This window comes from Telmatherina bonti, assembly GCF_933228915.1.
Source record: "Telmatherina bonti genome assembly, chromosome: 8".
Lineage (NCBI taxonomy): Eukaryota > Metazoa > Chordata > Actinopteri > Atheriniformes > Telmatherinidae > Telmatherina > Telmatherina bonti.
This window is the reverse complement of record NC_136626.1, coordinates 7,906,743-8,049,840: the sequence shown is the minus strand read 5'-3', so window position 1 is coordinate 8,049,840 and position 143,098 is coordinate 7,906,743. Positions and strand designations below refer to the sequence as shown.

The following is a 143,098-nucleotide window of genomic DNA, read 5'->3' as shown; positions in this document are numbered from 1 at the left end:
GGGGGCCACAGCATGTAGTTACACATCTCCACCAGCAGGTGGAGCTCCTTTACAACAAGTCAGTCTAAAATGAAGCCATCCGTCTCCTGACAAGAGTGTCAGACAGCTGCAGGGTGCAGACTGGTCAGGAGGAGGAGACAGAATCTGATCATCTCCTGTCTCCTTCATGTTTCATCAGTCAGCTGCGGTGCACATCAAAAACCTGCCACAAAGGTGTGCACGTTCATACGATTAGACATGTGCTTGTACAGTGAATTGTTTAACAGCTATTTTTATGGGTTGTGGCTCAAATCAAACAATTATTCTGGATTTTATTCGAACTTGCAGCTTGACATCATGGAATCAAAAGACTCTCCATAAAAGGGTTTTTCTGCAGTGTGTGATTGAAGTGGAGGAGGCTTAAACTGATGGAAAAACAAGGGGCAGCATCATGGCTCCTTTGTCTGAAGTGTCGCCCAGGTTCCCTCAGAGTCTTATTGTGATGACTCACCTGATTTAACACCAGACAGCCCCTCCAATGACAAGGAGATTAGAGATCAGAGCACCAGTGGGTTGTGGGACTGATTAATAAATCTATGGCCTCATCCACTTCCACACGAGCAAAGACCTGCTGTAAGTCTCAACATCTGCAGATTGAATGATGCATGGTGGGTGAGACACATTATTCATCTTTAGACCTTCATCTCAAGCAAAAACATGCTTTCACATAATCAATTGCAAAAACCGCAGCTGGACTGCATTGTGAAGTGAACATACAGTCACCGGTACACCTAACACAAGTAGCCAATCACGTGGCAGCAACACAGAGCATTTAGCCATGTGGAGATGAAGACGACTCGATCAAGTTCAAACTGAGCGTCAGAACGAGAAAGAAAGGAGATTTAAGTGGCTTTCAACGTGGCAGGTTGTTGGTCTGAGTGTTTACTGGGATTTTCCCACACAACCATCTCCAGAGTTTCCAGAGAAGGTCTGAAGAAGAGAAAATATCCAGCGAGCAGCAGTTGTCTGGACCAGAATGTCTGGTTGATGTCAGAGGAGACTGGACAGACTGGTTGTAGATGATAGGAAGACAACAGGAAGACCAGTAAGCACTGGTTCCAACTAAGATCTGCAGAACATCATCTCTGAACACACAACCCGTCCAACCTGGAAGCAGATGGTCTCCAGCAGCAGAAGACCACAGCGGGTTCCCTCCTGTCAGTAAGAACAGGAAACTGAGGCTACAATTCACACAGACTCACCAGAACTGGACAATAGAAGATGGAGAAACGTTGCTGGTCTGATGAGTCTCCAGTTCAGCTCCACATTCACATGGTAGGATCAGAATCTGCTGGAAACATCATGACAACATGGATCCATCCTGGCTTGCTTGGCCCAGTTTGGTCCCCTTAGTTCCAACATGACCTGGTTTAACCTCCACAGCCTACCTGAGTCCTGCTGCTGACCATGTCCATCCCTTTCTGAGCACAGTGTAGCATCTTCTGATGGAAACTTCCAGCAGGATGATGCACCATGTCACAAAGCTCACATCATCTCCACCATGACGATGAGTTCACTGTCCTCCAACGGCCTCCACAGTCACCAGATCTCCATCCAACAGAGCAGCTTTGGGACGTGGTGGAACGGGAGATTCTCATCATGGATGGATGTACAGCAACTATGTGATGCTTCATGTCAACAGAGAGCAAAACCTCTGAGGAACGTTTCCAACACCTTGTTGGATCTATCACATGAGAATTACAGTAAGATAGTCTCAGTTCAGCTTTCCTTGCAGCTATAAATAGCATATTTTCTAAAACATGGATTTCAGAAAGCACGCGGCGTGCTCAGAGTTAGAACATCTTTCTACATCTAAACCCATAAATACGCGTCTACTCCTGCAGCAGAATAATCTTTATTACGATTAATTCAGCCTACACATTACAGGAGAAAAGGATAGCAGTCCATGTCAGGGTAACGGTTTCAAGCTCAGGATTTATTTCTCTGTAATATAACAGCTGTAACTGGAGATGCCGCTCTCTAAATGTTTATCTGACAACAAAGTTGCAGTTTATTGAGCCATATGGATGTAAATAGAAATGCTAAACGCACATATAAATCAATAAAAATATCCCCAAGACAGACATTTCACAATTATGTTTCCAGCCCAAATAAATACACAATGTGTGTTTAAGCTGTAAAGCAGAAGGATCGTCTTCATTTGTCTCATAAAGACAAATATTACATTATAAACACCGTTTTGAGTTATTAATGTCTGAAAACAAGTTTAGTGGAGCTACACTCTCTGCAGTCTGAAACAATGCAAGTCTGCTTGTTTACCTGCATCCCCAAAAGAAAATATTTATTTAAAGATAATACATTCAAGATATTTTTATGTCTTGGTTTCTGGCTTTCACAATCCCAGTGCCTTCATATCTCATCTAACTCAGCCGTCGGCCCTGTTAATGTGAAACCTAAAACGAGAGGAGCTGGATGTGGAACGACGCTGGAATTCTGCTCCTTCCTCCACAGAAGATGCAAACATTTGGCAGGTTACAGCTCAGTGTGCTGCACAGACTCAAACCGACGTCCTGCAGCAGTTTGTTGGAGCATTTTCAGGCTTTCAGCAAGCTGCACGTTTGTGTGAATGCGCACACACGCAAGAGCCAGAGCAGCACCTACTTAGACCACAGGTGTTCCTGTCACACCTGAGGTGGCAGCGTGTCCTCCGTTAGACAGACTACGGTCTCACCAGCTGTCAGATCACCTGCCGCCGATGAGAAGCTGCATCTATTTCATGCTGCCAGCAGGTGAAGGACCCAGAACTGGGTTCCTCCGTCTGCAGCGCTGCATCCGGTTAGGACTGCACCAGCACAGTGATCCCAACCCCCCCACCACCCTTTCCTTCTGGAGTTTCTCACGTCTGTGTGACGCGATGGAGATGCATTAACTGAATCAATCCCACCTTGACCTGCCTGAGCTGTGATCCACATCTCCATGGTGCTGCGTTTGCCTGACAGCTCTAATGAGGCTCCACAACTCCGGCGCGGAGCCTTGTTAACTACCTCCCCGACCATCAGATGGGTGTAAAAATAACTCAAACAACTGAGCGTGGCTGTCACAGACGGTGCGTTGATGCACTTCTGGAGTTTTGCATGTGATTTGCTTTTAGTTCATCACTGTCTGAGTTTCTGTCCCGTTTCTGGCTTGTTTCAACTTTTTTTATGTTTTTATTGAAAAACGATCAAGCTTTAGCTTTTGATGCTCTTTACAAGAAGTCTTATTGATTCTTCTTGTTTTTAGAAATTTTAGTTATTAAAAGTTGCAATGGCGTGATTTTAATGGAAGAGTTAGTAAATTAGAGACTAATTAAACTGGTTATTGATTAGGCTGCAGAGGTCATGTGTCTGGGTCTCCACAGCTTTGCATTAACTGCACAAATGAAAATGTCCTGATCAATAGCGGCTCTGCTGCTGATGGTCCTGCTGATGCTGACAGACTCACATCAGGTCAAACTCATCGTTAAACAGGTTTTTAATTAAAACACAGTCTTTAAATGGGCATTAATTTACTTAATGCTAAAGATTTTAATTGACAAGCTGAGCTTGTACAACATAATAAAATCTTCCACAGAGATTTACACTGAAATTTTCCAGATTTTTGTCCACTGAGCTTCATAAAACTCTCTGATGGGACATAATTTGACTAAATGAAATATTTCTTCTCTTTAGTTTTGTTAAGTTTCAAAGCTCACATTCAGACTTATGAATAATAATGTGAAGTTTGAAAAAAACAAACAAACAATGAAATTCTGGTTATTTGAGAAGCAGCAAACATTTAACATTTTTCTGGATTAAAGGAAAGCCTGATTTATGATTGTTTCTCCAAGAAGATCAAATGTTTTAATCTCTTTTTTTTGTCATAAGAAAAAACCCCACAAAGACTGAAAGAGAGATAGAAAACCAAAACAAGCTCATGATGAGACTTTTGTCTTCCAGGGTATTATCTTTTTATGTTAATTTATCCTAATGTTTAAAGCTACAAATTTAATCTAAAATTAATTTTTTGCGTGAATAATAATGATAATAATAATAATAATAATAATAATAATAATAATAATAATAATAATAATAATAATGTTTTTTATTTTGAGTTTTTATCTTATTGTTAATGCTTGTCTACAATTTTATATTTTCTATGCATTTTTTTACAGTTTAACTTCATTTATCCGCTGCTGTCTTAAGACTCTGTAATGTTTTCATTTTTGTTTTATATGATCAAATATTGTAGATATCATTTTTATGATTTGATTTATAATGTAAAATATTAATATCATAGTATTACTTTATTTAAATTTTTATTAAATATGTCTTAAAAAGCCTGAACTAAAATAAATTAAATGACTTAAATAGTTTTTTAATTTTGAAGTTAAAACTGCTATATGATGCTTTATAAGTAAGGCGTGGTCGTTAACTATCCGTCCAAATGTCCTCTAAGTCCTGGCTGAAGGGTCAGATGGTCTTTACTCTGCATCAAAAGAAAAAAATCCTTTTCAAACGTATGAACTGAAGTTCATGCCAAAGTCTTTAACAGTGGACTTCTGTCTAGTGTTTGCATGCCAGACTCCAATCAGGCTTAGTCATGAAATCTATTTTTATAACGTGCAGAATGTGCAGTTTTACAAGTAAAATGAAAAAAACTTGTTGGAGAAGTCATCTTGATGCTTCTGTCATTTTTAACTCAGTTCCTCCATGTCCTCTCTGACTCCATGGAGATGTCAGGGCTTTGTGGGGGAGGTGTACCGTCTAATAGAAGAAACCTTCTTCCTCCTGTCATTCCAACATCCAGTAGCTCTGACTTTGTGCTCATAATGCAGCTGATGAAACTGCCAAAGACACTTGGTGTGTGCATGTCTGGGGACCTGATCTTAAATCTGAGCCACACATGCAACACTGATTGCATATTATGTCACGCTGGAGGACTAAAAACTTGTATTCTTCGCTGTCATCTGTTTCTGATCGCCCAACACACCAGCATCTGATCCCACTGGGGGATCTGTCTCCCTCAGTCAGAGCGTATTAATCATGCCTTTCATGGTACCGCTGCTAATTTTGGTCCTGAACTGAGACTGGGATCCTGACAGAGATTAAGTGTGAAAGATGAGCAGATTGCTCTGAGAGAGAGAGACATGGAGGCGTGGACCTTCTGTTTGGAGTCTGAAAAGAACTTTAATCTTCATCACTCTCAATCTTTTACCTCTTTCCCAGTCCTTCATTTGTCCACCAGCTACACCACTAATTAAGATGTTTGCAGGCTGTTGAGAAAGTGCTTTGTTAAATTTAAGGGCAACACACACACACACACACATATGACTTTCTGGGTGTGCTACATGAAGGCCCCTCAGCGGTTATAATGGAAGAGGCTTAACGTGTCGTGTGTTGGAGATAATTGGCTGCACAGCAGGAACACCGCTCTGAGTCAAGGCTGCAGCAAACAGAGGTCAGCTTTCAGGTTTCCAGAGGATAAACCAAGAAGAAGCTGCAGGATTATCCGTCGGCAGTCAGATACTGTTCATTTAAACACTGCTGCAACTTTTACAGTAGAGAAGACCATTTCATGTAATTTATAAAAAAATATTAAATTAGTTTCAGTTTAGTTGTCGCTTTGATAAAACGACTGATCTGACCTCTGCAGAAAACAACTGGAGCCATGGTACCTGCTGCTGAACAGAAAAGCATCAACAAACTGATTAACTCAGCAGAAAAGCAGGAGTATTGATCTATGGAGTCAAACGAACCAAACAAAGATGATGATCAATAAATAAATTGTGTTTTCGGTTTGAAATAAATCAACAAAAGTTTTCATTGTGGATTTGTAAAAGCTGATAACTGAACATCATCCTTCCATCCTTCATGCGTCTTTCCTCCATTGCTGCTCATTCCGCTATCTCACCCATCCATCACATTTTCTCCCTCATCCATCTACCTTTCCTTCATTCAGTCATCCTTTCATCCTTCCCCCCTTTCATTCATGAATCCTTCCTTCCCCCTCTCAAATCAACCACCGTCATCCTTTCTTCTGTTCATTCTCTCATTTATTCATCTTCCTACCTCAACCTTCCATTCTCCCTCCCTCACATACCTCCCCCATCCATCTTCTCATCCACATCTTTTACCTTCATCCACACACTACAATACAATACAACTTTATTTATAACGCACTTTAAAAACAACAATGTTGACCAAAGTGCCACATTGTGTGGGGTTAAAAACAGAATGAATAACATACATGAGGACAATTTAAAAAAAATTACAGTCATCTAAAAACATTCAAAAATAAAATCAATCAAATTAACACAATCGAAATAAAATCTAATCTAAAAACTCAACTTGTTGTGCAGAAAAAGCAGCTTAAACAAATGGGTCCTCATTAAAGATTTAAAAGCAGATACAGAGGAGGCCTGTCTGTGTAAAGGAAGCTCATTCCACAGTTTAGGTGCTGCCACCGCAAAGTCCCGGTCCCCTCTGAGCTTCCGTTTCATCCTCGGTACTGACAGAGTAGTTGGTCAGCTGACCTGAGAGGCCGAGAGGGTGTGTAGGGATGGAGGAGCTCAGAGAGGTTCGCGGGGCATTTAAAAACAAATAAAAGCAGCTTAAAATGGATCCTGAAGTGCACACCTTTTACCTTCATCCATTCCTAGTAAAAAAGTTGTCGAGATGTGAGGCTCGATGGTTAAAAGATGTGTGTGCACGTTTGTAGAATATACATATGGTATGAGTTTCTATAAATATGTACAAGTATGGGTAAACTAGAGCTAGATAATCAATATTATTTTTGGTAATGTTTTGCTTTTTCTCTACATTTTTCTTTCTTTCTTTTCTTAAATTTAATTCCTTTCATATATAAGGTTTTGTTTCGGAGAGCATGTGTCCCAGACATCACTGTAAAACTTCATCTGATGCATCATTAGCAGCAAGAGGAAGAGGTTGACTTCAGGAAATCCTGCTAATTGCTAAAGAAAGTTAACCTGAACTGTTGCCCGGAGCACAACAAGCCCGTACCGCCAGCTTTGGACGGGACTCGAGCTGCAGGAAGAGGCTCAGATCAACAAACTGAGATCCTGCGAGACTTAAATATTCCTGACAGACGAGCATCTAGTGATCAGCTCACCAGATATAATTAGTGTTAATAAAGCATAATAAAAACAATAACAAATCATAAAAAATGTAGAATTAATTTTCAACTGATGTATAAAAAGCAAGAGGTGAGACATTCTACACGAAACAAAGATGGACCTTTACTAGCGGTTTGAACGTTTCTAGGCTCTGAATGGTTCGTAGATTATTCCAGAGATGAGAAGCAGCCAGAGCAGAAGCATGCGGGTGAAAGGAACGAGCATTCTTCTGCACCAAAAACCATAGACTGTATATAAAAGATGGGCGGAGCCTCCGTGACGTCACCTGTAGGTTTCTGAAGAGCTGAACTGAAGCTCGGTGGGCGGTTCCTACCATCACCATCTTGGCAGCGTCATGTGCGTCGTCTCACCCGGAAAATACAAATATGGGCAAAGAGGTGGAGCTGAGAGGGGGGCTGTGAGCGTCATGGTGGATGATTGACATTGAGCGAACTCCGAGCTTTCTGTAGCTAAGAGCTAACCGAGCTAACCCGGAGATAACCAGCTAACAGAGGTAAGCGGGCTAAAGCTAAGTCACGTTTTTAAAGGCAAAAAACTGCGGTTGTTCCACGTTTTCTGACTTGAAGTGGGAGATCAGGTACCTGTCAAGCAAATATGCCGAACTTCAAGATTAAATTACTTTTAAACACACGAGTTAGGAAAAAATTAACTCCGCCCACGGTTGTCATGAAGGTAAACCTGACTTAATAACCGAAAATGGATTTTTGAACCAGGCTGTAAACATGTTTATTTCTGCTGTAAACATGTTTATTTCTGCTGTGAAGTTGGTCTTTTTAACATGGGAGTCTATGGGGATTTGCTCTGTTTTGGAGCCCCTAGTGGATGAAGGGGGAGCTGCAGTTTTTTTGCACTTCCGCATAGGCTTCACTTTTAACAGGCGGAGGTTGCCGCTTGCCAATAACACATGACTTATTTGATGCCGATTAGCTTTTGATCAAATAAAAATGATCTTAAATAATTTTGAATCAAAATCTCTTTAACTGTATTTTTCTGAGTCAAGGTTTATGTATTGGAACATGAGAGGAGTTTGAAGGTTTCTTGTGACGAGGGTTTGATCCAGCCTCTGCAGGTCTTCTTTCACCACCTGTCCATGAACGCGCCGTCATCGTTGCAGCACCGAACGTTGGAGAAGACTTCTAATAATGCCTGATGTGATCATGTAGCAAAAAAGAAGTTAAAAGGAAATGCAAAGTTCAAATTTTTCTCCTTCTTTGAAATTTTCCTGATCATCTTCTTTCTTGCTGCCATTCATTGTTGAAAAGCGTCCATACCCCCCCACCCACACCCCCCTGCAACTGGACCCACTCTGAGCTGAATTAATACAAAGCGACAGTTCAGCAGGGCCTGTAGGAGTGTGTGCGAGGTTGTTTGTGTGTGTATCTACAACAGTGTAAATGTGTGAATGTGAAGCTTGGCTTATCACAGGGATATGAGTCACCCCCCCCCCCACCCCTCCTCCCTTTCTGTCCCCTGTAAGCAGCTCAGCAGCTCATAGGTGGCTCTCACCAATACACGCAGAAGGGAAAAAAGAAACACCAACTTGCATCTTTTGTTGGTTATTAAGAGTGTTTTTCTTATAGTAACACCGAGGGACCACGCTCACAACCGTCACAGAGGGTGGAACACAGAGAGAAGCTCTGCAGGGCAGCGGGAAAGACGAAGAGCAAGAAGAGCCTCACTGATGACAGCAAAACCAGGATTTTTCAGCATCAGTGAATCTGATAAAATAAGTTATAGTTGGACCTTGTAGTTGTTTTTTGCATATGTTCTTATTAAAACCAGTTTTTAAGTTGCTCAGCAGTGGCGGATCTAGAAGATTTTTATGTAAAATGGCAACGGAGTGGCAAGGGATCCGGGCAGAGTGGCGCTGGACGTCCTTTTTACTGTATGATAAAATCCCCTGGACGAGGCATAAAAATTTAAAAGCCTCACAGCAGTGTGCAGGAAGCATAAAAAGTTCATTAAATACAAACTTTAAAAAGAAAAAAAAGGTATAAATGAAAACAAAAGAAGTTGTTGGGATGAAAAGTGGCAAATTAAAGTTTTTAATCTTTATTTAAGGAAGCATTACGTAACTTTCTGCCTTAAATCTCTGCATCCCGGACTTGTCTAATTTCTGAAGCTTTCCAGCAGCAAGGCTGAGAAACTGACATGATACAACTTTTACATCTGGGATGTGATGTGACGTTTCGCTTCACAGGATTTTAAGGAACCGGCTGTTCTGAACACGCAATGTTGCTGATTCAGCAAAGAAACACAAGAAGATTAAAAGAGACAAAACAAGAGTCATTGCAAGGTCGTCTTCTGCTGGCTGGAGAGAGCTGACAGGTCAGGTAGGATGCAAGATGGAGTCTGAATTAGCCGTCAATAGGGGATGTGTGATGGGAAAATGGCAAAAGTTCTGTCGTCTGCTTTAATACAGCTGAGAGTTTCAGCTGACCTGCAGGTTTCTGATGTTCCGCCTGTAAGGAGCATAAAAACCAAACGCTGCCTCCATGTTCTGACTCCAGGAACAGAAAGGAGATTTGTTCCAGACGACCTGAGCGATCTGGTTGGTTCACAACAAACCAGAAGATCCTGAATGAAATTTGGTCCAAAACCTTTCAGTACTTTAAAAACTAACAGCAGGATGTTGAAGTCAGGAAGTCAGGGTGAACATCTGAGGATCAGACTGAGAGATCTGTCCTGGTGACGACTGGATCAGCAGCGTTCTGGACTAACTGCAGATGAGGGACTTTTTAGTGCCTCAGACAGTTTTTTTGTTTATTTTAGTTTAGTTTAGAAACTGTTTTTAACCGTCTGATAGAATAATTTTTCACCTAAACGGCACTTAACCGAGGTGTGAAGGTTCAGCTCCAGGACAACCTGAACTCAAATGGGCTGAACCAGTTATAATAACAGCTCAAAAAGACATAAATTTTAAAAACTCTACATTTTTAATAACATTTTGATGCAAAACACAGAAGAACTAACTAAACTTTTAAATAAACATTATGAATAACTTGAAATTTCAGGAGAAATATAAACACAGCTTCAACTATAATTTGCTCAACGTTCGACGTAATTTTATTTCATTTAATTACATACTTTATTTTTATGCATATATATTTTTATATCCGTTATATATAAATATATACATATAATTCATTAAATGAGTTTAACATTTCAGTTTACATTTTGTTTATAAAATTGATCAAGTATATATGTTTTGTTTATAACTTAATATATTCAATACTTATTAGGTTATTAATATATATTCAATACATATTGATAACTTAATAATGTATTAAATATATATTTTATATCGTATGTACATTATATTTCTATTTTAGATTTCCATCTATTTAAATTTGTGTCTAATCTTAGTTTTATTTAGATATTTGATATATTTTACACAATGAGTCGCTCATTTTAACTGAAGCTTCTCACTCAGCAAACATGTAATCTCAGGTATGTGGAACTGAAGAAAGCATATTCACTATGATCCGTAACTTTCAGTAGTAGTTCTTTTACATGTACATACGTGTACATTTCCACATGTGAGTAGTAATCCTGACTCGTTTCATAACAAACTGAACTCAGATGTATTCAGTAAGGAGGACTGAACATGTTCAATTAAACAATCAATCAAAGTTTCTTTCTATAGTTCTTTTCATACAAAAGTAGCACAAAGCGCTTTACAAAATAAAAAGCAAAAATAAATCAAGGTTAAAAATCAACCTTCACATACAAAAATATAGAATCTACCCAAAGTAACACATATACTCACTTTTCACACACACTCACATAGATAAAACACATGAAACACTCTCATCAAACCAATGTTAGGGATCCACATTGGCACACTAATCATAGGATGTTACAGTACCCCAAAGGGTACATGTACTCCCATTTGAGAAACACTGGTCTAGTCTATTAAAGATAAATGCATGGACAAGTATTTCTAAATCCTGCTGAGACATCAGTCACCTAATCCTCCAGATGTTCTTTAGGCGATAAACGTCCGACTTCACATCCATATTAATGTGATGCAGAAATTCAGGTCTGAGTCCAGACTACTCCCACTTTTCTGGCTTAGTTTTAACATTATTGTTTGAAGCCCAAAGCTGACTTTTAATCTTACTTTTTTGGCTCAAACATCTATTGTTTCATCTCTCTGAAGGAGGTTCTGACACACCCAGTCTTTACTTTGATTTATGCAGGTGATCAGTGTTTGAATCGGACCACAGTCTCCTGGTGAGATGGTTGGATTTGTGTGTCATAAGCTTAACTTGTGTAACTACACGTAAATTTAGTTTTAAAAAAAAGAATCACAAAACACTGAAACTGTTTACTACATTGTTATTTCTTCTCAGAAAACAAAATCAATGTTCAGGTTTAAGAAAAAAGCCTGTTTTCCTCCCGTCCAACAACCTTTGGCTGTCCCAGTACAGGATATGGTTTCACTGGCAAGTCCAGCGTGAGGATTGTCGAACTGGAGAAAAACAAACTCAAAAGTTGGAGAAAGGGAAGTGGGCCAGTAATCCCGTAAACCAGGACGAAGGGTCGTACATGCTCTCACACACTCAGATCCCCTAGTCCAGAGACCACAACACAGTGGTCCCAGTTGATCTTACAGGTTTGCTGAGACTGTCACGTCTCAGAAAAACAGCTGATAACACGTCACCAACATCTCAACAACAGATCAATGAATGTTCCTGAGGAAGGCTGTAGCTGAAAAATGTTACATAATTCATCACTTTGTCTGAAAATAAGAAAAAAATAACTCTTATTAAGATAAGAAAACAAAATAAAAATGAGTTTCCTGAAGCAAACTTGCTACAAATAAGGCACCAAAGCTACAAAATGATTAGCTAGGTGACAAAGGAAACAAGAATTTAGGAATACAATCCATAAAATCCAAGATTTTACGACCAAAACAGAAGGTATTGAACCTCAAACAACTAAATAAGGTGTTTAAAAGTGATAATAAAAAGATTAGAACACAAACTTTGCAGCCAGATTGGAGTAAAAACACATAAACCAGTGATTTCTGTGCAATAAAATGGATCAATACTCAGAAACATGAGACAGTTTTTCTCCACAGTTCACCTAAAAAAACTCCATGCAACCACAACAACCTGCATTCCAGCAACTTCTGCTTCATCTCACTGCTTCATGCTCACAACGTGTCTCGTTCTGGTGCATTGTGCAGCGGGTCTCACTATCATCCTCACTGACATGTGGTGATGAATGCAACAGGCTCTGACATGCTGTCTGAGGGTTGTCACAAAGCATTGTGGGAAACAAACATCAACAGATGCTGCGTATCAACTCTATACTCCACAACTACAAGTATTAACTCAGTATTTGCTGTTCAGTAGTTAAAAAAAACTGTTGAAGCTGTATTTATATAATAAAAACGAGCTTACATGACGCATGCGGGGCAAACGATATAACCTGAAGGGAAGAGTTGTTCTAGTCTACCAGACATCATGAGTGCAACAGCTTTTTTCTCACAGATCAGATGAAGACAAACCTGAACCAGGAGAAGAAATAATTATGGAAAACAGCTCAAAAACTTGATTAACGGAAAACCATCACCACCTGCGAAACACACCTGTGTTTTCCAGGTGATGCGTGGTTTCCCGTGTCACAGCCTGGCGAGTGTTTATCGACAATGTGGCAGCCGACAGAAGCCTGAAGAACTCTGAAGTGTACGAGGTTAAACTGTCTGCTTAGATTACATCACTGTAAGAAAATCTGATTGGATGGAGACGGAAAACGACCCGTAACACACTGAGAAAGAAGCCACGCAGTCTCTGCAGGTAAAGAAGCAGAATCCTCCGTAATGGTCAACCACCTCGTGCCAACCCTGTCAAGCTGCATTTCATTCACCTCGGGCAAAATCTACAGAGAAAAACAACAGACAGCTGCAGTAAAAGCCTGGCTGAGCATCAAAGAGGAGGAAACCCGTTCTCTGATCCCTAATTTGGATGCAAATAGCATCAATCTAAAGCTGAGCATCTATCATCTCTACCACATTAGCCTGTGTTTGTTGTACCTGTTTACTTACCATTGTTTTCCCTTTTCTGTTGTGAAACAGCACTTTGGAGACGTTGGCTGTATGAATGGGCTTTAGGAACAAACTGGACATTGACAAGAAATCAAATTTAGCTTGTGCAACTATTATCTAGACATATAACCGTCTTGTGTTAATCAACGCCTGGTAACCAACATTGGAAAAAGAACATGTTTCCCTGCTAGCACAGTTAATAACACGACCAGCGAGAGAGGTTTAAAACCCCGGCAAGGTGGAAATCTTTTCATTTGTTATGTATAAAAATGCAGGAGCCAAATTTACCATCACTAAGAAAGCAACAAAGCCACAACAAAGGGCACTTAAAGGAAGCATGACAGGGACATCCAAAAGAGGAAGATCGACATCGGCTATCCTTCACCAGCGGAGGAGGAGGAGCTCAAGAAGGAGAAATATTCCAGACGGGACAAGTTGTCAGTGTTCTCCTCGACAAGTCAACTGTACTGCCTACATGACTACAAAACAGGGGTGTCAAACTCCAGCAGGTTCTCGTCAACCTAAACATTCATTTCAGTCAGGTGTGTTGGAGCATGGAGACAACAAAAACCTGCAGGATACTGGCCCTTGAGGACTGGAGTTTTACACCGGCCCCCTAAAGCCAGAGTTAGGCTAGTATCAGAGGACCTGGTTTCACCATTTTAACATTAGATGGGAGCAAGACAAATCAAAACTTTATTTATAAAGAATAACAGCTACAGTGGAAAAACAAAAGGCAGAAGACGGTACAAAGACTTATCTGGTCCTCAGGCTTTCTGGAGGTAAAATCCAAGGTAAAAAGATGAGTTTTGAGTTCTGCCTGGCCTCATGTATGGGAGATTCTTCCAGTAGAGGGACCGTAGCAGAACAGGCTGCCTGATACACAAGTCAAGTCCTGGGGACCCACCAACACCATTCAGTCTTCAGACCTCTACAGGGAAACTCAACAAGGTAAGGGGGCGCCACGGCACGGATGACAGGAATTCTTACACAATGTCCCTTTAAAGCTGGGGTAGGTAATGTTGGGGAGCTAGAAGGATGTAAAAGTGGCACCCTGTCTTGGCTCCTCCCCCTCTGGTTTTGCTCCTTGTGTGATTCTAGGCTTTTTTATTCGCAGCAACGATTTTCTTTTTCTCGGCTGTTTAGCGGGAGGAGGCAAATAAACCGAGCCGGGTCGGGAAATCCTTCCTGCATTTTCTCAGCCATGTTTGCCTTCCAAGTTTCTTCTTCACTACTTTGTATTTTCATCCTAACACGCTGTTTATATGCAGGGTGTGGCTATCAGGTATGCAGGAGGGGGAGGAGGGGAGCCGGGAGAAGAAGCTTATAAATATAAGAAATGAACAACTTCACTTCGGCCCAAACGTTTGGATTGGTCAGAGTTTTTACAGATTTACAGTAAACTGAGGGGTCTAACTATATTTCTTGTTGTTCATGATTACAGAATGTATAGACTCCTATCAGGACGAGGAACCGCTTCACCCAGAGGAACATGTCTCTGAGCAAGATTACCAACTATAGCTTTGACTTTTGCACCGATTTGCCTTCTTCTTACGTCCTCATCAGCCTGCTTTTGGGTTCTCACATCCTTCACAAACCAGGACAAAAACTAGCATATCAGTCATCTAAGAGTGTCCAAAAGAAGGTTTATCCACAAACCAGCAGTCGTTTTGACACCGTTTTGACAGAAGTTTGACACAAAGAGAGAAAAAAGTAGACCTCATCTGAAGGAAGAGAGCAGGAGACATGCTTCCCACCAGTTTGGTTGATGGTCAAGATTTTCTATGTTTGATGGAATTGGTTGAGTTTACAGTCCCATCAGGAAAAGGACTTGCATGATCCCAGAAGGGAGCTGCACTCTTTGTGGATATTTATAGATATTTAAAATCATAGCTACTGATTTAAAGGGAAAAACATTTTCTTTCATTGCATTAATCAGCACCAAAGCCTCTGTGGAGTGATGAGTGTTTATTTGTGTTCCAGTTGACGACATACTGTAACTCATTCACGTTTGATTAGTTCCAACCAGGTGAACAGGGATCATATCTACATTGCAACCACTACGTCTTATGCGCCAGATTTTTGGCATTTTTTCTGCCTGCAGAGTCCTTGTTGTTGCTAACATCGGAGGATTATAAAACTTATTATAAATTTAATACCATGAAAACCTTGTGAATCTCTCATCCACCTGGATTTTCTCTCCTGCTCGTCAATGAAAGAAAAAATCCTCTAAATCCTATCATGATTTAAATAAAAATAGCAAAAAGCAAAGGTATTCACCTCCCCATCTAACAACCGCTTCTAATATGAAATAATAAGAAACTTCTGAGAGCAGTCCAGCCTGATAAACAGCAGCAGCTGTGCACAAACCCCTGAAGGCGGTTTCTTCTACGCCAAACCTCTGCCATCGTCCAGCAGAGAGACATAATTTACACCATCCTGAGTAATAACTTGGATCTGAGTCATTCTCCTTCCTGAGTTCAGGATTTCTCTGTCAGCACAGAGGCCAGCCTGTGTGGGCTGAACGGACCGGCTCACGTGCCAGCAGAAGAAGAGCGAGGGGGGTTGTGACATTGTTGGGAGGCGGCGATGCGGAGGAAGCACTCCCCTGCATGACAAACTCTCACACTTCCTCCTTGCGTCTTTTATATTCTGCCCAGGTAGGTTTGAAAGTCTGCTGCTCCACACCTGCCTAAAGTATGCAGATTGCAGCGCTGCTGGAAGAGCAGTAAGACACAGAAGCGTATAACGCAGATAGGAGATGATTTGTATGTGCATCATCCTAATTCTATGGATGAGAGCCAGCTTGGGTTCTTTTTGTCTTTGCCAGTTTTCATGAAGCTGGAGCGGGGCTGGCTCCATCCTATTCTTATCCTCAAACCCTCCACCTCCCCTCATTTAAGCCCCCTCTGCCTCAGCCTTCCATTCAGCTCTGTATCAGAGATCTCTGTATCTGAATGAGAGTGTGGTAATGCCTGCATCGTGGTCTTTGTGGTTAAAGCTGAGCTCCAACTGAGCTGACCTGGATTCGCAGCACTGTTCTGTCTAAGATCTGGACTGACTAGATGAAAGAGAAACCAACCCAAAGTCCAACACGCAGGATTTCTTCCTACTTGTGGAAAACAGAGAGGTATCTAAACACCTGCAGCTCCTCGGGTCTTCAGCATCCTATGCTAAGCTACGTGGTTTTGGTTATGCATCAGGTTTTTCTGGTCTCATCTCTCAACTGGTGAAGGAAGGGAAAGTTGACTTGATTTCAGTTTAACAAAGAAGCACACAAACACACTTCAGATGAAGGCTCTGGCTGTAAGTAGGTAAATATTTGTCCAGACTTTAGTCATTACCGTCCAAAGGTTGCAGTACATCAGGCATCAGTTTGTCTGCACAGTCGCCACACAGACTGACAAAACTTGCATTTTATTTCTAACTAAGCATATGCAGGATTGTTGCCTTTTCAAAGCCTTAAGTACAAATACTAAATAATGAGGGTTATGCGTTTGCAGGGTATTAACAGCAGCCCGTTAATGTCACTATAATTGCTTCCAGCTTCCATTCAGTCCTGAAATAAGCATTTAAACTATGCTTATTGGACCTGTTATTCAGGGGGAGAACCAAGCCTGATGTTTGAGCAAGGATACAAGGAAATGTGTGCATGATGAGCAGCAGCTTCAGTTACTTAAAAACCGAATAAAACGGGAACTTCTAACAGGCTTCCTGTGTCCAGCTCTGCTCTCTGCAGCTTTACACAGCAGCAGGGCTGTGACCTCCTCTGATCAGGGTTTGCTGGTTGTCCCTTAACTTGTAAAAAGTGACCACATGTCAGGTTGTCGCCCCAAAACTCTGGAATTCCCTCCCATCGAATTAAAGAGCTGTCTGTTCTGTGACGCTTTTAAAAAGCAGCTGAATTAGTTTTACTTTTTATATTTGCATTTTATTTAATTAGTCTGCTGTTAACATTGTTTTTAGGTGTTTTATTCATTGCATGATTGTATTTTTATTATTGTGAAGCGCTTTGGGACATTTATTCTTGGAAAGGTCTATATAGAACTGAGCTGAACTGAGTACAAAAGAGCTTGTCAAACACGATGACTGTATCACCACTCTGACAGGAGATTTTTATGTGATATTGTGGACACGGAATAATCACTTTTCCAGAAATGTTTTTCAACCCAACACTTGAACATGATACCACAAAGAAAATACAGAAGTTACAGGAAAACTGACAGCGATCAGAGTAAGAGAACATGGCAGGGATCAGCAGCTCTGGTCCTCAGGGCTCGCTGTCCCGCAGGTTTTTAGATGTTTCCCTGTTGTGATGCCTTCAGATTAAAGGTTCATTAACAGGTTTGTGCAGAACTTAACAACAAGCTGAAGAAGTATAAAAGCACTGTTGTCAGTTGTATGCACAAGCAAACACCACTACACATCAACTTGGATTTTGTTCTACTGAAGTTAAATTTAGCTTGTTTAAAGCTTATTGGACTCTATCTTACACAGCCCAGCTGTGCTCTCCTTATAAATAATCTACAATACAAAAGCTAGAAGTTGCATATAATGATGCAGGTCAGATACTTGTCACTGCAGGAGGGGCACACCCAAAACACTTCTCAGAAATCTGATGTTTAAGTTTTTGCAACGTCTGCATGAATCCACAAACAGCGTCATTGCAGCCCTCTCAGATCCTTCAGAGTTGGTCTCGGTACTTATCCAGACTGAGGATGCTCTGGCTGAAATGTCTTTATGTTTTTAGATGATATTGATGGGTTTTATGTGCATGTTTCTCCTCTGTCTTTTGTGTTTTCTTTTATGGACTCGAGTCTGTTTAATACATTTGAGTTTGATTTGAAATTCATCTGGTTTGTTGCAGCAGAAAAACATGTAAAACCTGCAGAACAGCAGCAATTCCTGGTTTTATTACTGTTTTATAATAACATGTTTGTGCAAATTGATTTTTTATTAGTTAGTCATTATTGAATGCTAGTTATTATTGAATGTTTGTGTCATTTCTTGCCTTTGTTTGCTCTGTAAAGAACTTTGGCTCGTGCTTGTGTTTGAGAAAGTGTTTTATAAATCAGCTAAAAAGCTGAGATGCAAATTAATACAACTGTTGTCTGAGTTATCTGCATATTAAATCAAAGGGTGCTGTGTGGTGTCAGCCTCTCATCCTGATGATGAAATAAGGAAATGATGATACTGAATACTTCCATAAACCTAGCTCCTACACACATACACAAACATGCACATTAAAACACATGCATAGTGAAGATAGCATGGAAATTTGTCACACGTGATGGTGACACACATCAAAGGAAAAGAGTGGGCTGGATTTATGCAAAGCAAACCGCAGCTAAACACACAAACAAGAGGTAAATGGGAGACCTGGGAGTGGGCGGGTAGATGGTTTAAGTGGTGAGAAGGAGGAAAAAAGGAAGATTATTCCCAAACAAAGAGACAAAAGCACAGAAAAGACATCAGGAAGGCTGAGATGTTCTTCCTCTAACGCCACGCCGGCCTCATGTAGCGACCACTTTCTGTTTTCAGCTAATAGCCAGGAGCTAGCCTGCAAGCCTAATGCAAAGCCTGACTCAGGGCTCCCAGGAAAAACAAAGTGTTATTTAAACTGGGGAGGCTAATCTTACCAAGAGGAGGTGCTGCTTTTAATAGTGCATAAAATGGAGAGGAGCGGTTGAGGGCCAGACAGAGGGCAGCTGAGGGAGATCATGTGGAGGTGGGTCTGAACATCATGAGTCATTAAGGTCTGAGCGGGCTAAAAGGGGGCGCGTTGTAGAGCAAACATGTGAGGAATCCCTGAGCTCTTTAAGATGATTTTTCCCCATAAAGTAAATGTCTCTTCATATTCTCCTGCTGTTTGGGGTTAACTGTGTTCAGCAGCGTGGCAGAACAGTGGTGGGAAGACAAATCCAGACAAAAGCAGAACAATAGAGTGGAGACTAAAATGGAAAGTGCAGGTTTGGGTCTAACCTGGTGCTCGCCATGTGACTGGGATTTGTCACATCGGCTCATACTGGGGGAGGGAGGCTCTGACATGAGCTGCTGGGATGCAGCACCAAAATCAGAAATACATACACTTATCTAATATGTAGGCTATGTGATGCTGACCAGCAGTGGATGAGCCCAGTCCGTGGGACTTTCAGCACCTCGTGCCGTGGACAGCTCCACGGCCGCCTCCCTCTGGGGATGGGAGGGGGGGGGGGCTCCCTTTCCAAACCAGGAAGAGGATGAGCAGACATGTACGGAGATGCAGATGGAAAAAAATGAGGCTTCGTGACCGTCGTGACCATGGCAACAAAGGAAACAATAACTTATCTCTCCTGCTCGAACCGAACCGAACCAAGCCGAGCCGAGACACGGTGATGATTTGGCATCCACGCCTCACCCCCCACCCCCCTCCTCTCACCCCTAAACGCGTTAATTATCCCAGCATTTCCACTGAGGAGCCAAATGGAGCAACCATTTGAGCCGACAAGCAAGGCGGAGTCTGCAGGCAGAGACCAGCAGTCTTCCCGTGGTCGTCGCATAATTACGTTTCCCCGCGAGACACGCGCACACATGGGTGGAACAGTCTGCGTGGAATTCTCCTCCACCACGCTGCAGTCCCGCACAATGCAAAGCCCAAAGTCCTGCAGATGCGGGACTGTCACTAAACCACAAAGCCATTCCTCACATGATTCACACAGCTCCGTCCCCCCCCCCCCCCCCCCAACTCCCCGTGGGTGCTGCTACACCCAGACGTGTCCCTGCAGGACGCCTACCTGTCTCCAGGTGCAGGGAGATCCGCGCCTCGTTGATGTAAGGAGTGTCGCTCTTGGACCGGACCCTCCGGATGGGTCTGCGGTCCACCTCCTCCTCCGGGGCCGCCGCCATGTTCGGCCAGGCGGGCAGCGTCCACAGGCGACCGGCGGGACTGCGGGAGGCTCGGCTCCGCAGCGGCAGCCACTCGTGCACCCGCCCGGGGAGACGGCGTGGGAGGGGGGCGGGAGCTGTTGTAACTGGGGATGAAGGGTGGGAGAGGGGGAGGAAGATGGGATGTATCTGTTCCTGTAAGTCAGCTCCACGTCATGTTGCAAGTCCACGTTGAGGGAAAACACACACTGACCACGAACACACTGACGTGTAGCTCTCTCTCTCTCTCTCTCTCTCTCTCACACACACACACACACACCTGAAATATAAGGGAATTACTCAACAATTCTGCCATTAAAATCCGCAAAATTATTATTATAATCCTACATCAACTGGGGTTCGGACAGTTAAAAATATTTTCAAAATACTATATTGGGATTTTATGATGGATAAAATCAGTCAGGTAGATTTACTGCTCTAAAATAGTCATTAATGCTTCATATCTTGGGGTCAGCAGCATATAGTTTGAATGTTTTGCTAGGAAATAACCTAAAAATTCAGTCTTTTAGAGCTAAATTAAGCACAAATAAATAAAATGGAGAAATAACAATTTTTTACAATTAAATTCTAATATTATAATGTCATACAGAACATATCAGCATCTGTATTATAAGGACAAAACACAACATTTAAATGAGAAATATCATATAAGTCATATATGGACCTAAACCTCTAACAAGCCACCAGAACAATAAGTGTTTCACACCTGTAAAACTTGCCTGAGGGATGAATGGAAATCATAAAATATGATCAGATCACAGATTCTGACTGTTAATAACCATCATTTTTTGCACTGTAGCTGCATTTTTTTTTATCAGCTCAATTCAGTGCTGGCCTCTGGTGGAGACGATTGTAAACAGTTGAATGTGATACATCACAGATGCAGCTCATCTTCAGGCAGCACGCAAGTATGTGTTGCAGAATTATAGATATCAAGATCTTGTCAATACCAAAATTTTTTTATTTCTCTTACAGGATAGAGATCTGCATTTCCCCATACACCGCAAGAATACATTTAAGTGGCGCAGAAGTGTATGTATAAATTTGTGTATGTGCAAAAATGAATGCAAATACAGCATTTACTGTAAGTCAATTACAGAGTTTGCTAATTTTCTTGAAAATTAATTTTGTGACTGTGAAGTCAGCGCCACCAGGAATTTTGGGCCCTATGAAGGACAATAGATCCCACCACTTTATCGCAAATTTTAGATTTTTGTTTTTGCTTCAAGCTGATAAAAAAAAAAAGCTTTTCATGGGAATATTAAAGATGTAGGGCTGTGTTTAACCATTTATGGGGCAAGTGACTATTATTAATCACTTGTAACGTGTAACTTTTTTTTTTTCTTAATGTAACAACAGAATGGAGGTCTCGGTTCATACCAGAAGGACAATTTTAGGTTAAAATTTCTAATTTTAAGGTATTTTATTGAGTTCCCTATAAAGGATTAAATCACAGTACATACATCTAACTAGGTTATTTTAATATAAATGGTTTATCAGTTTATATTACTGCTATATGTTATTACAACCTTTGAAAAAAGTATTTATTATTTTTAATGAAGGTTTAATGATTTACTTATATAGTTTGTAAATCTTTTTAGGTCCCTATCAAGTCATGATAGTTAGAATTTTCCTAACTTTTCCCCCCCATATGGCGACTCTGTGTGAAGTATAAATAATGTTTTATGATCTATTTATTAATTTTTCAATTTGGAAGAAAAAAATCCCAGTTATTCTACAAATATAAATTATAAACAAACATAAATGCTGCATCTGCTGGTCACGTGCTGACCTCGTGTCCTTCCAGCTGAACCAGGAAGACTCACCAGCAAGTTCCTGCCTGCAGCAGCTGAAGGTCCAGGCTTTGCTCTGACAGGTAGTCAGAGAAAACTGACTTCAGAGACATGACTTAACCCTGGCAGTGTGAAATCTGCCTCCATGCGCCAACAGGCACGAGCTGGCACGAGCTCCAGGGTTACAAGCGTTAGCCTGTTAGCATGCTAAATGCTGGTAGCTTAGCGAAGTAGCATTTGATAGCAGAGAAAGCGAATGACAAACGTTTTAACTGTATTAGTTAGCATTAACTATTATCTTATGATTAAAATAATACTTACTGTGTCTGGCCGTGTCATTATTAGAAATGAGACCATTAGAAAAGTGTCAGATTACTGTTGTGTTTAATGTTGAGGTGACCTCAGTTTATTATAGGAAAAGTTGGGAATAACCTGTTTACAATAAAATCACGTTTCATCAGACCACATTTAATTTAATTTTCTGTAATTTTCCATTAAAAGATACTTTCCCAGTCAATGTTTTTTCCGGAAATTTAAAAATGTGTAAACAAAGTACGTTTATAAAAAAAAAAAAAAGAAAGTAGCTAACAGCAGGTCAGGTTAGTACGGAAGCCGAGAGCGGCCTGAAAATAGTTCAATAATAACATCATTATGTCATATCGATAAAGTCTTTTAAAAAATATTGCTATTTTCTAAAAACATATATGTCTCAGTCACTAGACTGATAATCGGTTTATTTTTACCCTGTTGATTTTAGATGCTGGTAAAGGAATAGGAACTTTCTGAAATGCAGGTTATACATGTAGATCATGTTCCCCATTTCCACCTGATGAGCTGAACTCACTGCCTTCTCAGACTTAATGCATCATCTGCTACTACAAGTGCTGCTAATTATGACAGCAAAAACTGGGATGGAGCCACTCCACCAAACAAATCAGATGATAACACAGTTTAAAATGTTTTAAAGAGTTTCCTAAAAGAGGAACTTATGAGCAGATAGCATCATGCAGTATTTAGGATAAGAGGAATGGCCAGCTGATATGCCAGCTTTATGGTTCTATTATGATTTCCCGATAAAGGAGTATCATTTACATAGAAGACTGGACATGAACAGTGTGGGTAATGGACTTCTCTTTGTTTTACAGGATCAGGATGCACATTTAGCCTTCTATTGAAAGCCAGTGGCAGAAACATACCAAATGTAGTAGAATAAATGCTGTAAAATTTTAGTTTGTGTCAGCAATGTCTGCAAAAAGAGACTTTATTTCACCAGAAGTAAATCCGGATTATTCAGAATGCATTATATTATTTCTTTACAATAAACTCACAATTTGAATTGCATGATTATTTTAATCCAATAGTTACACTACTTATTACAACATTGTAATATCCACAAAAAAACCCATTGTGATATTTTTCTTCCTCAGTTGCCAAAACCTGATGATTATCCGTCAGTTAACCTGTAGATGCTACATACACAGTCCAATACATGCCCACCTGAGAAAGTCCGGGAGGAGCCAGAACATGACCAGACCTAGTTCAGGTAGTTGTTTTCTTTATGTTGACCAACTGTGTTTATTATCTTCAAGTCTGAGTTTCATGGCATGTTTGTGTTCAGACCTGGCGGCATTCAGGGAGATTTTCTCCAAAGCCAACAATATCGCCATCCTCACCGGAGCAGGAGTGAGTGCCGAGAGTGGAGTTCCCACCTTTAGGGGAGCAGGAGGCTACTGGAGGAAATGGCAAGCACAGGTTGGTAAAATGCACCTGTATGTTCATTTTTGGTTGCACAATGAGCCAAGAGTGAAAGGTGCATGCTATTCTCAGAATGCTATATAATATGCAGAACCTCTTCTCTCTGCTGATATCTATTGGAGTTTAAATACGGCAAAACTGAGGAATAAATAGGTTCTGTACATTAACCCATATTTACAATGAAATTAAAACAATTGCTATATGTTTTTACTTTCAACACACCAGCTTGCCTTTGACTACAGAGCCAAGAAAACTGCTCTATTGGAAAAAAACATTATGACTCACATACTACAATTCCAGATATTTCATCTTTATTGTTGCTATTAATCATTGTTTCTCTACAAATAATGTGATACATTTTTGTTAATAAATAATGTGAATATTTTTCACTTAAACTGAAGCATTGTCAGTCTTATAACTAGTTGTGGAACCATAATGAAGAGGGAGAGAAAAGAAAATGGTACATGTAACACATGACATTAAAGGAAGAAGTTATGATTATTTTACACCCTGTGAGTGCATGCAGAGGCCTTAAATGTCACTGCCCATTATTTCTGCTGCTGTCAGGACCTGGCTACTCCAGAGGCCTTCGCTCGAAATCCCTCCCGCGTTTGGGAGTTCTACCACTACCGACGGGAGGTCATGCTCACTAAGAACCCCAACCCGGCTCACTTGGCCATCTCCGAGTGTGAGGAGCGTCTGAGCAAACAAGGGCGTAAAGTTACAATCATCACCCAGAACATCGACGAGCTCCACCGTCGCGCCGGTTCCAAAAACATCCTGGAAATCCACGGTAAGCAGAACCCCGTTCTAAAAATCTGCTCTCTTAGTTCAGCTCTAAATAATGGCATCAGGAACATTTGGCATCATTTTCTGTGCTTCCATCTCACATTCAAGCCATCTGCTTATTTGTTCTCAAAGTTAATCTACGTTTAATGGCTTAGTCCAGGTGTGGGCAACTCCTGTTCTTGCAGGACTGTGGCCCTCGAGGACTGGAGTTCCCCACCCCTGGTTTAGTTCATGAAATAAAGAAAACTGCTGTTATGACCAAAATGTACAAATCCTGAAACTCACCTTGCATCTCTTTTTGTTAATTCAGGCAGCTTATTTAAAACACGGTGCATGAGCTGTGGTCATGAGACGGCCAATTACAAGAGCCCCATCTGTGATGCTCTGAAGGGCAAAGGGTAAGGGCTCCATCCGCTGCTGTTTGGTGATTTCAGCTGGTTTCCTCAACGGTGCAAAAATCGTGCTGTAAGAGATATCGATCGCAGTCATTTGAGCTGAAAATGCCAGAGAAAACGGTCTGTTTTGGTCAGTCAAATGTCAGACAGCTAAATAACACCTGATGGCGCCGTAAAAAGGGAGAAATTAGAGCGATATCAAATGTCACACTGAAAGCCTCTTTGTCACTTACCTGACATTTAAAATGGATGTTTGTGGTTTCTGACAAATGTTTCTGTGTTACAGCTGCAGAGTTACACACCAGAGCCACAGTTATCAGCAGAAATGGTGTTAAAATGTACCACTGTCACATACACATACACATACACACATACACATACACACACACATACACATACACTGACCAGCTGTATGTCTGGTTTATTTTTATAATTGTTATTTTTTCCCGTCAAAATAACAGCATTATTTTGGCAATAATGGTAACATTTTGTTTGGTGATATGTGTAAAAATTGTATCCATAATAATGACAGGATGCAGAGTTTCCCAGCAGCGTTCTCTCCCATGACTCATCTTCTTCCCATAATTCCCCCTGGTGACACCATAGTCTCTCCAATAAACAGTCGCAACTTGCCTCCAGGTTGTTTTTTTTTCTGCTTCCATCACATAAAGTTACAGAGAACAACGTTCATATGCTGCCCAATACATCCCAGCTGTTTCCACTGGGCATTGTAAGGAGATGATTGTTTTTTACTCCATTTAAGCAGCGTTATGGCTGATTGGAGCACTTTGTGAAGCGTAAAGAAACAAGGCCTACAAATGTAAATAATCAGGAAGTGTCATGAAGCGTGTATTTCTCATTCGGTGTGTCACACTGGACATAAGAAAGAACAGAAGTGGGCTGGATGAATATAAGGGAAGATAATAATACCATGTGTGGCCAGGTGAAAAGCGTGCATGTGACCAGCAGCTGCTGTTGGGACGTGTCCTCACAAGAAGAAAAGTGGTCTTACTTGAATGAAATGGGATCCCACAGAGGATTTTAATCAGATCTGAGAAATACTTACTGCACTTGAACACAACCTGTATTTTAGTTGATGCTGAACTGTCTCTTCAGAGCTCCAGACCCAAACTCGGTTGATGCCCAGATCCCCGTCGAGCACTTGCCTCGGTACGACACACACCCTTATCGTCCTGCTTTAATTCATTTGGGTTTATTTGTTTTGACGGTGTGTGTGTGTGTGTGTGTGTGTGTGTTTCAGGTGTGAGCAGAAGGGCTGTCATGGCCTCCTGAGACCAGCTGTGGTTTGGTTTGGAGAGACTCTGGACGCCGACATCCTCACCAGTGCAGAGCAAGTGCTGGACAGCTGCGACCTCTGCCTCGTGGTGGGTGTGTGTGTGTGTGTGTGTGTGTGTGTGTGTGTGTGTGTGTGTGTGTGTGTGTGTGTGTGTGTGTGTGTGTGTGTGTGTGTGTGTGAGAGACAGCAACTATTTCTTTTTGGATGGGATGATTATCGATATCTTTTTGACATTTTAAGACCATTGTACTGTGTTTAAAAAACGGCAATGAGTCTTATCTTATTTAATTTAATTTAATTTAATTTAATTTAATTTAATTTAATTTAATTTAATTTAATTTAATTTAATTTAATTTAATTTAATCTTATTTTGTTTTATTTTATCAAATAATTTAGCTCAAATCTAAATTGTCCCCACACCTTATTTGAGTAGTGAGCTATTTTTTTAGAGCTTTAAGTGAGTTCAGTCAGACGAGAAACTACTTTCCTGTCCTTCTTTGTTGACTTCAGAACATCCCGCTACACTGCTTTATGTTCACACTCCGTCATTTTACTGCTCATCTTCACGAGGCGGTTATCATATAGCAGGTTTCTGATGTCATTGGTTTGTATTAAAATGCGGAACACGGACATGTACATCTGACACGGACGGAGGTTCTTTCGTATCTGCATGTTAGGACCGACTGCGTCCACGTTTAGTCCAGATTCTCAATGTGGAGCGTTGATCATAGACGATGCTCATCGATGCTTTGATTTGGTGCACACCAGCAGAACGACCAGTTTGCCCAGGAAATGTCTGTTTTGGTCTTTTTGAAACAAACTGGAGCATTTTAATTTAAGCATGAAAAAACAGAGTAAGTATAAAGAAATGATTTTCAAATCTTCCTCTTTTTATTTTTTCTGACATGAATTCTTTGGTACAGATGATGGAACACCACATCATTCTTCACATGTGCAACACAAGAACTCTAGGATTATTTTCACTCTTGTATGTTTCTAAAGTTCTTTGTCTTATCTGTTTAGGTAAAAATAACTGAATTGGATTCACCTTCATGAATCAAACCAACATATTAAACTGAAATCAAAGCATGACTTTGGAAGTTTTAATGTTGCATCAAGGTTATTTTAATCAAACCAATAAAAACCAAAAAAATTAAAATAAAAAAATTAACTACGAATACACCTAAGATTTGGTCCCAAGTTTTTCTTTGGCTTTATGTATTTAGTCAAATAAAGTTTATTACTCAGCTGGGATATAATGAGGCTTTACAGCAACATGTATTGAAGTTTAAATGACTAATTTTACCAGAGAATCATTCAGGTATAAGTGCTTGTTAGTTTAAATTAGAAGTATCCTGACTAAGAAAACAACTCCATTACATAGTTCACCAGTTCATGCACAATCTAAAAGTGTCATGGCATTAAATCAGCAGTTTCATGAAACATCCTGATGTGTATCATCTGTAATGAATTATTTACAGGTAAAGCATATATCAGCCCTACAATGCTGTGTGTATCATATCTGAACATGCAGTCTCTGAGACCTTTTGCATCACTTTATGGTAAAAACGTGGCTCAGAAACCTGTTGCCTTCTGCCCCCTGCTGGATACAATGTCACACTACAATCATTTAACATCCACAGTCATAAATGGTAAATATATTACATTTATATTAGTTAATTATACTTTTCCATTTTATTAAACAGGCAAATAAAGATTTTAGATGAAAAAAAGACTTTTTTTCCCCTGTTTTCTCTTTGTTTAGGCTTTAAAGGCTTAAAAGGCTTTAAAGGCTCTGTAATGAGAAGCAGATGTATGAAAATTATTCTTTTCTGTAAAAGTAATACAAACATTCTTGTGGGAAATATAAAACTTAAAGTTATTTATAGAGCGCATTCTGTCATAATATGTTTCATGCTGAGTCTTTAGCTCTAGTTTCCTGTTTTATTTTGTAGTTTTTTTCTTGTTTAGCTCTCTTGTGTCTTGTTTCCTGTTTTGCTTTTCTGTTCATGAGATTCACCTGGACCCATTAGTTAAGTCATTCAACTCGTGTTTTGTTCTGTTTGTGTGGATATGTACTACTAGGTTTCTGTTATTTGTCGCTGGTTCATTAGTTAACCCCATGTGCTCTATCTTGATTCTGCGTCCCTGCATTTGGGTCCACACCTCCACCTCACCGTGACACATTCTCACTTCCAAACAGCAGCTTGTGTGTTGGAAAAGTCGTTGCGTTGTTGAACTTTGATCATTTGGTTTATTTATCCATCTCTGCAGGTGGGCACCTCCTCAGTCGTCTATCCAGCTGCCATGTTTGCCCCCCAGGTGGCAGCCAGAGGCGTCCCAGTGGCTGAATTCAACATGGAAGACACTCCGGCCACTATGCGCTTCAAGCACGTTTCCTTCCATGTCACAGCATCACACCTGGCATTGTCTTAACTGACTGCATTGAAGCTATAAATGACACTTCTCTTTGTTTCAGGTTCCACTTCCACGGCCCCTGTGGGACCACCTTACCCCCCGCGCTGGCACGCCATGAGGCTGAGAAGAACTGAAAGAGCCAGACGGTCTGGTGGTGGACTCTGATGCTCCAAATACCAGGAGTGATGGGTTCAGTCAGTGTGATGGGAATCCAACGTCATCGATGCGGAGCTGTGTTAAAAAAGCAAAGGGAGTGTGTGTGTGTGTGTGTTATTACTGGTAATGTTCCAGTTGTCCAAAGTTTTAAAAGGTGTCAAATTGTAGCAAATATTTTCTGATGCTGTATCTATGAATATTTTAGTCTTTGTGTTGGAAAAGAAAAAAGGAAATGTGTGTGAAGACCGTTAGAAGCAACTTTTTCCTGTGCTTGACGTGATATCCTGACAGTAGGGGGCAGTGTTTAGCTGCTGCTGTGGAGGCTGCTGCCTTTCCAAGGATGTGTGAGCGCTGCCTGGGGTGTGTGGTGTTTGTGTTGTCGGAGCAGTGTTGCCCGGATTTATGGACTGTGATGAATACTGTGTGTGATACCTTTAAGTGGAAATGAAACCAGTGACTATGAATTCCCTCAGTCATGCAAACACAATTTCTTTTTTTTTTTCCTTTGGGTTCTGAGGGATTTATTACAAGTTTTCCCAAATTAAAAGTCTTACAGAAGGAAAAGAAAGCCTCCTCAGTACGTGTGCACGAGTATTTGCAGTAAGATTGTGGCTGAGTAGCAAATAGTGCAGCGATGTGGTTGAAGACATCTATAGGTTCTTGTTATAGGCCATGTTCTGCTTTCTGAAGACAAGATTGTTCCTGACGCTTGGCTGCAACACCCCCACCCCCCACTTTCATTGTCTGAGCATGAACACACAATGTACACTCGACAAATGTAGAGTTTTATTAATTTCTAGTTTATATCATTGGAATTTGGCCTCACCTTTCCAAGAACATATCATCAAGACTGCAAGGAAATCATGGGATTATTTTTCTCTTCCAAAAAGAAAACCTAAATATTTTACATTTGGATTAACTAAAAAAAAAAAAAAGAAACCTCAAATTTGTGTAAGAGGGGAAGAAAGGGGGACTGACTGCTACTGATGATTTACGACATCTTCATAATAATAATGAATTTGAGGAAGGGGGTAAGACACCCCCAGAATGCAGATGCTGGTGGTGAATGAGCAGAGATGGGGAGTTCATATGAGGCTCCTCTGGTGTCAGGGAGAAGAGATGCTATGTGCTAAAATCAACCTGGAGGAAGTCGGTTTTAAAGAACAGGAAGGAGAGTGATTGGCTCAGAAGAAGGAGAGGAGACCACCAGATCAGAGTTGTGGTGACAGAATAAAGAATGAGAGGAGGCTGACGGTGTGGGAAAATTAAAGTGACAAATGAAATGATGAAAAGCCCAAATAGGAGATAAGGAGGGAAGAAGTGAGAGAAGGAGAAGTCTTATTAAAAAGATATTTTGGTCTGAAAATAATATTACATAATTTATTCCAGGTTTGCTTATTTTAAGACTGAATAGTCATTTCAGCTTTTTGATCCATTCGGTCATCACTTCACAACATGGCAACCGTACATGTTTCTTTAGTACTTGTATGGTGTATTTCTATGTAAATCCTCAGACACGATAATGCTACATTTCAGTATATGACCATTAGTATCCAAACATTTGTTTTGGTATAGAAAATTGATGACAAATGGGAACCATTTGGGATTTCCATGTTTTCTGCCCAACTGCCCAATAGCTCACATGATTATGCTCAGGTAGGTACATTGTGGACATGGGGTAAACATGAGCGACCTAAATGAGTAAATCACATCTTGCCAGGATGAACTTCATGGACAATCCCACATTGGTTCCATTTTTATGCCATTTCTTGCCCACATAGATGTCCGTTGAGTAGTTTTATATTATCACTACAGTGGTGAACTCAGTTACCATACACAACATTTTCATTATTTATAAAGCATATTTGCATTATATTGTTGATTTAGCTGACTTTCACTTTAAGCCACATTTAAGAGATGCAGAAATAAACAAATACCCTAATAAACATATGGCTAATTCCATATTGAGCTCCACTTTAAAATTATTATAATTATATAATCAAGTTGAATCAATGTTTAAGTGTTAAAATGAAACTGAATGGAAGTTTTCAGGTTGAAACAACAAAACAAACTCCTTGTCTTTTAGTTTTTCCAAAATAAAATAAAATCACAAGCAGACTGAATCCAGTTCTGTCCACAGATGTTTGACTGGTCTGATGAAGATGACTGTAGCCTAAAAAGTCTCATCATACCATTTCAGTTCTTCCTTCTTTTGCTTTTACTCAACTCTCTTTCAATGCTGCGTTCCCTCCCCGCTCTCATCTGTAAATCTGCCATGTGTGTGGTGCTTGAGACACCCTCCATCCCAAGCTACGCCTCCATCACCTGCTCATTTAGAGAGAGGATGATGGTTCGATGGTCCCCCATGACTCTGCTCCAAAAATAACAGAGCCAATTTCCCGCCTGTTAGGCAGCGATTTCACACCAATCTGAGATGTACTGCCCAGCTAAGCCTGTCATTGACAGTAAAGAAATAAGGTGCAAGAGAAAAGCAAAACAAAGATGGGAAGAATATAGGTCAGTCTGGGATCTATCTGAAAATACAAGTTCCTCATGCTATAAACACATCACCTTTGCCTGTAGATTTCCTCAGAAAATGCACCTTTTGGAAACATTTGGTGAACATTTTCAAGCTCCATGAGGCTCCTCATTTAGCCACATGTGCTGCTGAGCTACGCTTAGCTAACCAGGTTCTTACTGGAGCATCGGAGCACAGGAGAGAAGAGGTGGTGCAGTTTTTGTCCTGGTTGCAAGACACTGAAGCCTGATACGTAACTTCTAAAGCAGTGTGTAAAAAGCCAGTCCTTGAGGACAGCTGTCTCAGACCTGAATCAGACTCAATGGGCCAATATGTTTGGGCAGAATCTCAAGCTGTTGAGGAGATCCATTTAATTTGAATAAAGTGTGTTGGATCAGGGAGACGTCTAAAACCCAAAGCACTGCAGCTTTCAAGGACAGGAACTAGACACGTCTCTTCTAAAGGATTCAGGGATATATGGAGGTGTGGTTTGTTGGCTTTTAGATAACCTGTAATTACGTCTATGGAAGGCCTGTGAGTGGATAGTTTGTAGTGCTTTAAACCACTGGTCCATGCAGGGTTTTATTTGTGCCTTGTCATGCATGGAAGATTTGCACGTCAAGGAACTGAACATATCTCTGCATAGTGATTCTCAACAGCTCCAACAAACATGCAGCTAATTGTTTTAGCTTTCCACATGGAGCCAGTGTTAAACACAGGAAAAGTGTTCAAAGCATTCGCTGCGTCTTCATTTTGCTTTTCAGGTTCTTGTTTTTTTCTCCAACAGGATAAAATGTTCATTAGTTCATTAGGAGAAAGTCCACAATGTAAAACTGAGAACTATGGCTTGCTAAAGAAAATTGTTTTTGTGCTCACGCTTGCAACACTTCTTGTGCTTCACCTGTTTGTTGTGAAAATAATTGTGCCGGCTGCAGTTAGGCCTTCCTGACTCATGTTAACATTGAACTTATTATTTTAGTGTTGTTCACATTTCTGAAACTCTGCACACTTGTTTTGTTGTTCTGAACATCAGATTCTATTTAAACTTCCAGTTTTCCTGCAGCTGGTGAGGACGGAGCTTTGGAGACATCATCATATATACATGGGGTGTGTGTGTGTGTGTGTGTGTGTGTGTGTGTATGAATATGCCATGTATATATGAGTTGGGAGTTTACGGGTCTAGGGGACTTGATCGGTAAGGATTGGAATGGGATTACTTTGAGCTGCAGGATCCTTCAGCTTGCAGGCTCTGAGAGCTACACAGAATGGAAATGTATGGGGAGGGACTGTAAAAATCAGCTTGTGTCCATCTTTTGGGTCTTTCAGGTGCATATTTTGCTCTGATTTCAGACAGCTTGTGGACGAATTGTTAGGTCTGGAGGTGGACACACATGCTGGACAGGGAATTAGCTCCAACAGTTCTTTAATGACCAAAAAGAACCGGATCCTGACACGAATAGCATGATGAAGTGAAAACGGCTGTACCAGTGGAAACCAGTGTTATGCAGTATAGCTGATGTGTGACCAGAAAAAGCAACAACGAGGAAGAAGAAGTGGCCACGTATTTAATGGCTGCACAGACCACCGCTGTCTACTGTGCTTCCTCTTTTTATGTTTATCTCTGAGAAAATGATTATTCTGACCTCCTCCACTGTTTCCATGTTTATCTGAAGGTGTCTGAGGTGAACTGCACTGTTCTCTACTGGAATTATTGTCCAACAACCATAAAAATGTGAAGTGAGGTGACAAGTCTGGTCCTTGACATCTACGATCCTGCAACTTCTAGAAGCAACCCTCTCCTACACACCTGAATCCCATGAATGGCTCGTTACCAGGCTTCAGCAGAGCTGGATAACTCTGCTGAAGCCGGGATAACTATTCAGCCATGTCATTCAGGTGGGTTGGAGACACAGACTAAAACTTTTACCAATGTTTTAAAATGGACGGACACTTTTATTTATGTTCATCGGGTGTAGGATGGGAATGAATTCCCATTGTACACTCTTGTTTATGAATTAGTGCAACAAAAAAAACCCCAAAAAAAACATGTACAACTTTACCTGATGTTATGGTCACAAGCTCAAGCAACTGAAAGAATGAAATCCCAGCTACAAGCTGCAGATGTTAGTTTCTACCCTTTCCTCTCTCTTCAAAGGAAGCCACTAAGGTTGGTTTGAGTTTTTGTCTAAGATGCTTCTCAGATGCCTTTCAGCTGAAACAGAGATTCCTCAGCCTTTTGGTGAGCTCCTCTGAATCCCCCCCTCTCAGTCTGGGCAGCTCCGCTCAGTAGATCCACAGAGTCTGGTAAGTAAAGGAAAATGAATGGATAGAATTGATTGGTATCAAGGTTTTCATCAAACTCTCAAAGGTGAGTATTTCCAGAATTATTTTAGTAGCGCTGCTTCTTGGTTGTAGTAAGTAGAGTCAGATTGTGCATCACTTGCACTGCAACAACACAAAGGACTTTTCGTGCAATCAGCTGCTGCCATTTCATACTAGTATAGGCCACCCTTGGCTGGCAGGCTGTTACATCAGTATGCAAAGTTGATGCCAATGACCTAATTTCACGACTTAATGTAGCACAAGTAAATGCGCCTGAACTGCAAGAGCCGTAGGCCGTTGTCTTTCCTGTTGTGTTACATGTGTTTGAGACATCGGAGTGTACAACAGTTTAATTGTCTGTGCAGCAAAAGCTCAGATTAGATCTATGTGTAGATGTGTGGAGTTTTCAGTGGTAACTGCTGGTGGACGATTAGTTGTGGAGTAAAAATCTGTTTGATTTAAAAAGAAAAATGTGCAGAGCTGTGGAAAAAATGGTGGCTTTTAAAGACTGGACAAGGACGCCATCTTATGTTTACCAGTTTTTCAAATTAAATGAGAATGTATCATTAAATATGTAAAGAATCCGTGTTCACTGGAAAAGGGAACAAACTCAGTGACTCTCTGATCCACCACATCACCATGAGAATCTCCCGTTCCACCTCATCACCATGAGAATCTCCCGTTCCACCACATCACCATGAGAATCTCCCGTTCCACCTCATCACCATGAGAATCTCCCGTTCCACCTCATCACCATGAGAATCTCCCGTTCCACCTCATCACCATGAGAATCTCCCGTTCCACCTCATCACCATGAGAATCTCCCGTTCCACCTCATCACCATGAGAATCTCCCGTTCCACCTCATCACGATGAGAACATCTCGTTCCACCTCATCATGATGAGAACATCTCGTTCCACCTCATCATGATGAGAACATCTCGTTCCATCTCATCATGATGAGAATCTCCCGTTCCACCTCATCATGATGAGAACATCTCGTTCCACCTCATCACGATGAGAATCTCCCGTTCCACCTCATCATGATGAGAACATCTCGTTCCACCTCATCATGATGAGAACATCTCGTTCCACCTCATCACCATGAGAATCTCCCGTTCCACCTCATCATGATGAGAATCTCCCGTTCCACCTCATCACCATGAGAATCTCCCGTGCCACCTCATCACCATGAGAATCTCCCGTTCCACCTCATCATGATGAGAATCTCCCGTTCCACCTCATCATGATGAGAATCTCCCGTTCCACCTCATCATGATGAGAATCTCCCGTTCCACCTCATCATGATGAGAATCTCCCGTTCCACCTCATCACGATGAGAACATCTCGTTCCACCTCATCACCATGAGAATCTCCCGTTCCACCTCATCATGATGAGAACATCTCGTTCCACCTCATCATGATGAGAATCTCCCGTTCCACCTCATCATGATGAGAATCTCCCGTTCCACCTCATCACCATGAGAATCTCCCGTGCCACCTCATCACCATGAGAATCTCCCGTTCCACCTCATCATGATGAGAATCTCCCGTTCCACCTCATCATGATGAGAATCTCCCGTTCCACCTCATCATGATGAGAATCTCCCGTTCCACCTCATCATGATGAGAATCTCCCGTTCCACCTCATCACGATGAGAACATCTCGTTCCACCTCATCACCATGAGAATCTCCCGTTCCACCTCATCATGATGAGAACATCTCGTTCCACCTCATCATGATGAGAATCTCCCGTTCCACCTCATCATGATGAGAATCTCCCGTTCCATCTCATCATGATGAGAATCTCCCGTTCCACCTCATCATGATGAGAATCTCCCGTTCCACCACATCATGATGAGAATCTCCCGTTCCACCTCATCACCATGAGAATCTCCCGTTCCACCTCATCACCATGAGAATCTCCCGTTCCACCTCATCATGATGAGAACCTCCCGTTCCACCACATCACCATGAGAATCTCCCGTTCCACCTCATCATGATGAGAATCTCCCGTTCCACCTCATCATGATGAGAATCTCCCGTTCCACCTCATCATGATGAGAATCTCCTGTTCCACCTCATCATGATGAGTACATATCATTCCTCCAGTCTCTCCATTCTCTTCTGAGATTAACTAGGTATTTTACTCTGCTTACTGGATATTTTTTCCTTTTTAGACCATTTCTGTAAAACCCTAGATATTTGTGTGTGAGCTTGTTCACTCAAATCCCAGTAGACCAGCAGTTGAACTGGTTCACCTGATAAAGTGGCTGGTAAGTGCACAGGGATGATGCAACATGTTATTAGTGACCGTGTCAATGAGAAATTAAATTCAATAATGCTTTTGTTTCTATGATAACACAAACAAAAACCATGCCTGAATAGAAATGTTTGACTTGTGGAGATGCACGGGTTAATTACTTCCTACTTGTGATGATTTTATTTTTTTATTTTCAATGGATCCCTTTGTGCATGAGGCAGTATATGTGACTAATTGCTGCTCAGTTGTGTGGAAGCGCTGAAGATTGTCGAGGTGACAAAATCCATTTTTTTGGGAGGAAAAAATTTAGTTTAAAATGTATTGTTTCATAGTTTTTCATAAAACTGCGTTTTATTCATTCTTCTGTGGAAAACTGAAATGTTATTAAACTGCTTTCAGCATGACTTTCTGTCTTTGAGAAAATTCAGCTGTCTCAATTTCAAACCACATAATATTTTCATAGTGTAAATTTATATTTCTCCATGTGCTTCTTGACAGCTTTTTTTCCCACAAGCTGTCATAAAGATTTCCTATACATGTCTGCATTAATGACCAGTTTTACAAAGTTGTCTATCTTGATGTGTTGCAGTAACGTCTTTACCTGGAGCAGATGTCCACATAAAGAAAACTGATGAGTTTCAATTCACAGGAGTTATTTGAAAGGCTTAAAGACCTTACAGTACTTCCAAACTCTGGTACTATAAATGACACAAAATTAGGAAAATATAGATCCTCTTAAAAAAAAACATCTGAATAACCCTCCCCTGTCTATAAGGCAGTCAGAGATGGAAACCAGAATGAAGGAAAGAATTACGGCATCCTCTCCTCTGCAGCCAAGGCCGGAGCAAGGTTGCAGAAAATATTTCCATCACTGTCAGCATGTCACCAGTAACAGCGTCAGCATGGTCATATTCCTCCCCGCTGCAGCCGCTCTCAACACCAGCTTTATGAGCTGGTCTGTGTGTCTTCCAGCGGCTGCGGGACTTAAACAGTGTAACTGATTTCCCAGAAACTTGTCAGCTTTATTTGTACAAACATTTGAAAATATTTTACGAGTATTTGTTCAGAATTATCACCTCAGACTACCTGTTTGCCTTTCTGTATTTCTGTAGCTGTTAAGATCATTAAAACGAGAGAATTAGGCTAAACAAGCACATTTATAATAATATCTGAAAAGTAAATGATGCCGCACAGAATTCTGGGACCTTTTTTATGATGATTGTGGGTGTTTAAACTCCCACATCCCTGAGGATACAGCTCATGCCAGAACTTTGGGTTACCTAACAGACCAAGCCGATTAAATGCACGGAGAGTGGTTGAATAATTTGTCTCCCCACAAATTCTCATTCAGCTGACAGAGATTCCAATTAGAGAAGTTTTCCTCTGTTCTTTGCAAACTGGAGCATCATATTTTATTCATTCATTTGGCAAACTGTGAAAGGAATTAACTTTGAGCCTTGATCCACATACGACCGCCCCTCCTTCCACCAGCTCACCTGCAGCTCTGAGCTATCGATGTTTCATTCACACTCAGGAAAACTTTCCCTTTATTTGTTCTGGAGGAAAACAAGGCTTTGCAGAGGGGAGCTGCAGTGTCACTGTGTAGCACTGTACAAAGTGTGACAGCATGCAAAAACTCTGCAGTTGTCATTTCATGTGGGATTTGGCTTAAAAAGCAATCAGTGCATCATTTAAAAAAAAAAAAAAAAAAAATCTGTGCTTATCCATATTTTTACTGGCTTGCATGTGTCAAAATAAATTTTGACCCAATACTGAACCTGATTGGTATAAAAATGTAGCTAAAAGTGAAATCTAACACCCAAATCATTTCTAAAAGACACAATTTTCTTACATCACAACAGTTATATGCACATGTCAAGCAGTTTTATTAAATAAAATGTAATAATGAATTATTATTGCATGTCATCATCTCTAAAGGTTCAACAAACAAACCTCCCTTCCTTTCACAAAATCCTCTAAATGCACATTTTTATTTCACAGCAACACGCATCTCGCCGTCCACCCGCACTCTCTGGCTTCTGACCAGCGTCATCTCGACGCTGTCTGCTGCTTTCCTGCGGAACAAGCTGTGATTTTTGCACCAGTGGTGGGTTAGTTGGTCCTCAAGGGCCGCAGTCCTGCAGGCTTTGGATATTTCCTGCAGCAGAATATACCTGGTAGGTGAACATGGTTGGGAAGAATTTGACGACATGCTGTTGAGGACAAGCATGAAGCGTGTTGGAGAGGGGAAACCTTTGGGTCAGATTAGTGTATTCAAGGTTTGGATGTTCATGGTAACCCATCAGTCGAGGTGTTGGGAGAGAAGATGATTGGTTAAAGTCTCCTGGATGCTGAAGGACAATCATCCTCCCCACTGCCGTAGACAGCCCCCCAAAGCTCATTCAATTCAATTCAACTTTATTCGTATAGCGCCACTTCACAACAATGTTGTCACAGGGCACTTTATACACACAAATCAACATACACATTTCAAGCCAGTTCATACATATCCTATATGGAGTCATGACTTTGATCCAATCCCCCATCCTGAGCTGCACGAGGCGACAGTGGGAAGGAAAAGACTCCCCTTTAACAGGAAGAAAACCTCCGGCAGAACCCGGCTCAGGGAGGACAGCCTCGACTGGTGGAGATGGACTGCTGCATTCTTACTTTTAAGGAGCTAGAGCAGATTTGTGATTCCTGCAGCAGTTAGACAGGAAACCAGCACTATTAATCTACACATTTTACTTTTTCTCATTTTCTTAACACTTCCTCTCACTTCTCTCTGAGTCAGTTCCGTGATGGACAGCTGCAGCACCCTCACAAACCTGCATTAGACTAATTTACTCAAGAGAACAAGATAAATGATCCCGTCATGGTGATAAAACGGTTAAAAAAAAGAAAATCATGCGAGCATGGCCCCTCCCACCTTCCATGTTTAGGAGCATATTTGCTAAAATACATTTCCGTGTTCATCTGCAGGTTTTGCTAAGACATTGTCAAGTGGAGAGGACAAATCATTTGTTGGTTTAAGGTCAGTGGTGTTGGAAGACCCAGTTAGATGCAGGGTTGGGTCGTGTTCTCAGATGACCGGCATCATATTACAACTAAAAATAACTTATGATTTCACTTGCATTTGTAAGGAGAAAACAAAACTTGTGAACATCTCTGCCAAATCCTGAGTTTGTGTAACCAGGAACGACTGAAACATAATTTATAATTCAAAAAAATCTGGATAAATGTTAATATACTTGAAGGGATTTGTCAAATCACTGCAGTTCACTTTAAGATAGAAGCCGCTCCTCGAACTCTTCTTCTCACAACACCTCTATAAATTCCGTCAGCCCCCAACATCCCTCCCCTTTTGTACAATCTTTCTGTTGGAGAGGAGGGTGGCATTATCATTTAGTCATTTTGTTATCCCAACCCATCCTATTGCTTCATGTGCAAATGTTTATTGTTACTATAAAACCAACATGTACATGTGGAGAGATAATTCAGGGTTGCCCTTCTTAGCTTAAATTCTGTTCTTTCTTATAGGAAAATGGAGTGGGCACGTTCACATTGTGACTTGTTTTCTGTTTCCTTCAGGTATGTAAAGATAAATGAAAGTGAGATGCCTGTATATTATCATAATGCCCCTTTTGTACAATCTTCCTATTGGAGTGGGCACATTCGCATTGTGGTTTATTTTCTTTTGTTTCCTTCAGCCTTCAAGAAGGAAATTAAATGGAGGCTTCCTCCAAAAGATCACGCTGAGTCGCCACAATTTGTTAACCAGCACAACGCAGCAGCTGACCGGTTACATTTGCAAACATGCCTCCTGCACACTTCACAGACTTCAACCACAAGACCGTCCCATGGAAGTGAGGTGTTTTTACCAGGAAAGCAGTTGAGCAGCACACACACACACACACACACACACACACACACACACACCGATTGCTTTTCTTTTCTGTCCTGTTGTGGTAGAGTTGTTTCTAATGTGTTGCTGTGGGAAGTAAAAAGTGTAGTGCATCAGCAGAAGTAAGCTTGAAGTACTGAGACTGTATCCATGCTTGTGTATGAGCATTTACACCACTGCACATATTTGTCTCCATGTGGCATGGAAAAAACAACAAATAAACAAACACACAAATACACAAAAGAAAACTTTTAAAGCTGTTTTAGACCATCCAAACATTTCTGCTGTGTTGTATCACCAGTTGCAAGTTTCCATTGCATCTAGAACTGCAAAAAAACTAAATATCGCAATAAAACAAAAATGTGAATGGAAACGCTTACATTTTGAAAAAAGACTGAAATATCGTTAAAAAACTTTTATGTTCTAATGAGATGGTTTTTTAGACATTTTGATATATATATATCTATCTATATCTATCTATCTATCTATATATATATATATATATATATATATATATATATATATATCTATAGATATATATATATATATCTATATATAGATATATATATAGATAGATAGATAGATAGATATATATAATCACAAAAGTGTAATGGAAACCCGCATTTACGTGTCCCCGGATGTAACATGGGGGGTCTTGACCAGTTCATTTCCGGTAAAGATGGAGCAATGTGGAATAAAGAGCAAATTTCAGAGTTTTAGAAAAGAAAATGGGGGGGGGGGGGGAAGCTGTAAAAAAAACTTTGAAAAGGTGTAGCAAATTCTCCACAAAATTCTCCGCAGCAAGCAGAAAACCACAAAATAACGCTATGGCTACTTTGCATGAGCTGCACTGAGCCTCCGGAACATGACCTCCTCAAATTAATTATTATATACTACAATATTGAATTTCCCTTTGGGGATTACTAAAGTATTTTTCATTTAATTTAATTTCAATTCTCGTAATATGTCGTTAGCTGGACGCGATTTTACGAGAATTACGGCTTTTGCGCTAATCACTGATCAAAAGAAATATTTGTAAACCGCGATTGTTGTTGAAACTTACAAATATTGCTTCTATTTTAGTGGAAATAATGTAATGGAAACGCAGCTTCTGCGGTGCTTTCTGGATGCCATGTTTTATACATGTGTGTTTTTATGTCTTTGTGTTTCTTTGCAAACTACAAAGAAATGCCATGTGGATTTTCCCTGGTAGGACAATAAAGTTTAACTTGAACCTGACAGAGCTGTGAATGTCGTGGAGAGAAGCAGCCATGTTGGCTCCATCGTACTGGTCAGAAATGATCCATGTTACCTGGATGTGACAATGCACAGGGGTTTAAATGTGAGTGTTTTAGAAATGTCTGGGTCATTTCACTCGGCTGCGAAGCAAAGTAGACTATTCAGCTCTACTCTAAATTTCAGTTTGTCAGCATGTCGTCTTTCTTTAATTCAATTTCAAGAACTTTATTTGCTCGTTGCTTGATGCACAGAGAGCGACGGTGCATATTAAAATGTAGGTTAAATACAGAAAAATACAAATGTTAAAGAGAAAAAATAGATGAGGCCACAGAGCTTGCCATGGCTCTCGTGGTCTTGAAGGCCAGTGATCTGTATCTCCGACCTGAGGGTAGGAGAGTATAGTGGCTGTGCGGTGTGTGAGTGGCATCTGAGGCTAGTCCTTCTGATATCGCTGCTGAGAAGTGGTTCCTGCACCAGTCCAGTTAATTTACTGGGGACGGGAATCTAACAACTCATGATTCAATTTGATGTGACGATTCCATTCAGACTCAATTCTCGATTCAAACAGATTCTGATTCATAATTATTACACTTAAATAAGAAAAGGTGCTAATTTCACAGATAACGTCATTCTATTGGCTAAAAAGAACTGAGAAATTATTAGCACGATTCAATTAAAATTGTGACATGTACAAAACTTTTTTTGCTCGGAATTTTTCTTGATTTCAATTAGGAAAAGACAACACAGCAGCCAGACCATCATTCTACTGCTTTAATGTCCAAGAAGACATGTAAAAAGATCAATAAAAACAATAAAAATGACAAAATTTTTTAAATGGATTATTTGTATTTAAAAAAATAGAATTTTTTTCATTAATTACATTAATTTTAACATTGTGAAGCAAAAAAAATCCCTATTTTGATTTTTTTTTTTTTTTAATTCGATTTCCCAACCCTAAAATTTACTGTTCATTGTCATGATTTGTTTAGAGGATTGTGATGGATGTTAAGCCTTCTGCTTCATTTTGTAAAAAAAAGTGGTTAAAACGGGCTGAACCTGTAGTCTGCAGAGTTCCATGAGAATCAGGAGCTGTTGACGACGGGCTTCACTGTGTCTTTGGAAGGTGAGTTTGTGATCCTGAGATATCTGTATAAGTTGACCCTTTTGGTTACGTGGTTGTTGACTGAGAGATGAAGGACACAGTTCTGCTTTCACTATCCTGCAGAAATGTTCATTTGAATATGCCTTGGTATCTGTGTGTCTAGAGGCGTCTTATCCCTATAAAACCAAAATATTGTATTTGATACACACCTGTGCAGTTTCTGAGAGGTTTTGCATCACTTCATGGTAGAAACTTTGCTTAAAACCCTGTTGAACACAATCTGAGACTCATCTTCTGCTTCTAATGGATGCCAGGAAACAGATGATTAAACTACAAACAATGGCCTGGGACAAGGTAATAAATGGTTAAAGGGTAAATTGTTTGAAACTTTCATTCATTCATTATCCAATGAAGGGTCATGGGTGAGCTGGAGCCTATCCCAGCAGTCTTTGGGCGACAGGCGGGGTACACCCTGGACAGGTAGCCAGTCTATCTCAGGGCTTGTTTGAAACTTGTCTGACACATGATTTTCTAGGGCTGGTATGATATGCTTTTTTCATGATTTGACATTTAACAATGTTTTGGGTGCCGATTCGATTTAATTTGCGACTCCAAAGTATTGCCAATTTTCACACACCATATGAAAAAGTCGCACGATGACCAAGTTTACAGACTATATCGCCAGCCAGATTTCGCAGATAAAAAAAAAAAAATCAACTGGGTGTCAGTTTTTGAGATTTATTCAGCAGTAATATATCTGAAGCAGCTGTTTGAACTTCTGCTCTTGTTTGAAAAGCTTGAACTGCATATAAAAGTGCTGGTTTGAGTGTCTGTTGTCTTGCTGCTGTGCTACGTTTGGCTGTTAGCTTTGCATTTACCTCCGCGTGGCGTCTTGCTAGGTGGGCAGCAACGTTAGTCGTGTTCCCGCAGTACGCCACATGTGCATTACAGAGCTTACAAACAGCTTTCCACATGAACAGCTCTGCTTTTTCTCTGCAGAAAAAACCTTAAAAAGTGATGGTGGAGGATTTATCTCTGTGCATTTTTGTAGGTTGTCGGCCATTCTCCGTCTTCTGTTTAAGTTTTTAGACGGATTAGTCTAAGAGAAACATTTCGCCCTCCGCTGGAAAAAAAAGCTGTAACTGCTTCTCCATCTGACATCCAAACATATAAACATTCGATTTTTGACCAAAAATATTGATTTAAAAATTGTACAACAAAAAATCCTGACTTTTATATGAAACGTTTTTTTTTTACCCAGCACTAATAATTTTGATAATCAGTCCATGACTGAAACTTTGCATTATGCTGTGAAGCATAAGCGGTTGTAGATTGGAATTAAAGTACATGTTTGAGTCTGTACAAAAAAAATCATCCGACAGTTTCGGAAATTCATTTTATTTTTCATACATTGCAATACCAGTCATGCCACATGAACAGTGCTGGACAGAAAACATGATAGTGGAAAATGAGGAAAAAAAATGCACCCACTTTGTTTACTACATTTATTTTTAATTTTGTTATGACTGTTGGAGTCCACTGCTTTATGTTAAATAATCCAAAACTACTTGAAATTATTCTATAAAACAATTTTCAGTATTTATAGACAATTAAGCACAGGTTATAGTCATATAAACAGTTGTTGAGTCACTTATTTACAAATGTAAATGAATACATAAGTAGTGAAACAGTAGTGAATCAGTGTATTTGTTATTGACAACATGTTTATCAATGTAATCCATATTAGTATGAAAAGCCATGAGTGCCATATTTAATACATCCTGTTTTAGTGAAACTTACTACATTAATTTATATAAAAACTATATATCTATATGTAAATCTTTTACATGTCTTCTGCCCCCTGGTGGGCACATTTTGTATTACCATAACTCTGATATGCCTTTAATCATGGTATGCAAACTAATTATTCACTTATGTATCTTACATTTAGCTAAAATGGCTAAATGAAGATGAGACAGCTGCAGCTCGAGAGGAAGAGCCGTCACCTGCCAACCTGAAAGTGGGTGGTTTTGATTCCAGGCTCCCCTGACTACATAACGAAGTGTCCTTGGGCAAGACACTGAACACCACGTTGCCTCTTGATGTGTCTGTTGGGGTATGAATGAGTCTGACGGAGCAAAGCACTTAGTATATAAAATGTAGAAGTGCCATAAGAGTGTCAATGTGACGTGGTGTTAAAGGGTTGTGAGTGGTCTAAATGACTAGAAAAGTGCTATATACATATATATATATATATATATATATATATATATTATATACACACACACACACATTGGCCATTTGAAAATGTAAGATAAAAATAAATAAATAGACTTTTCTATCAGTTAATCAGACAGTCCTTAAAGGGTTAGCATGTGGTTGTGTAAAACCTGTTGGTGGTAGATGAGAGGTTAAAAGGAATTATCTTTCTAAATGTTAAAGCTTTTTAACTGTTTGATAATTAAAACCATTAAATAGATCTAACTGTCCATTACTGGACTGGGTGACTGAAGTTTAACAAATGAGGAAGTGTTATCAGACTGTTGAGATTCTTGCTCTACTGAGGCGGAAACCATTTATTTATTTTGTTAAATAAATAAATGGTTTAACTGTCAGAATGTCTTGTGTCTTCATACAGTAGCAGTCAGTCAGTAGCAGGATTGTTTGGCAGAGAAGAGTTGGCCACCAACTAAACTCTGCTGCTTGTCCTACAAATGCATTTTCTCTTTGAAATGTGGCCCCATTTATTTATTTATTTATTTATTTATTTGTCTTGTCCAGCATTTAAGCAGGCAAAAGGAACTTTCTGGATGCTCTATTCTGCTGGGCAAATTTACTTTGCCAAGGGAAGCATCATAGATACAACGCTCCCCTTGAAATTCTGGATTCTTATTTTCTTTTTCTATTTATTTTGCATAATTGTTTGTGTTACAAAGTTTGTACTTCTGGATCGGACTAGAGAGGACAGAAGAGGGACAGAAGGAGAATCAAAAAGAAGAGAAAACACTGCGTAGAGAGAAAAAGAGAGGAGAAAAAAGAATGAAAAAGAGAACAACCTACATACATTTGCATGTACATAAGCGCACAAATGGGGCCCCATTTAAAAGGAAAATAAGCAGCCTCTCAAACAATATAAGATTCATCACCAAGAAACATTTCCAAAACCAAAAAATTATCCTCCAAACTCTAAGTTTCTTAGTTTTTGTGCGACATGCTGGATATGTAAAATACCAGAAACCAGTAAAGATCTAAGCTTTGTCAGATAGGTTTTTTTAGAAACACCACAGCAGGCATGTCAACGGTTGGCTGCAGGATGGTGCTGAGTAATCTGCTGGTAATGAGGCTCTCAGTGGTGTGTCTGTGTCTGTTGTTTTTAACATTTCTCTTTCTATTAATACTCCGTTTTTTACAGCAGACACTGACACTGATTCTGCCACAGAGCGTCTGTTCATATTTCTTGAAAGTATTAATCTGTGTGCATTACATGTGAACATACATGGATCCATGTTTGCTGTCTGTGTTGGGCAGGGTTTAACTGAATTAAGATGACTGAGGCTGGTGCTCTTCCCAATCGCCCCAGATTGGGCTTTTGGAGTGAAAATCCTCCAGGGAAGCACTAATCCCCGACTGTCGGGAGCAATTTTTATTCCGTAAGCAAAGCTTTCTCTCTATCTCTCTCTTGCTTGCTTCCTCTCATGCTCCATCGTTCTATTTATAGCCCTCTTAAGCTGCTCTGCATTTGACTGTTTACATTTAGAACCCCCACTCTTTAGTTTTAGAGTCCCCCTCCTCTTCCTCCTGCTATTCCCTTGGTTCCCCTGCAGAAGAATTAAAAGCAGGAAATCTCTGCAGAGTAGCTTGTTCGCATATAATAAGGGCTAAGATGAACAGATAGAGAGATTAGGAGGAAGAGGGCTGGACAGACAGAGGTAGAGAGAGGTGGAGAAAAGACAAAAACGAGGACGATTTGAAGTGACAAGCAGATCTGAACGAGTATTCCAGGTAGTCATGCAAGCTGTCTGTATTTGAGTAGACGGATTGTGTTTGGAAGGAGGAAGCAGTGTGGAGGAGAAAGGGGAGGCAGATTGTGCGTGTTTAGAGAAACACGACACAGATGATGCATATGAATGTGCAAGAAAATAAGAGGATATGATATCCTGTTTACTGTTCTTGGAAAATTGCAGGTTTTATTGCAGTAATGTAGACATTTCTGCAAATGTGTTTGACTGGAAAGAGTTAAAAAAAGAGATGGATGCCATTCCTGTGTCTATGATGAAGCAAGTGTGTGGTTTGCTAAGCTGAATGTACAGTTGGAACAGAAGAACAGCTGGCTGTGTTCACATACAATAATAATTCAACAGATTTGGCAAAAGCTGCCAGTCAGGACAAAGAAAAAAAAAAAAGTAGTACATGCAGTATAAGACACAGGAACGTTCAAGGTGGAGCTTCTGGATCTCGTGATTTGCAGCAGCAAACCTACAAAAATGTTGAGATGATCGAACACTAGTTTGACACTAACGATAAAGAATTTTATTCCATATCGTAATCTGAAACTCAACGCTGTAATTTGCACTGCATAAATGTTACTTATTTATTTATTTACTTGTATAATGCAATTAATAATGAGTAAAGTGAAATAATAGGGTGAAATAATAGGGCTCAAACTTACATATTTGATATATATATTTATGCATTTTCATAAGCGTGGATGTCCTTGTTTTAATAAATAAATAAACAAATAAATAAGTAAAATGATTGTCTTATCCAGGAGCTCCCAGACGCACTTATTTCTGCTGAAACCCTGCAAATTTGAAATAAATCTACATCCTGAGTTTGTCACATCCCAGACAAATAAGTTATCAACCACTGAGCTGAATGTGACCCAGTGAATCCTGGGAAACTGAGTTCTCTGCTGTCTCATGCTAGGATTATATTCGTAGAACAACATAGGTTCTGATTTGCAGCTAATCAGTAAAACACAGAAGTTTTTATTTCATTATTTTGTTTTTGAAGCAAGTTAGTTGCATAGATGTTTTATCCCAAATGCTGGCATGCTTAGTTACCAACAATGTTAAATTACAACTGCACAAACAGCTCATATTCTGCTAATTTTGGCATCTAGTTATGAGACAAAGGCAGCTAGTTAACCACTAACTAGGTAGCCATCCATGTGAGATGGTCCCTTGGTGTATACGTGATGCTCTGCTTGTGATTTTATTAACTTTCCTTAAGCAACAACAAAGCTCTATGGAACAGAGGTATAGACATTCCAGGGTTTATCCTTTATTTCTTTAAGAATTGTTGACATTATATTAAATAAATGTCAAACAGAGGTCTAAAATATGATTTCCCTGAGGCTATTCATCATTTTAAGCCCTCTTTCATTGTCCCAGTCCCCGTTTTCTACCCAGTGTGTTTGTTTCTTCGGAGGTCAGCTTGCCCCCTACAGCGGAGGAGCAGCACTTAAAGGCAGCAGCTAACATTTAGCTCATTATGGAAATACTAATCATTAGTGGGAGCACAGACCCGAGTGCTTTTGGAAAGCTCTGACACAACTAAGACTTGCAAAAAATAAAGCAACATTTGCAGCCTTTATGCAGAAAAGAAAAGGTTTATGGATGGTGAGGCTCCACTGTGTAACTGTCCACTTTGTTCCCAGCGTGTGGAAAAGCAACCATGATGTAAATGAATTATGTCATTTATTATGATGAAGCAGGCTGGTCCTCTGTGTATTTCACACTCAGCTGAGGCACGTTTCCACTTGTGCTTCCTGCCCAGTGTCAATAACATAATCAGATGTGGTGCTCACAGCTGCCGTACCTGTGAATGTGTCTGCGTTTGAGAAAACAGGCGGCTCAGTGCTGTGCAGTGCAACTGCAGCACGGTGCATTTAAAATCTTTCTTCTCTGTGTCGATGGATGCAGATGGAATATAAATGTTGAATTAAAAACTACCAGTGTTGCTGTTTTCATATATGGATGTAAACCTGAAACATCCATGCTTTGTTTAAACATTTCACCTCAACCATGAGCGTAAAACCAGATTTTCCTTTAATAGAGTTCCAGTGTTGAAGAGCTAAAGCTACACATCCATTCGGTGACTACACTTATTCCAATGCAGGGTTGCAAAGGATTGAAGTCTTTCCCAGCAGCTACTAGGTATGAAGCATGGCACACCCTGGACAGGTTGCCAGCTCATCACAGAGAGACAAGAAACCGCAGCTCAGGCTGTCAACTGATCAAACTGTGAGAAAAACATTCATAGCTGCACCATGCTGTCATTTTAGAGTTAAATTAAATACAGTAGCATTTGAGTTTAATTCCCAACTTTCCTGGTTTTAGGGATTTGTGATACTCTTTAACGTCAAATTATCACATCACAGAGAACCTTCATTGAGATCCGGCTTTGTGTTGTAATAAAACATTTAACCAGTCATCTAGGTAACATACATCATCTGTTCGCAGCTGACTGTGTGTGAAGAGATGACGTCTGTGGAGAAACAGACCTATATAAGAAAGATTTCCCATTTTGTAGATGATTTTCTGTTATTTTCAGTAAAATGAGTCTAAATTAGGCAGATATAAGGACCAATTATATGTGTAAAAACTGAGACAGGATTTATAAAAAAGCCAGAATGTTTCAAGTAATGCTTGATTAAATCAGATTTGATGCATGTGAGCTTACAACACGTGCACTCCCTCAATGATGGCCGGGTAATAATGGTGATTGTGTGTTTGAGCCCTCTGTACAGTAGCAGTGGATCTGGTGCTCTGTAATGCTGCTCAGCCGTTCGTGTAACACCCACACATTAGCTCCTCCACTGCCAGCTGCGAGCTCTGATCCGCAGTCATTGATTGGGATCAATAATTCACAGCACCTCTTTAACATTTGATGTGTGGAGCTATAATCTGTCAGGGATATACGTGAGTTTTAGAGGTGAAACAGGCGCAGCGCCCCGTCTGCGCCCGTCCCTCCTCTCAGGCTCGAGCCCCTCCAGTGTCTCTGGGCAGCTACTGAATATTTCATGTGTCAGGCTGATTGTAAAGTTGACCATCAAGGTTTTTCTAGATTTCATCGTCCAGATTCTGCATCCGGCTTTCCACCTTCTCCTCCGTCATCATCACATGATGATGGTACTTCCGAACCACACTCACTGGACCAGTAGAAGCAGAGGAAAGACGTAAACCAGGGGTGGGCAACTCTGGTCCCCGGGTGGCACAGTCCTGCAAACGTTAGGAGTTTCCCTGCTGCAACACACCTGATTCAAATCAACGGCTAATCAGCAGACTTGTGCAGTTTCATGCCAAGCTCTGCTGATTAGGTCTGATGTGTGCCAGGCGTGTTGCAGCCATAGAGTGTAGGTTGCAGCAGGGAAACTCCTAACATTTGAAGGACTGTAGCACCGGAGTTTCCTACCCTTGACGTAAAAGGTGAAAGCTGAAGCCTCTATTAGTCTTCATTTCTTAGTGCATTTTAAATTAAAGGTATTTTAAAGTTATTTAGAACTCATAAGTTTATTTTCTCAGAAGATTTGGGAAGATCCTCAGAAGCGACTGGATGTTAGTTTTATGGCGTCATGGTGTGGTGCTGGTTTGGGATCTTGTCCCAAATGCAGGACCAGGCGAGGGGAAGGCATCTGTTGCAGCAGGTTACAGACGTTCAAAGCAAACCAGACTGAGAGAATAACGAGGAAAAAAAGATGAAGCAATGACGCTGATCTGGCAGAGAACAAAAGAAACTAATGGGTAATTATACACCGAGGAGGAGGACGGAGGAAATGAGGAGCAGGTGGAGCAATCAGCGTAGAAAGACCAGGTGTGCACTGAACAGGACATAAAGACAACAGACAAACAAGGGCGTGACTGGACAACAACGGTTCCCAAGTTGGTCCTCAAGATCTACTGTCCTGCAACTTTCAGATGGATCCTTTATTCAACACTCCTGAATGAAATCGCTCCTCCACATGTCGTTCTGCTCTGCAGATTCCAGGCGACCAGACATTCAGGCGTGTTGGAAATGAGATGCATCTGAAATCTGCAGGATAAAAGCTCACTAGGACGGCATTTACAAAATAAGACAATAAACAAAACAAAATACAGAAAATACAGAAGAGAAATAAAATATTGGACAGACAGACTTTGCCCTGACAGGACTGTTGTAACAGATTTGATCACTAGTTAAAGTCACAATGATCTCAACCAGAAGTTTCCGTCTCTTCAGATGGTTTGGAAGGATGTTGCTGCACTCACATGTCAGGTTTGTGGTTGGGATGTTCATGCAGGTCAAGCTTTCAGTGGAAACATGGTACATGTTGCACTCTCAGCTCTACATTACATTTCAGTAGCCTTTTAGACAACAGCAATACTTGTCTTTTAGATGGAGAAAAGCAGCAGGAGGAATGACTGGAGCTCAGTGGTAGACGAGGACATTGTTGGGTGAGTAACAAACTCCCAACTGAGGAAACAGACTGTGCCGCTACTGGTCCGAAGTGCTGGTTGATCAGAATGACTTGCAAAGGGGCAGAGATGGTCTGGGGAGAGGAATTCAGCAGGTGACTTTCCAGGTGAATGTTTGGATTTGAGAAGAGTGAAGAATGTTGACTGACCGGCTGGATTTTCTTTGTATGAACTGGTTGTCCTCCTGCTGGCAGTGGTGCAGAGTGGCTTGGAGACATGGGACGAGGGGGGGTGGGGGGGCTGCAGCGGTCAGCTTGAGTCAACATGACTCGAGTCAAACAACCAGCCACAACAACTTCCATCAATCGGCTCACTTCCAATTCTCCTCTGTTCCAACACTTTTACTCCTCATCGAGGCGGTAATGCAACACCACTGAGATTATTTGTTTCTCTTCAGCCGAGTTAAAAGCACTTCATGCCTTGTTGCTTCTGCCTTTTGTTTTGCAAAATAATTCCTCATCAGGAAAATGTGAAGATGATGTGCTGGAGTTGCCAACAAACAGCTGCTTATGTTAAAGAAAAAACCAAAGAGAAGGTCCTCCATGCAGTTCACTGTGTAATCTGGTCTTTTTAGAGACACGTTAAGATTCTAAATTACAGTTTTTCTTCTCCTGTGACTCACCTTCCCTCCCGAATGCTAAATTGTGTCGGTGACGGAGCATCAACAGATGCTTGGAAGCTTGACAGCTATCATACAGGAAGTGTAGAGATATCACACGGATTGAAAAATGGAAATATCTTACGAAGGAAATAAAAAGAGTAAAAACTCACCTGGTGCTTTCCTGGGTTCATCTGTTCACCTGCTCATTATCACAAAGATGTAATCAGCCAATCACATGGGAGCAAGTTAGTGCATTTATTCATGCAGACGTGGTGAAGATGACTTGCTGGAGTTCAAATTAAGCATCAGAATGAGGAAGAAAGGAGATTTTCCCACACAACCATCCCCATTGTTTCCAGAGAAGGTCTGAAAAAGAGAAAATATCCAGCGAGCAGCAGTTGTCTGGACCAGAATGTCTGGTTGATGTCAGAGGAGACTGGTTGGAGATGACAGAGAACAGGAAGACCAGTAAGCACTGGTTCCAGTAATCTGCAGAACATCATCTCTGAACACACAACACGTCCAGGCAGGAAGCAGATGGTCTCCAGCAGCAGAAGACCACAGCGGGTTCCCTCCTGTCAGTAAGAACAGGAAACTGAGGCTACAATTCACACAGACTCACCAGAACTGGACAATAGAAGATGGAGAAACGTTGCTGGTCTGATGAGTCTCCAGTTCAGCTCCACATTCACATGGGAGGATCAGAATCTGCTGGAAACATCATGACAACATGGATCCATCCTGGCTTGCTTGGCCCAGTTTGGTCCCCTTAGTTCCAACATGACCTGGTTTAACCTCCACAGCCAACCTGAGTCCTGCTGCTGACCATGTCCATCCCTTTCTGAGCACAGTGTAGCATCTTCTGATGGAAACTTCCAGCAGGATGATGCACCATGTCACAAAGCTCACATCATCTCCACCATGACGATGAGTTCACTGTCCTCCAACGGCTCCACAGTCACCTGATCTACATCTTTGGGATGTTTTAAGCCTTGGAAATTCTTCATAAAACCACAAGTGAGAAAAAAAATTCATCAAGCTCCATTTAAATTGTTAATATAACTTATGATGCTGCAGCAGGAAATACGTTCAACAAAGCTCAGCAGTCTGCAGAAGTTATTTAACTCATTCCTTCTCAAAGAGCATTTTTACTCTCACGGCCTCAGCTCACACCCCTCGCAGCCAATCCCTGCAAGTGCTCAGTTCATGGATGTTGCATGCATGAAAACATTTTGCAGTATTCTAAACTAGCACTGCAGCTGGAATCAGGTGACCGTTTAAACCAGCCTTCACCTGCAGTCAAGCTGGGTTCTGCAGCGTCAACATATGAGTTCTAGCATCGATAAGAAGATGTGCAAGTTAAAATGATCAGCATAAGAGATGCGATGAGAAATTCTCATCAAATCTGCAGAAACTGTGATGCTATTCGCTTCTACAGTTATTTAGCAGATGCTTTTATCCAAAGCATAGCAGTTAACATGCATGGGTGGGAGTTTTCATGTCAATATGCAGTGAAATCTCTTGGAAATGTTTCCAGCGCCGTGTTGAGTCTATGACAAGCATTAAGGTGCTAGCGAGCTGGACCTGACATGGTGACCAGTGAGCTTGTAGATCTGTGTGACGTGCGAATGAGACCTTTGTGCTTTTCACAGACTTAACTTAAAAAGAGTGCTGTTTGCAAAATCCATTTACCTGCCTTTTGAGATAAATCCTGGATGACCCTAATCCCACTTTGTAGTCCTCAGTGACTTTGCACCCTCCCAAAAGAAGCAGCACAGAAGTCATTAGATCAACGAAGGTCGCTCCTCAGGGAGCCTTCATTGTCATCATCTGCCATGTGGTTGGGTATTATTAAGCTCTGAAGAGTCTGCAGAATTAAAATCTCCTTTTTTTCCTTTTCTAGGCACCATATGTTGGTGTGTTGTCACACGCGGTGAGGAACAGTTACTGTGTTTAATCTTTCCATGAGCAGATTTTAACGCTTACTTGAGTTAATCTGGAGTCGTATCCATCCTGGATCACATTCATATTTTAATCATGCTCATGTAAACCTTCCCTCACAAGCACTCAGAGGGAAAACTGACAATCTGGCAGGCTTTTTTTCAACTTTCAAAGACGCAACTGGTGCCGTTTCAAAACACTCCTGAAACTGTACGTTTTTGCACAAGTTTGTGTGGTGTGTGTATATGAGTGTGTGTATTTAAATGATGGTTGCACTGGAAATGTTTTCCTGCTTCCCTCTGACGTCTCTTGCTGAGGGAGATGAGAGGCGCTGACATACAGAATTAAAAATATCTCTCAAAAACACTCCCACACACACACTGCAGCCCAAAAGGCCACACAAACATGTTTACACACACTCACAAACACACTTTAACTCACAGTCTACTGCTGAACACTTTGTTTTTCTGCCTCTTGCATCTTATTCATGCATATGGATATTATACATACAATCTGCCAGCTGTTGAACACTTTAAAATGATACAAAAACATCTTTATTGAGGTCTCATGGATGTATTTGAATAATTTAATTCCAATATTAATGCTTATTTTAAAGTATTTTAATACAATTACAGCTTGTTCTCAATGTACAAAGATGCAAAAATGAATGAATTCAGCTTTGCAGAACGATTATGAGGACAATAGAGTTAATGAGGTCCTTCAGTGGTTGCATTAGCATTTATTTATAAGAGATGGCTTCTGTGTTCATCTGTTCTTTTCTCTCACAGGTGAAGCATGGAGCTAATTGTGTTTGCATGAATGGCAGCAAGCAGGTTTATTCATGAATGCAAACAACACTGAGGCAGCAGCAGCAGCAGCAGCATCCTCAGCTCTATTCATGAATGTACTGAAGAGTCCAGTTCCCATTTATCTCTTCCTGTGTCTCCCTGCCAACTGGCTCTCATCACACACACACACACACACACACACACACACACACACACATTGGGCCCATGACCAGGAAATCACCTGGCTGTGATAACTCCACTGGGTTGTCTGACAAATCAAAGCTGCGATCAGTGGGTCACCTGGTACGAGGAGGAGCTGGACTCACTCTGACATTTCAAAATTTTATTATGAGCTTATTGATCGGCTCGCTCTCCACGTATGTGCACACATTTCCTTGTCGTGCACACGGCTCCCACCGTTTTTCTCCTCACTGCCTGTGAATTTGTCTTTTTTTTTTTTTTCCTGTTTTCTTTCTGCAGTGATGGCGTGAAGGTGTGTGTGGTTCGGTCACCTCTGAAGCTTTGTCTGCGCCTTCCCGTCCTTCATGTCAAAGCCTCAATTTGGAGAAATGTCAGTGAGCACAATGAGCCAGCAGGGCAGGGCGCTGTGTCACCGTGGCGGCGCAGACAGATTCAAACGCATCCACCGCACTCATCAGCACAAACCACCTGAAAGAGGCACAAGAGAGCGAGAGAGGCAGCGGCGTGAGGAGACAAAGGACTGAGAGAGGGAGCCAGGGTGTCAAGATTGGGGAACACCTCAGCAGCATATCAGTCACAACTGCTAGCTTTACTGCCTCTGTTACCATGGCAACGGGAGACTGTCAGGCATCCTGAAGGGAGGGATGATCCAAAAAAAAAAAAAAAAAAAAAAATCTGCAGCTGTCACTTACTTCATGAGAGGCAGAAAAAAGGAGCGGGTGTACGACTGCATCGTTGCCTGGATGATGCATCGCAGGTGAGCTGCTAAACAGCGAAGATGAGACAGTTTGGATGAGCCGATGGAGATTTAGAGGTGTTCCAAAACAGCCCAAAGCTGTTCAACTGATGCACTGTCAGGAGGTTTATTAATGTAGCACAATGTTGACAGGCAGTGCAGCCCAGAATGTTTCACATGAGGAGACAAACAATTAGAAACAGAAGCTTTGAACTTTCACGACAGCTACAGTTTAATCACTGAAAGCCGAACGAACGAGGCGAGGAGGAAGCGTGCATCTTAAATAGGCGGTTAAAAGCTGGGAGACAAAAGTGCTGGTCCAAATCTGCAAAAAATCTTTGTAAGATCCTGTCATGTACATTGACTTTGAGTAAAAAAGTACATATTTGTACTACAACGTAACATGTTTCTGTCATTTAAGATTCCCTCTTTGTGCATTTTGCTTGGAAACAGGATTAAGACACTGATGTTCGTGAGAAAAGTCAGAAGGAACTTGAACATTTGCAGTTTATATTCAGTATTAACTGATTCTAATTAATTTGATTCATAGTGTCAGTGATTTTGGAAGTTGGAGACAAGGAGGTAGAACCTACATGCAGGAGTAATGAGTGTTTATTTAAATATTAGACACTGAAAAAGTGGGAAAAACTGTGACTAAAAGAGTAGAAATGAAACTGATCAGCTGACTGAAGCGACATGACAGAAAACACATCTGGCATAATGCAAACAATAAGTTGTCAAAGGAAAAGCTGGAGCTTAGACACAGAGGGACTGATCACCAACTGGGAAGCAGGTGTGGCAGGTAATGACAGGAAGTAAAGCAAACACTGCAGAAAAACAAAGAAAAACTACACAAAACACACTTGTCCTGCGTTGGCGATATGAAGCTAAGATCTTTTATGATTTTTATCAGTGAGCTTAATTTCATCCTTAAACCTTTAAATGGACATGAACAACTTTTCAGTGTTTAAACCTGTAGAGTCCAACATGACATTTAGCTTCACTTTATGGTAAAACTTTGCTCCTTTCCTGTTGAACACGATCTGATATTTGTCTTCTGTTCAGTAGCAGAAGATTAACTTTGACATAATGTTGAATAAAAGGTAAATATCCCCTGAAAAATATTATTTGTCTTTGTTACATTTTGTTGAAAAAAGACATCGTATTTAAAAACTTGGACTTTTATCTATTTTCATACCACTTGGTTCAAATGAGGGGTGCAGGAAATCTGGATCCTGTTCTAAGCAGGCGAGAGGCAGGACACACCCCGGACAGGTCGCCAGTCCATCACAGAGGGACAAACAACCATTCACACTCACCGCTGGGAGAATGTAGTGATCATCTCACCTAACATGCATGTCTCTGGGTGGTGGGAGGAAGCTGCAGTAGCTGGAGAGAACCCACACACACACACGGGGAGAACATGCAGACTCCATACAGGGAAGCCGCTCTTCAAACCCTCCAGCCGAGGCTCGAACCAACGACCTGCCTACTTGCTGGTTTTGTTACCGTTTCTTTAGCTGCGTCTATAAACCCACCAAAGATTCCACAGTCTGACAGGTCCTTGGGAGGATTTGTATTTCTTTGGATCTTTGCAACATATTAGGATGGAAGAGGAATTTATTTTAATATTTATTCTAGACAAAACGGTATTATTCCTGATTCAGATCGAGGTCAGATCGTCTTTGATCTCCCAGCTGATCTCAACTCCACAGCAGAATGATTAAAGATGTGCTGAACAGCACTGGATATTGACCACATAGTAATGGAGCGTGTGCATGAAGAGACTTTTTGTTGCGGTGGCCCAGAGTGCCTTGCATTGACTGACTCGACACATCGATGAGCCTGCTCATTGACTTCTGCCGCTATCTAAGCAATTTGAAGCACATGTCCAAAAGCAAACAAGGTCATTAGTGAAGCTGTCAAAGCACCTGAGTTTGTCTTCTGAAGACACGTATGCTCACTAAAGATGAGCTTTTTTTTTTAACTTCCTGTCTGATCTGACAGCTGTGGAGAGGAGGCATCGCTCAGCTGAGGAGGCTTTTATGTGAAAACAGCTGCTGATGGAGGGTTATTATCATTTGAAGGCACTGTCACCATGTCCAGCTTAACAGCTCCTTTATCAGAACTATTCCTGCGTGACAAATTGGACCCAACTCTGGTCTATTATGTTTCTGTGCTGTAGTCTGCTTAATTATGGCTCATCTGAAACTACAAACTCACCGGCTTCTTTATGACGTGGACCAGTTGGACCTAAATTTGCCTTCAGGACTTCATTCTTGATTTCATGGATTCAAATAAGTGCTGCTAACATTCCTCAGAGTTTTTGCTCCATATTGACACAAAGCATCACAAAGTTGCAGCACATCATGATGAGAATCTCCCGTTCCACCACATCCCAAAGCTGCTCTGCTGGATGTAGATCTGGTGACTGTGGAGGCCGTTGGAGGACAGTGAACAAGACGTTTTGAGCTTTGTGACATGGTGCATCATCCTGCTGGAAGTTTCCATCAGAAGATGCTACACTGTGCTCAGAAAGGGGTGGACATGGTCAGCAGCAACACTCAGGTAGGCTATGATGGTTAAACCATGTCATACTAGTACTAAGGGGGTTAAGACATCTGCTAAATAACTGTAGAACCAAATAGCATCACAGTTTGTGCTGATTTGATGAGAATTTCTCATCGCATCTCTTATGCTGATCATTTTAACTTGCATAGCTTCTTACTGATGCTAAAGCAGAGCGGCGTACTCGACGGGTAGAACTCATATGTTGACACTGCAGAATCCAGCTTGACTGCAGGTGAAGGCTGGTTTAAACGGTCACCTGATTCCAGCTGCAGTGCTCGTTTAGAATATTGCAAAATGTTTTCATGCATGCAACATCCATGAACTGAGCACTTGCAGGGATTGGCTGAGAGGGGTGTGAGCTGAGGATCCATGTTGTCATGATGTTTCCAGCAGATTCTGATCCTCCCATGTGAATGTGGAGCTGAACTGGAGACTCATCAGACCAGCAACGTTTCTCCATCTTCTATTGTCCAGTTCTGGTGAGTCTGTGTGAATTGTAGCCTCAGTTTCCTGTTCTTACTGACAGGAGGGAACCTGGTGTGGTCTTCTGCTGCTGGAGACCATCTGCTTCCAGGCTGGATGTGTTGTGTGTTCAGAGATGATGTTCTGCAGATCTTAGTTTGAACCAGTACTTACTGTCTTCCTGTTTCCTCTTTATAATCTCCCACCAGTCTGTCCAGTCTCCTCTGAGATCAACCAGACAATCTGGCCTAGACAACTGCTGCTCGCTGGATATTTTCCCTTTTCCTCAGTAAACCCTGGAAATGATTTTTGAAACATCAGTTTCTAAAATCCTCAAACCAACAACATGACTCAAAGTCACTGAAATCTCCTTTCTTCCTCATTCTGATGCTCAGTTTAAACTTCACCCAGTCCTCTTCCTCACCTCTGTGTGACTACATGTAGTTAGTTTCTGTCATGTGATTGGCTGATTAGAGGTTTGCGTTAATGAGCAGCTGAAACAGGTGCACATTAATTAGTGGAAGGTGAAACTGAAAACGTGGAAGGGGAAGAAGACCAGGTAAAGTTAATGCTTGCATTCATACATTTCCTGGCATATAAGCAAAATTCTGGACACGTCTATCTAAAATACAGAATTTCACTTGTTTTACAGCCATAAATCCACACGTGGAAACACGCAGCTGCATCATGTTTAATGAACCTCTGCTGTTAAAGCTGCTTAGGCTGCATGACACTGGGCTGCAACATCAGTGCACACTTCTCACCACCATGCAGGAAAACATATTTGACCAATTTAACATTCAGCTGCAGACCTGTGTTTACATATTTTATATAATATTAGACATGAGTCCTCTTTTAAATGTAAAGCAAATCCCCAGCTAATTTAATTTCCTGGTGTCTGTTATTAATATTGACATGTCTTTATTTTGAATGGTTTTTATTCATAAAAATATTTATAAAGTTGAATTTAAGTTTTAAAGCTAATGTGCAATAATATGCTTAAAAAAGCTTTTAAATAATAAAGGAAAAAGGAAGAAAAACTGTTCATGTTACTGTTTAAAAGTAAACACATAGCAACTAAATATCTGTGTTTACTGCATCCTGACAGCATATTTATTGATGATGATTTATTGATTTCCCTTTGCTGGCCGTTATACTGCAGTCTTTTCTGCAGGTTCTTTGCAAAGCCTTTAATCATAATAAAACAAACTGTTTTTTGTCGCATCAGACTTCTGTTCTTAAACTTTCGGCTTTATTTTTCTTACTTTGCATCCAAAACTCTTAATTGAGCTTGAATTAAACAACCAACAGCACACTCTGATGCAAAGAACAGGACTATACGTGTAAACTGTGCATTGAAATGTGCTAAACCCTCTACCATTGAAGCGGTGCACCGCATTTTAAGATGCACGTCATCATTCTTACATTTCCTGTGTAAATTCGGGAGGAGAGCGCTATTTTTATCCCCCCCCCCACCCCCACGTCAACACAACTCTTCCTCCTAACATTCTGCTTCATTCTGTGCATGCAGTGAACATTTAGTACTTAAAAGAAATGAGGAGAAGGGATGCGGGAAAGACCAGATTGTTGCTACACTGGAGCATCCACCGGTGCAGCCGCTCTATTTTTAGCCGGGAACACCAGTTCTGACTGCAGACACTGTGAGGGGAAATCTCCAACGCTGTTTTCCTGCGGTTTTTTTTACCCAAACACTGATCCATCTTGAGATGAAACCACAGACAAGACGATGGAATAAATCTCATCTGCACGTCTCAGAGGAGAGAGGAGGAAAGAAAGTACAAACTGGGATTCTTCTGCTTTTTTTCTGTGATGAGACGCGCGTGTATGTGTGTGTGTGTGTGTGTGTGTGAGTGTGTGTGAGTGTGTGTGTGCTGAGCCTCGTGGAGAGACGTTTGGATCGCCAAGTGTGACCCTTCCTATGAGCCCAGTTGGAGCGCGGGCTCACAGGTGAACCAGTCTGAAGTAAAGCAGGTGGTCCGCGCGCAACAGAGAGAGAGAGAGAGAGAGAGAGAGAGAGAGAGAAAGAACGAGACAGACAGAGAGAGTGAGTAAGAGAGAAAGAGAGAGAGAGATAGAGGAGGCGCGCGCGGAACAGTGGTCGGGCTACTTTCCTGACTGCACACCAATAATCGTCAACCTGTGGATGAGGGCGCGCGCGGTGCTCTGCTGTGTGCTCCGCTGCCACCCTTTCCCCTCTGACACCCAGCAGGACTCCCAGGACGCATGAACTGGGAGAGGGTGCCAGTTCCATCACCGAGAGGGGGGGAGCAACCGAAAAGTTGAGGGGTTGCGCGCCATCCACGCTTCATGAATGGCCGGAACATGGAGGAGATGCCATTCCAAAGAGTCAAGACGCGGCGGAGGAAGGGTCACTGCCCGGCCGGGGCGCCCCTGGGCGCCATCGCCTGCGAGGACGAGTTCAACAGCCACGAGCTGGAGGCTCTGTTTCAGAACTACAACCTGAAGCTGGAGCAGACCGCCACCCTCAAGGCGCTGGCGGTGCTCATCGTGGCTGCGTCGTCGCTGTCTTTGATGGAGCTGCTGTCCAGCCCGCGTCTCACCTTGTGCAAGGGCTCCTACCCGGTGCACTGCGTGGTCTTCCTGTCGCTGTTCATCGTCACCAACGTCAAATACCTGCAGGTGACGCAGCTGCAGCAAATCGCCAAGCTGGCCTTGCTGTTCAGCTTCACCTTTGCGCTGCTCTGCTGTCCGTTCCCGCTGGCTCTGGGGACGTCGGAGCTGCAGAACGCTGCGGTCCCCCAGCAAGGTGTGTGGCAGCTCATGCTGGTCACCCTCGTGGCTTACGTGCTGCTGCCGGTGCGGACCCTGCTGGCGGTGCTGTTCGGGGTGATGCTGGCTGCATCCCACTTCATTGTCATTGCGACATCGGTGACGGGGAGAAAACAGAAGCTGTGGAGACCAGTAAGTGCTGCACCTGCATCCCAGTCAGCCACTCGAGCACTCATCCATGTCCAATGCTTGATTAACACAACAAGCCCATCACCCAGTTCACCCTGGTGCACGTGAAGTGGGTTCAATCCAAGTTTCACTCAACAACTTGAGTCGCTAAGTATTCGTGGTTTTGCTGCACTCTGTGAGAATCTACAGCGGTGCAGACAGCCACGAGGCTTACTCATCCGACTCTCCCTGCTGAAGAAAAGGTTAACATACTCTGCATTGATTTTAGCTCCAGGATGGTGGAGTTGGAGAAGCGGGAACGAGCCGACAGTCTCAGTTGCGCGCGGCGGTGCGGATGAGGAGCTGTCCAGCCGCCGGTGCTGAAACGCAACCATCCACAGACACGAGCTGCTGTTCCAGCGGCTGAACATGGTCTTTGACATGCAGAGCTGCTGGAAATTTGATTATAGTTCTGAAAAAATGTTCAACATAAAAAAATGTCCTGTATTATTGGAAAATCTCTGTGGATCAATAATCATCCAACAGAAAAGCAAGGTTTAATCAAGCAGCCCTGACTGAATTCTTTACCACAACAAGCACCTTATTGCTAATTTGACAGGTTTTTGGTGTTTATCTGAACCCTTTTGCCTTGTGAGGTCTCAAAATTAAACACAACTTAATTGCAGATTTTTATGAACTAATTAAAAACATTTTTTGTTTTAAAGGTCAAAATAGTGAAGATCTGCTCCCTTCCTCATGACCCCTCCACCCCACATGAAACAGACAGCAGCAACGTGTATTTTATTCTAGGGTAGTACTTTGTTGAGCCATCTGGATGCCAGATTACTGTGTATCTCTGACTTCTCAAGTCAGATTTGATCAGAATCTCAGACATATAGTAGAAAATTAAGTGTCTGACAGAATCAAGAGTCTGATCAATGATGCACTTTTCCTGCTTGTTATCACATATATAGCCAGTAGTTATGCCTGCATGCAGAAACACACTCACGGCCACACGCATGTGCAGTCCGCCAGCTTTGTTAGGCATGTCTGTTCTTGTTTGTGTGCAGCTGGTGGCCAACGCTGTCCTGTTCACCAGCGTCAACTTGTCAGGGGTGTTTGTGCGAATTCTCACGGAACGCACCCAGAGGAAAGTCTTCCTGCAAGCCCGCAACTGCATCGAGGAGCGGCTGAGACTGGAGGATGAAAATGAGAAACAGGTGAGGCGTGAACGCACCAACACGCTCTAATGACTGAAGCACAGCAGACTGCAGGCATCTGTGCACTTTCACCTCGTTCTGAGCGTGCACGCTCCATGAGAAAACTTCACAGTTGCTTTAGAAGTTTTCTTTTAAAGGTTTCAGGTGCCAATGTATTCCAACAACCTGCCCACAGGCATGCAGTAACTATGACAGCAAGCTATTTAAGGAAAGAACAATTACTGTGGCACATGCACCAGCGCCGCACGTTCCACCCCCTCCGTGCACACCTACATGGTGCGATTTAACTAAGGAACAGTCAGGCAACTTTAACCCACTGTAATGTGCTGCACCCCTCCATCACCACCACTTGTTAAATGAGAAATTAATTATCCAATGTCTTTAAAATGCCTCAATATGTCTTACTTTCACTCTACACAATGCCGGCAAGCATGCATGCGCACTTACTACCTGCGCTTTGTAGATTAGGTGATGATATGCTGTGTTTTCCTCAGCAGTAACAGGCTCCCTTCTGACAGGTAATTATACAAGCAGATTGCTTTCATGGCCTCCCTACTCCACTAAAGGTCACAGTTTATCTGGGTGGAAGAAACACACACAGACCCCTGACTGTGATCTATCAACATCCACCTCCCAATCTTCTGCTGATGTGCCCATGAACACACGTCTCGGGTTTGATAATCACCCATCAAACGGCTGAAACGTGCCTCTGGCCATCACTTGGTTGTTTGCTTGGGATTTTTCTCTTGGCTTTAAGCGAATCCACAGGTTGGATGGATTCCTGAAAATGTGTAGGCTGTATTCTGTATGCCTGCGTGGTAAACTGGCTCCTCAGCTCAGTCGCAAATCTCAAAGCCGAGAAGCTTCCTCTTCATTTACATCAGCCCAGGGAGGGAGGACAGATCCCTTGTTAGGACCCTCCAACACATCCAGGCTCATCTCAACACTTTCATTGTTATCTAAGGAAGTCATTCTCAAGCAGGAACTTATCTGTCATGGCTTCTTTGTTTGCTTAACCTCATAGCTTAGCTGAAAAGGTTTTTTTATTATTATAAAAGATATGCATTGTACCAACTGCATTACTGGACAACTTTTACTGGATGTGAGGAGTGTTTTTGGTGCAGTATCATCTGCTGCTGTTGTACTGTATGGCTGATGAAATGCATTGCTGACTGGTCAAAAAATCTGTTTTTTCTGGATTTACATTAATAATTGCTGTTTGGAATTGTACACTTCCTTCACATCTGAATAATCTTAACTTAAAGCAGTATATCATGAGCAGGTCCTTGGAAGGGAGCCTGAGTTAGACAGATTTATTTATGTCCCAACAATCAGATGACGAATACTGACGAGTTGAGCATCAAATTTTCTGTCTGACTAGGAGTTCACAAGCAACAAATCAAATGTTTTTTACCTATTTAGACAAAATAATCCCAAATCAGATCTGCTAACCAGCTTCTCAACAGTTTTTTGAGCTACCTGTGGAAAGATCACACACAGCAGTTCATTGCGCTGCTATGTTGTTAACATGGGGTACCTCACGGCTCCATCTTAGGTCCCCTCCTCTTTTCCCTGTATTTACTTCCTCTGGGGACTATTTTTAAAGAATATGACGTGTCATTTCGCTGTTACACTCATGACGTTCAGATTTATTTCCCATTAACGTCTGTTGGATCCCGATGTGTTGAAAGTCCGCAGAACTGTTTGAGGGTCATCGAAACATGGATGGAACTAAACTTCCTCTGCATAAATAAGGCTAAAACTGAAGTTTTAACTTTTGGGAAAACTGACCTGCTGGCTGGATGCAGCAGTGCTGGAGGCTCTTTGGACTCTTTTAGCCCTTTTATTTAAAATCTTGGGGTTTTCTTTGATTTTAATTTTATATTTTAGAAGCAGGTCAGTGCAGTAGTCCAGTCTAGTTTTTATCACTTAAGGCTTATTAGTAGAGTGAAACCTTATATTCCTCATGATGTCCTGGAAAGGGTCATTCATGCTTTTATCTTCTCCAGACTGGACTACTGCAACTGACTTTATACTGGGATTAACCAGTCTCTCCTCCACCGCCTACAGCTGGTCCAGAACTCAGCTGCCCGCCTATTAGCGGGGAAAAGACGGTGGGAGCACATTACCCCCGTGCTGAGATCTCTTCACTGGCTGCCCGTCTCATTTAGAATAGTTTGTAAGGTTTTACTTTTGGCTTTTAAATCTTTAAATGGTCTGGCACCTCTATACCTTTCTGAGCTTCTGCAGCATCATTGTCCCGTCAGAGCTCTTAGATCAGAAGACCAGATGCTTCTAGTAGTCCCGAGGACTCGACTTGTGACTTGTGGAGACAGAGCCTTTTCTGCAGTAGCCCCCAAACTCTGGAACAGTCTCCCTCTTTCGGTGAGGTCTGCTGGGACTTTAAGTGGTTTTAAATCTCTTTTGAAAACTCATCTTTTTATGTTGGCTCTTAACTCCTTCTTAACTATTTTGTTGTCTTTATTTTAGTGCTTTTAATGTTGATTTATTTTATTTTACCTGTACAGCACTTTGGTTATTTTGAGGTATGTGAAAGTGCTCTACAAATAAAGTTTGTAGACCGAAAGAGTTTAAGATATTTCTGGAGCTTGCAGCTTTTTTTGCTCCGTTGCAATCAGGTGACCCAGTTTGTGACTCAGCTGATCAGGCCTCGTCCCCTCAGGTTTTATGTTCATACGGGCTTTGACCTTCTGTTGTCACACGGCAACGCTTCCGTGGCAACTGATCCGGCTCCGAAAGCTGCAGGAAAATGTGAGACACGTTAAAGAGGCCCAGATCAACAGAAGCTTTGGTCACTTGAATGTTTGAAAGGCTGAAAGTTTCTTTTTTATAAGATTAAAAGAATTTTATTGATCTGGGCACCAAATGCAAAATAATGAGTCCATTTTTCCTGAGTTGGACACTTAGCACTATAAGACAACATACGTCCTTTTTCCACTTAACTTTTAGCCTTCCAGCATTCATATACAGCTATTTAATGTACTAATCAGCAAATGTTTAAATAGGCAACATTTAATTTTCACATCTTAACATAATATCTATCAAGCCTTCTCATGCAAACAGGTTCCATTGTAATGAATACATGTTTTCTGCAGACTGCTACTGTATAATCAGATCAATAAGAGCACATAGATCCCTCTAGTCTGTGAAATCATTGATGTTCACGTGTGTAAAACCAGAAGAATGTCTCTCGTGTGAAAGAATGGTTCATTAATAAACTCTCATAGTTGCACAAATCCCAGAGAGAATTAAAGGCGAGACGGATCAGAGGAATGGGAATCATTAATGTGTGATTATTGTAACACACTCAGGAGCGGAAGAGTTTAATAGAGCAGGTGAATTCAATATTTCATTCAAACAAGCACACTTTCACCCTTTGGCTATCATGATTTGCACACCTGATGCACATTTCTAAAAGTGCAAAAGCTGCACACACAAACACACACACACACACACACATGCACACACACACACATGCACACACACACACATGCACACACACACACACAGACTTTCACACAGTGTCTCTGTCAGCATGACAGCTGTTTCCTTTAGTGTTGCTTCTTATTGCTGAGGAGGTCAGAATCAGTTTAATGGAGGTATAATGTGATGGAGCGAGAACCCGGCTAACCCTGCTTCCCAACAACTGTTGAGCAGAGCAGCCGGATGATTCATTGTGCATTCACAACCGTCTGACATCCTGCGAGAATTGCAAGCACGCTTCACGCTGCTGCAAGTCAGTCTTTTCACAGATGCAAAAACAAGACGTAGAAGTAGACAGATCTGCGAGGACTGACAGGGTTTTGCAGAGTCAGTGTTGTTGTGATACGGCAAAAGAGTTAAATGAAGGCAGAGTTAACAAAAAACCAAAACTGAGGCTAAAATATGCAAATTTTCCGGAAACATAAGAATTTAAATAAGAAGTTACTTTTAGATTGACTATGGGAGACAGACGTTGGACTCCTTCATCTGCGCTGCGTCCAGTTAGAGAACCTGAACAAGAATCACCTGGTAGGTCATGCCAAGAGCATGTCGGACTCCGTAGTTTTCTCTGGTCCCTTGCCAAATTTAATCAGCGATGACATGTTTAGCCGCATGTCATCCTTCAACCGCTGGTTGTCTAGGTGGTGTCCCGATAACAACGTGGGTTTTATAGATAATTGGAGCGCTTTTTGGGGAAAGCCTGGTCTTATTAGGAGAGATGGCATCCATCCCACGTTGGATGGAGCCGCTCTCTTATCTAGCAATATGGACTCTTTTATTAGTCAGCTAAATTGACAACTCAGGGTTGGGGGACCAGGAGGCAGAATTGTAGTCCTACACACTTTTCTGCAGCTTCCCACCTGCCGCCGCCCACCCAAAACCCCATTCCAACCTTATACAACTTCCCAGCAGTAAGAATTAAACAACACAAAAACACTTCTGGGGTTAATCGTGAAAACCTCATAAAAATAAAAACAATGGATCTAATAAAATCTGAAAATAAGACAATAAAGTGTGGCCTACTGAATATTAGATCCCTCCCAAATAAGTCTTTATTAGTCAATGACTTGATAGGTGATCACCACATTGATTTATTCTGTCTTACGGAAACCTGGTTACAGCAAGAGGATTATGTTAGTATTAATGAAGCTACGCCAGCTAACTATTTAAACTTTCACATTCCTAGAACTACAGGCGGAGGAGGAGGTGTTGCAGCTATTTTTAAGTCAGAATTTTTAATTAATCCTAAGCACAAAACTAACTATAAATCCTTTGAATTCCTGACATTAAATTTATCTCATCCAAAATGGAATTCAGAGAAACCGCTCCTTTTAGCATTAGTGTATCGCCCACCTGGACCTTACTCCGAGTTTCTGACCGAATTCTCTGATCTCTTGTCTGAGTTAGTGCTGACTACTGATAAGGTCATTGTACTAGGTGATTTTAATATTCATGTTGACGATGAAAATGATAGTTTAAACATTTCCTTTAGCTCTATTCTAAACTCAATTGGGTTTTCACAAAATGTCAATGGTGCCACTCACTCTCATGGCCATACTCTTGATCTTGTTCTAACATATGGTATTGAGACTGATAAGCTCAAAGTATTTCCTCAAAACCCTGTCTTGTCCGATCACTTCTTGTTAACCTTTGAATTCACTTTATTTGATTACTCACTGACCAAAAATAAATTCTACTATAGTAGATGTTTATCAGACAATAATATTACAAAATTTAAACAATCAATTGAATCAATTTTTTCACATCTACCATGTGTTAGCATGACTGAGAGTCCCCCTTTAAGCCTTACTCCTGCTCAGATTGATCAACATGCTGATACTATAACAGCTTCAATGCGTACAACCTTGGATAATGTTGCTCCCCTAAAGAAGAAGAAATTAGGTAAGATTATGAAGGCTCCCTGGTTTAATTCCCAGCTTCGAGCTCTAAAACAGGCATCAAGGCGTTTGGAAAACAGATGGCGTTCATCAGGACTAGAGGAGTCTCGCTTAACCTGGAAAGAAAGTTTAATCGTATACAAAAAAGCCTTACGTACGGCAAGAACAGCTTATTATTCATCATTGATAGAGGAAAACAAAAACAACCCTTGGTTTCTTTTCAGCACTGTAGCTAGGCTTACTAGGAGCCGGAGCGCTGTGGAGCCATGTATTCCTTTCTCACTTAGCTGTGATGATTTCATGTATTTTTTCAGGAATAAAATTGACACTATTAGAGATCAAATTCACAATACTCTTCCTTCTACCTATAATGTTGAGCCTGTTGTGGTCTCCGAAGCATCCTTAGAACCAGGATCTGACTTGTGTCTAAATAGTTTCTGTCCTGTCCAACCCTCTGAATTAACTAAAATAATAGCTTCATCTAAACCATCCACCTGTATCTTAGACCCTCTCCCAACGAGCCTCTTTAAGGACATTTTTCCTTTAATTAATACATCACTACTAAATCTTATCAATATGTCTTTAGTGACAGGATATGTACCACAATCATTTAAAACTGCTGTAATCAAGCCTTTACTTAAAAAGCAATCTCTGGATCCAGAGGTGATAGCAAATTATAGACCTATATCTAACCTCCCGTTTATGTCCAAAATTCTGGAGAAAATAGTTTCAGCTCAGCTACATGCCCACCTGAGCAGAAATAATTTATGCGAGGAGTTTCAGTCAGGATTTAGAGCTCATCATAGCACTGAGACAGCATTGGTGAAAGTTACTAATGACCTTCTTATGGCCTCAGACAAAGGACTTGTGTCCGTACTTATCTTGCTTGATCTTAGTGCTGCATTTGATACAGTCGATCATAACATTCTGTTACAAAGACTAGAACAGGTGATTGGAATTACAGGTACAGCGTTAAGCTGGTTTAAATCATATTTATCTGATAGACTTCAGGTCGTTCATGTAAATGACAAGTCCTCCTCACAAACTACAGTAAGTCATGGAGTTCCTCAAGGTTCTGTACTTGGACCAATACTCTTCACGCTATATATGCTCCCTTTAGGCAAAATTATTAGACAGCATGGAATAAACTTTCATTGTTATGCAGATGATACTCAACTATACTTATCCTTTAAACCAGATGAAACAAATCAGCCCAATAGGCTAAAAAATTGTCTCATAGACATAAAGACTTGGATGTCTAGAAATTTTCTCCTCTTAAACTCAGATAAGACTGAAGTAATTAGGCCCGAGCACCTTGGCGGTGCGAAGGCCTATTGTATTTGCAGTGTTTATTATTTTTATTCGGACACTTCGCGTGCTTTTTTGGAGGCCTGAACGTGCTCGAAAACTCACCAAATTTTGCGTACCCCCCCCAAGGGAATACGAAAAATTTGATATTTTGAGGTGCTCCAGAATGTTTGGGCGAAACTGAACGAGAGCGCCACCTATTTTAGGTGCCCCGCCACTGCATGTCGTTAATCTTTATGAAAATTCATACACATGATCTACATGACAGGACGAACAAAAAATCCTCTTAATGTCATGGTGAAATGTCGACAGGAAGGCGGCCATTTTAGGTCAAAGTCAATATTTTGGCGTTTTAGCACCTCGCATTTTAACGAACTCGTCCTAGGGCTTTTATCCCACTGAGCCACAAATTGCTGAGGATGTTCAGGAGGCATGTGTGATTAAATGTTGTGTTATTTCTTCTAATAGGAGACTTAGTTTACGAGGGGCGGGGCCTCAAAGTTTGATGTCTCGCCATGAAAAATTAAACGGATATAACTCCCACATAAAGCAACATTTCTGCACCAAATTTGCTAGATATGGTGGCAGTCCCCTCCTACAGAGTTCTATATGTCAATATTTTGATTATGAAATAGCCACGCCCCCTGGAGGTCAAAAGTGTTGTTTTTTGCTCACACACCCATAACTCTGGCTTGGTGGACACCACATGGCCCAAATTCACTCAGGCATCACAAAACATGTTGGTGAAGAGATCTGATAAAGGACGTTGCTCTACGCTGCACGGCGTGCCCGTGACGCCATGGCGAAGTTCCATGCGGCGGCGTGACATCATAAATCACTATAAAATTCTCAATTTTGATCTGATCACCCTAAAACTTATAGGGATTAATAAGGGATCAGTCCTGAACAGATTAATGTGACCATTGCTGGTGTAGACCTAAGCCCCGCCCACCTATAACAGGAAGTGGTTTTTTCCACGTTTGAGGGTCATGCTTCTAAGCAAATGGTCCAAAACACTTGAGCCTCCTCCAAAACATGTCAAACCCATTCATGATGCCACAATAAAAACCTCAAGTCGCTACGCTAAACGGGACATGGCGAATGGCGGTCCAACGCCATGAAACAGGAAGTACCTGTGACCAAGCCATGGAACTTTGGACCGCCACCATACTTGCCATGACTGATGACAGTAAGGCCCTGAACTAAGCCCCATTGAAACATTATGGAATAAATGGAGCATGTCTCCATAGCGCCCCCTACAATATTTCAATCAATCAGCCCCGCCCACTACATTGATCGACATGGATAAAATTCAGCACAGTTGGAGAACCTGCCAGTACCTTCAAAAAAGTCTCTTGGACATATGGGCTAAATTCAACAGGAAGTCGGCCATTTCGAAAAAGGTGCCATTTTTGGGGTCATTTCTTTGCCATGCATTTTAAACAACTCCTCCTAGGGATATTGTCCAACTGACACCCAACTTGCACAGGATGCTCAGGAGGCATGTGTGATTTAAAGTTGTGTTATTTCTTCTAATAGAAGATTTAGTTTAGGAGGGGCGGGCCCTCAAAGTTTTATGTCTCATTAACAATGACTTATTGCTAAAACTCCCACATAAAACAACATATCAGCACAGGAATCGACACATTTGATGCCAGTCCCATGATGAACAAAATCTGCAATGCAATAATGGGACTATGAATTAGCCCCACCCCTTGGCAACAACAAGTGTCTGATATCATGAACCAGGAAGTACCTGTAACAAAGCCATGAAACCTTTGATCTTCACCATACTTGCCATGAGTCATGAAAGTTATGCCCTTAATAGAGTAAAATTAAAATATAGTGGAGAAGATAGTAAATGGCTCCATAGCGCCCCCTACAATATTTTAATTAATCAGCCCCGCCCACTACATTGACTGACATGGATATGATTCGGGAAACTTGTAGACCCTCCCAGTACCTTAAAAAAAGTCTCTTGGACATATGGGCTAAATCCAACAGGAAGTCGGCCATTTTGAAAAGGGTGCCATTTTTGGGGTCATTTCTGTCATTTTCTTTGCCATGCATTTGGAGGAACTTGTCCTAAGAATTTTGTCCAACTTTAACCCAAATGAGTCAGGATGCTCAAGAGGCATGTGTGATTAAAAGTTGTGCTATTTCTTTTAATAGGGGATATCGTTTAGGAGAGGCGGGGCAGCAAAGCAGATGTGATGCAATGAAAAGGAAAACTGACATAACTCCCACAAAAAACAACCAACCTGCACCAAATTTGCTACAGATGATGCCAGTCATATCCTTCACATTTCTGTATGTCAATAATTAGATTATAAATTAGCCCCGCCCCTTGGTGACAGGAAGTGACCGTTCATAAGGTCTAAATGGCCTGAAGTGCAGTCTGGCTGCACTTTAGGTTGAGAGAGGCATGGGAAGGATGTTGCCAGGGGAGGCGGTGGCATTATGCCGAGTGGCGCCATGGTGCGAGGGCCTATATCACCGCTTGTGGTTTTAATTCTCGTTGGATCTGAAAAACTCAGAGCTAAATTTTCCGGTTTTGTAATGAACCTGGATGGCATTACTTTAGCTTCCAGTGCTACAGTGAGAAACCTTGGAGTAATATTTTACCCTGACCTGTCCTTTGGTCCACATATTAAGCAGGTTACTAAAACAGCCTTCTTTCATTTACGTAATATAGCCAAAATTAGGGACATTCTGTCTCGGAGTGATGCAGAAAAACTGGTTCACGCTTTTGTTACTTCAAGACTAGATTACTGTAACTCTCTATTACTGGGCTGTCCTAAATATGCCCTGAAAAGCCTTCAGCTGATCCAGAATTCTGCAGCCAGAGTCCTGACCAGAACCAGCATGAGAGATCATATTTCTCCAGTTTTAGCCTCTCTTCATTGGCTGCCTGTTGAATCTAGAATAGAATTTAAAATCCTTCTCCTTACATATAAAGCCCTCCACAACCAGGCACCACTATATATCAAAGACCTCATAGTTCCTTATATACCAAGTAGAGTACTTCGTTCGCAGACTGCAGGCTTACTTGTGGTTCCTAGAGTCTCAAAGAGCCGAGCAGGAGGCAGAGCCTTTGGTTATCAGGCCCCTCTCTTATGGAATAAGCTCCCAGTTAGTGTTAGGGAAGCAGACACCCTCCCCACCTTTAAGACTAGGCTGAAGACTTATCTTTTTGATAAGTCCTATAGCTAGGGATGGTTAGCATCCCTTAGTTATGCTGCTATAGGCTTAGACTGCTGAGGGACATTTCCTGATACACTGAGCTTCTTTCTTTTTCTCTTTATCTCTTTCTTTTACCCCCCCCCCCCATAACAGTGTTGCATCATTAACATGTATGTCTCCTGTCTCAGCAGGTCTCCCTGGCCGGGAGTAGCAGTTCCTGTTGTCTGTTGTCTTTCTGTCCTCTTCCCCCCACACAGCAGAGGCAGATGGCTGCCTGTCCTGAGCCGGGTTCTGCCGGAGGTTTCCTTCCTGTTAAAAGGGAGTTTTTTCCTTCCCACTGTTGCCAGTGTGCTTGCTCAGGATGGGAGATTGAGTTGGACTCAACTCAATCTGTTGGTTTCCTTATATAGGCTGTTATGAATTGGCCTTCATTATGTTTTCCCCTTTGTCTGTAAAGCGTCTTGAGATGGCATTGCCGTGATTTGACGCTATATAAATAAAGTAGAATTGAATTGAATAGGTCACAGTTTGTTCTGAGAACACACATTTCAGCCTTAAGTGTACCTTTTTCAAAAAGTTCTCACCTGTTGCTGCAGGTGAGAGATTTAATAAGTTTAATCAAACGATGGAAAGAAGATGATCCTTCCTCATCCTATAAAAAATCATCTTTATCTGAATATTAAACTGGTCAAACAAACAAATGTAAATCAACAACAATAACAACTAATAATAATACTACTACTACTACTACTACTAATAATAAACATAATAATAATAATAATAATAATAATAATAATAATAATAATTATTATTATTTTTATTATTATTATTATTATTATTATTATTATTATTATTAACATAATAATGATAATAATGATCATGAAAGCAAAAAAGATAAAAAAAACAAACATGTAGGAATCTGAAAACAAATAAGAAAAACAGCAACTGAATCTTATTGTTTATTTTTACTCTGAAACTTCACAAAGCTTTCATATTTTTAGTTGTTTTTAAAAAAAATAAATTTTATGAATGAATGAATGAATGGTTATAACCAAACACGTAGTACTGTTATGACTTAAAAATCATCCTTTCATAAACAAAGCCTTTATTTCATCAGTCAATAAAAAGCACTTGAAAGATATTGGAATTCCATCCTGTTCCAGAGCTCAAAAAATCTGGTATTTGTACACATTTCCTACCAGCTGACGGTCCACCTGCATTAAGTTCGCAGCTACAGAGCCAACTAGAAGCAGCAGGATCTCCACGCTGCTTCAACCAATGTTCAAGGTTGATGCACCTTACAGGTGTGCATTTACGCCCTCCAAGTCTGAGGTTCTGACACTGCCTCCTTTTTTGTTTCGACTTTTCCTCCCTCAGGAGCGTCTACTAATGAGCCTGCTCCCCAGAAACGTTGCCATGGAGATGAAGGAGGACTTCCTAAAGCCGCCTGAGAGGATCTTTCACAAGATCTACATCCAGCGCCATGACAATGTCAGGTAATGGGGTGTCATGACAACTGCAGAGGTGTGTGCTTGCACTTTGAATGTTTAGATCCAGGTGTTTGACGTCAGGCTGGAGAATAGCCGGAACAATTCCGATTAGTCATTATTGCAGATGGAGTTAAGCTACGCGAAGGTTAAAGAGGGATGGAGCGATGCTGCCTCCACCAGCAGATTAAAAAAAATATCTGCAGCTTCCGCCAATTTTTAGTGTCTTTTGCAAGGTTAGCTGTTTGATCCACAGCTTTACTGTTCTGGCTCAGCCTGCTGTCTGACATTACATGCTCATCAGCCTCAGCATGCAGCTTTTTTCCAGAGGAAATAGAAATAACAACATTTCCAGCTCGGCACCAGGAACCGTTAGCGACTAACTGGTGAACATTTGGCAGTAAAACAGGAAGCTGCTTCCTCAAGGGGCTGAAAGATAAAAAAAAGACTGAAGAATAAAGAGTTCTATTAGACTCAGACTCCACTTTTTTTAAAATTTATTTCTGTAGACAAAACTCAAACACCGAGGGCTTAATGATAAAGTCCTGCCCATGATCAAATTTACCATGGGGCGTTGGCACATGCAGTGAGCAGGAGAAATGTTTCTGATGCAAGAACTCCAGCCCACTTGAAAGCGATTTCACTGGATGAGCATTTGAGAAACCATCAAGGTGTCACTGGGCATCAGAACAGACAAAGCTCCATTACAGGAGTTAGTGGGCACTATATACATCACTATATATATATATATATATCTATATATGAAAGAAAATGACAACAATTACTCCCTTTTAGCACTGCAAATACAGAGGGGTGAATATATTTGAGATTGGTTTATGTAAATAAAAGTTTATTAAGATAAAACCAGGCATCTTTAAACTGTTTTTTTTACTAAAAACATTGAAGGTAGTAGAAGCCACAAACCCCACATTTAGAGTTCTTGGAGGATGAAGCTACCAAGGAAACTATATAACCCACAAACAACTAAAAAAGTTTGTCTTGTTTAAAAAATGTCATTTTAAGTGTTCAATTCCTTTTTCACGACAAACAAAATGGCTTTTTGTTAGAATAGATGCAAAAATACAACACAGTTAACATTCAGGTTCCCCATAATGAAGAAAATACAACAGAGTGTGAGAAACTGGCCTGATTTCATTCCAGTGAGGCGCTGAAGAGGAGAGGAGAGGTGTGTTAGTGCTGATTGCTGTGGGGGTCAAGTGCTCGGTAGCATATCAACAGCAGTTCTGTCAAGAGACAATCCTTCATTCTCTCAGTTCCCGCGCTCAACCGCAACCCCGCTCACCGTGGCGGCCTGCCAGATAGCATGGCGGTTCCCTCCTGCTTGTGTCCAGGAAGCTTCTGCAAACACACACGTCAACACAAGACAGACTAAAAAGACAAAGAAATCTGCTGCGCAGAGTCGTGATAGTCCCCAGATCCCTGCTTTGATGTGGCCTCAGGAGCGTTCATCACATATATATTTAACTTTGCCACCTCTGTGCCTCGTCTCTAACCCGCTAACCTCCCCGCCGACCCCCCCACACATCAGCACGACCTGCACCACGCAACCAACCAATGCACAACCACACAACACAGCTCTTCTGTTGAGCAGGAGTAGCGATCCCAGCTTTGCATACATCAGGTTCCTGATGCCAAAAAGAGCACAGCGAGACAGTCACGATGCAGGAGAATAGCCCTCCTCACACCACCAGAGCTGGAAGCTCAATGCTTGCCTTCACTTTCTCCCTTTCTGGGTAATATTTTCAGAAACTATGGCATCTGCTTCCAGTCTTACGGTGATGATATCCAGCTCTACCTCTCCTCCAAACCCTCCTCCTTTCCGCTTTGACTGCATGCAAAATATTCAAACTTAGTTTTCCCACATTTTCTCAAGTTGAATAGACATAACACTGATCTCTCATTGGTACTAAATCAGTTCTTCATTACCTACTGATAATGCGTATTTCCATCTCTCCCCTCGGATCAAACGTCTAGGTGTCACTCTCATTCGCGCCTTCCCCTTTCTCTACACACTACCAGCATCACTTGGTCTTTTTGGAGCCACCTCAGTCACATCAACCTCTGCCAGTCATCATTCACCCCCAACAGCACTGGTTCAAGTAGGATGACGTAACTTTCTGACCTTTAAATAAGTGTTTCTGACTAGTTCTGATAGCATAGTGACATTCATTATGTACATTCCTGCAGCAGTTGTTGCATGGCAGCATCCTGAGGCGGAGAAACCTCATTTTACTACTTTTACAGCTGATTTTAACTTTACGCACCGTATCGCATGCCAGCAAACAGGTATCAACACATTGGCCATTTTGAACAGAGCGAAAGAAAGAGATGAGACAAGAAACAACATAGACTGACTTTTAGTCATCAGAGAGAGCTCAGAGAAGAGACAGGATGCAAGAAGGATGCCTACATAAGCCATTGTTGAAAGTCTGGCAAAGTTTTGTTGAGCATTTTTAAAGAATCTGCCACAGAACGGTGTGTTTATATCTCGTTGCTGGTGTGTGGTGCGCTGCATAAAGCCAAACTCAGCTGTAAAATGATGCTTCAGGGTGGAACGCTGATATTACGAAGGGAGGTTTCACAACCTCCAGATGCTGCTAGGCAACAGAGGCTCCAATTAGAATGCACATAATAAATGTCTGATTGCTTTCAAAACAAGCCAGAAGTTTTTTAAGGTAAAAAAGTTACATAATGCTACTTCATTGTCTTTAGTCACATCTCATCTTGATTACTGTAGTGCTTTTCCTTAAACTGGTGTAGAAATCTGCTGCCTGCATCATCTGCAGAATCTTCTCCACGCAGCAAATCACCCCTCCCTAAACAAATTCACTCTTCTGCGTTGCTGCTAATATCCTGTTACCAACAGTCAAGGCCCAAAACAGCCTTGCTCCTTTTATATCTTATTGAACTTTTGGAAATATACCCATCCTCCCACCTCCCTCCCTTCCTTCCTCTCCTCCAGCATTCAGATGCTTTCGCCTCTTTACCCCCAGATTTTATAATGCGCTCCTGGATATTTGCTAATCAACCTCTCTGTTCATATGCACCTGGTCATTCTGCTCTACATGACTATTTATCTTGAGAATGTTTACTTTGAGGTTTTGGGTGTTTTATCTGGTTTCTTCATGTTTAACATTTGGACACAGTGAATATATGAGAACAATCTGTTCACTGAAGCATTTCTGCAGCACTTAGCAGCTGCAACCAGTGACGATTTATCCGATCGTTGAAGACATGCAGAAATCAATAAGTAGCTGAAAGGTGTTTGGTGGATTTTCCAAAAATCACAACTACATAATTATCTTTGAAAATTGCAACTTTTGGAGTGTGTTGAAGTAACATGCCGCTGGCTAAACAGTAGTTTTTAATCTCCAAAACAAAGAAGTCAAAAGCACCTTCTATAAGCCATATGGGCAACTCAAGTCCTGCAGGTTTTAGATGTTTCTCTGCTCCAACACACCTGATTCAAATCCAACGGAACCAATAGTCTGCACAATGGGTACGCTTACAAATTTTTTTTATTATTTGGAATTGATAATTTAGAGTGAAATAATTATGAATTAATAGTATTCTATTACGACTTTAAAATGAAATAAAAATTCTGAATGAAGGTTTACATGAAACACGTTCTTACTTCATTCCGCTTTAGATCGGCGGGTTAGAAGAGGTTCTGATTGGACAGAGGGTGCATGTGACGTATTGACATCTACCTAAAATAAACTAAGTTCGCTTCCTGATTCTCGTCTTTTCGGGCATAACATGGAAAACTACATAATAATTAACAGTTTTGCAGCTATTTTGATTATAATTTTGAAGCACCAGCTTGACACGAGCATACTACGTCACTTTTTTTCAGCAGCTGAGAAGGAAGATAGACTAAAAACAACACACAGAATGTGTGCATCATTGGGACGGGACAAGGTAGCGAGCAAGCACAGAATGATCGGAATTGACTTAAAGTGTCTCTATGATGCAAATTTCAGTCTAATTTATATTAATGTGCGAGTCCAGAAGGGCAAGAAATAATCCAGCAATTTCCCCTTCCTTCATTTTGTATTGTATTGATCCTCTCAGATCAGCCACTGCCAGAAACAAGCAAACGGAGAAAGCTCCGCCCCCTGCCCGCAGGCTGCGTCTGATTGGTCAACTGCTAGGATTATTTATACAGAGGAGTTAAGGTGGGCGTGGCTTTCTTCTCGTGAACGTGCACAACCTAGAGAAGACGACCAATCACTGAGTCGTCACTGAGGACGTCACTAAAAGTTTGAAGTAGAAAAAACTCTAAAACTACTCATTTTCGTTGCCATAGAGACCGGACGTAGAGAGTGCTGAAAACTCAAACATGCGTTAAGTTGATAAAAAAAAAAAAAAAAAAAAAAAAAAAATGGCGCCGCTCATATGTCTGATGAGCATTCAACACTATAACACTGTGGAAAGCTCAGAAAACTAGAAATAGCATCATAGAGCTGCTTTAATGCAGAATTCAGGTTTACATGACTGGAATGAAACAATTTGGATTTAAAATGCGAATAAACCAGACACTCCTTCGGCATCAAGCTTACTTCCAAACTGACTTTTTTGTTCAGAAATTAGATGTTTACATGGTCATTTTTCATCTGTTTAAAGCAGAATGACCTTTTATTCTGAATTAAAGAGGAAGTAAAACTCCCGTTTTACTTCGTTAGATTAGAGCAGCGGTTCTCAAACTTTTTTAGCCACAACCTCCAAAATGATATTCTTGGTGTTTGCGCCCCTGCCCCCACACAACAGCCGAATGATTAATTGTGTGATGTATCAAATATCCTGCAGCCATCCTCTAAATGGAAGGCTGGAAAACTGGCAGAACTTTGCAAATAAAGAGGATAAAGTGGCTTTTGGTGGATTCTGCACCTACATGTTCAAAATCCACTTTTCTCAGGGACATAATGCCAAAATTCAGATTTGTGTACTAACATTTAATGTTTATGTGTTAATGCGTTTAAATATTAAGGTGCTAATATCACAGATTTATCTCTGCATTTTGACAACTCTGATAAGTTTCCAACTTCATATATGCTAGATATATTCTTTATACTGGTGTCTAAAATTTTATCACAACCCCCAAGGGGGTCCCGACCCTCAACTACTGCACTAGATGGAGGAAGATAAAGTATCTTGGTTGGCATGCATTAGAGGGAGGAAATGGCTCATGTGGCAGAAAACTCCTAATGTGCTCATATGCCTTGGGAATATGAGAGAAAACTGCTGTGTAATCATCACTCCAAGCAGAATAATTCCATAGAACAGTTATCACTGCTGTCTGACAAGCACCCATATGCATAAATAGAGCCGCCACAGATGATTCATTCTGGCATTATCATAGGAGCGTTTCTAAACCTCAAACGAGATGAGGTCAGGAAATAACACCTTAAAGCATTTCTCAAGATAAGGCACTTAGAAGGCTGAAAGTCAGCTATTTTAATTCAGATAAATCCAGCTCCAGCTTGAATGCCTGCTCCACTGAGAGCAGTGATTTTTCACTGAGTCAATAAGATCCATAACAGCTTGTTTTGCTGCCATCTGGCCTGCCTCTGAGCAAATGAATGAGGGGCTAAGTGGCTTTCAACACCTTCCTCAACCACTACATCAGCTAGCCAGCAGCAGGCGATTCAGCTGTGTAATTGATTTAGTGGCTGACCTAAAAAAAAAAGAAAAGAGACAAGCTTTCAGTTAAGCACTGTTTGCTTTACTTCTGATTAGCATTAGCTAGTTGCTGTGCTTCTGTCTAGTATTTGGGGTCTTTTGCTCAAATGTGAAGAAACATAAAGAGAGCAGTGAGTATATTTTATGTTTCTTTCAGTACTTTATATCATGTTTGTTTCAGGGATGATTCTTTTTTACTCAAGTAAGAACTTCAGTGTGTTTAGCTGGAGGATAGACGAAGAGAAATCATCTGTCATGATGAGCCGAGTTCTTCACTTGGGATTGAAATCTTCTTCTCTCTCCTCCTGACAGCATCCTGTTTGCAGACATTGTGGGCTTCACCAGCTTGGCTTCTCAGTGCACTGCTCAGGAACTGGTCAAGCTGCTCAACGAACTCTTTGGGAAGTTTGATGAACTGGCTACGGTGAGTTTTCCGAACACTACATCCCACTTTTCCCGCTGTGTGAAGACACTACTGCTGTCTGCAAAGTGCAACTGATGTGCAACCAAATCTGTCTTTAAGATAATCTTATTTTTATTTCTTTAAATGAAACAGACACTTGATGGATTTCCTGCCTGGTTGGCAGAAAATATTTACCAGACTGATACAGATTATACTGAACAGCATAATCTCTGATATTCTCACATTGTTATTTCAAACAGAGATTTAATTCAATTTAGTCAAACTGTTATGAATAAAACAAAATACCGTAAGCTGTGACAGAGGAATCTGAAGTGAATGATTAGGTACAAAGAATAAATAATTCTACTTTTCTTTTATTATGTATGAACATGAGTATTACATATTTTAATTTGTTTATTCATTCCTAATATTTCTTTATGTCTCCATGTATTTATGTTCTTATTTAATTATTTCACCTTTTTAATTCAGTTCAGCTTTATTTATATAGCGTCAAATCACGGTAATGCCCTCTCAAGACGCTTTACAGACAGAAAAAAAACATAATGAAAGCCAATATGATTTTATTTGACCCTGAGATGGACTGGCGAGCTGTCCAGGGTGTACCCCGCCTTTCGCCCAAAGCCTGCTGGGATAGACTCCAGCTTCCCCGCGACCCTGAATTGGATTAAGTGGTTAGGATAATGAATGAATGAATGAATGAATGAATGAATGATTTTATTTGGATTCTTAAATATTCTTACATTGATATATTTTAACATTTATTTTCATAAAATGTCTTTGCTGTGAGCTGATAATGTGATTATTTCTATCCTTGTTCTAAAGCAGAACAAGGTTAGACTATGTAAGAACCAGCTACTGTGCTTGTTTTCAACCAGTCCTGGTTATCTGTAGATGTTAATGTAGAAATACATAAATAAATAAATAAATAAATGAATAAATGAATAAATGAATAAATGAATAAATGAATAAATGAATAAATGAATAAATAAGTAAATGAATAAATAAATAAATAAATGAGTCTATATGTACATGAAAAATTATAAAAAATAGAACTCTAATTTCTTTTGTTCTTTTCTTATCTACCTATTTGCTCATCTGTTATGTAATTTTCTAAAATTGCATTGTTTCACTATAAAATGAATGTAGTACTCTTGAAATGTTTTAGTATTTCTTGGGCACATGATGCCTCTACAAGCTGTTTAAAAAAAAGAAAAGAAATCCACACTTTAAAAATTTTACTTAACGTGCAGCCAGAACAATACTTTTAGGGATTTTTAGGGATCATCCTGCTGTGAGTTTAACATCACTGATCGCACACATCAGTTAAGTTACCAACACCAGAACTTACTTTTTCTTATGTCGGATCTGATCTGATTGTTGTCCTTAAAATCTTCCTCAAACAGCCCAGAACTATTAGCGTTTACCTCACTAATAGGACAGTGAATAGTCAGAACTGACATGTAATGCTGATATAGCAAGAGAAGATATGCATGATAATGGAGTCATCATTTAGTTTGATGTCAGCTGCATTTGTGTAATGCAAATATGACAAGTCAGTACAATCATTTTCTTCAACTTTTGAGCCTCTTTCTTGAGAATTTGCAACATTTTGCTCTGTGAAAAAACATGAGTAGCAGTTACACACAGCCATTATTAAGCCCACTTTACTGTACTGGTTTGGACCTCCCTTTGGCCTTCAGAAATCTTTTCATTCTTAATGTGAAAAATCCAGCAAAGTGCTGTAAACAAACCTCAGAGATTTTCCCCATATTGACATCATGGCATCATAAAGTTGCAGATTTGTCAGCCTCACATGAGAATCTCCTGTTCCACCACATCCCAAAGCTGCTTTATTGGATGTAGATCTGGTGACTGTGGAGGTCAGTGGAGGACAGTGAACTCATCGTCATGGTGGAGATGATGTGAGCTTTGTGACATGGTGCATCATCCTGCTGGAAGTTTCCATCAGAAGATGCTGCACTGTGCTCAGAGAGGGATGGACATGGTCAGCAACAATGCCACTCTGATGTTAAGGCCAGCATCCCGTTGATCCTGACGGCAGGATGGATCCATGTTGTCATGATGTTTCCAGCAGATTCTGATCCTACCATGTGAATGTGGAACTGAACTGGAGACTCATCAGACCAGCAACGTTTCTCCATCTTCTATTGTCCAGTTCTGGTGAGTCTGTGTGAATTGTAGCCTCAGTTTCCTGTTCTTACTGACAGGAGGGAACCCGCTGTGGTCTTCTGCTGCTGGAGACCATCTGCTTCCAGGCTGGACGGGTTGTGTGTTCAGAGATTATTCTGCAGATTACTGGAACCAGTGCTAATTTGACTTCTATCATCTCCAACCAGTCTGTCCAGTCTCCTCTGACATCAACCAGACATTCTGGTCCAGACAACTGCTGCTCGCTGGATATTTTCTCTTCTTCAGACCTTCTCTGGAAACTCTGGAGATGGTTGTGTGTGAAAATACCAGTAAACACTCAGACCAACACCCACGCTGTGTTCAAAGTCACTTAAATCTCCTTTCTTCCTCTTTCTGATGTTCAGTTTGAACTTCAGCAAGCTGTCTTCCCCAGTCTACACGACTCGATGAAACTTGTTGCTGATGATATATTTGTGTTAAGAAACAGGAGAGCAGGTGAACCTGATTAAGTGTCTGGTTAGTGTATGTTGTAACGCGAGACTGATCTGCAGGAAACAATGGATCATCTCGACTTGGCACATCTGGATATAAGCAGCATTAATATGTCTACACGTTATATTAAACATTAAATATTCAAATATGTAGTAAATGAAGCATTTTTTCCCATTTCATTTTCATTTTACCCGGAAAGAAATCACACTGAAATAAAAATCTTTTTTACAAGTCAGCCCTGGCAAAGAAAAAGCAGAATAGGACACATTAAACAACACTTATACAGCCAAATAAATCAAACATAAAAAGGTTACAGAAGAGGTTAAAAATAATTAAAATTAGGTTTAATTAAAAGTTTTATTTTCTGGAATTAATTAATTTGATTCCTAAAACTTCAAAAATGAATTAAAAAATCATTTTTTTAAAACATTTTTTGATTTGATGCCTCAGTTTTGTTTATTCAGTAAAACAAATGGCAAAAAAAAGAAAGTGATTGAAACTCTAAATTCTGTTATGAAATAAAACCCCTGAGCCATCACACTCTGCAGCTGGTAACGTGTGAGTGTGCTGTTCACCTCCCAGAAAACCGAGTGTATTATTCCATCGTGGAGTTTATTTAATATGCCAAGCCATATATATATTGATCCAAATGGTGAAAGTAAAGCAGGAGAGACTGACTGACGTGGAGAAGGAGCAGGAGAAGGTCAGGAAGGAGAAGGCATGGGATGGGTGAGAGGAGGGGAGATGAGAGAACTGATGTTTAAACAGAGGGGAGAGAAAGGCTGAGGAGGTGGATTGTTTCAGCGTGAGTCTGTGTGTGGGTGTGAGTGTGTGTGTGATAAAGCACTGTTGGGACTACTGAGAGTGTGCACGGTGGTATGTACAGTGGATCAGTAAGCCTGTGTAGCGTTGTTCTCTGGGAACGAAGATTAGGTGAGTGATAGGTTATCTGCCGCCAAACCACTATGATCATATTAATTCTGCATGAGCCACATGCGCACACACACATGCAAAGAAACACACACACAATTACATATTGCTGTTTACATTAACGCTTGCAAATGTCCTGAAAACGTATCCTCCCACAACCACCACTTGCCTAATCCTAACCATAATCTTAAACCAAGTTTTAATAGTCTCATTTAATCTTCATTTTATATGGACTTACTTTTGTCCTCAAAAGGAGGACACAACCCTGCAGTGACGGCAAACTGATTTCTGTCCTCACAATGCATGTAATAATAATCCATAAAAACACTCAATCCTGTAGTTTTACCCTTATAGTTTCATCTATGTGTGTGAGAGCGCTTACACTCTGAAACGCACACAGATTTCAGCTCGGACAGAGGACAGACAGTTCCAGCTCTGCTGCTTTCAGTCACATATCAATGTCTTTACCGGCATCTTGACCTACAGTGATGTGTGTGTAGCCTTGATTAAATGAGGTTAGAGTTGTTGGATGGTGTGGGATGAAAATAAGACTCTTTGATCTATAAAGACTCTGCTGATGAAGATTCACATGAACAGTCAGTTTAAGAGACTATTATTGGAGACTTTTACTGGTTTCTGTAACTGTACATAGAAGTTTGGAAGCGACTGAATGGTGAAAAAAAAAAAAAAAAAGAACTTATTGTCTTTAAGTACGAAGAATTTGTAAAGACTTCAGGTAAATTGGCCACATTGATGCAACTAAACGACTACACTTAGATCACCTGTTACAAAGAAATATTGCGTAAAACTACAGAAGTTTGGCAGATTTGCTTTGGCCTGCCTGTTTAATGACAGCTAATTTAGCGTCCGTTTTGCATCCTGTCTCGTCTCTGAGCTTCCTTCAGCCGGTAAAAGTCTGTCAAGTTTACAACCTATCGTATCACTTTCTCGCTTTCTTCTGCTTGCTTGCTCTTGTGTTTCTTTGCAGAATCAGCCATGGTACATGTTTAAAATTATTAGTATGCTAATACCCAGTTGCTTGTGCCCATGCTGTAATGTGACGCTCCAGACTGGGACAGTCAGTGTGTCATTAAAACAATACAGAAGCACAGTGTTATGGTCAGAAACTTGTGCGGTATTGCTTTAAGCACATCATCGAATGTTTTCGTTCTACGCTGCTTATGTGTAGTATACCTTCATGTCCTCATTTTTCATGAGTTCTCATTTATGTGACTAATAATCAAGTTAAAATTTGAATGTTACCTCTGTAAACATTTGTCAGATATTGGGAATTATAATATCTGTGAGAGTCAGCCTGGGGTCCATCTTCTCCTCAACCCTTAGCTGGACTAAGTGGTTAAGAAAATAAATGAATAATAGCTGCTTTAAAATCTCCTTCATGTCACATTTGAGCTGATCTTTTGTCAGAATATAAGAATAATGTTATTTTGGAATTTTAATAATAAATGTTTTTCAAGCCAAAACAAGATAATTTTCATCAGCATATTTCTACAAAAACCCAGAACAACCTTTCTGCCTTTTGATTTTTTTTTTTTTTTTCTATTTTACCAAAGTAGGGTTTGTGCTGTAAACCTACATGTTATTTAATTATTTCACATGTTACATTTTATTTTATTTATCAACCAAATTACACAAATTCATCAGCAGGATGTTTTGTCTTTTTTTTTTTTTTTTTTTTGTAAAATCCCCCTTAGTGACTAAATTAAAGAATAATAGTTTGAATTGAAGCACCCATACATTTAATATGTTATGGGATAAATAAGATAATATATTATGTATGTCAGATTTTTAAAGTAGATTTTAATCCCCCTTAAAGGGAATAAAATCTTTTTAATGAGGATTAAATTTATTGATACAATTAAGACAAACATAGGAAAGCAGGCAGTCAAGAAAATACAAAAAAAGAAAGTTTTCTTTATTTAAAAATGCATAAAGTTAAAAAGATGAATTTCTATTTATTTCAGTTAAACTGAAAAACAATAGCAGAGCACTTCCTCTTCCTGAAGATAAAAATTTCTAGCAATTTCCTCACTGATACAGAAAGTAGAGTGCTGCATTAGAAGATCAAATTTGTTTATTTAATCAGCTTTAATGAATGTTTTTTAATGACTTAATGCCTTTAGTTTTTTCTTACTTATTTCAACTCTGTATATACTTCATATGTGTGACTTTATTAAACTCCTCAGTGCACCACATACTCGACTGATCCTGCCATCAGATCACGATACCTCAGACAGTTTTCTCTTTTTTTTTTTTTATAGCAAGCACATACATACACACGCGTGCACACAAGTCACATGATCAGCAGGATTATCCCCCTTGAGTTAATTCTGTATCTTTACAATCAGTCATGGCTTAACGCGAGGAAAGCGACAGAGGGGGAGAAAAAGCAAGATACAAGGTGATATGTGGCTTGCTATCAGTGCTCTAGCAGTCAGCAATCCATTATATGGAAATGTTGCGATGAGGATATATTGCGAGCGTGTGTGTGAGTGTGTATGCGATGCGGCAGCTGCATCCTAATTGAGATTTATATCTTGTCGCGTTAGCAAGGGAGAAATCCACTTTCAAACTGGCTCTGTCACAGCTGCTGAGCCTGTCTGACTGCTGTATGCTACACGACACATTTATTCCCCGCAGGCTCAACCTAAACTTAACCACAACAGACACACACTTAACCCCAACCTTCAACTAGCTACAAATGAAGATAGAAATCCATCAAATCTAACTGAAGATTCACACTTTTTCCTCAAATCGGGAACTCTAAAATCTCAATTTTTATGAAGGCAGACATGGATAGCTTCCTCCTGAAACATGGCTTTCTGTCAGCTGATTTCTGTTCACACATATGCACACAAGCTCACACACACATTTCTTTTCCTAGCGCCGGGATAATCATCCACGTTCTGAATTCTCATATCCTCCCACGCCAGAATCTTTCTGCTCCCGTGAGCAGAAAACCAGAGCACCCCGTCTTCTCTCTTCTCAGCCCTGCCTCTTACCCTGCAGTTGTCATGAAGCCTCTATCTGCGTGTAGATGTGTGTGTTTGACACTCAGAGGCTGTCTACAGGCTAAGCTTTCTCTGCCGTTATTCCCTCTGATGACTGTGATGCTTACAGTTGCCAAAAGGAAAGCCTGAGTGTGGAACCTTATGGGAGTACAGTATATTTACATGTGACCATGCAGCTCTTTGTGTGTTTCTGTGTTAATGTGTTTGAATATTTGTTTGTTTTTTGCATGTTTTTCATCATCTCTGAGTTTGTGCACAATGTGCACTGTGACAAATAACGGATCTGTCTGGGAATGTGTGGGTGGGATTCTACTTCAAGAGCATGTAGGAGCAATTAGAGTTGGCCTCAACAACAAATGCACAAACAGTTGCACAAGCAATATATATGATTTACATGAACAGGGATGCAACTGCAGCTTCCGTGCAGTCACTGTGTCATATCTCATTGAACTGGATTCAAAGTACACTAATGTGGATGCTTTATCTGTGGAAATGTAGAAATGGGTCCAAAGATGTGTCGTGATTTAGCTCCTGCAGCTTTTTTCAAATAATTCTGTTGAACTTCATCTTCTTCCTCAAGAGAAAATATTCTGCGACATCAAGCTTTGCCAGCAGAGCAAATGGAGAAAATATAATTCATTCATTATCCTAACCGCCTAGGCCAATTAAGGGGAAGCAGTGAGTAGCGGGGAAGCTGGAGCCTATCCCAGCAGTCTTTGGGCGAAAGGCAGGGTACACCCTGGACAGCTCGCCAGTCCATCGCAGGACACTAATTGGTCAACATAATATTTATATGTAAATATGATGAAAAAAACTATTTCTAGAGAACTAGAATTAGGCTGCACAGTGGTTAGCATTGTGGCCTCACAGCAAGAATGTCGCTGGTTCGATCCTCGGCTGGAGGAGGCTCAAACAGTGGCCTTTCTGTGTGGAGTTTGCATGTTCTCCCCGTGTATGCGTGGTCTCTCTGGGTACTCCAGCTTCCTCCCACCATCCAAACACATGCATGTTAGGTTAATTAGTTAACTCTAACTTGTAGGGGTGGGAAAATCTAATCGGGAATCAGGATTTTTTTTATTAAAAAAGAAATTGATTTTTTAAAAAAAAAATAAATAAAATGAATGCACTATAAAGTTTTTGTCATTTTTATTCATTTTTTTTTATTGATCTTTTTACTCGTCCTCTTGGGCATTATAGCAGCAGAATGATGGTTTGGCTACTGGGTTGTTTTTTCCTAATTGAAATGAAGGAAAATGACGAGCAAATATAAAGTTTCATACATTTTTTTTGTTTTTAAACTACAAAAATCAGCAATATCAGAAAATTGTGAGAATCGCAATTTGAATCGAATCTGCACCCAAAAAAATCGGAATCGAATCGGGACAAAAGCATATCATCTCAGCCCTACTAAATTGTCCCTGGGAGTGAGTGTGAATGCTTGTCTCTGTGCTGTCCCTGTGATGGACTGGTGGCCTGTCCAAGGCGTACCCTGCCTCTCAACCCAAGGCTGCTGGGATAAGCTCCAGCTCCTCCACAACTGTTGAATGGATTAGGCAGTTCAGATAATGAATGAATGAACCAGAATTTTAAAAAAACAATGTAATAATTATCATAAAATGTTTATTATTACTTTGTCGTAGGACTGAGCGTATGAATACATCTGAGGACGACTGTATGTTCAAGGTGTCATATGAAAATTAAGACACAACATATTTCCAGAAACGTTGGAATTTTATAACACAGTGATGTATTTTTACATAAAGACATCAATCCTAAACGTGTCTTACTGTGCATTAAAAGCCAACTAAGTAGTTTCCATACCATGAATTTGGATTTTGTTGGTTTAGGGCCTATCTGCTGCTGCTGTTAAGACAAACCCTGGTCTGGTTTGTTTGGAGGAGCACGATGTGGACCAAAGAGGTGAACAGTGCGGTTTACTTGCAAGTGAACCCAGCTGCTGTTTGCTTCAAAGCAAATCCAGAGACATCACGAACCTGATGTTGCTCCATTGTTTACTTGTGGTAAAGCAGCAAAAAAAAAAAAAAAAAAAAAAAAAAATCTTTTTCCTCTTGCTTTTTCTCTGTATAGCTAGGACACTCTCTTAACCCTCTGATGCGTGAAATATTAAAAAACAATGCCACACTTTTTTACATGCATTATTTTACTTCTACAGACATGTACACAGACACTTTTCTTTGTCTTCAATATTTGATTTTTTTATTTAGTTTATTCATTTTATCTATTCTATAGAAATATTTATAAAATAATACATTGTCATATTTATATAATAAAAAATATGCTTTAAAATGAACTAGCATCATTTTCTTGTCATGTTTATCATTGAGGTTAACTTGTTAGTTACATGTATGTGTATATATGAATTTTTTTTTATACTATGTTAGTTTATTCTTCAGTGAGTGGCAGTGTGCTGAGTGATTTTCCTAATGTCCACTGAAGTGACAAAATTACAAATATACCATCCTCCCTTAAAAAATATACTGGAAAACATCCTTTAAATTGGCGTCCACTGTAGTGGACACAATGCATGAAAGGGTTAAAATAGATCTTTAATCTATTCTGCTTTTATGCACACATTAAAGTAAAAAAAGAAAAAAAAACTTTTCAAAATCTATATTCAGTGAAGAAGTTTTACTTCTGTTTTTTTTTTTTTTTTTTTTACTGCGCCAGCTCCATCTGCTGCTTCTCCATTTTCTTGCCAATGGCTCCTGTCCAGAGCCATTGGTATGAAATGGTATTGCAGTAAAAAATACTGCCCATCCCAAAAGGATCTGATTTTAAACATTTTAGTTGCATATTAGATCCGTTTTTTACAGCAACATTTGCTTTTTTTTTTTTTTTCCCCAATTCTCTGAATATTTTTGGTTGATTTTTGAAAATATCTGAACATTTTTATCAGCACAACTTCCTTTTAAACAAGTGAGGATCATGAACTGATTTATGGTTTATGCTGGTGGAATATGGATGAATGTTTCACATTTTAAAGCAATAACTGAAAATCAAATAATCTGGCAAAATTGATGAACTGTTTTGATGATAAACTTTTAGGTTTCTTCTGTTGTTTGGCGTCTCGAACGACTTTCTGCAAAGATGCTCCTAAGTAAACGCTTCTCTCCAGAGCAAGACGGTGTTTTGTTCTGATGTGTATTTTTTGGCATCCTTGTGTGTCCGCAGGAGAATCACTGCAGGCGTATAAAGATATTGGGGGACTGTTACTATTGTGTGTCCGGACTGACGCAACCCAAGGCAGACCATGCCCACTGCTGTGTGGAGATGGGACTGGATATGATTGACACGATTGCGTAAGTTACACACAACGACATGCAGACACACACCTAAAGTTTGCATATGATATGCTCAACATACATAGATCCAATCCAGTTCATTAATCCATGTTTTCAGTCCTGTGGGGTTTTTTCTGTAAGTGAGCTGCAAAATATCCAACAGAATTTTCTAGTTTTTAATGCACAGAGTGGGTTAGTCCCACCGTGACTCATTACAGACACTGTTTTGCACGTGTCAATTCAAAGACATGAGTCGAAAGCTCTTTTCTGTGCAGTGATTTTTGTGTTATTAATTTACAATTAAAAATAAGTTTGTAATAAATATTTTATTCAGGACCACAGATAAAGACTTCAGTAACTCATTGTCTGGATTTCCAGAGTGTTTTCACTTACAGACTTTAATGTAATTTAACAGCAGCAACATAATAAAAAAAAAAAATCTGGACAGAGTCTAGTTATCTTTTGTGTTCCATCCTTTAATGAGGCTTTTTAGTGGTTCGGGAGCTGAGGATATTTTTTTCAAAGGAATCTGTATCCATTAAAAAAATGAGAAAAGAAAAGGATCTGTATTCATTCATGCTGGAGCAGAAGGAAGTCTGGCATCGTTCAGCTGAAATAACCCAGTCCTCTCTGGAAAAGGTGTCTGCTTGATGGTAGCATATACTTCTCCATAATTTCAACATCTACACTGCAAAAACTAAAAACCTATGTAAGATTAAAAATCTTAAAAGGAGTACACATATGCTTTTTTTTTTTTTTTTTTTTTTTTTTAAAGGTAAGATCATTTTTAGCCTTTATGCTGGAGAATTACTCTTGTTTTAAGAGTATTTTTACTTGTTTTGGGAAGTCTTGACAAGCCAAATTTTCTTATTCTGTTGGCAGATAATTTATCTTATTTTAAGCAACATTTACCTCATTTTTGTATTTTTTTTCTTGTTTTTTTAAGGCTGAGTTTTTGCAGTGTACCTCTGCTTTAATGGTTCTTTTACTAAACAGAAAGTTATCTTTATCATGATCACTGATGCCCTGGACACCATCACATCTCCCTGATAAAAGCCTTGACGCTCTTTCTCATCGTTGGTATGGAGAAGCGGATGTTGGTTTTTCCCACAAGCAGCTGAAATGTGGACTTATCTGACCACACGGCACATGTCCACTGTCTTTCTGTCCACCTGAAATGTCCTGGTGTCCAGGGAAGTCTGTGCTCTTTCTGAAAAGTGATCCATTCTGTAATGTGGTTTCAGGTTCCATTTTGTGGACACAGCAGGGGGCTCTGTTGAGTTAAAACAGTTTTCAAGGTTCCTCTGAGTCCACATAGCTGATGTGATCTTGGTAGCGTTATGGATTGTCCTGCCTTGAAGGGTCAAGGGTCACAGCCATCGAACAGTGGTTTCTATACTTGGTCTTTACACACTGAGAGTCCTCTAAATGTTTCACGGCATTTTTCTCTGGAAATGTTAAAGAAGAAAACTTTACATTCCTACACAGAAAAAAGGTCTCTTAACTTATTCCTGTTTCTCCAACAGAGTTTAAATTGTATTTTTCTCTCTTCTCTTAAAAAGAATTAACCCTTGGTGGATGCACCTTTTATATTCAGTTGTGGCACCCTCAACAGAGACCATTAATTTGCTGATTAATCTTCCAAAATACTGTTATTATACATTATATAAATTCCTTTATATAGATTTTGGAAAGGGCAATGCAGTTGGCTGCCAAGCCAACTTTATTTATAAAGCACTTTCTGTCAGCTACTGCTGAACAAAGTGCTAAACATAACATAATTAACATATTAAAACATAAAACAATAAAGCAGAAAACAATAAAATGGTCAAATTTAAAACAATAAACAATAAAAGCAAACTCATTCTGGGTAAAATACCACATAAAAGACCCTGTCCCCTCTGAGCTACCTCCGCGTTCTCGGGACCTCCAGGAACAGCTGATCTGCTGACCGGAGGGTTCGGGAAGGGGAGTACAAATGTAGCAGCTCAGAGAGGTAAGGCGGGGAAGGTCATTTAAAGACTTAAAAACAAATAAAAGGATTTTAATATGAATCCTAAAAAGATTGGTGAGGATGCTACAAATGATTCTCTTTGTACTTTTTGCTGTTAATACTTGAGAATTTATTTTTATTAGACATATTAGCAGCTAATTCTACTCAGTAATAGTTAAACAATGCCTGCATGTTTTAGTAATGATGGCAAACTGAGATGAGTTCTTTTTTAACTGAGTAAAACAACGCTTACCTGCACCTGCACAGCCTCCACCTTCCTCTACGAGCATGTTAACACATAAACAGCACCTTTACCTTATTTCCTTGTGTGAACACTCACCTGTCATGTTCTCTCCCCGCTGCTCTGTCTGACTGGATGGATGCTGCTGTAGGAGTCCTTTATCTCAGAGGACAGGTGCTGCCACAGACATTCACCTGTCAGTTTGTGTGACAGCCCTCCTTCAGAGTGACGGGCAAAGCACATTTCATTTCTGTAAACACACACACACAGTTTGTCAACTCATTGCTACTCCCTGTTTCCTTCCTTGGCTGAGGTGGCAGACCTCCCGCTGACGATGAGGAGCTTATGTGAAGGTTTAATGGAGAGGGGAGGCTTGGGAAGGTTGCTTTTGATTCGTGGATGCACTGCAGAGTCGTTGGTGCTGTGGTGGAGCAGAGTGACGTCACATGACCACAAATCTGGTTCCTGTTTATTCATTTCAGAAAATGATGATTCTGACAGGGAAATACTGCCTCTGACAAATGCAGATTAAATAAAATGAAAGAAAACTTGTTTTAAATCAATTGAAGGATTTTTTGAAAAGCAATGGCATCTCAAGACTGGTTCAGGGACAGTATGGAGTCCTCACTGGTGTAAATGATATTAGGAACAACTTACAGAAGAAAACCTGCTCTGTGATCGTACTGCATGATCGTAGCGCTGCTTTTTTCACTGCGGGTCATGGCATACATTTAAATAAACTTCATAACCAAGCTGGGCTCTGTTTAAAACTTGTTCTTTTCTCTCAGAGAAAAAAAACTTCCAATACATATAAACTGATTCACAGCATTTCCTAAAGCTTATTTTAAAGTCTGATTCTTCTTAACATCTAATCTGCAGACGTCATCCGGAGACACAGCATAAACTTCTGTATATGCTGATGATACACAGCTTTATGTTGATGTGTCTCCTGATGACACTCATCCTTCATATAGGAAGACATGTGTGGCAGATTTTTATTTTCAGAAGAGAAATTGTCATCAAAGCTGAAATTACTTTTTTAATTATCAGAGAAATAAAGAACCTTGGTGTTTCTGTATTTTTCACTGTTTAAGTTCATATCAGCAACAGCTATGACATAACTCAGCTCCCTGGTGTGTTCACATCCAAACTAAAGGAAATTTCCTGTTTCAGAACAGGACATATTCCTATCTGGAAGGGAAGGCGCTGAATATTTCAGCAAGACAACACTGGTTTGGATCATTGAAGACCGGTACTGTTGAGCAGCTAAAATCCTACATCAGACTAGAGTGAGACAAAGTTCCTCTTCCAGTGCCGAGGAATGTTGCTCCAGCAGCTGGTGTCCTCACTTCCCAGATGTTTAGGAAGCATTGTTAACAGGAGAAGGGATTGCTATGGGACAGATGAAGCTCAGGAGGAGGAGCATCCATCTGGTGATCAATCCCAGCCTCTCCAGACCAGATGTTGATGTGACTCTGATGCATCAGTCGTGTGTGTGTGTGTGTGTGTGTGTGTGTGTGTGTGTGTGTGTGGAGGACATATAAGTGCTGCTTGTGAGTGGGTTAATTGTAGAATGCAGCTGAAAGCAAGACCAGAAAGGTGGTGCTGCAACTGAACTGAATCCTCACATTATCTTCATCGCTCTTCTTCATAATTCACTGTCTCCAGTCTGACTTGTCTGAGCCTGACATGATAATAAACATTAGCTCATGGTCGTCAGTGTCCTTACCAGTAAGAAACCATCACGCAGAGAAAACATCACATTTCTCAGAGTTGGGAGATATCTGTAATGGTGGCAAGAGAAGATCAGACCAGATGACTTTTGACTCAGTAAAAGTGATAGAAAAGAAAAAGTTTCATCAAAATTATTGTAATTTGTCTGAAGAATGAAAGAATGTGTCTTCCTGCAGGTCGGTAGTGGAGGCGACGGAGGTGGATCTGAACATGCGTGTTGGTCTGCACACAGGACGAGTGCTGTGTGGCGTGCTGGGCCTGAGGAAATGGCAGTATGACGTCTGGTCAAACGATGTCACACTGGCCAACGTGATGGAGGCTGGCGGGCTGCCTGGGTCAGTACACAGTTTACACGCTTTCCAATCAGGCAGCTATAACAATACTTATTTATATATTTAATTATTTACTGATTGACGAGCCTAAAAATCCAGGCTCGTTATCCACTGGAGTTCAACACATTATGACACAAATCACAAAAAAGGAAAAAGATCTTATGAAGCTAAAATGGAAATATACTGCTTGCAGTTGATCTCTGAAGTCAACGGATCCTTCGTTCATTTAATATTCAATCATATATGAAAAATAATTAATCGGCTTGATCTTTATTATTCTTTTTGACATCTGACCCAGCAAAACTAAAAATCAGCTTGTTTTTGCACTTTTGGTTTTAAGTTAAGATTTGAAAAAACCTGAACTTAGAAAGAAAAAAAACCCACCTGAAGAAATTTATTTTAAATATTTATTTAGTGGGATTTGATCCAAAAGGTGCTGCAGATTCTTTGTCTGCATACCGTGACTGTCGCCTTACTTGGGTTGTTGTCTCCCAGGTGGACTTTAATGTCACATAGCATCGTGGAGGTGTGAATCCAAATGCAGGAATGGGAGCCAGGGATGCAGAATAAAGATGGTTTTTAATGACCAAGAAAAAAAACTGAAGGCACATTAACATGGAGACGCAAACACATGAAGTTAAACAAAAGCACAATCAACCAGCAACTGAGCACATAAACCAAGGGGTATAAATACGTGGAGCGATTAATGAGGAACAGGTGAAATGAATCAGAAAATCACACCAGGTGAGCTAATGAACAACAAAGTAGAGATAAGGGAACTAAACAAGGAAAACTACAAAATAAAACAGGAAACCAGAACTAAAAAGACACAAAAAAATCCAGACCATGACATTTAGTGATTATATCAGCGGTGGTTGGATTTCATGGTCACCACTCATCAGGAGGTTCACCATTCATCTGTACTGACTGTCTCCCTGTGGCGCAAACATCCATCCAAAACTGGGGCGTGTTTTGGGAGGGGCTGGGGAGAACCGTAACTTTTTCAAACTGGGGTCCCAAAATAATATCTAGGGGTCACCAGGTCATTATGAAAAATATGCATCTGTCAGATAAACACGTAATATTTTTCATTAGCGCTGTCAAAATCAGCACATTAAAATCTATATAGAACACAGCTCAATTTGTCTCTATAAGGACATAGCCTTCATTTAAATCCCAAAGGCTCTGAACAGTTAAAGTGATAGAGACCCACCCAGTTTTAAGGAACCACTAAAGGAGAATTATTCGACATTTAAGAACTCACTCACTCTATCTGACATTCTGGATCAAATTATTGCATGCCCCTCCTCCAAGAACACAGCAGTAAGAAGTTATTTCATAAACATAATGGCTTATTGTGACCAGAGCACGATGGAAGAATAAAAAAAAAAACAAAAAAAAAACACAGAACACCAAAATATGTTAACTTGGGGCTTGTGGCTCAAAAAGTTTGGGAACTGTCCTGCTACGCTGAGTCCATACAGTATTGCCACAATGCAGAAAACAGCAACATCTGGGTGACAGAATCATACTAGATTAGATATCAAAACCTATATTTTCTCTGAGTCATTTTCTAGTTATTTTTTTCACATCTTAATTTTTAAATCAGGAATGCAAAAAGCAGCCGGATTGTAGTTTTTTCTTTTTTTTTTTTTTTTTTCAGATTTCTGAAAGAGACATGAAAAACAGGCTGATTGAATTTTAAATAAACAAACCGTACATGGACCCTCACTACTGTAAAAAACAATGTGTGTGCTGTCAGGACATGATATCTTCTGAAGTTTTTAAAGGCTTATTTTCTCCACATCCTGTTTGAGTCCTTCCCTGCCTACTGGTCTTTCCTTGTATCCTATTGATTTCCTGCTCTGTCAGTTATCTAAGCGTTGTTCGTCTTCTTTTCTGTGCCACATCGTCTTGTCTGTCTGTCAGCTTCTCTGCTTCGAGTTTTTATTGTAAATTAAACTTTTTTCTTCCTGAATCAAGTATCTTCAGTCTAACATGCCTGACCCTCATATGTGCTTTTAAAAATTGGACTTGTGTGAGTTGAATGATTTTAAGCTGTGTTTGTCTGAATTGTTCATGGCATGCGAACTTGTTCAGGCCTTTTAGAAGAGGCAATGCAGTCAGCAGATGAGAGGGTTGTAGCTTGCATTTTCAATCCAGAAAAAAGCCTCATAAACACAGAATGGCATGACTGTACCTGGTATTACCAACCCAACAAGCCGCTGTGTTTCCCAGCATGAAGCACTCACAATGCCAAGGAGGAAAGACGTCACTAATCACCTCATTCAGAAGGTTCCTGCCATGTAATAATTTGATTCAGTTGCAGTGGTTTTTAAAAAGGATAGCATCTGGAGCTAAAAATGAAGCAGATTACTGGTATTAGATTAATGTCTCTTCATTTAAGAAAACTCGTGTACAGAAGGAGGCCAATTTGCATTTAAAAAGCAGTGAAATGAGGTTTCTTCTTTGGTCCCATTTGGTCTTGTTTCAAGTAAAGTAATAAGATTTCAGAACTCCATACCAGATTAAATGAGACGTTTTTCCACTGCAAGAGAATTTTTCTTTTTTTTTTTTTCTTTAGCAAACCGAGGGTCTATTAGCCTGATAAAAAATAATGAGGGAGATAATGATTTGAGACCTCAGAAACATACTTTCATCGCTAACTGCTTTTCATCCTCTGCTGTGCTTGTGCTCTCAGCAAGGTGCACATCACAAGGACCACCCTGGAGTGTTTAAATGGGGACTACGAGGTGGAGCCAGGCTTTGGGCATGAGAGACATGCCTTCCTGCAGAAGCACCACATAGAGACATTCTTCATAGTGCCATCACACAGACGCAAAGTATGTTGGATCAGTTTCTTTGCCGCATTTCCTCTCATATCCAAACAACTTGAGAGGTGACACAGCTGTCAGTGTTGTAATAGTTAATCCTCTGATGCCGAGAGGGGGGGCAGGCCATGTGTTAAGCTGCCATACACATGGCTTGTATCACTATCTCACACCAACTGCACATGTGCACCAGTGGTCTGTGTGTGTGTGTGTGTGTGTGTGTGTGTGTGTGTGTGTGTGTGTGTGTGTGTGTGTGTGTGTATATCTGTGTCTACTGAAAGCATTTCAAATCCACAAGCACGTACACACAAATGCATACTTGAGATATCCAGCTTCTAAAACGTCATATACTCACAGTTTGCTGTAAAAATCCCACTCAAGCCTTTTTTCATGAATGAGACAATTCTCCTCAGTACAGCTAAGTTCCTGTTGGGCTTGTTTTCTTTCTTTTTATTTTTTATTTTTTACCAAATGATTAACTCCAAGAAAAGACCCTGAGCCAGTGTATTTTTGTAATTAGCTGGCATGATTTACAACTTCTAAAACAAATAAATGAAACCAACATACACTGTTCAAAAAAACTAAATGGAACACTAAAGGAATATGTTGTAGATCTGAATGAAAGAAATATTTTTATTAAATACTTTGTTCTTTTCATAGTTGAATGTGCTGACAACAAAATCACACAAAAACGATCAATTAAAATCAAAGGTATCAACCCATGGAGGTCTGGATTTGGAGTTATACTCAAAATCAAAGTGGAAAAACACACTACAGTCTGATCCAGCTTTGATGTAATGTCCTTTAAACAAGTCAAAATGAGGCTCAGTAGTGTGTGTGGCCTCCGCGTGCCTGTATGACCTCCCTACAACGCCTGGGCATGTTCCTGATGAGATGGCGGATGTTCTCCTGAGGGATCTCCTCCCAGACCTGGACTAAAGCATCCACCAACTCCTGGACAGTCTGTGGTGCAACTTGGCGTTGGTGGATGGAGCGAGACATGATGTCCCAGATGTGCTCAGCTGGATTCAGGTCTGGGGAACGAGCGGGCCGGTCCATAACATCAATGCCTTCGTGTTGCAGGAACTGCTGACACACTCCAGCCACATGAGGTCTAGCATTGTCTTGCATTAGGAGGAACCCAGGGCCAACCGCACCAGCATATGGTCCCACAAGGGGTCTGAGGATCTCATCTCGGTACCTAATGGCAGTCAGGCTACCTCTGGCGAGCACATGGAGGGCTGTGTGGCCCTCCAAAGAAATGCCACCCCACCCCATTACTGACCCACTGCCAAACCGGTCATACTGGAGGATGTTGCAGGCAGCAAAACGTTCTCCACGGCGTCTCCAGACTCTGTCACGTCTGTCTCATGTACTCAGTGTGAACCTGCTTTCATCTGTGAAGAGCACAGGGCGCCAGTGGCCAGTTTACCAATCTTGGTGTTCTCTGGCAAATGCCAACCATCCTGCACCATGTTGGGCTGTAAGAACAACCCCCACCTGTGGACGTTGGGCCCTCATACCACCCTCATGGAGTCTGTTTCTGACTGTTTGAGCAGACACATGCACATTGGTGGCCTGCTGGAGCTCATTCTGCAGGGCTCTGGCAGTGCTGCTCCTGTTCCTCCTTGCACAAAGAAGGAGGCAGCGGTCCTGCTGCTGGGTTGTTGCCCTCCCACGGCCTCCTCCACGTCTCCTGATGTACTGGCCTGTCTCCTGGTAGCACCTCCATGCTCTGGACACTACGCTGACAGACACAGCAAACCTTCTTGCCACAGCTCACATTGATGTGCCATCCTGGATGAGCTGCACTACCTGAGCCACTTGTGTGGGTTGTAGACTCCGCCTCATGCTACCACTAGAGTGAAAGCACCGCCAGCATTCAAAAGTGACCAAAACATCAGCCAAAAAGCATCGGAACTGAGAAGTGGTCAGTGGTCACCACCTGCAGAACCACTCCTTTATTGGGTGTGTCTTGCCAATTGCCTATAATTTCCACCTGTTGTCTATTCCATTTGCACAACAGCATGTGGAATTGTTTGTCAATCTGTGTTTCTTCCTAGGTGGACAGTTAAATTTCACAGAAGTGTGGTTGACTTGCAGCTACATTGTGTTGTTTGGGTGTTCCCTTTGTTTTTTTGAGCAGTGTGTATAATGAGACTAAAAATCACCCGATAGAAAGATTTTAGTTATAAAACCTTCATAAATTAAGTTAAAATATTCCTGTGCTTTGGCATGAAATTTATTCTAACTCGGCTTCTTGTTGTTGTTAAACCTTGGCCCACAATACATTAGATGCTAAATGTTAACATGCTAACGGCTAGATAACAGTTGTATTTGTTAGACCATACAAAATTATTGCTAATTTCTATCATGTTTAAGTCTTATGTCAGTGTTGTTTTGACAAACCCCAACCTGAAAGCTGCCATTTTTACTTTAAATTTAATATCTGTCCCATTTCGGCAACTTACAAGCCAAACCTGAGATGTCTACTTGCTTTGTTTGGAGATAGCTGTGATTCATGTCATAGTTGGATCCTGCATCTATGTGACAAGTGTTCCAAGTGTTCCAAGTGTTCCAAGTGTTTTATGGCAGCACCCATCATGAGCCCTGATGAGTTCATATGTAGACTTGTCTATAGTATAGACCAGGGGTGTCCAAAATCAGTCCTCGAGGGCAGATGTCCTGTTTTCCATGTATTCCTTTACCGACACATCTGGCTCACATTAATCAGATCCAAAAGCCAATGAAGCTCTGCCCAGTGACCAATTCATTAGAATGAGGTGTGTTGGAACAGGGATACATGGAAAACCTGCAGGACATTTCATGAATGACCAACATTTAGGACTCAGACACAGAACATGATCTTACAGGCCAAGTTATCAGGTCCACCAGGTTGGACCAACCTTTTCCTCCAGAAAGGCCTTCATTCTCGTTGTTGACGATTCAACAAGATTCCTCCATACTGACACAATACCATCATACTGCTTGCACATTCATAATGAAAATCCACCACATCCCACATTTGCTCTACTGGATTGATATCTAGTGACTGTGGAGGCCGTTGGAGTACATTTTCACATTCAAGAAAGCAGTTGGTGAAGATTTGAGCTTAGTGACATGCTGCATCATCCTGCTGGAAGTATCCATTAGTAGATGATACACTGTGCTCATAAAGGCATGGACATGGTCAGCAACAATATCCAGACAGGCGGTAGCATTTCCCTTGACTGGAACCAGTAGCTATCTGACTTCCTGTTGTGTTTATATATTCTCCAACCAGTACGCTCTCTGACATCAACAAGACATTTTAGTCCAGAAAACTGCTGCTCGCGGGATATTTTCTCTCCTTCAGATCATCTCTGTAAACGCTGGATATGATTGTGTGAAAATCCCAATAAATACTCAGACCAACAACATGCCAAAGTCACTTAAACCTCCTTTCTTCCTTATTCTGATGCTCAGTTTAAACTTCAGCAAGTCATCTTGACCATGTTTCCATCAGCATGGAGTTGCTGCCATGTGATTGGCGGGTTTAGCTATTTGCTCTAACAAGCCACCGTATTAATTGTACCTTATAAAGTGGCAAGTTTTTGCTTTGCAGGGAAGTGACTCATCAGTTGCTTCCTCTTCTTTGTGACTTCTTTCCTGTGCATGTTTCCAGATCTTTCCTGGCATTATCCTATCAGACATCAAACCAGCCAAGAGGATGAAATTCAAGACGGTGTGCTACCTGCTGGTGCAGCTCATGCACTGCAGGAAGATGTTCAAGGCTGAGATCCCCTTCTCCAACGTCATGACTTGTGAGGATGATGACAAGGTAAGTGACGCATCTGCATCTGCTTCTGCTTCTGCATCTGCTTCTGCATCTGCCTCTGCATTGCTCTGTTTTGAAAGTGATGGACTGTTCAATACTTTTCTACTTCACATTTTGCATCCATAACAGCATGAATTATTGGAATTATTGGATATATGTATTTTAGTCCTATTTTCTCTGCGTTTAGATTAGCTTTTCATCCATTATACAGCCACGAAATCGTCACATTTAGATCTGTGTGGTTCATTCTCCTGTCAATCGGTCGGTGCATGGCAACTGGGGTCATGGCATCACAGCGTCTGGCTGTCAGAAATAGCCTGCTAGCCGTAATCCGCTCTGCTGCATGAGCTCGGCCAGGCATTAGAGCATCATGACTCTGATGAGGTTGCATTATGAATGCTGGTAATCACCCACAGCCTGGTATCATCTCCTCTAATAGCATTAGACACATTGTGATATGATTATCTAAGTCACTAAAGTCCAAGCGTTGTGACACAGAGATGTTTCGTACCAGAATTTGTTGAGTAATGTTTTGACATGCATCAGCATCCATTATGAAGTCATATTATGGGATTTTATTATGTGTATTAAATCCTCACTCGGTCAGAGCAGCTCTTCCCATCTTTCCACAAGTGTTTGTTTAGTTACAACAAGTGTGTGTTGAATCCTGAGCTCAGCAGACTGCATTTGCATGCCTCAGGCAGGCTTGTCCTTTGCGGGGACTTGATTGTGCTGCCTCTTCTGTGTCTGACAGCGAAGGGCCCTGCGGACTGCGTCAGAGAAGCTGAGGAGTCGGACATCTTTCTCAGCCACCGCCGTGCAGCATTCCCCAGCCACCAGAGTCAACCGCTACATCGGGCGACTCATTGAAGCGCGGCAAACCGAGTCCGAGACATCAGACCTCAACTTCTTCACACTGTTCTACAGGAGCAGAGACAGGGAGCGCAGGGTGAGGCCACGTACTCATGCACAGCAGCTTGGATTGATGTTTACACCAGAAATAACATGGAACAACTTTATAGTTTGCTCATTACGCACAAGGCAAGATGCTTCGTGACTGCATGTTCTGCTCCCCTCTGTCTTATTCTCACACAGCACACCCTGCACAGTTTATAATTCTCTTTCTCCCACGCCTGTTGTCTGTGATGTGTGTGTGTGTGTGTGTGTGTGTGTGTGTGTGTGTGTGTGTGTGTGTGTGTGCGGTTGTATGAGGAATCCACCCACCCTCTCAGGAGGGGATGCAGATAATGATTTGGGAACGTCTGAACGGCACACGTGACACCGTTCTCATATGTGTGCGTGGGAAGTGTTATAAAGGAGTCACAGAACAGGGATATGTCTGTGTGTGCTCATGCCTGCAATCTAACCATCAAACTGTGGACCTAAAATGTAGTCCATAAGCATTTTTAATTTATGATTCTAAAAAAAAAAAAAAAAAATAGAAAGAAAGGCAGAAGTTGGGAAAATTAATTGGACATGTATAATAAATGTACTCACTCCCACACAGTAGGAAGGTTTCTGGGCTGCAAATTTAGATCAGATTGTGCAACAAATCTTTACAAAAGCAATCCTAAATTATTGGCAAAATGTTTATGCTGAAACATGAGACCATATTCATAATCTGGCTTTTTTTTTTTAGGATGCGCACAAGTGAAATGTTTTTTTAAAAAGATGATTTGATTTCAAAGTTTGAAAAAAGTCTTATCTCTTTGTTTTTGTCAAGGATAAAATCAGACAAAGTTTTCAACCATTTAACTCGTTCTAAATGAGGCAATTTTCCAATGATGGTGTTTTCTTATGATTCATCTCAGATATTTTATTCATATTCTGTGTTCATGCTGCATATTTAAATCTATTTCCACTTTACATTTTCCTACAACATTTTTACCTAAGCAGAGCTCTAAACTTGAGCGTTAAAGGGCCAGTTGGTAGGACTTAGAAACAAGGAGTGTTTAGATATTAAAGGTATATTGTAGAAGTATTACTGCCATGTAGGTGTGTAGACGCACGACAAAATCATGGTTTGATATGTAGTTTAGTTTTTCAACATCACCTTCCCAGCATCTACTATTGGGCCCTGACTTCATCCCATTAAAGGAGTGTTCCTTTACCACTGGGGTATCCAGCTCTGGTCCTTGAATCCTGCAGGTTTTCCATGTATCTGCCCTCCAACACACATGACTCCAATGAATCAGTCATTGTGCAGAACTTCATTTGCTTTTGGATCCATTTAATGGAATCCAGGTGTGTTGGAGCAGCAATACATGGAAAACCTGCAGGACAGCGGCCCTCGATGACTGACTTTAGCATCCCTGCTTGAACATTTATGAGCAGAAACTTGACACCTACTGGTTAGAAGTGAAAAAGCCTTTTAGATGAGAGGTGAAACAACTCTAAGATCCAGGACATAGAAGTTCATCTGCTTTTATTCAAGCTCCTGCGATTAGTGTGAAGGGAAGGGTGCGAATCTGCACCAACAAACAACTCAAAACCTCAACAGTTTCTATGCTTTTCAGACCAGAGCGCTCTACTGGTTTCTTCCTCTTCCCAGAAGTCTGTGTTTTCATTTTACCTCCAGCTATTCTGTATGAAAAAGTTTGTGGTTAAGAAACCTGAAGTTGCGTCTAACTGATGGTTCTGGCAACTCTGGAGTCCAAACATGACTTTAACTGGTTGAAGAGGATCAGAAAATCAAGTGTTGGGTTATTTAGTGCATGTCGGAATGGGGCTCAGATGAAAATATTACTGTGCATGAAGCAGCATTAAAAAAAATATAAAGTAAATTTCTGTACTTTTAATGTAATTTGTCAGAATTTTATTTTCAGCTGATGAAGAATTGTGGATGGTGTCTGATCAGACCGGAGCGGATCAGTGACAGCAGACTAGATGTTTAAGGGAGAGAAGAGGGGGTTGGGTTACATGGATGTATTTATGTCAACCTGGACAATATTGAGAATTAAACTACGAGATAATTTTATGATTTACTGAACAATCTGACCTAAAACTTTAAGTTCACATATTTATAATTTTGTATTAATGTGAAGAAAAAGAAGCTTCTGTTGGTGTTGTCCAGGTCTCCCAGTGCAAGTCGGATAAAACCTTTAGCAGCTCGTTTTCACCTGCTTTGAAAGCAGGTTCATGGTTTCTCATGGATGGAAGGATGCTGACTGCGTCTTTGTGTCCTGCATTCCCAGTATCACCAGGTGGATGATGACCATTTCATCAGTGCTGTGGTTCTCTCTCTGATCCTTGGTGCTCTATTTGGCCTTATCTATCTGCTAATGATCCCACAGTATGTATCCTCTCACTCACACACACACACACACACACACACACACACACACACACATGCTGCATGTGAAATGAGTGTATTTTTACTGTAGTCAGTGGAAAACTGGGAAAGCACCTGCTCACACTGGTGTCGTCTTACTCTTAGGGGGATACTGGTGCTGCTGCTACTGGTGCTGTGTGTGTGTTTCCATGTGGCCTGTGTGATGTACTTGCATCTAACCAGTGTTCAGGTAGGACTTCTAACCTTCTGTAAGCGTCTTCACAAAGACTGTCTTACCACTTTTCACCACATGGAGGAAAACAAAGATCTGTATAAAAAAAGGACTTTGTCCCCATTTTTTTGCTTGGATCGGGTTACAGAGCATTGCTGCTTTTTATTGTTAGTCTTTTTATTTATTTTTGTTTAATTTATTTATTCATTTAGCTATTTATTTTGCAGCTTCTTTGCATGTCCTTAGTGTTCAGATGTGTAGTGACATCACACGGCTAACCTTTATATGACGCTGCGGCATCCTGCCACATTGAGCTGTCATCGTTTCCTTCAGTGTTGCCTTTAATAGAACCGGCACATAATGAGCCACACCATAAAAATGTCCTCATTTCCACTGGTGGCTAATGATGTGTCCAAAATACTATTAGTGCAGATAAACAGGTGCTTCATTTACTGACTCTTTGTATCCCCCAACCCTCTCATCCCCCTGCCTCACCTCTTATCTCCTGCGGGTTTAGTGCCAACCAGGCTGTCTCACCATCCAGATCCGAACAGTGCTCTGTGTCTTCCTTGTTCTGCTCACCTACTCCGTTACCCAAGCCTGTGTGGTAAGTCTGTGTGCTTGGCCACATTTATTTCATTATATCATCACCTGGTTAAAAGTTCTGCGAGGCAGGCGCCTTTTTTATGTCATGTCTCAAAGGTGTCACTGTTAATTATTCACATCTTGTTCCAAGTAAACCTTAAGTCATTAATGTACAATAAATGCTCAACATGTTTACATGTATGTGTGTTATGGACCGGTGTAGTCTACATGCAACACCCCAAGTCGTCTTTGTGGGGTTGAAGTTCAGGAAACGGAATTGGCAGACCAAGTCAGTTCTACAAACTCTGACTTTAATCAGGAACTCTGGGTTGACGTTCTCTGATCCGCTGCTGTGAGCTGTGGGAACCACAACGAAACACCATCACCAGTGGAGCACCGATTCCTGGATTCACCATGGCAACCACTGCCAGAAAGCTAGTTGTTTCACTGGGGATTATTCCTATATAATGGGATTTGTTTTCCTTCCAGGTGGGCTGTGTCCCATGGGGGAGAATGGAGACGAATTCCAGCCGCTTTGTGGAGGACGCCGCTGCTGATGCACCGAGCCTCGGACCGGCTAACATCACCACAGCGGGCAGAGCAGGCCACAACATGGCGTACGCCCTGCTGCCCTGCGTGGCCGGCACCCTCACCGTGGTCCCTTACCTCCGTGTCTCCTCGCTCCCCAAGATCCTGCTCCTCCTCCTCCTCTCTGTCTCCTACACCGTTGTCATGGAAACCAGTGGCTACCGCCAAGCTGTGGGGTGAGACTGCATGCGATGTGTTGTGTTTAACTAGGCTTTATTCCTCTGCTCCACCTCATGTCTGAAGGGATTTTTCTGCCTTTTTATAACCTGTATTTATTTCCCAGCTTTGGTTCCAGTAGACCGCATTCATACAATATCATTTATATCTGTACCGTCTTCGGGGTAATCTCTGCATGAACTACTTGTAGTATTTTCAGTACGATTATTGATTATCATAACTTTTGGTTCAGGTCAGAAGCATTACTTGTAATATTATATATCCATGTTTTATGCAGACTTAAAAGACTGCAATCTTTTCCTTTTCACCTCATCTGCATTAGAAATGAGACCTCTTTATTGTCCTTAGAAAGATTAAAGAATATGTCATGACAGAAAAAAGATCATTATGACCTGAAAATGCTTTTTTTTTTTCTTTTATTGTGATGTGTTTACATTTCCAGCGGTGGCTTTCTTCACACACGAGGTTATGACCCTGTGTTGGCCGTCCTGCTGTTTTCTGGAGCTCTGGCTCTGCATTCAAGACAGTTGGACCTTAAACTGCGGCTCGACTATCTCTGGGCAACTCAGGTGAGTGTGTGTTTGCATATTTAGCAACCTGAGTGCAGTTCTACATCAGTTCCACGTTGTTTGTAATGAACAAGTATAAAAGTGTTTTGCAAAAGACTGAAGCCAGGCTGATTTTTAATTAATTAGTTCATTTTAACAAGAGTGAGAGTCACTGTTTGGAGGACTTTTTATCTTCAGCATGCTTCAGCCAGCAGTAGATGGATCAAATGAAGATCCAGATGTGCGTCTCAGATCTTCATTCTGGGTTTTGCTGTCTGGATTTCTTTCTGTTTGGTATTTCTGCTATGGTTGTCAAAATTAAAACACTAAAGATGAACCAGCAGATATAAATCTATGAATGTAGCACATTAACAACAAAGTTATTACACATACCATCATAAAAATCTGATTTGGCATTATCACGGCAAGACAAGCTGGTTTGGGGCATGTAGGTGTCTGTTACAGCTGTGAACTGGATCCACCAAGAACTATTTGTTCCTCCTTTTTTATGAAGATAGAATTTTTAATTTAGAGGATGGCGGCAAGATGATACGTCACACGAAGAATTACTTAATCTCCAGGTGGGGGTTGCGTACATAATGGCTCAGAAAGTTGGAGAATCGCTGTTTTAGATGGTAGTTTTACATCCGGAAGTAAAATAATTAAATAATTTGCTTTTAGTTTGTGGGAAAAGTTTTTTTTTTTTTTTTTTTTTTTTTTTTTTTTTACTGCTGCATCGTTATGGCTATTAAATATAATATAAAATAATTTCTGATATTTTAAAGAATAATTCTTTATTGTACTTCATCAAATGACATTGTAAATAAAATGAATTAAGTCTGCTTTTATTAGTTCTGTCTCAGCATCAGAAATAAAAATCTGATTTATTTTTAGAATTTTTTTCATGATGTTACAGGAAACTGAAAAATCTTCAGCATTTATTGTTTCTAATCCTTCAGCAAGAGATCTTTACACTAATTATGCAGAGTTCAGGTAAAGCTTGAACAGATTTATTCTGTTAAATTATGGTTCCCTTTTTCCAGAAATCCTCAGGCATGTGCCAACTTTTTGTGCACATCTCATGATGTTTGACTGGCTGGAAGAAGCTGCATGTTTCTATTTTAAGCAAATCTGTATTTGTCCTGTTTGCAAATCGTTATCTCCCTCTGGTGATAAGAACAAGCAATTACATCTTTCTCTTGTGGTTTGAGCCACATTCAGGCTTGACATGTTTCACTGTGGATCTTTATGGCTCTGTAAAGAAGCCGTTTCTCCTCCTGTGCCTCCTCTAGGCGGAGGAGGAGCGAGACGACATGGAGAAGGTGAAGCTGGACAACAAGAGGATCCTGTTCAACTTGCTGCCGGCTCATGTGGCTCAACACTTCCTCATGTCAAATCCCAGAAACATGGTGAGCATCCGCAGACGCCTCCAGACTCGCCAAATCAGGATCACCAGTGTGAAGCGAGGAGGCTCGGTGCTTCTGGAACCCCCAGGAGGGGATTTAAGTAGAGCTAAAGGAATCAGAAGGATGTTTACTGTTTGTGAAAGAAATAAAAACCAAACAAAAAAAAAAAACAAAAAACAAGAAAAAGAAGATTAAAAGGTTAAAATGTTTTAATTGCAGAATAATTTCACACTTGCTGCTTAAAAGGCAATAAAACAAAAATAAAACCTAAATAAAATGATCTTCCAAAACTTTACGTCCATCTCTGGAACCAACGGAGAAATCCATAACAAGCTAAAACTTTCCTGATGATAAAAGCCAACAGCCAGGTGGACTTTTACCCACTCAACTTTGTTTCTACACAACTTTTAATACAAAGTAATTTTAACTATGAATGGCAAAACTGTGAAAATAAATTTATTTTTAAAAAAAAGTATTTATTTATTTAAAAAAGTAAGATTTTAGCACCTCACCACCTTAAAGTAAAAAGTAATGGATTTGAGGAAATGTTTTGCATAGAATAAATAAATAAATGAATAAATAAATAAATAAATAAATAAATAAAGGAGACTCAAATGAATTAATAAATAAATAAAAACAGTATATGAAATGAAGGGAGATCTGCATATTCAGATACTTTCGATTTCTTTGTTTTTAAATTATGAAGCATCATAACTGTTGAATTATAGAATATTTAAATTGAAATATTTGACTATAATCACAAATGAATAAAAAGTAAAAAGAGATTAAAAAAAATAAAATTAAATAAAACATATTTCATTTGAAGGATTCACTGAAAATAAATATATACATTCTTATTCACAGTATAAAATGACAATAAACCAGTAAAGCAAGTAAATAAATGTAATTAGAAATCTCATTAAAAGCACAACAAATGGCTGTGTTATGGACATAAATCATTTAGAATTAATTTGATATAAATTAAATTATTGTATGAAAAATCAAATAACTTTTTTCAGGATTTTAATTTCCTCTAAGTTATTTAATAGTACAAATAAAAATCACTAAACAACTAAAGAAAATAATAAATCATTCAGTAGGTGTTTCCTCCTCAAAGGTTCATCCCCTTAAAAAAAGTAAAAAGTCTTGTAATCTACAATTTGTCACCCTGACAGATATCTGAATATGTTGTCTTTTTACAAAAACAATTGATAATTTGTGCCTTTTATAAATGTCCAATTAAATATCATTTAATAGATTTAATTATCCCTTATTCTGTATTACGCTGCATTTCCCTTCAAAGGATTTTTTCATGTGTTAAAACAACTTTATGAGAAGAATTTCATTGCTACTGATGTGTCACCGGGATGTGAAGAAGGTTTTTTTTTTGTTATTATTAGGTTTAATCATCGTTGATCATGAGTAAAGTGAGGTGCATGAATATGTCGGCTTCATCGGTTTTGGCTGCATAAAGCTGGAGCTCAGTGAAGTACCGTGCAAACCCGCCATGCTGCACGGACACAGCTTGTCAACTGCTGTTGGGAATGTTTTAAGACAATAGCGCCACTTCCCTTCCCGCATTGTGGTGTTAAGTGGAAACGTAAGCTGACAGTCCTGCATGGCTGCATCCACTAAACTGATGAACATCCCCTCCCCTGATCGCTCTTCCTCCCGTCCTCAACCACATTCTCACCACAACAGGAAATGATTAAGACGGCACACATGGAAGTCTAGAAACTTCTAAAGGCTTGGAAACATCTTGGGCAGTCCAGAGTTGCTTTCTCAGCGTGATACATTCAGCTTTGCTGTTCTTTTCTGTTTTCTTCCTTTTTCATCCTGTCACTCTGGTGCAGGTGTGTCTTACCTGCATTTGTGAAAATAAAAATCCTTTTCCATTAGTGCTTTGGCTTTTTAGCATCTCTGTTATGACTTATTATTTAACTGTTCTGTCTTTTGAACTCTTTGCACATTTTGTTGAACCCTCTGATTGGTTCATTCCTGTCATCATGGTAGACATTTATACCTCTTGTAGTTCATTATTCATTGGGCTGTGAAAAAAAGGCTTTGACTGTAAATCATCAGGAACATTTCCTTTCTCATGGTTCCACGATTCCTTCCTTCTTTCTCCTCTGGATGTGCAGCAGATCTGTCTGGTGGATGTTTGTAGTAGTTGCTTTGAAAGTTTCTTTTGATGTTATGTGTTCATATCAGCAGCTTCCCGATGCAAACAATGCTACTGCAGTCAGATCCATGAAGGACTTCTACATGCTTAGATGTAATAACCCACAGCTAACAGTGAAGCTACATGAAGAGAAAAGTGCATTTTAGCTCCTGAGGAGATGTAGGTCAAAAGTTTTCCTCCAAACATGATGTGAAGATGATCAAATCCAAGCTAAAAGTCTTAAAGCTTATATTCACTATGCAACTTACAGTGTACACACTGGCTGCTGGAATCTGTTCATGACGATGATGAAAAGCTAAAATTACTTGAGTTTGTTCTTTAACAATCAGCGGCTACGCAGCAGACAGTGCAGGGATCATCTGAGGCTGAGATTGTTAAACATAGCGGCCGGAAGCCAGGAAGTATGTTTCCAGCACACTGGTGCCCCCACCGAGCAACAGTGTATAGAAAGACTTCCTCTCTTTCCTCTGGGCTAAAGTTCACCCATACACTGTATTCATAACACAACACAGTAGGACTCTGCTGCTTGGAATGTAAAGATTAAAAGAACAAAACTCATTTTTTTAAGTCTGAAACTGCTGTTTTAATCTGTGTTGTTTCCTGTGAAATGACATTTATGTGGAAATATTTCGTTCAGCTCCACAAGCTGCAACATTCTTCCGTCCATTAGCTGTACTGTACATGTTGTATCTGAAATACAAGCTTCACACCCTGTCGGCCCATCACGCTGTTAACACGGAGAGAAAGAAAACCAAACACGCTCACATCAACAGCTGCAGCTGATGAAGAGCCACGACATGAACCGAACACGCTTGTCAGAGGAAGCTGGAGAAAAATCATGCCGAGCGTACAAGAAGTTCAAATCTGCAAGGGACTGTCGGAGATCAGAACATCCAACTGCACAGGATTATATGTGGGTCATTCCATTTGTGTTTTTACTTCATACAACTTCCCAACTTTTGTCATGTTAAACTCTGATGGAGGATGAGGAAGGATGGAGGGATGAGACATGGGATGGAGGGATGAAACTGAATGGATGAGGGAGGAAGAATATGGATGGATAGATGCATGCATGGGTGGATGGATGGATGCATGAATGGATGAATGGATGGACTGATGGATGGATGGATTGATGGATGGATGGATGAATAGACTGATGATGGATAGATGGATGGATGGATTGATGGATGGATGGATGATGGATGGATGAATGGATGAATGGATGGACTGATGGATGGATGGATTGATGGATGGATGGATGCATAGACTGATGATGGATAGATGGATGGATGGATTGATGGATGGATGGATGGATGATGGATGATGGATGGATGAATGGATGCATGAATGGATGGATGGATGGATGCATGGATGGATGATGGATGGATGGATGGATGGATGGATGGATGCATAGACTGATGATGGATAGATGGATGGATGGATGGATGGATGGATGGATGGATAGACTGATGATGGATAGATGGATGGATGGATGCATGAATGGATGGATGATGGATTGATGGATGGATGGATGGATGGACAGATGGACGGATGGATGGATGGATGCATAGACTGATGATGGATGGATGGATGCATGGATGGAAGATGGATGGATGGATGGATGGATGATGGATGGATGCATGGATGGATGGATGATGGATGGATGCATGGATGGATGGATGATGGATGGATGATGCATGGATGAATGGATGATGGATGGATGATGGATGGATGATGCATGGATGAATGGATGCATGAATGGATGGATGGATGGATGCATGGATGGATGATGGATGGATGGATGAATGGATGGATGGATGGATGGATGGATGGATGCATGAATGGATGGATGATGGATGGATGGATGGATGATGGACAGATGGACGGATGGATGGATGGATGCATAGACTGATGATGGATGATGGATGGATAGACGGATGGATGGATGGATGCATGGATGGATGGATGGATGATGGATGGATGCATGGATGGATGGATGGATGCATGGATGGATGGATGCATGGATGGATGGATGGATGATGGATGGATGCATGGATGGATAAGAGGCAGGTAATTGGGGAGAATGGATGAATGCTTGGGTGAGAGAGTAGGAGGGAGGTGGAAGGATGGATGAATGAATAATGAAAGATGATGGAGGGAAAAACAGGTGAGCCGGGGTGCAGGATAGCGGATGGATGAATGGATTGAGTGAGTGGAGCAAGGAAGAATGAATGATGAAAAGATAAATGGGAAAAGATGGGTGGATGAGTGAGAAAAAGAGTGGACAAAAGAGGGAGGTGGATGAATGGATTAATGAGGGAAAGATGAGGGATAACAAAAGGGCGAATGAAGGATTGGGCGAGTGAGAGCAGTTATGGACGACAGACAAATGATGATGAGGGGAGACAGAATGAGGGATGATGGAAGGATGAATGAGGAAGGACAGGTGAATAGAAAGAATTGTGGCTCAGTGGATGAAACAGATGGTTCAGCAGATGATTAGAGAAAAGCTGGAGCCATGACTTCCTTCGTGCACCAAGTTATCTCCATTCATTTCCAATTCCTTCAGACATCATTTGAAATGAAAAACATCCTGTGAGATTTAACCTGTCTGTAAATTCTTCCTGAAAGCCCAGTTCTGATGGAACTGTCCTCCCTCCAGGACCTTTACTACCAGTCCTACGCTCAAGTCGGAGTGCTGTTTGCCTCCATCGCCAACTTCAACGACTTCTACATCGAGCTGGACGGGAACAACATGGGAGTCGAGTGTCTGAGGCTGCTCAATGAGATCATCGCTGACTTTGATGAGGTGAGACACGATTCGTTCCATCCAGCCGTCTGTCCGAAAAGCAGCTGCTGTGATATATTTTCTCCTACAGATTGCATGTCAGCCTCCTTACAGAACCCAGAGGGAAGCCTTAGTGCTGTGACATCCATGTCGTCACTTTTTAAAAGATGACATTGTGGCCACAAGTGAGGTTTTAAAAAATACTGTTTATTGATGCAATATAATTAGCAATGGTTGCGGCTGGGAAAGTTCTTCAGAATGAGGAATTACTTACAGATGACATTCGGCCTACTTAAATCTATAATCAGCAACATAAAGCATTAATTTACACAAACACAAATAGTCCATCTTGAACTGCATTTGGGTTATTTGCTTGCACGACCAAATCTGTTCAAATTAAAGTGGTCAGTTTGCTGCGGTGTCATCTAAACTCTGCAGTTCCAGGAAAGTTTTCTTCTATTTTGCATCCCAATATTTTGCCTTTTTGTTCTTCCAGCTGATGGATAAAGAGTGCTACAGGGATATTGAGAAAATCAAGACCATTGGCAGCACATACATGGCTGCAGTAGGGCTGGTTCCTACGACTACTTCCAAGGTAATCATGCACAAGCTATATTTATATCTCCTCTGTGTTTAAAGAGTATTAGCATGTTTTAAAATCCCATTGTGGAGAGGCCCAGTATTTACAGGTATTTTCTATTTATAACACAGTGACATTTCAGTGCACAATCCTCTGTGAGGGATTACTGGCCTCTGTGGTATCTGCATATTCTGCATTCATAAAGTTTTTTAAACCCAGTAAAGCCAACAAACAAGAGTCCTTTATGTAAGACCTGCGGAGCTCAAAACAAACTTAAACAGTCAGCTGCAGCTGAGCTGCAGCTTAGGGGAAAACCCTGGAGCAGGTCCGTGTTGACATTCATGTGTGTAATCAGGTCAGGGTAACAGAAAATGGAGGTTAAAATCTTCCACCTGAAATGAAAACGTTGAGCATTTATGAGTCTGCTTTTTACATTTTGTGTGTTTTTCTGCTTCTAAGGGGAAGAAGTCCATCACCTCACATTTATGCACAGTGTCAGATTTTGCCATCGAGATGTTCGACGTCCTGGATGCCATTAACTACCAGTCTTACAATGACTTTGTGCTGAGAGTAGGTAAGTGAAGAGGCACTCTTCCTCACTGAATATAAACATAGATGCACAGGACATCATGGAAGCTCAGTGGGAAATTCATCACAGAAAGAGCCTCCCCTCCAGGAAGCTCGTCACAGCCAGATGTGAAGTTCTGGGCTCCATTGTGTTGGGTATCCTGTGGGGAGCCTTCCACAGGAGCCCTTGTTTAATCCCACTGTAACCTGCTGTACACACTGCTATCCTGTCTGCAGAGTGGGGCTTCATGTGTTGAGATTGCATGCCCCGACTGCCTGAGCCAACTTTGCAGAAACTTTCGGTAATTTACGCAACACGATTTCCAGAAAGAGAAGGAAACAGTTTTTTCTTTTAGTTCAGCATTTGAACACCTAGATGTCTGAAAACAGGCGCTTCCTTGGATTTACAGATACATCAGAACTTCAAATAAATCATAAAAAACTTTATTGCCAAGTGTGTTTACACACATGGAGTTTTCTTGGTACATAAAACTCACGCTACATGCATACATAAGAGTAAAATACAAATATAAATGGTTTTTATAAGAAGTGTGCAGGTAAAAGTGCAGTAAGTGACATTTAGTGTTTTAAATTGCAACATTACATTTGGTTTTACTCTTAAAAATGTAGTGATATCCTAAGAAGAAAACAATGCATCTGAATTCTGGTAGAAAGACTGTATGTTACAATGGTGACAATAAAATAATTACTGTAATTCAGCTTCATTTGTTTTGTGCCAATACACGGCAAAGTTATCTGGGACCAGTTCCATTATTATCCAGGATTATCCAACTCACCGTCATCTAAATATGATCCAGTTAAAACAAATCCATTACACGGTCCATAATAGCCCAGTTTACAATAACTGTGGTTGTATGACCTAGTTTCTACACAGAACTACCTACAAAGAAAACAAACTGATTGCAACATATTTCTTTTCTATCCAGTTCCCCATCCTGAGCATGAACTGGGCGGTGAATAACTTTAGGACCTCTAATATAACCAGACTCTTTCTAAACTGATGAAGAAGACAGAAAATATGGGTCAAGAAATACCATACCACACCAGGGATGCCTGCAGCTTAAAGGTGGAGTATGTAAGATTTTCAATATTTTCAAAATAAATTAACCAATAAAATAATAACAATCATAATTACAAAATTTTTAAACATGTAGGTTCCAGTGTGTTCATATTTGATGTGTTATTAAATTACAAGTTTAGTTAATGACAAATGACAAAAAGTACTTTTTTTTACTGGTAGTCAAACATTTAAGAAGGGTCTTTGTCATTAATTAAACTTGTAATTTAATAACACATCAAATATGGACAGACTGGAACCTACATGTTTAAAAAAAACAATCTAATTATGATTGTAGTTATTTTTTAGTATTTTTTTTTAAATATTGAAAATCTTACATCATCCACCTTTAAATATGACTTTTATGCTGAAATGTAAAAATCAAGATGCAGTTTTCTTTTATTCTGATCCCACCAGCACGAAGCAGCCACTACCGTGCTTCGCTGTCTGAGAAAGCTCTATGAGGCAGTGTGCTTTACATGAGAAAACCTCACACAAAACCCACTTTTAAAACTTCTACATGAACCACAAATTGCTGTAGTTTGCTGTCATTATGACATGTCTTCATGTTGTTTTGCTTCTATGTAAATGATTCAGGTTAAAGTTGGAGAAGTCACAATGACGCCAAGTAATCAGCATGTAGTTCCAGGCTGCTTTTCTCTTCTCTTCACTCGCTAGAAGCTCTGCTAGTAATATCAGCTGCACTGCATGGTGATCATCATGGATATGAGACATTATGGAAATCTGACTCTGACTATCTTTGCTCCTGAGACCATGACAGCAGCTGTCTTTGAACTTCTAGTTTTTTTTTTTAACCACAGCCGAACATATCTGTCTCATTTCAAGCAGTGTCCCGAGTTTTGCAGTACATACTGAGCTTCAGACAAACTTCACCTTAAAACACACTGCAACTGTTTCATAGTCTGAAGTTGTACCATCTGTTGCACTTTTTAACTAAACAGTTTTTTTTAATTTTTTTTTTATCTTAATAATAATTTAGATCGATGCTTCTTGATGCCCATGTGGCTCTTCAAGCCTTCTGCCCTGGCTCTAGAACAGGGGTGTCAAACTCCAGTCCTCAAGGGCCGGCATCCGGCAGGTTTTTGTTGTTTCCGTTTACCAACGCAGCTGATTCAAATTAAATGGATCCAGCAGCTTCTTGTCAACCTGTTTTTAAGTTTTGGTCATGTGTTGGAGCATGGAGACAACAAAAACCTTCAGGATAACGGCCCTCGAGGACTGGAGTTTGACACCTGTGCTCTAGAAGAAGATACTGTGTAATAGTGCATGAACTGAATCATTGTCAGCCACATAATAAAATCTAACATTAAAGGGTAATTCCAGTGCAAACAGAAAAATCCCAAACTGAACATCAGTAGGGAAAAAAACTATTTCAGAACTTCTATGTAAATCTGAGCAGTGCAAGTATAATTTCTAGAAGTTGATCAAAGTAAGCTACCGCTGCAGGTGTTTAAGTGTCCATTCAAAGATGGACAGTGCAAAGATTGTTAAGAACAGGACTGATAAAGACCATTAAAATGACAAACATCAACAGAAACACATGCACTCTCATGGTGCGCATGTTTGGCATTTTCTTTTGATGTGAAACTAAAATGGACTAAAATGTTATTTTATTTACTGTAAGTTATTTCTTTCTAAGAGTCAAGGAGTTTTGATGAGATATCTCAAACAACACTTTTCAGACCCACTCATCCAAGTTGTCAAGTTTTGCGCAGTGAATCAGGTGTGTTGCAGCAGGGAAACATCTAAAACTTGCAGGGCAGTGGCCCTTGAGTGCAGTTTGCAGCTCTCACCTGTGTTAATTTAGTATAACAGGTGCATAAAAATGGCTCTTCTATTAATAAACGTTGCAAACTCGTGGTTTAGAGTATTTTGCAAGGTAAGTTTATTATTATATCACATTTTCCATCCAAGACAATACGAAGAACCCCGTATAAAGCATTAAAACATTACAGTTATGTGCAGGAGAAGCATTAAAAGTACTTACAATGATGTAAAAAGAAACAAAATAATGTTAAGACATAATTAAAACTGTTTCATATAATAATAAAATAATAAAATCTTACCAAATAATTAAATAAAAAACAAATTAAAATCAGCTTGCAGTCCAGATGAGTTAAAAGACACAGTGCAGATGACATGCACAAGACCTGGATGGAAAAATATGCTGCTTCTCCACAATTAATCTGATGTTTAAGCTGGACTGTGTCTGGACCGGCTGACCTTTATGTATGGAACTTGTATGTTTTCCATGTGTCTGCAGAGGTTCCAGTTTGTCCAAACATTGGCCTGTTAGGTGAAGTGATAAGTCTGAACTGACTGCACTTACAACTGAGAGCATTGTCCCGAGTGTCTGGATTTATTTTGACATGACTTTAAGACAACTGATGGGTGGACTTTACTGAAGAAATCTTTAAATTAAGTTGTTTTTTGCAGTTTACAGTAACTTTTCCATCATTTTCACCTTCACATTAATGGAAAACTGCAGAAAATGCATGCTTTAATTTTGTTATTAACTTGTGATTAAGTGTATATTCCAATTACTGTTCATTTAAAAATAAAAATCCTGAGCATCACAGATGCTGTCTGATGGGAGACATTGTGGGATGTGTCCACACCAGGAATCAACGTGGGCCCAGTGGTGGCAGGGGTGATTGGGGCCAGGAGGCCTCAGTATGACATCTGGGGAAACACGGTGAATGTAGCCAGCAGGATGGACAGCACCGGAGTACAAGGAAAGATCCAGGTACGATGCTTCAAACCACACGTATGTCTCCGATGTACAGCTGTTGGCATGGCAACTTTAATCTTCATTTGAAACAGATTGTTATATTTTTATTTGGGATGTCTTATGAAAGGTTCAAATCCTGACTTTCTGGGTACTATAAGTCATTTACAATGAGTAAATTGATTATTTTAGACTCATTTTATTGTTAGACAAACTGTTATCACATGTTTCATTCCAGAAGTGATTTATGTTGTGGAAAACACTGATTTGCCTTCCAACGCTTGTTTTATTGATCTCACAGTAACAAGCAAAGAAAAGAATCAATTGCAACACAACCAAAACGATTAAAAAAAATCTGAAATGCCTCAGCTTCGTCTACCAGTTTAGCCTCACTGCTATTTAACCATTAAGTTTACTGCAGTCGATCATCCTTGTGCTGTTTTCATTATATGAAAATGTGATGTATGCATGTAAGTAAGTCTTTGTACACTAGTGTATGGAAGTCTTTCCTAGACAGACTGTCATGAATGGTCGAGTAACAGCGCCGCAGGCCTTTGAGTCAGACAGACAATAGAGACATTATGTGCAGCTCTTACCCTGCAATCCATGATACTTTACATTAATTTAGTGTAGAAGAAACTTAATGTAAAAAAAAAAAAAAATAAATAAATATATGTATATATATATATATATATATATATATATATATATATATATATATATATATATATATATATATATATATATATATAGACATATAGACATTGTCTGTAAGTAATTGGTTATGATTAACGCATTAAAGTCCCACCCCTAATAGAAAGCAATAACACACACTCACGCCTACAGTCAATGCAGAATCATCTGTTAGTCATACATGCATGTTTTTTGTGAATGAAGCAGGGATTTCTGGAGAAATAATTCAGGCACAAGGCGACACTCCAGGTAACTTTTGAAGCTTGATTCCTGCGGCACGACGGTGCACACAACCATCAGCCCATACCCATCTGTCAAGTCTTTAGCCTATTTTCCTTGTCCTTAAGGTTATCACTTCTGTTGTCAGTGAAGATTTTGCGTGTTTGAAAAGAAACACAATGTTTACATGAAGAAACATTTATGTAGCTAACATGGTGCTTCTCTGAAAGCTGAAGGAAATCCTTATTCTTCAGTAGGTATAAGGATCATAGACGGTATATAAAAGATGGGCGGAGCTTCGTGACGTCACTCGTAGGTTTCTGACCAGCTAAACTGAAGCTCATTGGACGGTTCCCACCGTCACCATCTTGCCAGCGTCACACGTGTTGTCTCTCCCGGAAAATAAAAAAAATGGGCAAATAGGTAGAGCTGAGAGGGGGGCTGTGAGTGTGGGGGTGAATGACATCTGGCGATCTCCGACCTGCTAAGAGATATCTGAGTTAACCAGGAGCTAACAGGAGCTAACCAGCTAATGGTTAGTCCACGGTTGTTCCACGTTCCTCCTTCTTAAAGGGGGGTATCGGGTACCTGTCACTCAAGAGGACACGCCCCTACTTATATCAAATATCAAGATGAAATTTCTTCTAAACGGAGGAGTTAGAACAAAATTCACTCCCCCACAGTTGTCATGAAACCTGACCTATTAAACCTAAAAAGTTGTTTTGTACCAGGTTGTAAACATGTTTATTTCTGCTGTAAACATGTTTATTTTTGCTGTAAACATGTTTTATTTTTGCTGTGAAGTTGGTCTTTTTAACATGGGAGTCTATGGGGATTCACTCTGTTTTGGAGCCCCTAGTGGATGAGGGAGGAACTGCAGTTTTATACACTTCCACACAGGCTTCACTTTTAACCACTTGATAAGGATGCAGCAAACATGAAACCTGTGTGTTTCCTCTCCAGGTAACAGAGGACGTCTATCGCCTCATCACAGACTACTACAACTTTGTGTGCCGCGGTCAGGTCAGCGTAAAGGGCAAAGGCCAGATGCTCACCTACTTCCTAGAGGGGCGTCGACAAGGCAGCAGGCTGTCTCAGAGTCAGCAGCAACAATCTGGGAACAACGAGCGCCGGGCGAGCGCATTCGCCCACGGCAGCGTGTGCACCAGGCTGAGCCCCGCCCCCACAGTAGCCACCTACGCCAACATCAGGACCCCCAGTCCGGGCATGGCCAAACCAACTGCCTCCACCAGCTCCACCAGGTACTTGCCCTCTGTTCCCACAGCAATGGTGTGACGCATGCTGCTTCATGGTAAACGTGGAAAACAAAGATAAGAGTGGAGGTGGGTAAAAAGTAGCAGAGAAAGCTGTCGTCCACTCTTCTTCTACAGTCTATAGAGCGCAAGGAGGCGGAGACACTGATCGTCCACTGAAAAGCCTGAACTCAGGCCTGGGACTGAACAGTCAGAGGCTTCGATCGGACTCTCCCTCCCACACTCAAGCCCTGTTTGTAGGTTCACGCTGCAGGGAGTCCTTAACGGGATACAAGATGCTTTAGCCACGTTGTTCCGTCGTCAATCAAAGGCCAAGGATGCCTCCAGGATTTGAGAGATGACGTTTAAACTTTTCAGCATCAAAATTTAAACACATTAAAATGCACAATTGAAAGTAGCACCACGCCTCTCATGACAACATCTGGAAATTCCTTTAAGGACTTAAACTGACTCTTTTCTTTCGATATGAAACCAAATCAGTGCTGTTGCCTTAGCGACCACTCCTCACAAAGAGTTTCTTCACCTTCTTTTTGTTGCCTTTTAGTTCCTTTGTTGATTTATTGGACATCAATTCAGATGAACTGATTACAGGGGCATTGTTGTCTAATGGAAATGTGTTTTTTTTTTTAAAAGTGGATCATGCCAAATGTACTAGCACAGGCATTTTAGCAGTAAAAACTTGCCAAAAAAAAAAAAAAAAGACAGGCATGGCCTTCAGTCAGTTACGGGTTGGCGTTGCCGTACAGTACGTTTCTGCCCCTTTGCTCAAATCCTCCAATGGCACACGAGTTAAACTGATTCCTCCAGCCGAGCTGCTCGGTGTCTTTAAGTGCATGATGCCACTGTTGCATTTCAGTCATGTCCGCTGTCCGTTTCCCTGTGACGCTTGACTACCAGACTCTTCCTCGTCCACGTGTAGCAATAAAGCGATTTGTCTCCTATCTCAGTCCCACTCACCCCCTTGCATGCTGTAGCCTTCTGGATCCTACTTTGACCCAATAGTGTTTGTAGCCAATTGAGTGCATAGCTAGCCACACCAGTCTTTATCTCAGTGGAGTTGAAGCATGACTTAGAAAACTTCTTTTCCGTATGGTGTGATTCCCTCTTCCTCCTGGAGTATAACAATAAAAAAAAAGATGCTATTTTTCTGCTTGCTTGTTTATGAAGAAATTATTCTATGGTTGAAATATTTTATTCTGCTGCTTCTATGAACTGAAAGCTGCTCTGGCAGAAAAAAGAAAAACTTGTGTTTATGAGGAGAAACACCCAAACCTCTAGTTCTGGACTCATCATGCAACCCGGAGGATTTATTTTATGGTATAGCATGCTATTCATGGTACGGCTTACCACAGCTGTTAGCTCTCCTCTAATCTGTTCTAGCATGCACTGCCTGCAAGCTTTTGGCTCCTACATGCATGCTTTGATGAAGACTAATGCGGGCCGAGTGCGGACGTGCAGTGACTCTGTTTAACCAAGTCCTCATGCATGCAGTTAAGGTAGCGGTTTCCTCTTGAATGGAAGGTGCTTTATTGACTCGTGTCTTCTTCATGAGCTTGGTGTGAATCTTCAGGTTAGACAGACATCAGGCAGGGGGCTTCTCTTCCTCCTCCTCCTCCTCCTCCTCCTCCCCCCCCCCCCCCCCCCCCCCCCCCCCCCCCGCTCCTGCTGTGGTCAACAGGTAGCCAGTTTTCAAATGTGCCAACCTATTTTCATAAACATATCAAACTTTTGGTGTCGAGCTGTAGCACAACTGAATGTCTGTGGCTACGGTTAACGTGGAATTTTCCTTGTGTTGAATGACTGTATTTTTATCGTTTGAGCTGTTCTTTAACAGTTTTGTAACTTAGAAATGATGGCAAATGTTGATTTTTAGATGGATTTCTTTGGACACCGTGTACCGACAGAAACACGTTGTACTTACTGAAAACAGATTTAAAACATGGTAGCTTGGATACTTTCTTTGAGGTTTAAAAGGATTTTTATACACTTGTGTTAAACAGTTGATGGAAAATTAATGGAAAGGAGTTGTGCATAATATTTTTCCTGTAAAGTGGATATTTTCATACTGTATGATACGGGTTTCAATTGTTATATGTAGGTATTACTGGCTATAATTGTACATTGTCTTTTCCAGAGATATAATTATGAATGATCTGATATTTGTCAAGTTCTTTTGTTAAAGATGTATTTATTGAGATGTTTTATGTAAATGTACATTTTGTTAAAGACAATATTTTATACTCAGTGTTTGCACTAATGGAATATTGACGTATTATGATTATAAGAATAAAGCGGAGGGGGGGGGGGGGGAATGTGTCTCTCCGGCAGGACAAATGCTCCTGTGGTGTTTTTTTATTTCTTTTTTTTATTAACATGAGTAAAAACAAACAATCACCTAAAGAATCCCAGGTGAAACTTATGTAACTATAGAAAACATAAAGTGATGTAAGAATTTGGTGCAAGTCGAAGGTCAATGTCAGCCTGATGGTAGAAACGCGCAAACAAAAACATGAGAGCAGTTTGTGTGTATTTGCACAATGCAGATCATTTACGGGGCTTCCCATGTGATATTTTATGCACCCAAAGTTGAACAAAATTAAATTAAGTGTCTTGTTATGACTTGTTTCAGTGGATAAAGAGGCAAATCACTGGTTTGTTTTCTCCAGTTCAGCCCACACACACATCCTAAGGCAGAACTTGCATTTCTAACTTATATGAACCTTATGATTATACGTCTCATAGGTACAGAAGCACAGTGTTGTTGTTTCCAAGATAAAAAGAAAAAAATTGGACCATATCGCGTGATAACATGATAGTTTATTGTAAAAAATAAACGTTAAAACTTGATCAATTTTATTAGGTAAATTATGAAACAGAATAGTGGAGTAAAATACATTTTATGGAAATTATTCCCGTCTAGCAGAAACAATTCAGCTCTTTTTGTCAAGGATTAATCCTAATTTATTGTTGCACACACAACAATGCGCTTGTGTGTCTGAGTGTGTGTTGTTATGCTTAACATGTAGCAGTGGCTACACCTTAAGACTAGCCGTTTCTAAAAGCTAAAATACAATATAGACTAGATGCATCGCTGGGATGGGAGAATTAGACTGCCGACATGAAGACGTTTAATGCTGCAACTTCGCCACAGTGTCCTGATTCTTGCAGTTTCTCCTCCTTTCAGCCAAGTGAAGCACAACTTCATCCCATTTGGTAAATTAGACATTTCTCTGATCTACTGCAGGCATCATTCAAATATAGTTTATACTCCACATTTTTACCACTAAAATGTCACGTTATGTGAGAAGTTCCACATTTGTATAAAACCATCACATAACGTTATAAATTCTTTTTTTTTTTTTTCAAAGAATTTGGGACTTTATGAGGTCAGATAAGTTACTGAAGGCACAAAACTCTGCCTGTCCAGCCGAGAGTCCTTCAGTCATTCCTACAAGTCTGGTTTTTATTCCACAAATAGTTTTAATTCAAGTCTCATCCATCTAATTAAATCTGTTGATTTGCATCCAATTTTTATGTTTGTTTGAGGCTTGCAGCTCATTCCAGATATAATTAGGACTTAGACATTTGTAGAAATGAGTTCAAAAGAACAAAAGTTGAGGCGTTGTCCTGCTGATGTCAACAGGTGATTGTCATCATGACTTGATATAAAAGCAGGAAACCATGAACAGACTGAGCAAAAAATCTGGTTTGTTAGGAAATGTGAGAAAAATCATTGAAGTTTATCAGATTTATATTTTTTTAAAAAAGCCTGGAAAAAAATGTAGAGGTTTGTTCACAATTATATGAAATGAAAAATTCATGGGGAAAAATGTCAAAAGGAGAAATACTAGAATAAAACAAAATACAGAAAGATATTAAATCAATAACATTGAAAAGATTACTAGATGGAATAAAATAAATACATCAGAGTAAAAAGGAAATTAGTGAATACAATAAATCAGATAAAAATGAATGTGTGGTTTGTTGCAAATGTGTGACAACAGGTGCGAAGAGGCTGAACCATCACATAAATATGCAGGAATTTCTGGGTAAGTATCTTCTCCAGTCCGGTCCTTGAGATCTACAATCCTGCAGCTTCTACATGTGTCCCTTCTCCAACACACCTGAATCAAATAAACGTCTCATTAGCGGGCCTCCAGAGTCCAACGGCGAGCCGATGAGGGAATTCACCATGAAGATGTCTGAGGCAGGGCAGCAATAAAAACTGGATGATATGCGGATAAAAGAAAAGATTGCACTAAAAGTCATAAAAGTCCAGCCAAATTGTGAGAATCACTGAGTTTTTTTCCACTCTTCATACCTCCTCTCTTCTTTCAGAGTTGGGGTTAGTCAGGTTTAGCTGTGAGACAAAGCAGAAGTGGGTTAAAAAGGGGTTTCTGGGCTTTTGGAGACCACTTTCCTGCTCCCTCTAGACTCAGTTTTACCTCTAAGTTCTCCTTTATGAATCTTTCACATGGAATCTGAGCCTCTTCCTTTATGGAGCTGCTGATGACGGCATTCAGAACATTTAAAGGTGGAAATTGAAAGAACTATGACTGAAGGGGTTAAAAATAGTGTTGTATCAGAAACGGGTTATCCTCTCGCTGACATGAGTGAGATGGATAGAAAAAAGAGTATTTAGACAGGTTTAGATTTCACAACTCTGTCCTCTGGACTGGAAGTCAGAGTTTGCGAGGGGGCGCTGAAAGGTGTTTTAGTGGCTCCTATGCGGAGCTTTTTTCGGTCTCTCTCCTTCCTCCCATCTCTTGTTTTCTTTGCTGGAGGAAAACATGCTGAATGTGAGACCATATCATTGCGTCCGTTTGTGCGTTTGCTGAGAGCGAAAGGATGTTTGAAGTCCTGAAGCAGGAAGCGCCAACCTCCAAACATTCATCAGCGATGCGAAGATGTGTGTGTGTGTCTGTGTCTCTGGCATGCGGAGTATCCTGAGTGACAGGTTGTCATGGCAACACAACAAGGTTGTGCCCTGACATGAAAACATCAAGGTTGTGTTTTTCGGTGTGTAAATGAGAAACTAGTCGACCCTTCCTCCTCCTCCTTTGTCTATTAGCTTTGTGATTCATGCTGATTGTGTGCAATCACAACAGAGGATGTCAATACTCCACTTGTTGATAACCCAGTATTTTACTCCAGTGTGTGTAGCCGGGGGGAGAGTGTGTGTTTACCACCTGCTGGACTCTCTGATACGATCAGGCACGCCCAGCTCAGGAGTGCCAGCGTAAACACTCACACTCTGAGATAAGGGGAGGAAATGTGCCCTTTTACAGCTGCAGCGTAACGGAACAGCTGCCTATCAGCAGCCTGACTCACACTCTGCAGAAGCCTGATCACAGCGCTGACACAGCCAACCAGGACGCTCTGCATGGTTAATGATAGTTTAATGGCCCTGGCCCCTCCCTCACACTGCTTACCCAATGACCCTCTGTGTCATAACATCATTTACTGTAAGCACTGCTGGGATCTGGACACTGGAGCGTGGGAGGAAAAACACAACCGCTCTATCACAGAGCGTCAGTGCGTGCTTATAACGTTGCAGATGTTCCAGCTTTGTATTTATTTGCAAACTTGTTTGTGTATATCTGTGTGCGCTTGTGTTTAAGTCACCAAATTTTTGTATGTACGCAAGACTAAACAAGTGGGGGAGCAGTAACTTACGTCTGCTGCAGGCGCATGAGGGCGGACAGAAAAACACAATCATAACAAATCTGTTCCTTTTAAATTCAACATTTTTACAGATTTAAGGGTTTTGTCTGAACATAATGAATCATCTACAGAACCACGTGTTCAGGCAGCAGTTCCAGTCATGAACTTGTGCATGTGCAGGTCTTCACCGTGTCCTGTAGCCTCTTGGCATGTGTGACCATGTGTTGGAATCAAATTCATTATTTCATATATTATAATTTAATTTAAAGGAAAGATGAAAATATACAAAAGGACTTTGAGTTCTGAAAGTTTATATTTGCTAAAATGCATCATTTTATGTTTCTTAAGTTACCATACATCACTGGGAAGTTGCTGATTTGTCAGATTGAAACCAGAGACGTTAGAAGCAACTTAGTTTTTTGACCGTGTCATCCTGTTTTGTTATATTGTTCTTATTAAAACTAAAAGAAAGAACTGGTCTACTCACGTTTCAAATACAAAGTAGCTAGACTGACTTTAAAGTGGTGGTAATGAAGAAAAACTAAGTGCCACGACACCATGTTTAAAGCAACTTGTCACATATTTCCAGGAAAGCAAAGTAAGTAAATCCAGTTAATTTCACCACTTTTCCTGCTTTCCTTTGGTCTTTTTTTGTTGCCTTTTTAGATTTAGTTTCTTTTTTAAAGAAAGCCCTTGAGGAATCTGGACGAGGATGCTAAGCTAAGCTAGTCAGAAACCGAAGAGCAAACTTTCTTCATCAATATGAGGTCAAACTACCAGTTTTCCAGTACTTTTTTAAAGCAGACAGATTATTTGCACAACAGTATCATGATGTTGATCAGCTTTGTGAGAAAGACCAAGTGCAGAAGTAAAGCATCCACCCAAGCTAATAAATAAATAAATGGAGATATGAGTGGCTGTTCGCTTAGCATCCTTTCAGTATTGATCCTACAGTTTACAAATCGAAAGCCTTAATGCCTACTCAACCCAAAAAACCATAACTTCATTGTCCCCCCCCGACTAGAAGAGGCGGCGCGCACATGGAGGCTAATCCCTGTTGCAACTGCAGCAATGGCAAAAAATGCATTTGGCTCGATGCTGATCTGCAGCTCCTCAGAGTCATGAATGCACAAGTGTGTCTATAGCATGAATCCAGAGTCTATTGCTCACTATTTTCATGTTTAATCGGACTAAAAGTGGGATGCCTTATAGCTTGACCTAATTGTTATGACACATATAGGCAAATACAATCCTATAGGGTTAGAACGACAATTGAACCTTTCACATCAACCTTAAATTTTAACATCTATCCACCTAAAGTAGCCACCAGGAGCCTTTAGGCACATCCAGGACAGATTGCCAGCCCATTGCAGTAAATAAAAGCAAAACAAACTGAGAAAATATTTCTTTTCGTTAAAGCATTTTGAAGCATGGGGGAATTCTCCATGGCAGTTTAATTACATTTAAATAAAACGAGTCTGGCAGTGAACATCTACAAGGCCAAGGTGGAGGAAAGGGAAATGTTGACTCTAAATGCTGTTTTTAAAACTGAAAATTAGCCCTTAAATACAGAATTTTGCCATGCCAAGACATGATGTTTGACAAGAGATTACTGCTGAGTTATGCAACGAGTAAGGCATTAGTTGGTCATTTTCAACTAAGCATCCTAATTCCACAGCAAACTTGTGATTACAGGAGAATAAAAAAACACCTTAAATCCTCAAATCTGAGCTTGACTTAACACGTCTTAGCTTTAGCCCAAAGACATGACAATGATATGAGTCTTCTTATCTAACTCCTGACGAAGCAGTTAACAAAGATATGTCTTAACGTTTGGGAGGTTTTGACTTGAGCTGACGTGGAAAGCAGAAGTATGTGATCGCTTCACCGTAACTAAAGCTTTAGTTACAACTTGGCTGAGGGGTTTCCCCTCATAAAATACTACAACTGTGTCAGTGTCACTAAAATTCTGTCAATTCTTTCACTTTTACGATGTTACGATTCTTAGAAGTATTGAATGAAAAGTCACAAGCCCAGATGGGCATCAGCAAGTGTCCCAAGGCATCCAACAGTGGCACATGATCCAAAGTGCAGAAGTTCAGGCTATTTTTTTTTTTTTTTGCTCCACATTTAGTATCCTGGTGCCTTCTCACAGCGCTGACAGGCAAGTTGTTTTCTTCCGTTTAATAAAATCCATATGTTCACATGAAGCAATGAAATTCTTTCAGCGTGCAAAAACATCAATGTTTTTCCAAGAAATATTAGTTTCACAACCGCCGCAACTTGATTTTCCCCTCAACTTCTCTAATAGCCAAGAACACAACCTGCTCATTTCTGATTAAGAGGGGAAAAACATCCTTCCTCCTGACTGTTTATCATCCAGGATTTCCCCACTGCAGGAGTGTTATTCTCCAGCTTGTGCGTTATGTTTTGCCCACATGCACAACAGCACAGATACACGGCGGGTCAATGAACCCCGTGTTGTGTAAGAACAGCAGTGACCCTTACTAACCTTCTCGTACCACTCCCGCATGTTTGGTCTCTTCTGAATGTCCACGCAGATGGAATGTGACAAGCTGAGGGAAAACGCCTCCGAACGCACGGAAAATGTCATAATAACCTGAAAAACAGCCGATCACGGAGACCAGTGGCAAACTGAGAAATCCTGTGAAAAGCAGAGCAGGAGAGAAAAACCTTTAACCCACAGACTTACGTCTGTTCATGCATCCTGATATGAAGAGTGGATCACAACGAGACAAAAGGTTGAGAAATTTTCATCACAACAACAATCTACAGCTCGGTCTGTGATGAGCAGGAACAGCATGTCCTGCAGGTTTCTGGAAATGTAACACACAATAAGTTTTTTTTTTATTATTACTTTCTTATTATTTGGTTGTTAAAGAAAAACAAAAACGCTCAATAAAAGTGAAATCAGGAATGAATATTTAACAATCGGGACACTTAAAACTGTCCTCACGGCTCGGTGCCAAATCCAGTTTTGAGAGGTTAAGGGTTTTTTTTGCTTTGGATTGATGAGACTGTTGACACACAAGATGTTCTTTTTTCTATTTTCCTGCTGAAAATTCTGGAAATTCCCTCAAACTACATTCTTGTCCTTTTTTCCAATCAAGTCTCATTGAGAAATCTTTTTAAAATCTACTTTATTTTCTACTTAAACCCTAAATTCAAGTTCGTGTTGCAGCCCCAGTAGCTGCACAACAAAACAACTCCACAATGTTCAAACAGCAAAACAATAACATCAATGAAACAAATTTACATAAAACCAACAAGCGTAAAGCTCAACAATGTTTAAAAGTCTGTTGGAAAAGTTTTTAGCAAAGACTTAGAGCCAGAAACAGACTGGGGTGATCCTCAGCTTTAGGGCTGCAGCTAAAAAGACTCGTCAACCCCCCACCCCCACCCCCATTTGAGCCCAGAAGAAGATTCGCTCAAAGAAAGTTGGACCTTTTTTACCTCAACACTGAAGTGTGCTGATGCAGAAGCTGCAACACATCCAGTGGAGCCATAAAGCTTTAAGAACAAGTGTAAAATCCTACATCTAACGGGAAGCCGGTGCAGAGAGGCAAACGTGGGGAGGGGGGGTTGATGTGACCACGCAATGAGCTGCTGCATTCTGAGCCAGCTGCAATCGCTGCAACGATACGGGGAAGTTGCAATGATCTGACTGGGACATGATGAGCAGATGGATGACTCTTTAAGGTTTTTATCTTCCATTTTATCTTTCCAGACAGACTCAGACTAAAAAAATCCACTTTTTACCAAAGAGTTAACCTGCCGATGGAAACTTAAAGAGCTTTCAGCCTCACGGCATGACAGTGTGAAGTAAGCAGACCAAGAGCGCTTACAGCCTCGTCACATCTCGCAGATCCCACAATTTCACCTCATTTAAAAGGAGACATTTGTTTCCATCCAAGTTTTCTTTGTTTGTTTTTAAATCTTTTAGACAACTAAGCAGATTAGTGAAAGCATTGCCCTGTGGTTTTAAGGAGGGCATAAATCTGCATAATCTGCTCAACAATGATCGGTAATCTTGTGGTTTTTTTTGAGACCCAAAAAGGCAACATATACTGGGAAAAAGTAATGGACTTAATATTTACATCTATTATTGCAAATAGATTAAAGTAATAAGCAAAAGAGAAAGAAAAGTTTATTTGGTAATCATGTGGTTGTCATGCTTCAGACATGCAGGGGTCATGGAGACCTGATGGCTGCAGAATGGAACCTAAATTTGCCCATCCATCATCTGTACAGAACACACATAAAGAAATGACCTTATGGGACAAATCATTCTCTACTGAAATCACAATCTTTATTGTTAATATACTAAACATTTAATGAAAGAGTGCAGTTCCATTCAGTGCAGAAGAATCTACGTACAAAGAAAAAAATGACTTAAAAAGTTAGTTAGTTAGTTAGTTAGTTAGTTTATTTTGTTTTGTTTGTATCAGTCAGGTTGTCCATTGCCAAAAAAACAGTCAAGTAAAACAAAATAGGCAGAAGCAAAGCTTGTATGCCTAAAAATGTCCACTTACAAGTAAGGTCACCTTAAATTATATGAATAACAAAAGCAGAAGCATTACAGACACAATGTGTGACTTATATAAAGAAAAATAATTTATAAAGTTGCATATCTCTCAAAAATAAACTGATAAATCATCTTTTTAAATAGAAATAAAGAATTACAATTTTTTTTTACCTCATTACTGAGTTTATTCCACAGTTGAACCCCCGAAAGGACAAACATCTCTGTTTCACCCCTTTCCTAGATGTTGGGACAATAAATTTATAACTGTCTCTAAAGTTATATTTACTCTGCTGAAGATTTAAGTCATTTTGGACACCTTCTGGAAGAACATTTTGTTTAGCTTTAAACATAACTTTTATTGTCTTATTCATTCATTCATTCATTCATTCATTTTCTGTACCACTTAATCCAATTCAGGGTCGCGGGGAAGCTGGAGCCTATCCCAGCTGGCTTTGGGCGACAGGCAGGGTACACCCTGGACAGCCCACCAGTCCGTCGCAGGGCCACAGGGTCTTATAGTAAACCAAATCCTCAAATTTCATGGCTTTTGATTTAATAAATAATGGATGTGTATGATCATAATATCCAACATTATTTAATGTTGTATTTAATCTATTAAAGTATAGGAATATCAATATAAAATGTGAAGGAAGAGCTCTGAGCCTCAGCGTTTCTGCATGCCGCCGTCTTAAAGTGCATCTCAGATCAATTTTACAACTCTACCACTCCTAATAACCAGTTTAGAGGCAAAAGCGAAATATTTTGGGGTGAAATGTGGGAAAAAAAAGATGGTAGCCCTCTTACTGATGGAATACTGCAACACCTCCAGACCACTTCTGTCGCCTTTAGCATCTTCTGTGTACGACATTGCAGCTTAAAGAATCTGATTTCTGCCTGTCAACACGTTTGCCAAAGTAGCAACCATAACAAAAAGCAGGTTTTTGTTTTTATCCAGCTTCTCCTACATGTTGCCAGAAACCCACCCAGCAAGTGGTCAGTTTATGTATAATGAGCTCACATTTCCCTCATTAATCATGCATAGAACTAATTAATTGTAGATTGGTACATGTAGCAAATGTGCTTTTGGTGTCTGGAAGTTTTACATTTGTTATTTTTCAGTTTGAAATATGAAATATCAAACTAATCGAGGTCACTCCAGGTTTCCTCTTGAGGTCATAAAACATTAAGTGCAAGAATTTTATGTGGAAGGAAAAGACCAGAATTTTATGCAAAGATGTAGAAACAAGTAGCCTGTTGACTTTTGATTGAAACGTGTCACAAATTGCCATAATTAATTTGTTTAAACACGTCACTTCAGTTGAGTCAGGGCTTTCTGCCCATCTGTGAAGAAATTAGAGCTGGAGCGACGCCTCCATGGCTCTCTGGTGGGGGGAGAGGTCGCCTTGTGGTTGCAGCAAGGGGCTTGGTTCTGCAGGAGCATGGTTCAAGTCCTTGTTCTGGCAATAGAGATGAACCCCTGTGATTTCTTTACTGATATGAATCAGTAAGTAGCAGTCTGAGTCCGAATCAGGTGTGTTGCAGGAGAAAAAAACTTCTACACTGCACAAAATCAGCCTTAAAAAACAAGAAAAAAAAAATACAAAAATGAGGTAAATGTTGCTTAAAATAAGATAAATGATCTGCCAACAGAACAAGATTTTTTGACTTGTCAAGACTTCTCAAAGCAGGTAAAAATATTCTCTGGCATACAAACTAAGAATTATCTTACCTTTAAAAAAAAAAAAAGCATACCTGTGCTCAATTTAAGATTTTTAATCTTACTTAGATTTCAGTTTTTGCAGTGTAAAACCTGCAGAACACCGGCCGTGGAGGACCAGGACTGTGGATCCCTGATTAAACCTTCACACAGCTCAACTTTTTCTTTAGGTACGTTGTGATTAAACTAAACTTTGCAACCATTGCATGTCTTTGCACAGCATAAACCATCTTGTTTGACTACACTCACAAAAGTCATGTGACCATGTCCGAGCAGTGTTGCTTTGTTGCTGCTTCCTTATAATACTTCATGTAAAAATATACGAGCTGTCTGACTTTTGTGTCATGGCTCCCTGCAGTGCATATTTATTCCTCCATCCTGCAGATTATGAAGCTGAGCGTGAAGAGAAGTGGCGCTACAGAAGGCGCTTTGCCAAGTGCAATCCTCTGACTCGGACTTCCTCCTCCTTCTCATTAGAGCTGCAGCGAGAGAGGGAAGCACTGCAGCTAAACACACACACAGTCACTCAGGACAGAGAGAGGAGGAAACTAAACACAATGGATGCTGGCGCATGGGAGACTGGATTTCCTGGGTTTCCCACACACAAGTGTACAATCACAAGCTCACAAACATATATAGGCACTTGGAAGCACACAGAAAGACTGTGTCAGACTCACACGTGCAACATCATGCGGCGTGCCAAGATGCTTGGATCTAACTAATAAATCTATTCCTCCCATTCACAACCTGAAAGCAGAGAGTAGCTCAAGACTCTTCCATCATGAATGACCTCAGTTTCTACTCCTGTGTTTTTCTCACAGACCTCAATCTGTGATCCGCGCTCCCCGTTTAATAAGACAGGAATTATCCGATTAAGGAAATCTTGTGAGAAGGAGAAGAAACAGAACAACTTTGCAGGGGATTAGCGTCATTGTGCCCACTCACATCACATTCCTGCTGATTCTCAGCCCTGAGAGGACACTGCTTAGCCAGACCACGTCACTGAGTTGTCCTGGGACCAGAGAAAACATGGTCCAGTCCCAAGAACCAGAGTCTCCATCTGCACCAGTGCACCAAGACAGAGACTCAAAACAACACCCACGCACCATCAAGTTGGTTCACGGTGAGTAACTTCCAAACAGAACATGCTGTCCAAGATAAGTCCATCTCCACTTTGTCCAGCGCTGCTGACCTCAAACTGAGACCATGTGAGGACTGAGAGCAGCACCGCGTACGGTGGCCCTGAAGCACAAAAGGACAGAACCAAAATCCCAGCAATAACAACACGATGTTTCCCAGAACATGACAGAACAGGAAACACAAACACCACAAGACAACAGAAAGTACATGTCAATAAAGACACTTCACAAAAACAAAAATCAAAGAGACACAACTGACAAGTAAAATAGAAAACACACAATTTAAACAGATACTCTTCACAGCTGAAAATACATCTAAGAAAACATAAAAACAGGAAAAACAGAAGTAAAGTTAAACTTTAAGGCACATTTTTCCTTTTTCTCCTGCTTTACAAGCAACTTTTACTCCACTGTGTTAGGAGTCCTGAAGATGTAGAGAAACAGCTGTGTGTGTGTGTTTGGATCACAACTGGGATATGAAAAAATACAAGCGGATGACTTGTCAGAATAACATTGTTCAATAATCAAAACTATAACAGCGGAAAAGACACGAACAGGTCCTCGCTCCAGTTGGAGTTTATTAGTAAAGCACATTTACAAACAAACAAACCTGGTTTCTCAAAGCGCTGCAGGAAAACAACCAAAAGCTAAAAAATGACAAAACAATGGGAGCAATAAGACAAATAACAACATTAGGATGAGTAAGAACAATAATACAGGTAAAACTATTTAAGAAGAAGATCAGGCTCAGCCTCAGAACCACAAAGCAGCTCTAATGTGCAGAAGCAGACCAGTAAGAGGAGCAGCTTGTAGGAAGACCTCAGAGCTCTGGCACGAAGGTGTTTGATACCAAACATGAAGGAGTCATGCCTTTTAACTACTCAGATATACATAAATAACATAATGAATAACATAATAAATGTTCTGTTGTTTGAATTCCACAGTTTTACACCATGTACCGTACAGCATATGCTTTTCACAGCACCTGTGGAGAAGTTGTTTTGACTGGTTCCCCCCGTCCACCTTCCTGTGTTCCATTACCACCCAATGGCAACCAGTGACTTTCCCCAAATATCCTTCTGAGAATATTATACAATAAGACCAAACTGTCATGGTTTAATGTTTTATGTGGAATTTAGTTCTGGTTTTGTGTCTTATTTTGATGTTTTTTCACTTTGTGTATTTAGATTAGTTTCCCTTTCCTGTTAATCAGTACACCTGGTTTCAGTTAATACAATCCACCTGTGTCTCGTATTTTCTGTGTGTGTGTATGTGCATGCTACCTGGTTTTCTGTTTTCATTTGCTGGTTCCATGTGTTTGCGTGTTGGTTTGTAGTTCTTCCCTGTTTGTTTCTTCAGTTGATTAAAACAACATCTCAGCCCTTCCTCTGCCTTCCTGCATCTCACTTCTGCATTTGGATCCACATCTCCACGATCCTTAACACTAAAGAATCATCTCATTTATATTTGTTTAGATTCACCCACTCAGGATTTACCTGCCTCTGACACCTGAATCTCAAGTTTAGACCCTTTCCTGGATTAACTGACTGGCTGCCAGCTGCTGTTACTGCAGATGACAGCCAGAAGATCTGCTTCACAATGATGAACTTTTTATTTGACCTATCGTGGTCTCCTTCAGAGTTTAAATTATTTGGAGTTTTGATCACAAAAAAAAAAAAAAAAAAAATTGTTTAAAAATGCTGAATCCATAAAACTGAATGAACACTATACCTGCAAGGACATATTATACCTCACTGAACAATACTACACTGTGGTATTATATGTGGTGTTCTTGCACAGAGGTGTGGAGGAGCAGCAAGAAGGTGATGTGGAGTTTGTTCTCTCCTTGCATGTGTGGGCACTCAACTAAATCAAACCCTCTCATTAAATTTAATAGAGCCAATGGAGAGAACAGAAGTCAATGTACGCTACATGTGCATGGCAGGTTTTTAATGACAACTCAAACAACAAGACACGCAAACAATGAGGGTTTGCAATGTTTACCTTGCTGTGACGGAGACAAAATACACAAAGTCGCAGCAGTAATCATGTTCCAGAACTGTAAAATCTATCAAAATACACGTTGTTGCGCTCTGAATGCGGCTGCGGAGGCCGTGTGAGCAAACCGGAACTATATTTAGGTCCAGAACAACCAATTCAGAGAAATTCATAGAGGCAGAAAAGTACACTGAATTAGCCTTTATTTGTTGTCATGACAGTTATGCAGTAAACAGTGTTCATGTTAAAGGTAATTTAGTAGAAACGCAAACTTGGATAATTTGATTGGTCAGTGCAGAACCTTGGAAGAGGGTGATGCATGTTTTCTGAGAACAGTTCAGCGCGTGTAGTTTGCAATCATGGAAAGGCCCTGATTTAGTTAAGCTGAACTAGATGTTCAGAAAAAATAAATAAATAAATAAATAAATTAAATTAAATTTAAAAAAAAAAACTATATATATATATATATATATATATATATATATATATATATATATATATATATATATATATATATATATATATATATACACATACGCACACACACACACACACACATGCGTGCCTATTACCAGCTGTTCACATGAAGTTGAGCTCTGTAGCAGGAGCATTGCTAACATTCTTAGTCTTTCATTAGTTTCAAGTGTTTTTGTGGAACTATCGGTAATCAATCACTGCTGATTGCTCTCTCATTGAGTTTAAGCACTTTTTACTGGTTAGAAAACAGTTTCCTGGTGAGGATTAGGGTTCAAAATTACCAGAAAAAGGTGAGAAAAAGATCCTGACTTGAACTAAAATGCAATCTTAATGTAATATTAAGACATTTCCCATCGGTGGTTCGTTCAGTGGTTTAAACTTAAATATAGGCTGCAATACCTTCCTAAATGACTCAATGGAATTTTATTTTTATTATTTTAATCTTTATTATTTTTAATGTTCTTATTGTCATTGTTGTTGTTATTGTTATTACCCACAAACAAAAAAAATAGCAAGAAAAATCCCACTTTTTTAATGTAAGGTCTTTATTTCCCCCTTTAACTAAATGTAAAAGAGAAAAGTAAGTATTTCCTACTATATGATACATCAAAATTCTGCTTTCTGGTATCTATTAAGACAAGAATCAGATTGGCCATGTTTACCTGGAAGTTTTAATTTCTCTTTAATTCCAAATAACAGTTAAATCCACTTTAAACTTGAGAAAAATGACCATGTAAACACCTAATTCAGAATGAAAAAGTCAATTGGGAAGTAAGTGGCATTTTTTTCGCATTTTAAATCCGAACTGTTTCATTCCTCTGCCATGTAAACCGTAATTTGGCTCTAATTCCTGTCGTTGTACACATGCTTGTTACCTTGTCCAGTCCCGATGACGTCCCGATGAGGCCCATATTCCACGCGTTCTTTTACGTCACGTTGTCCAATCAGAACCGTTCCCAACCCGACGATCTAAAGCAGAATAAAGTAAGGACGTGTTTCATGTAAACATCCATTTGGAATTATTATTCCCATATAAACTCAAGGAAGAACGCTGTTAATTCGGAATTATTTAATTCTGGATTGTTAATTACAAATAAAAAAAAACATCATGTAACTGTATCCATTGTGTTAAAGCAAAGTTTGTCCCATAAAACGATGCTAAACATGTCAGAAAGTGTGTGTAGCCTGCAGTGTGTCACGCTGAGCTGTTACGGGTTGAACTCCACATCGTTCAGGACCGATGTTGCTAAATGCTAAGTGCCATCCAAAGCGATCAAACTGGTGTTTTCTTCGGGCTCTTCCTGTAATCCCATGTTGACCCCGTCATGTTGTCAGCGGGGACAAACTATCTGCGGCTGGTGCAAAACAGGTTGTTGACATTATGGAGGATGAAACAATCAGATTACAAACATACACATGTGAAGCGTAACCATTTCACAGTACTGTATACACTATGAAACCTCAGAGCTGGTGGTGTGTGTGTGTGTGTGTGTGTGTGTGTGTGTACATGCATACAGGTGTGCATTCTTTTCTGTGGGTGTGTTCCAAACAACCCTGTTTTTCTTGGCTCATCTCTTCATGGATACCCGCACTTTACACCCTCAAAAGGGAAAGTTTTGATTCACCACAAGTGGATCCTGGAGACTAGAACGCGTGTTTGTGTGTGTTGGCGTACACACGGCTGTGAGCGGCTCCTGAGACAACAAGAGTGTTTTTCCCGCTGCTCCTATTGAAGGTAAACATTCCAGGCTTGGGATGTTCAGTGCCGAGCGTTTGATCTCCTCATCATGTGACACCTGAAAGCGACCCTCCTCTTCTTTGCGCTGCCAAACATGAGCAGGCAGGAGTTGTGCGGAGGGCTTTGCGGCTTTGTGGGTGTGTTTTTGAAAAATTAGGTCCGTCCCTGACCCGAGATAACTCTGCTTTGTTTTGACCACGGCGTCTCTGATCTGACAGCAGAAGAAAACCTGTTGGATCACACATGTGGCTCCTCGATGAGAATACTTCACATGTTTTAATGCCTCATGTCACTCCCTCTTTACATCAACCTGCTAATTATACACGATCCCATGCTGTGATTTTGCAGCCATGCCAGGCCGTGCCATACCGCAAAGCAGGCTTTACACATGGGCAGATTACTTTCAAAGTTATTTTTAAGTGTTTTGAGCTGTAAAAATGTCTTCTATTTCACATGAATCAAGGGAAGAACTGATGAGATTTGGCTCCCAGCAGCTCTGGAGCCCACATTCCTCCCCATACTGCCAGCGTTGCCCTTACCTCACAGTTGAACTGAGGACACATGCTCCATATATATCAAGAAACATGTGACTGCGGTTCTCGCATTTGACCTCTTAACACTTTAATGACTATATTATGTTGTCAGGAACATCTTACTAGTGATATAGAGTTTTAACAGGAGAGAGGTGGCATAAAAACCTTGTCAAAGGAAAGATTTATCTGCATCAAACTTATAGTTTAATGTCAGATAAGCTACAATATTTGGACAGCCAGCACTTGATGCCTTTTGCAAATGGTTTTACAGATACAATAGATGTATTATGAAACAAAAGTAAAGAAAAAGGGCATTTTCAATCATTTATTCACTATGAACATTTACTCTTTTGAGCTCTGTTCCTTTTTTTATTTTTTGTTTCTATTTGAAAATAAGTTATAAAAAAGAAGTTTAAATATCACCATGTCTGTTATTGATGAAGAATAAAGCCAGATGGAACGTAGCATTAATGAAAAATATTCAGGCTTGCCTGAAAAAAAAAAGAGACATTTCAGCATGAATATGAATATTCCTTTTGAATGATGCAGCATAAGATCTAAATCTATGAGACTATAATATAATATGTGAACATCTGCTGAAGCCAACCTTATTGAAGGGAACTTGACACAGTTTGCCACCATCTGTTCTCATCGTTCCCCAGTTCAGGTTTTATAAGCTTCACACAGGGAACGTTATGCTCTGAAAAAGGCAGTTGAACAGCTGGGTCTTACGGTGGCCCTGATGTGCAAACTACATGTAGAAATAAAAAAAAAAAAACAACCTAGCTACAAATTGAAAAACACAACAAATTAAAAACAGTGACACATTAGAAAAACACAAATACATGAAGCGACCAGAAGGAGTACCGCTGTATCTTTTTAAGACTGCAGCGGTCATTGAAAGTTGCATTTTCAGTTGAATTTGAAGAAATAACTAATGTTATTAGTTTTGTCAAGCTTTTTAAATGGTTCATGCTTGATTTGTTTCTTGCACACAGCTGCTAGTTTGCACATTTTTTCAATAAACCTAATTTGCAGTGAGGTTTGAATCTTTTTCACCGTAGCTACCAGTGTGCAACATGAGATATGGCTGATTGGACAACAGCACCAGTGTTTAATCAGCCATTTCTCATGTTGCCCACATGTATGTATCTCTTCCGCTTTGTTAAATTAGATGTTTTATTTTAAACTGTCTTTCATTTTCCATTTTTTATTGTAGTTTTTTTTGTACTTCAGAGCCACCATAGGATTCAAAAGCCAGTGTTGACATCAGTAGCATAAATATGCAAATATATTCTAAAAATAAACGTGCATATTTGGCTTAGTTAACAGTCCACCATTTAATTTTCTTGATTTGCAGGATATTTAAAGAGTATTATTGAATGTACTGCATGCATTGCATCAGGAATGCTGGTATAACGTTGGAGCTGCTCGAGCTGATTGTCAAGAGAAGAACGCTGCTCAAGTTGCTGAAAAAGATGCTCAATCCTCCACATCCTCAACAAAACACAGTGAAGAAGAATGAAAACATGTTCAGTGACAGACTTCTCTGTGTCTAGAAAGAAAGGGACAGGAGATCATTCTTCCAAGAAGAGCAAGAAAACAAAGAAAAGCCCGACTGCAACACTGCAGTTTCTCCCCACTGAATCATTTCAAATTATGGATTTGATTTCATCATTCAGTCATCTTCACTGCTCAGTGTGATAAGATAACTTATGGCTAATAAGGAACACACAAGTTGGTCTCTGACGCCTCCACTCTGACATAAAAGCCATGAACATCTGCACATATGTAACTGAAATAATTGTTCGATGTCGGAACATCATTTTGAAGTCTTTGCTAGTAAATGAGGCTGTGATACGGAGCCTGAAGTCCAGGTGGTAAATAAGTCACATGAATTTAAGTAATAAGAGCTTAGTCTGTGACCAGTTGGGACTATTTTTATTCTTCCTTGTTTTATTTTCACCTCACTGGTTGATTCAGGCCCTGCGACAGACTGTCGGTCTGTCCAGGGTGTGCCCCACCTCTTGCCCAAAGGCTGCTGGGATAGGCTCCAGCTTCCCAGCGATCCTTAAACAGACTAAGTGGTACGGCTGATGAATGAATGAATGAATGGTTGGTTCATTTTCAGGTATTAAATCATTCTGTTGTCTTCAATCAGCAAAATGCACTAAAACCATTCTGTTATATTAAAGGCAGAGTATGTAAGATTTCAAGGCGATTCTTTCCACCACCGGGTGGCAAACACCAGGTCATGAGCAAAACCACAAAACTGCTACCTCCACAAACGACCACAGGTTGGCAGAAATGAGCAAAACTCCCCCCTCACCCCTCCTCCTTGCCAGCTCCAATGAGGGCAGGAATCACTTATGAGCTGTAGCTCAGAGCCACTCTGCAATAAATGGGCTTATACACCCCCTACTGGTAGAAAAAAGGTACTTTTTTTTTTACTGGTCAGAAAACATTCAACAAGGGTCTTTGTCATTAATTAAACTTGTAATTTAATAACGCATCAGATATGAACAGACTGGAGCCTACATGTTTTTTAAAAAAACTATCTAATTGTGATTGTAGTTATTTTTTTAGATAATTTATTTTGAAAATATTGAAAATCTTACATACTCCACCTTTAAGGAAAAGTTCCCAGCTGGTTGATGATGAACTGCTTCTCGATGTTAAACTGGAATGTTTGGCATTGATACAACTGTTTTTATCAGCCACATTAAAAACTAATTCTAAAGCTCTGCTTCTGCTTCTGCACTGGCAAAAACATCTGTATGTGATGCTGTTAAAGTCACTAAAAACGAGGCTCAAAATGCTCCACTTTCTGTCTGTTCAGCTGTAACTTTCAGTGTGATGATGAGAACTCCAGCTGTTTGCAGATATGCAGATCGTTTGGCTCAGTTTTAGACAAAAAACAAATTTTTTAGTTTCCAAATAGCTCTTCATTTATTTCTACTCCTTTTTTTGGGGTTTTGTTAAATTTCGCTGCGTTTTGCTGTGTCAGTAGACATGTACGTGCATATATTTGTATCATGTTGAAAAGATTTCAAGTAAGCCTCGTATATATTTTAAAATACAAAACATTCAAATAAAAAGTTCAAACATAATCACATCTGTGTACAGGAAATATAATTTGTGTTTCAGTCTGAACTTTAAATGTCTACCATGCCTGTAAAGTTAGTTGACTTTCCAATGTGCGAGTTTATATCTGTAAAGTTTTATCCTACAGAATTCTTATGTTCTGCTGTCCCTTATGAAAATGCGACCTGCTGGGTTTAAACTCTACAATACAAAGTACTACTCAACGTTTCACAGTTGACTGGCTGCATGACATGCAGTCTGTGAAAGCATCCGGCAATACTGAGTGCTCTGTGTGAGGTTTACAAAGCAGACACATTAGAAAAAATAAGTAAGTAAAAGAAATTTCCTCTAGATCAGAGGTCACCAACTCCGGGTTTTAAGGGTTACAATGCTGCAGGTTTTAGTGTTTCCCTGTTTTCCCTGTTGGAGAAACCTTTCATTTCAATTAAGTGTGTTGTAGCAGGGAAACACTAAAACCTGCAGGATGGCAGCTCTCCAGGACCAGTTTGTGACTCCTGATCACAATTTCAGACAGTTTAATTTTGTTTCTAGTTCTCTCTGCATCTACAGACATGAAGCAGATTGCTGCTCTTCTGGATTCAGGTTCTGCCAGAGGTTTTTCCCTCTGGAATAGTTGTCCTAGCCGAAGACGGGGGCCAACAGTCCAAGAACCCCACAGCATAACACTCCCACCGCCATGCTTCACAACTGCCCCAGGCTCTCTAGCTGAGTGGATGAATGTGGTCTGCACCAAACATACTAACTCTTCCTGCAGACGAACAACGTCATCTTTGATTCAAGAGTATTTTATTTGTCTTAAAGTGTAGCCTGAGTCTGAAAGTCAGATGTTTGCAGAAGCTTTCTGCTTTTAGAAACAGCACTTGGATCCCAACAGTTTGTTGTAAAAAAAAAAAGTCAGTATGACTTACTGTAATGAAAGACTTTCTTTTTTACTCAAGGACATCTCGTCGAAACATGAAGTAACATGAACTAAATGTTGCGTCAGTAAGTCATACATAAAATAAACAAAAAGAAAAACACAACTCTGTTCATCCTAACGAGAAGTCAAAATTTAGGACAATAAATGTGGTGAAGGGACAAGATGACAAAGCTACTTTTCCTGTTTTAAGGGACGTCCTCGTCAGAAAGACCAGGTGAGCAACAGCAAACTGCATTTAGACATCCAGGAGAACAAACTGCACATGAGCAAGCATCACATGTTGGCATATAGACAATCTTTTTAAGCCTTCACGCCTTGCTGACTGATGGTCATCACAAACTCCAGATCTGAAGCCGTAAAAGTTTATTGTAAATGTGGGAAACGCTGTGCGGTTCGGGGCTGAAACGTCTAACAACTTCATGATGTGAAGTTGAATTTTGAGGTAAACTGTTCCCAGTTTGTGTTTAAACATTTTGCACCATTAAGGAATCATATCAAGATGAAGTGTAAAGTGATCCTGTCAGTCAAGATGAAAAAATAGTTATTTTCATTATTATTTTACAGCTGCTACAGATCAACTAAAGGGAAACGAGTTCTAAAGGTTCCGTTTTACTTTAATAAACTGTTTATTGACAATAAACTTTAATCACTTTTCTATTAAATCCAATGGGAACGTGCTCCAGACTTATGAGCATCCACTACATTTGATCTGCTTTATGTTGAACAAAGGTCTGTTGCAGCTTTACGTTGGTGAAGTTTATGTCAACAGTACAGTTCAGTTTGTGACTCATTCACCGACGCCAGAGTTTGAACTCAGACTGGGTTCAAAAAAGGAAAAACTTTATGAGAACGTTGTATGGAACTACAGTTGGAGGCCAAGATTTTAAGACACATAAAAATGTTTAGGTTTGAGCGCCTTCTGCTTTTTCATTTGTTTTCAGTCCAGTCCTCGTAGCTGACAGAGAAATAAACTCTGAACTGAAACATTCAAACATGAAAAAGCTGCTGGCTCAAGAGATGAACAGTGTTGTGTTGCACATCACACATAATTTAACAAAAACTAAATAAACTGAATCCTTGGGCTCAGCCAACAGACTGTCATAAAGACTCTTAATTTGTTTGCATTAATTTAGTTTAATCTATGAAAAACAGAAAAGATAAGACAGTCCAACAGACACAAAATGGGGGTTTTGCTGCACTGGCGTGCAAAAATGTACAAGTGGAGGACAAAAGAAGAAGAATCAGGACTTTAAATGTCTCTGCAGCAGAAGAACAGGATCTGAAATCCAGCAAGGACCTAAACCAGAACCTGAGAGCGGCATCTGGACCTTCCTCTGATCCAGTTGGCTGAAGCCTCATCAGAATGGTTTCCATGGAAGGATGGCTCTCAAGAGGACATTTGTAAGGACGGGGAACAGCCACATGACACAAGAACTGGACTGTAAATCAGTTGGAACTGGTCTGATGGCAGATAAATCCTCCCCAGAACCCAGACGGAAAGAAAGACAGAAACATCTAAAGAAGCATTTTGGAAAGTCCTTTAAGAAGCCTGGAGAACTGTTCCTGGAGACCAGGGGTGCAAAAGTAGGTCCTCAAGGGCCTGCAGGTTTTCCGTGCATCCCTGCTCCAACACACCTGACTTCCATTAAATGGATCCAATAGCGATGAAGTTCTGCACAATGACTGATTAGTTTGAGTCAGGTGTGTTGGAGCAGGAATACATGGAAACCCTGCAGGATTGTGTCCCTCGGGGACCAGAGCTGGGCACCCCTGCTGGCTTGTCTGAGATGGTTCAAACTGTGGTGCTCAGATTGAATTTTAATCGTTTAAGAAAGTGTAATATTTATAATAATAATAAACAATAATAAAGTGTTATATTTTTCATATTTCAATGAACTGCTGCATAGATCTCCTGTTTTTTTCCCAATAAATAATGTTACAAAGGGTGGCACAGTTCTACACAT

The 143,098-nt window shown here is 40.4% G+C and overlaps 2 protein-coding genes across 3 annotated transcripts; both read left to right on the top strand.

Moving 5' to 3' along the window:
- Positions 1-21,947: 21,947 nt before the first annotated feature.
- On the top strand, positions 21,948-29,377 carry sirt5 (sirtuin 5). Its single transcript, XM_079244902.1, has 9 exons — positions 21,948-22,029; positions 23,374-23,489; positions 23,565-23,698; positions 24,269-24,494; positions 24,801-24,888; positions 26,002-26,055; positions 26,147-26,270; positions 28,457-28,572; positions 28,662-29,377. The coding sequence occupies exons 2-9, from the start codon at positions 23,387-23,389 to the stop codon at positions 28,732-28,734; spliced, it is 918 nt and encodes a 305-aa protein (XP_079101028.1). The 5' UTR covers positions 21,948-22,029; positions 23,374-23,386; the 3' UTR covers positions 28,735-29,377.
- A 30,811-nt stretch (positions 29,378-60,188) lies between these two features.
- adcy1a (adenylate cyclase 1a) lies at positions 60,189-119,320 on the top strand (the record flags this gene model as incomplete). 2 transcript variants are annotated; one of them, XM_079244892.1, is made up of 20 exons in its annotated part: positions 60,189-60,803; positions 61,850-61,999; positions 73,270-73,388; positions 79,395-79,506; positions 89,304-89,431; positions 93,558-93,720; positions 96,419-96,556; positions 100,209-100,364; positions 101,116-101,310; positions 103,556-103,653; positions 103,798-103,882; positions 104,382-104,471; positions 104,939-105,213; positions 105,657-105,783; positions 107,055-107,171; positions 112,013-112,159; positions 112,635-112,733; positions 113,178-113,292; positions 117,006-117,130; positions 118,988-119,320. In XM_079244892.1, 20 exons carry the CDS (start codon positions 60,189-60,191, stop codon positions 119,318-119,320), a joined length of 3,387 nt encoding a protein of 1,128 aa, XP_079101018.1. The 2 variants fall into 2 exon arrangements, with proteins under 2 accessions (XP_079101018.1, XP_079101019.1); XM_079244893.1 differs by lacking the exon at positions 107,055-107,171.
- Positions 119,321-143,098: the final 23,778 nt, after the last annotated feature.

Excerpts from the sequence above, each read along its gene's own strand:
- sirt5 (XM_079244902.1), top strand. The coding sequence starts at position 23,387 with ATGATTATCCGTCAGTTAACCTGTAGATGCTACATACACAGTCCAATA. Across the intron at positions 24,495-24,800 it reads AAACATCCTGGAAATCCACG|GCAGCTTATTTAAAACACGG; the intron begins GTAAGCAGAACC and ends TTGTTAATTCAG. Across the intron at positions 26,056-26,146 it reads CCCGTCGAGCACTTGCCTCG|GTGTGAGCAGAAGGGCTGTC; the intron begins GTACGACACACA and ends TGTGTGTTTCAG.